At 39.5% G+C, this 144179-nt stretch overlaps 5 protein-coding genes across 11 annotated transcripts; 3 read left to right on the top strand and 2 right to left on the bottom strand.

The window, feature by feature from the left end:
• Nucleotides 1-53271: 53271 nt before the first annotated feature.
• Nucleotides 53272-74441, top strand: il15l (interleukin 15, like). 6 transcript variants are annotated; one of them, XM_077208614.1, is made up of 6 exons: nt 53272-53559; nt 55196-55276; nt 55431-55509; nt 55617-55667; nt 56594-56716; nt 72579-74441. In XM_077208614.1, the coding sequence occupies exons 1-6, from the start codon at nt 53486-53488 to the stop codon at nt 72744-72746; spliced, it is 576 nt and encodes a 191-aa protein (XP_077064729.1). In that variant the 5' UTR covers nt 53272-53485; the 3' UTR covers nt 72747-74441. The 6 variants fall into 6 exon arrangements, with proteins under 6 accessions (XP_077064729.1, XP_077064733.1, XP_077064732.1 ...); XM_077208618.1 differs by having other exon boundaries at nt 53314-53559; nt 55435-55509; XM_077208613.1 differs by having other exon boundaries at nt 53362-53559; nt 56591-56716.
• A 2402-nt stretch (nt 74442-76843) lies between these two features.
• Nucleotides 76844-105297, top strand: supt5h (SPT5 homolog, DSIF elongation factor subunit). 2 transcript variants are annotated; one of them, XM_077208606.1, is made up of 31 exons: nt 76844-76940; nt 77395-77521; nt 80047-80191; nt 80309-80374; nt 81120-81125; nt 81328-81339; nt 82525-82594; nt 82676-82744; nt 82865-82930; nt 83034-83064; nt 83155-83223; nt 83456-83707; nt 83857-83946; nt 84276-84346; nt 84437-84542; nt 84634-84727; nt 87871-88007; nt 96563-96718; nt 96827-96973; nt 97497-97643; nt 97732-97857; nt 97943-98027; nt 98247-98363; nt 98522-98624; nt 99683-99810; nt 99892-99997; nt 100081-100239; nt 100317-100485; nt 103487-103690; nt 103955-104050; nt 104654-105297. In XM_077208606.1, the coding sequence occupies exons 2-31, from the start codon at nt 77432-77434 to the stop codon at nt 104792-104794; spliced, it is 3258 nt and encodes a 1085-aa protein (XP_077064721.1). In that variant the 5' UTR covers nt 76844-76940; nt 77395-77431; the 3' UTR covers nt 104795-105297. The 2 variants fall into 2 exon arrangements, with proteins under 2 accessions (XP_077064721.1, XP_077064720.1); XM_077208605.1 differs by lacking the exons at nt 76844-76940; nt 77395-77521; nt 80047-80191; nt 81120-81125; nt 81328-81339 and having other exon boundaries at nt 80311-80376.
• Nucleotides 105119-118466, bottom strand: rnaset2l (ribonuclease T2, like). Its single transcript, XM_077208609.1, has 10 exons — nt 118343-118466; nt 118159-118249; nt 117916-117973; nt 117645-117712; nt 117409-117466; nt 117267-117334; nt 106621-106734; nt 106495-106543; nt 106326-106400; nt 105119-105658 (listed from the first exon to the last, which is right to left on the bottom strand). The coding sequence occupies exons 1-10, from the start codon at nt 118350-118352 to the stop codon at nt 105467-105469; spliced, it is 783 nt and encodes a 260-aa protein (XP_077064724.1). The 5' UTR covers nt 118353-118466; the 3' UTR covers nt 105119-105466.
• A 1124-nt stretch (nt 118467-119590) lies between these two features.
• cox7a1 (cytochrome c oxidase subunit 7A1) lies at nt 119591-122391 on the top strand. The gene is made up of 4 exons (XM_077208621.1): nt 119591-119723; nt 121418-121504; nt 122059-122143; nt 122257-122391. Exons 1-4 carry the CDS (start codon nt 119709-119711, stop codon nt 122313-122315), a joined length of 246 nt encoding a protein of 81 aa, XP_077064736.1. The 5' UTR covers nt 119591-119708; the 3' UTR covers nt 122316-122391.
• Nucleotides 122392-123504: 1113 nt separating this feature from the next.
• Nucleotides 123505-128026, bottom strand: chp2 (calcineurin-like EF-hand protein 2). The gene is made up of 7 exons (XM_077208612.1): nt 127734-128026; nt 127225-127297; nt 127048-127128; nt 125270-125394; nt 124931-124992; nt 124733-124855; nt 123505-124636 (listed from the first exon to the last, which is right to left on the bottom strand). Exons 1-7 carry the CDS (start codon nt 127798-127800, stop codon nt 124583-124585), a joined length of 585 nt encoding a protein of 194 aa, XP_077064727.1. The 5' UTR covers nt 127801-128026; the 3' UTR covers nt 123505-124582.
• Between the last annotated feature and the right edge of the window lie 16153 nt (nt 128027-144179).

Here is a 144179-nt window from a genome sequence, read left to right as displayed (position 1 = left end):
TTTGCGTTGGATTCTCTCCTCAGCGTAAAGGTTAAGAGGTACATCTATCACTGCTTTCCATGTTCGTAGAGTAGTTTTTGAAGTAGATATATAATCTGTGTGTTTACACAGCCTTTTTTTAAAAATGGCGGGTGCCGGTTCGTTCGGCCAATCAGCGTACACTAACATCACGGATAGTTCCTATTTAATCGCTTGTGAGCAAAATAATTACAAATTCTTGTTAAAAATACAATCATAATTTATTATTTCGTTTTACGCTATATCTTGCAGCATTTGTCAATATTTTTGTTGTTGTTGATGACAGGCACGTTACAGTAAGACAAAAACACTAACTATTTGCAGCACTAGTGTGGCCAGAAAAACGTCTCTGGGTGTGCATAAGAAAAACTATGTGTGCCATATTTATTGTCAGATTAATGTGCAAAAAAACTCTGACCTGGCATATCACTAACTTTACAGAATAGACTGGGCAATTTGAAAACTCAGGCTCGCCACATAACCATAATACTTGGCCTATAGCCTAACTCAGGGCTCAACATTAAGGCTTGTCATGTGCTTGTCCTTCGAACAGGTAAATCGGTCATTCACTTGTCCAAGTAAGAGGACAAGGATCCACCTTTATAAGAGCCACGAGACACACTCCATCACTGGCAAAAAGAGTGAATAAAATATAAGATAAGATGACAAAAAGGTAAATAGCAGTATTTTACTGTCTGTGTGTTTTCGTGTATCAATCAGAATGTCTGGGAGTGTCTGGTAAAACATTGAGAGATTTTGTGGCAGGCGTGACACTAGTGGCTGGCGCGACGCTTAGTAAGAGCCACGAGACGCTTGCCATCAAGGGCAAAAAGAGTGAATAAAATATAAGATAAGATGACAAAAAAGTAAATAAGAGCAGGATTGCACTGTGTGTTTTCGTGTATCAATCGGAGTGTCTGGTTGATGAAAACAATGAGAGATCTTGTGGCAGGTGCGACGCTAGTGTCACGAAACTCGCACTCCGGATTAAAACGGAGTAATAAAATATTTTAATGTGGCAAATAGGTATAGGCTAAATAAAAGTAGAAGGAAACACAGGATGACAGTCTATTTGATCATGTTTATCAGTCTGAGTGTCTGGTGGCAGGCGCGTACAAAGGTGTCTGGTCGAGTGGCAGGCGCGTATAAAAGTGTCTGGTCGAGTGGCAGGCGCGTATAACGGTGTCTGGTCGAGTTGCAGGCGCGTATAACGGTGTCTGGTCGAGTGGCAGGCGCGTATAACGGTGTCTGGTCGAGTTGCAGGCGCGTATAACGGTGTCTGGTCGAGTTGCAGGCGCGTATAAAGGTGACTGGTCGAGTGGCAGGCGCGTATAACGGTGTCTGGTCGAGTTGCAGGCGCGTATAACGGTGTCTGGTCGAGTTGCAGGCGCGTATAACGGTGACTGGTCGAGTGGCAGGCGCGTATAACGGTGTCTGGTCGAGTTGCAGGCGCGTATAACGGTGTCTGGTCGAGTTGCAGGCGCGTATAACGGTGACTGGTCGAGTGGCAGGCGCGTATAACGGGGACTGGTCGAGTGGGAGGCGCATTGGCCCCCTGCCACGCAAAGCTTTTACCCCTACTGGTCAGTTGTCAGATATTTTTTTTAACGATTATCATTTAAAAATTAAATAAAATTTTACATTTACAAATATTGTAAGTAAACAACAATAGTCCAAGTTTGGAAAAACATTTTTATTAACACCAGGGTTCGAATTATGATTTCATCTTTGTGGGGGTCTCTTTAAAAAAAGGAAAAAAAAAGTAGCCTATGAGCTGGCACAGTGTGTTTGATAAATAAATTGCTTAACACTGCACTTCATTCTTTGGTTTCAACGTTTATTAATACAGGAGTAGAGAAACGACAATAATAAACCACCTTATATCACCCTGTTGCTACTAATGGTATGACTTTGTTATCCATGGCAAAAAATGGGCTCTTCAAAGTGGAATCCTTTGGTATTAAATTCACTTTTACTTTACAACAAACAGCAACCGAGCTATAACATGACCAAAAACACGCCCATGCATGGTGAAATAATGTGTAAAGTCAGAAAGGAGGATAATTCCACTTAACACACACATACTGTCAGGGTTCTGTCACTTCTGTCTGGTTTATTTCTTGGTTTGGTGACAGAGCTCTGACACTCCTGGTTTGTCATGTGTTCTTGTTTAGTCTGGTCTGTTGTGAGCACATGGCTTGTAGTGTATTTCCCTGTGCCATGTGCTCTCCTGTCAATTGTCTAGCCCCGCCCATCTTGTTATCTCATTATTGATTAATTTGCCCCATCTGCCTGCCTCGTTACCCTCTTATATTTGCTTCCCTATTTAGTCTCCCTGTGTTTGCAATCCTGTGCAGGTTTGTTGTCCGTGTTCCTTGTGTTTCATGATCCTGCCTGATTTCTGTCTCGTTTTCCCCCACAAGGGAGTTTTGTTTGTAGTGTTTTGTTTTCTTAATAAATTTACCCATTTGTTATGCGCTTGAGTCCTCACACCTTTAATCAACCCATTCCGTGACACATTCCGGGAACACCCTGGTAAGGATGGCATTAGTCAATGCCAGATCCCTTGCTGACAAATCATTTATTTTAAATGATTTTTATTTACACAATGACTTGGACTTTTTTATTTATTGTTGAAACATTGATGAAGGCTGTTGATCTCATCCCTATTATGGAAGCAACTCCAGCTGATTGTGACTTTTTTAACTCTCCCAGAAACTCCGGGCGGGCTGGTGGCCTTGCCATTATTTTTAAAAAACATTTTAAATGTCGCTTACTAACATTTATGTACTATCAGAGTTTCGAAGCCCAAGTGATAATGTTGGATTATAAGAATCCGGTGCTTTGTGTAAATGTTTATCATGCACCTAAATACCACAAAGACTTCATTGAAGAATTCTCGGATTTTTCCCATTGTATTACTTTCTGATTCAATCTTAATTGTTGGTGATTTAAATGTACATGTTTGTTGCCAAGGAAAACCAATTGAATCTGAATTCCTGGGAATGTTGGACTCTTTTAACTTGACGCAATCTGTTATGAGTAGCACACATGAACTTGGCCACTCTCTCGATCTGGTTCTGTCCTTCGGAATTTCGATTTGTGATCTTAACATTATTCCATATCATTTTTCTGATCATTGTCCAGTAGCGTTTAACGTGAATCTCCCAAGTTTACTTCAGTCTGCTCCTAGGTCGGTGGTTTATTCCCATATACGCACCCCTCTTACAGCATCAGAATGTTTACTTTTTTTTTTTTTTTACTGCCTCTCCACAAATACTTTGTATCGAGTCTGCATCTCCCTCAGCCGATCCAGATGAGCTGATTACCTTGTTTTATTCTCTTTGTATGAACATCACCAGTGCTCGAAGTGGGGCGGTACACACCGGTACGCAGTACCGGCACTTCTACATTTTACTCTTAAGCGTACCTGCACTTTTTCTTGCGTACCGCTACTTCTCGCATGTAGCCGGTACTCGACCACTGACAGAAAAGGCGCCAGTGTCACGCCCGTTGATATACTTCGTTTGCAGTGCGTATGCAGTGGGTATTTTTTCCGCACCCATGTTAAAAGGTTCGAGCTTTCACACAGCACGCGCATGCGGTCCGTCAATGCACTCCTGGTGCTGTGCGTATACAGCAGTGCAGTGATCGTTCCGAGTCTATTTTTGCTGTGCTGCACGCGGTGAATTAAAGTGACAGCTCATGGTTCGTGGTCAAAACACAGATTGACATGAAAATATAATAATCTCACCATAAATGCATTTAATTAAATAAAATGTAGTAATCTAAATGTATTTTTGGACTTGCAGGCTTGGAGTTCCGTTTTCGCACGCACGTGCACACACGCATGACTTGTTTTAATACAATTATGTTGTTAATAAATAATAAGTTTTGTTTTTCACTGTAGAAATCTCAAATGTCATGATTTGCCAATGCAAGAGAGTACCGGCACCTTTCTTTTCCCACTTCAAGCACTGAACATCATGGATTGCCCCATTTAAAACAAAGGAAAGAAGAGCCAAAACACAACCTTGGTTAAACGATCAAACTCGGGCCCTTAGACGGGGGTGTAGAAGAGCAGAAAGGAGATGTAGGAATGATAGGCTGCAAGTTTCCTCTGACAAAATACCAAAAAAAAAAGTCTGACAAAATACCAAACTGCTGTGAAATATTATAGAGTGTTACTTGTCTGATTTGATTGCTAAACATGCCACATGAACTTTTTGCTGTTATTTATAGACTGATCTGTCCAAGTGCAAACCCAGCCTTAACTTTATCATCAGCGACGTGTGACTTATTTTCAAAGTTTTTTGCTGAGAAAAATGCAATCAGCGCAAGTTTTTCATCCATGGTTGCTAATCCAGTGTTAACGGATCTAACTAAGATATATATTTTTTAATCAGTTTGAACTGGTCTCACTTTCGGATATTAAAAATGTTATTATCCACTTAAAGCGATCATTTTGTCCCTCTGATGCAGTTGCGTTGTCCATTCTTAAGGAAGGTGTTGATATAGTCAGCCCAAGCATCTTATTTATTATTAATAGTAGTCTACAGAATGGCATTGTACCGCTTTGCCTTGAGCAAGCTATTGTTGAGCCCTATCTCAAACACAAAAATCTGGACCCATATGATTAAAAAAACTACGCCCAATTTCAAAGTTACCTGGCTTGTCTAAGGTACTTGGAAAAAGTTGTGCTTAAATATCCACTTTTTTAACAGAGAATAATATTTTGGGCAAATTTCAGTCTGGTTTTAGGGGTGGGCACAGTACAGAATCAGCCCTTTAAGGGTTGTTATTGATCTTTTTTTAATTACGGATTCAGGTAATCATACAGCACTAATTTTATTAGATTTGTCAGTAGCCTTTGATTCCATTGTCTACCAGATCCTTCTGACTCACTTAAGGCAGTTTGTTGGTATTCAGGGGACGGCCCTAAATTGGTTTATTTCTTATCTGGAATGTAGATCCTTTTTAGTGAAGCTTGGGAATATTTACTCTGCTCCGTTACCTATTTCATGTGGGGTCCCACAAGGGTCCATCTTGGGTCCCATACTCTTTTCATTGTATATGCTCCCGTTGGGAATGATTTTTAAGACGTATGGTGTTTCTTATCATCTGTATGCAGATGCCACTCAAGTTTATCTGCCGTTGAGATTTGGTAGTAAGAATTGTAATGCCACACTCTGTCTAGAGGAAGTAAAGCTGCATGGCCGAGAATCTCGTTCAATTGAATGAAAATAAAATTGAAATTATTATCTTTGGTCGCACAGCTAGTAGCCAAACGCTAGTCGATCACTTAGGCCCATGGACGGGGTACCTAAGGTAACAAGTAAAGAACTTGGGACTCATTTTTGATTCATCCATCATTTTTGATCAACAGATAAGGACAGTGGCCCGAAATTGCTTTTATTTAAGAGCAATAGCAAAGTTGAAACCAATACTTTCAGCCAGCAACCTGAAAAAAGTTGTGTATGCTTCTATTTTTTCCCATCTTGACTACTGTAGCACACTTTATGTTGGGATCTGTCAAACACACATTGCCCGCTTACAGCTTGTACAAAATGCTGCTGCAAGGTTGTTGATGAATGGTGGGAAAACGGACCATGTTACTCCATTCTTATCTTTAGGCTGGCTACCAGTACATTCTTGGATACAGTATAAGATTCTGATATATGTCTTTAAAGCACTTCACGGTGTAAGGAACTTAGCTATATGAAATATTAATAATCAATAATAATGTAAATATGTTATTATTAATTATGAATATTTGGTTCCGTTAATTGGATTAACTTGACATGGCTAAATTAAAATTACAATCAATTAATCAGTTCGTCCAACGAACTCTTTTTTTGATTATTAATTTATTCTAAGAAAAGGGTATCTTCCCTGGCCACAGAAGAATAATTATTTCTTAGCATGTACAGCGTTTTGAGCATGTAGCAAGATCAAAAAACGTAAAGGGACTTCGTATTGCAAGCAAATCAGAACCAAATACATAAAGTGCATAAGTTTTATTAACTAAATCATAAACCGAAATAAATTGAACACATATATATAGAAATAGGTTAGTGATAGGATATAATTGGAAACCGGAAGAGGGACTATGAGAAGAACCATCAGAATTTAATTTTCACATTTCATTGAATTGAATACTTGCATTTGTAAGTACAATTCTTGAAGTTGTTGAAAATTGAAGTCGTTGATGGTTCCGGCAGTGTCAAGTGGAAGTTGGTTAAGAGTTATTTTTCTCCAGGAACACATGGCTGGTTTGGTCAAGGCCTGGGGCCCTGTTGAGGCCACGCCGAGCACCCAGGAGAAGTGAGGAAGTCGGAAGAGTGGGTGATTGGAGTCGTTATTGGTTGGAGTTGTTCCAAAACTCCTGAGATTGTCCTTGGTTCTTTGTGAGAGAGTCTTCTCTCTCCTGCCTGATCCCATATCTGGTTGGATCGAGGCCTGCTGGGCCCTGGGGCCCCTGTGGAGGGGGAGGGGGTTCCCCAGTATCACCAGAAACAGTGTTGCGGCTGGATGAAAGAACTAAGAGAGGTAGGTCACATGTGGACTGTCTCTAATAAAGCCTGGAAAAGATCCACCCCTAAGGGTTGAACTCGACCAATAAGAAAGGTGACATGTCTGAGAGGGAAAGTGGCCCTTAGTTGATTTACAAGTCTTTGTCCCAAGCGTGGTTATACCTTCATTAATACTCAGATAGCTATAACACATCCACACTGCATTCTAGAAGAAGGTGATGTACATCAAAGTGTGAGTCATTAAATGAGGATTAATTAGGTAGGAGGCATGATACAGGTGAGGTTACATTGATCGTTAGTTGGTTGTATACCAGGGTACATACCATAATATATACATAATAGTACACGAGACAGTAAACCGTTTACATTGTTTCTTTCACAGTTTTATGCATGTTCATTTATAGATCAGTTAGTCTATGATTAATGCAGCAAAGTCTGTTTTAAAGAGGGTTTCTGCCTTCCCCATGGTCTCTCTCTGGTGCACGTGGCCACATTCCTTTGGAGGTCGTAAAATCTCCTTATCAGCTCTGTAACATGACACTGTTTCTGCCCTTGTGTTCGTTCATTTGGGCTGTTAGTTTTGGAGTTTCATAAACCTTTGTATATAATGAATAATTAGTGTGTGTCTGATTGGTCCATACCCTACAACGGAATGGCGCCAGAATATTTAGCTGAGCTTATTAAGCCCTACAGTGCGGGTGTAAGATTAAGATCAGCAAACAAGTTTCTTTTAACTTTTCCCCGTGTACTTCTCAAAATGAAAGGTGAACGTGCTTTCTCTGTCGCGGGTCCTAGATTGTGGAATTTACCGTTGGATGTAAGATCTTCCATAAATGTAAATGTTTTTAAGGACCGCTTAAAATCGTATCTGTATTCTTTGGCTTTTTAGTACAGTAGTACATGGATGTTTTTTGTGTTGTCTTTTTTGGTCTACATGTCTGTTGGTTTCTTTTTATTGCAATGTACTGCACTTTGGAACTACAGTGGTAGTCTGTAAGGTGCTATATAAATAAATAAACGAACAAACATACTGTCAAGAACAGGGCAGGATCATACAAACCAAATTTTAGAACAAATTCCCCTAGACTAGAGTAATCTTTTCCCCCTTAGGCCTATATTTAAATTAAATTAATATTCAAATATGAAATTAATTGGGGTTTAACTATGAAATGAAATTGATATTTAACTTGATAGCTGAGATGTCTTATTTACAATAAGGCTACTCATTTCTAATATTTAAATATGTACATGTCTTATGCAATGACATTTTTTGGACTTTGTTGTAGATAGGTCTAGTTTTTTCATCTTTTCTCAATTGTGGTGCTGAACTGTGCAATTCAATTTGTGATATTTTCCATTATAATAGCCTAAATCTTACACAATGGGAGAGCGCAATGGCCAGTTAAACAGTAAAATCCATTAATTAGCCTACCATTATCCAGAGAAAATGGACCAAAGTGGTCTGATTTCAGCAGGCTGTGTTTGTAGTCCTGGGACCCATGATGCTGACGTCCGATGTCCTGTCTTTATCTACGATTGGACGAATGGAGCAGGATCAAATCTGTCGAGGGGTGGCCCATTTAAGTACATGAACAACAATGCAGAAAGGCTCTTGGCACGCAGTCTGTTTCTGGTCTGACAGTCTGTGTCATTGCATGTAGAAAATCCTCTCTCGCACTCTGCAGAGGTCGGGAGAACAGTGTTGCTTGCCACAATAAGTCTTTTTAATGTATTCCCCTGATCTCCTTCCAATTTCCAGTCTCTGAACTGCTGACAGTTCCAGACCACTGACTGCTTCAGCGGACTCTCTCACTAAGTCACTGTCGGGGAGACGCTTGGTGAGATTGTCAAGGATTGCCAGGTAAAACTGGGTCTTTTTTATTTTGGGTTATGCTTCGGTGAGAACTAGTGGTGGTAACAGCGGTAGAGTCGTCTTCAGTCCCAGTGCTATGCACCATGCTAGCAGGTGGATTTGTTTACCAGTTCTTCTATGAAGGTATTTTTGGTGCAAAACAACTGAAAGCCTGTGACAGTGAAATTTGTATTGTAGAGAACAGCCACACATGTGCATCAGTAAATTTATGTACTTGTGTTTGTGCTAGAAAATTATATAAGACATTTGTGAGAAAATATTCTACAAGTGTGCAACTCTCATTTGATGAATTCACATACTGATTTGCGGATGAGCAAAATTTCTCTGTGACTTAACATTTTTTTGATGCAGGTGTGTATATGCGTTTTGCACCATATTCACTGCAGCAGATGTAGCAAAAATGTGAGTGTACGAGTTTCTTAATTCGTGATTTGTAGAATAGGATTTGTCCACCTGCAATGAAGAATTTGAGGTGTTGTAACTGTTGTTGTTGTGTTGTGTTGTGTTTGTGGAAGAGGAAAAAAGTCTGCAAGTTTGCAACTCTTAAAGGGCACCATTATTACATTTAAAATGTTCCTAATATTGTTTTGGGAGTCCCCAACAACAGTTTTACATGCATGCAATGACAAAAAACACTTTTGTTGTCTTATAATATGCATTTATTTTTACCTGATTTGCTCACCGACTCCCAAATGATTCGTTCAACGACGAATTTTTCCAAACCCCTCCGTTGCATGACGCTAATCTGCGGTGATTGATCAGATGACCCATTCAGTTGTGATTGGTATACTAGCACTACAGTACTACAAGGTATTGCTCTATTCTTTATGGCAACTCCAATGACAACGACAAACATTTAAAAAAAAATTGACATTAGAGACCTAGAAGCTGCGCTGAGCGTAACTTACACAACACACACAAATACTTATTGAGCACGCTACAAAACACATAAAAGCAACAATTATTAATAATACTTACAATTTGTGATTCGGAGGAGGAAGCTGATCCAAATAAAGTTGGTACTGAACCTTCCTTCAGTATCAACTGGCTCGCCAATCCACACTTGAAAGCATTTATGTTTGTAAAGCAATCGTCATTAAAAAGACGCGAACACAGCACAAGGTTCGGGCTATACATGTGTGGTATAGTTGTAAATATAAACTCTAGCACCTGATTCTTCACATGCTCGTCCCTGGGCAGTGAAAAAAAGGTCACTTTTAATTCGCACTTCAGAACACAGCGTCTTGTTGTCCACATGATGTTTTCAAGTTTTCCCTGGTGTCTGCGCGCGCAATGAGTGGGCGCGGCCAATTTGATAATTTTACATCTTGACATCACAACGAAAAGGAAAATGACTCATTGGAAAAACGATTCATTAAATTGACTCAGAGTCGACTCATACTTTTGAGAGACAATAACTTTTTTTACGGTGAACTTTCATAAATAAAACTTTGCAGGATGTTTTTGTTCACTTAGATCTATGTTACACACTACATGAAAGGTAATTTTCAAAATTCCATAATAGGTGCCCTTTAAAGCATTTCTCTACAACTGCTTGAATCTGCGACGAATCTCAAACATTGTTTTTCGCTTTCAAGTGAGGGTTAGGGTTAGTGTTAGTAAGTAAGTTAGCTTAGTTTCGCGCATGCTCTCTTTTGCACCATTGGTCTATGTGAAATGTGTAGCAAAAGTGAGTTGTGCATCTGTAGAGGCAGTGGGCAGAGCCAACATGAATATTCATGAGTTTCCCGGGCATTCGCGTGGAACTGGTCATTTTAGTTCATGCTCCTCGTTTCTCAGCAAGTTTAATGGATTATTTCAAAAAAGGTAAATATAGTTTCAGCGCGAACTTAAACTACAATTGTGTATCGTTTCGTAAAGTTCGTAATGTTTTTATTAATTTAATTTGCACGTTTTGTGCATTCGTCAATGACTGAAAGATTGCAGGCATTCACTTTGTGTAGGCCTAAAGTACAGAAAACTTCAACTTGTATAAATTGCACCTTGCAAAGCTTTAAAACTGTCTTTTACTAATTCTTATTTGTTGATTGCAATAAATTAAATAAACCCTCATAAATGTATCTGTGGGATAACACTTTTAAAAATATATATATATATCCTGGTGTGGTTGTTCTAAAGAAGTTCTAAAGAAATATATATGGACAAATATACACACTGGCAAAATAATGTAACAATATATTTTTTTAATGTTTTGATTGCAAGGTGTGCTTGTGCTGGTTTTGATATAACAATATATACACTACTGTTCAAAAATTTGGTATTAGTAAGGTTCTAAGGTAAGGTACCTCTAAGTATGGTACCAATTTATCTGAAAAACAGTATTGTGAAATATTTTTATTAACTGTTTTCTATTTTAATGTTTAAAAAAAATTATTGTGATGGCAAAGCTCATTACTCTATAGATTTCAGTGTCACACTACCCTTCAGAAATCATTATAATACTGATTTGCTGCTCAAGAAACATTTCTGATTATGATCACAGTTGAAAATGGCTGTGCTGCTTAATGAAGTGTCACGGGCTGGTTGAGCTAAACATGGGAGCTGGACAGTTGCAGCAGTCTTTATTAATAAACTAAATTAGCACGAAGAAGAACAGAGAGAACAGATACACAAACAACCATGCATAAAGTAACAACGACCGACAAGAAACAGACTGAAACACAGAGCTTAAATACAGAGGGAACAGATAAGTGAAACAAGACACAGCTGGGCCAAATGAAGTGATAATGAGAGATTAACAGGTGAATTAACTAAACACTAACGAGGAGCGGGAAACAGGACTGAACCAAATACACAAAGAACAGGGGAAACACAGGACATACATGTGACATGAAGTGTGGAAATCATTATGGAGCATATGTTTTCAGGAATGTTTATGAATAGCAAGTACAAAAGAACAACATTTATTTCAAATTATAATTTTTTTGTGACATAAATGTCTTTGCTCATTAGAGCTCAGATCATAAGGATCACATCAGCTTGAAATAAGGGTTCACTCTAAGCATGGTGAGTCCGCTTTTAGCTACTAGCCGCAGCTGGAACCAGCTTCCAGAAGAGATCAGATGTGCTCCTACAGTAGTCACATTCAAATCCAGACTCAAAACACATCTGTTTAGCTGTGCATTTTCTGAATGAGCACTGTGCCACTGTTCGTCCGACTGTTTGTAGCCTACTGTATTTTATTTTTTATTCAAAACTCTTTTAATTATTCTGATTTTTTTTTTTATTATTCAATTTCTTCTATGTAAAGCACTTTGAATATTGCCAGATATGACACCGTTTTAAAGCATTGTAAGGTATCAGAAGGTATCATAAATTAAATGGTAATGGTTCATGTATTGAGGAATATTCTTCTGTTGGAAATAAGTGTTGCTGTAATCATTCAGGTGTTCTGGAATTTTTGGTTTCAGGGTAAAAGTGAAACCTTAAACCTTGTGATTTTTTTGTAAATTTTATATTTTGTATTTGTACTCTTTTATATATATATATATATATATATATATATATATATATATATATATATATATATATATATATATTTTATTGCAGTGGCATTCAACAAATGATAACAAAAGACAGTTTTTAAGCATTGCAATGTACAAAGGAAAAGCACAACGAAATGAACGAGTTGGAGTTTGCTGTGCTTTATAAAGGCCTATAGGAAGTGAATGCCAGCAATCATTCAGTCACAAAACGTGCAAACAAATAAAAACATGAACTTTATGAAATGATACACAATTGTATTTTAATGTCATGCTGAAACTATATTTACCTTTTTTGAAATAAGCCATTAAATCTGCTGAGAAACAAGGAGCGTGAACTAAAATAAGCAGTTCCACGAGCATGCCCGGGAAACTGCTCCGCCCACTGCCTCTACAGATGCACAACTTACTTTTGCTACACATTTCACATAGACCAATGGTGCAAAAGAGAGCATGAGTGAAACTTGTCACTTGAAAGCGAAAAACAATGTTTGAGATTCGTTGCAGATTCAAGCAGTTATGTTTGTACTTGTGTTTGTGCTAGAAAATTATATAAAACATTTGTGAGAAAATATTCTACAAGTGTGCAACTCTCATTGGATGAATTCACATACTGATTTGCGGATGAGCAAAATTTCTCTGTGACTTCACATTTTTTGATGCATGTGTGTATGTGCGTTTTGCACCATATTCACTGCAGCAGATGTAGCAAAAATGTCAGTACGAGTTTCTTAATTTGTGATTCGTAGAATATGATTTGTCCACATGCAATGAAGAATTTGAGAAGGTGTAACTGTTGTGTTGTGTTTGTGGAAGAGAAAAAAAAGTCTACAAGTTTGCAACTCTTAAAACATTTCTCTCTGTGAGGTCAAATTTACTGATACACGTGTGGCTATTCTCTACAACTACAAATTTCACTGTCACAGGCTTTCGGTTGTTTTGGACCAAAAATACCTTCATATTCTTCTTCTAAAAGGGTTAACGTTCGCAAGTTCAAAAAAGGAAAGTGTGCTCCTGTGCCCCCTAGTGGCTTGGTGGTGAAGTTCATACACTGCAATCCTGCAGTAGCCCAAATGCGTTCTTTTGGAAAACATGTTTCGGCTGTTTACCCTTTCGCACGTACTATCACACCGGTGTGATCAGTCATGGCTGTACTGGTCCCTGGAGCTATGATCACACCGGTGTGATTAGAACGGTCAGTGCATCACGTGATCAACTGCTAACCCTAATTGACCTATGAAAGCGACAATAATAATCCTTTCCATTATAATAAGACTACACGTTTTATTCATATCAGATACACATTGTGTAGCTTTACATTTTACTCTATTCTTCTCCCAGTTTACCGGCCACTTACTTTAATGTATTTTGTCATAGAGATATATACACTAGATTTTGCCTTGACTACGGCAGTTCATTGGAACTAATGCGTCAATAGAGCCGCCATCATTGAAAAGGGGAGCCCCTCCTCTTTAATGCATCAGCGTCAATGCGGAAATAAAATCACCATAAATCGTCATGAATGCAATTTTCTAGTTGTTTTGGTTCGTTCCAACAGTCAGATATGTATTTATCATTGAGTCCAGAGATTTTTTTTAAAAAATGTCACATTCTTGTGAAATATATCCCTTGCTGTCTGGTTTTTAGATTTCGTTCAGTGTGGACATCCATACGCAGCACAAAAGTCCAGCATCATCCATGAATTCAGCGTTACCTAGATATTTCCTATGACAAGACCATAGACAGTAAAAGATGTATGTATGTAAATGTGAACAGTCTTGCAGCATTTGCTTTTTGGCGATCTATTGTTGGGAAAAATTTTTTTTTTTATATATAGATGCCAGCTGAGCATTTCTTCCTCTCATATGCCTCATCTACAGCATCCTACAGCAACTCTATCAGTAGAACAATGCGTGCTGATCCAGACCACAAAACAATATCTGGTAAGAGGTTAGTGGTGGCAATCTCAGGTGGAAAAATAAGCCGCTGATCAAGATCAGCCAGCATTTTCCAGTCCCTAGCAGCTTCCAGTTGTCCTGGGCGAGAATTGGTTTTAACACCTTTTCCTGGTGGTTGCTCGCCTGGGCGGAGGAATATTGTCTTCTGTGTGTAATGTTTTGCTAGAACAGGTGGCAACTTATTGGTCATGTTACGCTTGTCTTCCAATGGTAAAGCCAAACATTGAAGTACTTGTTAACCGACCTTGGCTAAGAGCCACCTTACATCCTGTCAAAATGTGCCTTAATGTGGCAGGTGATGAAAACAAAGGACAAGAGGGATCCTCTCCTACCCAGAGGTTTAGGTTCTGTGGTGATGAGAGAACATCATATGTCCAATAATTCTAGGTGGTCTTGGAAATGATTGGCTGGAGTTTTTCTAGTCCTTCCCGTTCCACAGATGATTAAATTGCTTAATTTTCATTTCAGTGCTTCTAACTCAGTGGCTGTAAGTGGGTTAGGAATAGGATTTCAAGTTATTTAGAAAAAATGGACAAAAAAGAGAATCACATACCCCACCTTTAAAATTACAAATGATTTACTTTTAGCTTCTGACCAAGGCTGTATCTCAATACTAGTTCTACTCGATCTTAGCGCTGCGTTCGACACTATAGATCATAAAATACTCTTGGATCGACTACAAAACTACACTGGTGTTTAGGGACAGGCATTAAGCTGGTTTAGATCATACTTATCAGACCGTTATCATTTTGTCTGTTTAAATGGGGAAAAATCAAAGATAACGTCAGTAGATCATAGAGTGCCGCAAGGATCGGTGTTAGGCCCTCTTCTATTCTCAATATATATGCTGCCACTTGGTAATATTATAAGAAAACATGGAATTAATTTCCACTGTTATGCTGATGACACTCAATTATATATTTCATCACGACCAGATGAAAACACTAACTCATCTAAATCGACAGAGTGTCTCAAAGATATAAAATGCTGGATGACATGTAATTTCCTGCTATTAAATTCAGATAAAACGGAGGTATTACTTATTGGTCCAAAACACTACCCACAAAACCTCATACAATACAACTTTAATTTTGAAGGATGTCCTGTTACTTTATCCACTACAGTAAAATACCTGGGTGTTATACTAGACCGCAACTTGTCTTTCGAAAATCATATTTCATATGTTATAAAAACAGCCTTTTTCCACCTTAGAAACATTGCTAAGCTACTTTTAACATGCTATCTGTTTCTGATGCAGAAAAGTTAGCTCATGCATTCATGACCTCAAGACTAGATTACTGTAATGCTTTATTAGCTGGTTGTCCTGCATCTTCAATAAACAAGCTACAGTTAATGCAAAATGCATCTGCAGTTCTTACTAGGTCAAGAAAATATGATCATATAACACCAACTTTATCATCTCTACACTGGTTACCTATTAAGTTCCGTATCAATTACAAAGTACTACTACTGACCTATAAAGCCCTAAATGGTTTAGCTCCTGTGTATTTAATGGACCTTCTATCGCCCTACAATCCATCACGTTCTTTAAGATCACTAAATTCGAGGCTTCTGGTCATTCCTAGGATATCTAAGTCCACTAAAGGAGGGAGGGCGTTGTAGTGAAGATAATAGGTAGACGCTCAGTCTATGTGCTAGTTCTGGGATTATCACCAAGTTCACTCAGGTGTGTCGGCCAGAACACCACTTAAGGCCATTCCAGAGTATGAAATAAAGAACGGAGAGATAGTTCTTCTGCTGTTTGTTTATTCCTCTTTCTTATGTAGTTCTGATTGTGTGTGTGAGAGTATGTGAGAGTGTGGTTATAAAGAGAGAAACAAATACAAAAATGAATAAATGAAACGTGCATCCTCTCTAAGCACTAATATACATTACTAAACATAAAATAAACAAAAGTCAGAATATAACTATACAGAATATCTCTTAAACTTTAATATTGTTAATGATGAAATATTCAAACACTTAGGATCCTCAGATTTTCTATCATAAGTTAAATCCCCACTAACATAGACAGCACTTACTGTCATCTATGATACACTTTATAGCTTCTTATTTTACTCAACTACAAAAGTACTGAGCAATCCTAACAACAAATATGAAAGTAGAAACACATCTAAACACGATATTACATATCTTTAACCCGATGTACCAAATCAGATGAGCCGAAGCTCGAACGTGAAATGTACGAACGCGGATATAATTAGCACCACGGTCGCATAGCGACTCCTTAAAGTACTAAGTCTTATCCACATCAAATAACAGAAATAACAACTAGTTTGACAAATAATACAATATCACAGATGTACTTACTCTTCTCATTTACGCACACCCTCAAGAAAGGTGCAGCTCACATCTACAATCTGACCGACCGACTGACTGACTATCTCTATCGTACTGCCAGAGGTGGAAAGAGTAATAAAATATTCTACTCAAGTAAAAGTACTACTACTTCAATGAAATTTTACTTAAGTACAAGTAAAAGTACCGGTCTAAAAATCTACTCAAGTAAAAGTAAAAAGTAGCTCATTTAAAATTGACTCAGAGTAAAAGTTACTGAGTTACTTTTTTAACAGCGGGGGTGGGGTGGGGGACCCTCCCGTGTAGGGTTGTAATGGTATAAGATTTTCACAGTATGGTAACGTCTCAGAAAATATCACGGTTTACAGTATTAATCAATTGTTAAATAAATAAACTGTATTATTAAATTATGGGTATTATTATTATTATCATCAGTTAAAATGACAGTTAAATTAATGAAAACAGGAACTTTTTTGGGTTGAACAAATGCTTTTATTATAACAAACTTGAAATAATTTGTTTGTTTATTAAAATTTCAATAAAACATGTCTAATCAATTAAATTCGATAATTAATAATCAATTAAATTCGATAATTAATAATGAATTAGATTAACAACTTATTTTTAACATTAATAATTTATTAAAATGTTTAAGAATAATATTGTCCTATGAAATGTATTTTATTCAGAAAATTAATGTTTCTTTTTATTAGGGGTGTAACGATAGGCTATTCGAACCAAACCGAAGAACCACGATACGAATGGCGATAGGTACTCTCATGGCGTACCGAACACGCCCCGCCCTGCAAGCTACCCCGGCCCCGCCCAGCTCGGCTCATTGATTGGACTGGAATCAGTGTTGCCATCAGTGTTGCCAAGTCCGCTTATTATAAGCGACTTTGGGCTTGTTTTTCTGTAAAGTCGCTTACATATATTGGTAGTCGCGGGTCGCTTCTTTTTTGGGCTTGTTTCTAAAGTGTAATTGCTTATTTGGGCTTGTTCTCAGCTCGTTGTCAAGCAGATATTTTCTATATGTTATTTAAACGTAGGAGTTTGTCTTGCTTGTTCCCTCTGTCTCTCCCCTTTCCCTATACACAGAGTTTTTTCCCACCCACGTCCTGCTTCTAATTGGCTCTGACCCAGATGGCAATGAGTACTAGCCAATCAGAGGCAGAGCAGGGCAATCGTTTTTTTTTCTGGTTAGGAAAACGTCAGAGTGTGACGTTTAAATGAAAATACGTGCGTGTCGCGACCGTCGCGACTGATGGTGACTGGACTGTAGGAGAGTTTTTATATATAAATTATATTTTAGATATTATAGATATAGATATTATAGTTTAATATTGTTTAACCCTTTAACTGTCACTCCCCCTTTTTTCGCATAGACATGAAAATCACTATTCAAACTTAAATGGTTGTAATTCAAGAATGCTTTGGAATATAGACCTATGGTTGGTCTTGTTTTAAAGAAGACATTTGCCAGATTATTGTTGAAGTGAAGTTTTATGAAATGATGAAAGTGAAACAGAAAAAAAGTTATACAAGTTTGAGTTTATGAAAATGAATAGTGTAAAAATATAATTTTTACATTATAAATGGGGGGGGGGGGAAGTTAGGACGATTCTAAGGGCCCACACACTTTTGGGGCCCCCAGAGATCGATTTTATTAATGGAATGGGTGGGGTAGGGGGCCCATCTCATATTCTTTCATAGGGCCCAACATTTCTAGTTATAGTAATGTGCGGCTCCCTATATAGTTTACAGCATTAGCAGATTTTTAATCCTTGCAAAACGTTTAATTGTAATTGAATTAATTTAAAGACAAAGACACCATTTTTTCATTAAACCACTGTTTAAATTTTTTTTTTAGCTTTCTAAACCGAACCGAACCGAGACGTCAAAACCGTGGGAAGACCGAACCGTCAGTTTTGTGTATCGTTACACCCCTACTTTTTATGATTTAATCCAAATATATTATCAAAAACGGTGGTAATCAAATGTAAATTTAAACTTGTGTCTTTTTATTTTTTGGGGAAGCGCTGCAAAAACAGATTTACTAAATTAAACCATGGACAAAAAAAAAATATTCCTTTAAATAATGTTCAAATAAAATGTATTATTATTGTTGTTATTATTATTATTTTGAGAAGTAGGCTACGATAGTAATATATTTCTGTCATAATTTCTCCTAGTAAAACCGAACTTTTATTTTGACGGGTTGTAGTGAAGACCTGTTTCAAAGTGTATTTGACAATGGTTTTTCTCAAATGAAATTATGAAAATGCTCATTAGGCGTTCTCTCGAAGCAGCTCTGGAAATGTTCATGTATTCATATCCTCAAATTGTTTGTGAGACGCTGAAAACACCATGAACGTCACGAGTACTTCAGTATGTAGCCTAGTAGACAAACGCAGCTCAGCAGAACAAATTGGGTTATATATTTACATGCAGTATTTTTGTGCTTAGCTTAAATATTCACAGACCATGTCGCGATTGGATTTATTCTACTTTCCATGTATTCATCCATCCATTATTTTGCATGTTTTACGTGACATCTGCATTAAGTGAATTCCATTTTCATGACTGGATGCGGGATTCCCTTTGCATCATGTAAATCGGGACATACCTTTATCTGCAGGAGGGATGGTGTCCTAAATCCTCTTTTGGCAGCTACTTTGCGTCCACATTTTTTGCAAATTGGATATCTATCCTCGAGGACAACCACGCTTTTTTCTACTTTTCATACTGGCCACAATTCGCTTGGCACTTAGCTTTCAGCTTCAGCTGGGTCTGCATCACCTTTTTTGCGCGTTTGTTCTCCCGCCCTTCAGTCAATTCAGTAGTTTCCGGAGTGTGTGATATTTTTTCCCCCCCTTGTATTATTATTTTTTACTCAGTAAAGGATATGATTTCAAATGTAGCGAAGTACAATACTTCAAAGAAAACGTACTTAAGTAAAAGTAAAAGTACAGATTTTAAAAACTACTTTAAAAAGTAGAAGTACACAAAAAAACTACTCAATTACGTGCCGCGAGTAAATGTAATTCGTTACTTTCCACCTCTTGACGTCAGATAGTATACAAACCAGCGCGCGCTTTGGCTACCGTTACAAGCACTGAATAAATGGAAGTAAACGTGAAACATAAAGCCTAATATGGTCAACTATACTAAATAATAGCAACACTAACATAACTTTGGAGCCTTTTCTACAGCCGCCCCCGAATGTATGTAATACGTTCGCTCATCAATAAAGGCAACAAAGTTCTATGGCTTGGGTGTAGTGACAGGAGTAGAACCGTCTCCATCATCTCCAGAAGGAAGTGCAGGGAGGACAACCCGCCTGGCAACTGGCCAGGTGTAGATTCTCTCCTTCACCTTCACATCAGCGGACCTGATGTGCCCGTCAGGGCTGGGATGAGTCTTGACCACTTTCCCAATGGGCCAGAGGGCCCTCGGAAGATGTGGATCAGCGATCATCACTACACAGTCCCCTGCGATATCAGCTGGTGTAGCCTGCCACTTCTGGCGAGCTTGCAGGCTCGGCACATAGAGTCGGATGAAACGAGCCCAAAAGTGGTCAGCCAAAACTTGGGAGTGTTTCCAACGGCGGCGACAGATGAGCTCACTTTCGGGGTAGACTACCTGAGGTAACAAACCATCAGGCTGCCCCATAAGAAGAACACTGGGAGTCACTGGATCTGGGTCGCTGGCATCTGAAGACACATAACCAAAGGGCTTACTGTTAAGGATCCCTTCCACCTCAGTAAGTGCGGTGCAAAGCACTTCTTCTCGAACAGGTTGAGCACCGACTGTGGCATAGAGTGCGCTCTTAACTGAGCGTATGTGGGGAGCTGCCGGGGGGTTAAAGCGGAAGGAGATCTCCTGTGGTGCAAGGAGATGTTGTAATTCTCTAGACATTCCAGCGAAGGTCACACGGAGTTCTCGCTCACCTCCCTTGAAATTTGTCCCCTGATCGGAGAACAGCTCGGCAGGTGTTCCTCTACAGGAAATAAACCGACGAAGGGACATCAGAAAAGCATCCGTATCAATAGAGGTAAGGAGGTCCAAGTGCACCGCCCTCGTTGTGAGGCACTTGAAAATGATCCCCCATCTCTTCTCCCGGCGCCGGCCAACTTTGACCTCAAATGGCCCAAAGCAGTCCATCCCTATAGAATAGAAAGCCGGCTTGTAAAGGCGCAGACGGGCTGATGGCAGGTCTGCCATTTTCGGCACTGCAGGTCTTGCCCTCCATCGCCGACAGTCAGCGCAGCTATACTGGTAGCGCCGGACAGCCTCACGCCCTCGCAGGATCCAGAAGGAGCGTCGAAGCTCGGCGAACACCCGCTCTGGGCCTGGGTGGCGGAGACGGTTGTCGAAGTCTTGGATCAAGAGGCTAGTCACTCGATGACCTGGGTCCAAGATGACTGGATGAAGAGTTGTCAGTTCTAGGCCTTCGGCTCGACGAAGTCGTCCTCCAACACGAATGAGCTCTCCCTTTTCATCCAGCTCTGGAGACAGCGTGCGGAGTCGGCTGCTGCTGGGAACTGGTTTACCAGCTTTCAGGAGGCTGTACTCTTGCTGAAAACTATCCCTCTGAGCCCTCTGAAGTATTAACTGTTCAGCCTGTCGGTAGTTTTCAGCTGTAGGCTTATCATTAGATTTAGCCGCCCTATGCAGCTCCTGCACTGTCTCTTCCAGTAGCTCCTTCCACGAGCCGTATTGACCCACGTCTGAGGTCGACTGGCTTGATGCAACTGTGGCAACCCCACAGAAGATAGACTTGCGCAGCTCTGAGGTATCTTCTGATTGATCAACAGCGGGGTCCTCTGGCCATGAGTCTGGACTGGTCAGGAGGAAGGCAGGTCCCAAGCTCCATCTATTTGGCTGAACAAGCTCTCGCAGCTTCTTCCCTCTTGTTAAGTCATCAGCAGGGTTTCTTGCGGTATCAACATATCTCCAGGCATGCCTGTCAGTCAACTCCTGTATCTCGGCCACACGGGTGCCCACAAAGACCTTGAATCGACAGGATTCAGACCTCAGCCATGTCAGCACCGTTGTGGAATCTGACCAAAAGATTGTCTGATCAATGTGGATGGTGAGCTCCCTCTTCAGCACCTGTGAGAGCTGTGCACCAGTAAGGGCAGCACAGAGTTCTAATCGGGCATAGAGTGAAATTGCTTGGGAGCAACTTTAGAACGGGCCATCAGGAATGACAGATACACTTCACCTTGTCTGTCAGTGGTCCGGAGGTACGCCACTGATCCATAAGCCTCTTCTGAGGCGTTGCAAAATACATGCACCTCTCTCTGAAGACCGGATGTGTCCACGTCCTTCGACAAGTACGGTCGGGGCAGGGCGACTTGAGGTAAGACTTGCAGTTCTTCTTCCCAGTCTTTCCACTGCTGCAGAAGCTCCTGCGGTAGTAATGGATCATCCCATCCCCTGTGTTTGTCCCAAAGGTGTCGGAAAATTATCTTAGCCCTGGTGGTGTAGGGTAGGATGAACCCCAAGGGGTCGTACTGACTCGCCAGCACCTTATAGATATTATGCATCGTGGGGACCCCGTACTCCACATGAAGATACTTGTAGCCCAGGACATAAGTGTGGAAGAGCCAAATTAGCCCTAGAGTAGATTCTGGGGTATCTGTCTTGTTCTGAGCCAGCCATAGCTCAACATTGGCAGAGCAGCTCTCTTCTGGTAGGTGACTTATTACACCTGGTTCGTTGCTGGCCCACTGACGCAGATCAAAGCCTGCAGACGCAATAAGGGCTCGTAGCTTGTCTACAAGGTGCCTTGCCTCAGCAATATTGGGAACACTCTGGAGGCAGTTATCTACATAAAAGCATTTCTCAACTGAGATCCTCACCTCTTCATCTGGCTGGCTATTATCAGAGACGTGGCGTTGTAAGGCGTATGTGGCACAGCAGGGGCTACATGTTGTACCAAACGGTAGCACCTGCCACTCGTACACTGCAGGAGGGCCTTCTTGACTGACATCGCGCCAAAGAAATCTGAGCAGAGCACGATCATCTGGGAGGAGGCGAACTTGATGGAACATGCCTCTGATGTCTCCGCTAACTGCGACTGCATGTTCTCGGAATCTTAGCAGATCTCCCAGTAGTGATGCTCCTAATGTCGGCCCAGGCAGTAGATGGTCATTGAGGATCTGCCCTCGATACTGGTAGGAGCAGTTGAATACCAACCTATTCTTGCCATTATGGCTCACCAGATGGTGAGGAATATACCATTCCTCACGACCTTCCTCGGCTGAAACTTTCGGTCCACACTTGATGACATAGCCCGCCTTTATAAGTTTCTCCATCTCCACTCTGTAGGCTTCTGCCCGTACAGGATATGTAGCCAGTCGCCTCTCTACATTTCGTAAACTGGGCATGACGGCTTCTTCAGTAGCCTGAAAGAGCGGCATGTCTCTCCGGCAGAGCAGCGGAGTGGCGTAACGTAGAATGCCATCAACCTCTACCCTGATGGTTTTGGTCTCCAGGATGCTGATGGCCTCTTGGTCCTGTCTTGAACGAGTAACTAGTTTCTCGCTTCTGAATGGCACATCGAACCTGCCATAATCTCTCAACATGTTTCATCTGTTCGCTCACCTGGGGTGCTACTGTTGTAGATAGACACTGCCATGGTTGGGTGAGGTGACAGACTACACTTTCTGGGCCCTGCAGTGTCCAGCCCAGCCTTGTGCGGATGGCAGCAGGCCCTCCTGGAGGTCCCAATCTGACAGGTTCAATGGGAGTGACGAGATGGGGGTGGTCACTCCCAATTAGAAGCAAGGGCTTAACATTTGTAAGGGTCTGTATGGGAAGGCCAATGAGGTGCTTGTATGTATTCCTGAGTTGCTCCATGGGGTAATTATGGGCAGCTAGTCCAATACGGGCACTGGTGAATGCACCTATGATCTTGAACTTAGTCTTTGGCTTTGACAGCGAAGAAATGGAGAACGACACTGATGCACCACGGAGGGTCCGCACTTCATCTCTAATTGTGCGTAGTGGTTGGTCCTCTTGAATCCCCTGCACACCTAGCTTCTCTGCAGCTTCTGGCAACAGCATAGTTCTCTCTGAACCGTCGTCAAGTATGGCATAGGTATTGATTGATTGGTCACCATGGTGAATGCAGACTTTGCAACTTTCAGAAGAACCCGACTGCCTTCAGTGGGTCTGTCTAGGTACAGAACCTCTGTTGTCCCCCTTATGCCATGGCTTTCCGCTGATGGTGTTGATGATGCCTCCTTAGGTGACCTCACATTCACCTCATGCAGAACCTGAAGGTGTTTCCCTTGGCAGAGGCTGCATGTCTTTTTTAAGTTGCACTGAGCCGCCTGGTGTGGCCGTGCACATCGCCAACACCTCTTGTTTCTTTTTATCCATTCGGTCAGCTGATCCTTTGATGGCCTGGATACCTCTGTACACTGGCTAAGGTAGTGTTCCTCGTTATTGCAGAATGGAAAGTATGGCTTACTCTTGTTCCCTTTGAAGGAGTTGCATGGCACTGGAGTCTCAGATTTCTTAGCGGTGTCCTTCACACCATGGAGGACAGTGGTATGTTGCTTACCCTTCCTACCCTCTTGTCGGAACACCGTCTTCTCCCGCACTCCTCTCACAGCTAACTGTCCTTCAGAGTCCTGGCACCAAGACTCGTATTTCAGCCAATCTGAAAGATTAGTTAAGGTGTGGGTTCTTGTGCCTAGATGATACATGCAGCGGCGAAACTCGGCTCTTTGCTCAGGTGGTAGCTTGCTCAGCAGACGAGCAACATGTGAGCCACAATGCAGTTCCACTTCACCCTCGTGGCCTAGTGTCTTCAGCATTCCCACGAGTGACTGTATCTGGAGTGCAAACTTCTCAAATGCAGCAAAGTCTCCCCGCCTTATGTCTGGTGAGTCCATCACAGCAGCAATTCGCCTCAGCGCTATCTGATGTGGTTGACCAAACTTATCATTTAGGGCAACCATTGTGTCTGAGAAGGGTGTTGGGGAGTTAAGGTAAGCATCTGCTATTAACCTGGCTTCTTCTAGTTGCAGGTGATCGACCAACACTTGATATTTAAAAAGCTCAGATGCATCATGTGGTAAGAGGTTCTCCAATGAGATCTTGAGCCGTGCAAACTCACTTGGGTCCCGACTTGAGAAGTTGCGGATTGTTGGGCGTGGCCCACAGTAACTTGGCTCTGGGACTAGGCGTTATGACCCTGAGGTGATCTAAAGGGCAGTGGCTGTGTCCATGCCATGCTTGAATGTTGCTGTTGGGCCGTTGGGTTGCAGCCAAGCTCACTCCGTTGGCCACCATAAGCTGTAGAGTACTTGGGCTCAGCTGGAGGTAGTCCATGTGGCTGTGGCAGAAACTGAACGGGCTTGTACCAGGGCGATGGCTGATGGACAGTGTCATCCCATGGCTTTGCAGTAGGAAAGGACCCACTCTGGCCCACAAACTTGTCAGGAGCTGGGGCTGGCAGTGCTTCTTCCATTACTGGGCCCGGCCATGGTGGTGGTGCCGGCCAATCATCCTCTTCGTCAATTTTAGGTTCACCTTCAACAGGGGGCCATGGTGACTCACCGTTAACTCTTGCTTTCTGGTATGAAGAGAGGTTGGACTCTGCATGTTGCAAACAGAATCTAATAACTGTCTCATGTCTGCTCGCAGCGCTCTAAGCTCTACCAAGTCTGATGCCATATGCCGCTGTGTCTGCTGCAAGAGGTGTCTTTCATGACGAATGTCATCTAACTCAACTCGGCTGCCATCATGTGGATGTATGGGGTGCAGCGCTGGAGGTAAGGGAGTAGAGTAATCTTGTAGCTGTTCCCTAAACTCTCTCTCTGGAAATCGCTGGGGGGCTAGCTGATTCCTCTGGCTGTGCTGTAGGTTCTCAGCCCTATAGCCCAGGTCCATCTCTTGAAGAATAGCATCCCTGGTCTGCAGACGAAGGGGAGAGTCATAAGGGGAGGTGAGGGTTGTCATCCTGGCATTTCCCTCCTGGTGAGTACTCTCTAATTCCTCTCTGTACCTCTACCCGATGTAGCCTCTATGATCGACTTCATAATCTGCATAGCGCACAGGTGGGCGAATGTGCCGTTTGGGACGTGCACCACTAGCATAATACTCTGGATGTAGTTCCATCTCTAATGTAAACTCAGTGATCCGGCTCGAAGGACCATCAATGTAGTGAAGATAATAGGTAGACGCTCAGTCTATGTGCTAGTTCTGGGTTTATCACCAAGTTCACTCAGGTGTGTCGGCCAGAACACCACTTAAGGCCATTCCAGAGTATGAAATAAAGAACGGAGAGATAGTTCTTCTGCTGTTTGTTTATTCCTCTTTCTTATGTAGTTCTGTTTGTGTGTGAGAGACTATGTGAGAGTGTGGTTTCTATAAAGAGAGAAACAAATACAAATGAATAAATGAAACATGTGCATACACTCATTCCTCTCTAAGCACTAATATACATTACTAAACATAAAATAAACAAAAGTCAGAATATAACTATACAGGATTTCTCTTAAACTTTATACGTAAGCATAATGAAAAGATTCAAACACTTAGGATCCTCAGATTTTTTATCATAAGTTAAATCCCCACTAACATAGACAGCACTTACTGTCATCTATGATACACTTTATAGCTTCTTGTTTTACTCAACTACAAAAGTACTGAGCAATCCTAACAACAAATATGAAAGTATAAACACATCTAAACACGATATTAGATATCTTTAACCCGATGTACTAAATCAGATGAGCCGAAGCTCGAACGTGAAATGTACGAACGCGGATATAATTAGCACCACGGTCGCATAGCGACTCATTAAACTACTAACTCTTATCCACATCAAATAACAGAAATAACAACTAGTTTGACAAATAATACAATATCACAGATGTACTTACTCTTCTCATTTAGGCACACTCTCAAGAAAGGTGCAGCTCACATCTACAATCTGACCGACCGACCGACTGACTGACTATCTCTATCGTACTGCATACTAACTGTGTGACGTCAGATAGTATACAAACCAGCGCGCGCTTTGGCTACCGTTACAAGCACTGAATAAATGGAAGTAAACGTGAAACATAAAGCCTAATATGGTCAACTATACTAAATAATTGCAACACTAACATAACTGTGGAACCTTTTCTACAGGCGTTCTCGCATTTTGCTCCTAAACTCTGGAATAGCCTTCCTGATATTGTTCGAGGCTCAGACTCGCTGTCCCAGTTTAAAACTAGATTAAAGACGCATCTCTTTAGCCAAGCATTCACATAATGCTTACCTTTTATACCACTGTTGAATCAGATGGAATGCATTAATATTATGAACAGCAGCTATGCTAATTATTTCCCATCTGCTCTTCTGCTGTTATCTTGGGACGCTAGCCCCGAGGTAAATGGCATTCGTTAGCTCCTGTTTGTATCCAGCCTCTCACAGAGACTTCAGATCCCACATGTCACGGTTTATATATTCATTGACTCCTTCTTGTCTCGTGTTTCTGTTGTTATCTGTGTGGGTGTGTATGAGTGGGCGTTACCACTTCATTCACTGATCAGCGATCCAGCTGATCATCATCTACTCACCAGCTGCAGCTCATTCAGAACCATATATATTGCTCACCGTTTTCTCCTCTCATTGTCAGATCGTTGTATGAAGTCCCTCGTGTGTGTTGGTCCCTCCTGTTGGCGTTTCAGCTCTTGTCTTGTTCATGTTCACTTGGATTATCACCGGCCGTGGATTACATCACCTCACCTGGATCTTCACTTCACTTCTTCACTATTCACCGGACTCCTGACCATCTCGTCCCTGCGTCACCAGTACATTGTTGTGTGTCATCTGACCATGGACTGAGTATTGTTTCTTGTGTGTCATCTGACCGTGGACTGAGTATTGTTTCTTGTGTGTCATCTGACCGTGAACTGAGAATAAACACTCTTCACTTGCATCTTTGCTTCTGTGGTCTTTACCGTTACAGAACGATCTGACCCATTATGGAAGCAGCGAGTGACACGAATCCATTGGAGGAGTTTGTAAACTCCAGCATCCAGCGCATGGACGCTCAGGAGAGGAACATTAATGAGACGGGACGCGCCGTTCAAGTGCTGGTGACGCAGGTGTCCGAGCTCACCCAGCAGATACAACAGCTACGTGTTCCCATTGCGCCACCCACACCGGCCGTTCCTCTCATACCACCTGCGGAAGTCTCTCAGTCAGAACCCCGCCTACCCATTCCACAGGCCTACGATGGTGAGCCTAGTTTTTGTCGTGCCTTCTTAACACGATGTTCGATGCACTTTGCCCTACAGCCTCGCACCTTCCTGCACGAGAGATCCAAGGTAGCATTCGTGCTCACGTTACTGACTGGGAGAGCGGCACTCTGGGGAACGGCGGTGTGGGAGAACCAGGATCCATGCTGCGCCTCGTTCCAGGCACTCTCCGACGAGATCAAGAGGGTGTTCGACAGAGGGGTTGCCGGGAGAGAGGCGGCCCGGATGCTCGCGGAGTTAAGACAAGAAGAAAGATCAGTATCGGACTACTCCATCGAATTTAGAACCCTGGCGGCAGAGTGTAACTGGAACGAGGAGGCGCAGTTGGACATGTTCCTGCATGGGCTGGCTGACCGCGTTCAAAGGGAGATCTACGCCCTGGATCTCCCCACATCTCTGAACGGACTCATAGATCTGGCCCTTCGTGTAGACGCACGACTAGCGAGAGTGGAACGCAGAACACCACCGAATCGGGCCAGGGGAGGAGTTGAGAGTCTACGATCCAGCGGCGGGGACGCGGTCAGCCCCGTCTACGATCACGAGCCCATGCAGGTCGGGCGAGCTCGGCTTTCCCGGGAGGAGAAGGAGAGGCGGAGATCCCAAGGACTATGCCTTTACTGCGGGACTGCTGGACACTTCGCATACGGCTGTCCAGTAAAAGGCCAAGCCCGACAGTAAGATTGAGGCTACTGTCGGGTGGGATCTCCACTGAGAAGACCTCATATACATCGACCCTCCTCCCGGTAAGACTAAGATGGTCAGGCCACACTCATGACTGTCAGGCACTGGTGGATTCTGGGGCAGAAGGTAACTTCATGGACCATGGTTTTGCTCAAAGATTTCACATTCCCCTTCTATCCCTCACCAGTAATATAGCAGTGCAAGCACTCAACGGTCAAAATCTGCCTACCATCTCACTCATCACCGGACCCATCACCCTCATCACATCTGGCAACCACGCTGAGACATGTTCTTTCTACATCATGGACTCACCACTCGCACCCGTTGTTTTAGGACACCCCTGGCTAATTGAACACAACCCCAGAATTGACTGGCAACTGAAATCAGTGTTAGAATGGAGTGGTAAATGTCATGAGTCTTGTCTTGTGTCTGGCTGTTCGTCTGTCGCTGTCTCTGTGTTTCAGGAGGAGGCAGTGGATTTATCTAACGTGCCCGCGGAGTACTCGGACCTGAAGGAAGTGTTCAGTAAGTCTCGTGCTGCTTCTCTACCTCCGCATCGTCCCTATGACTGTGCAATAGACTTAATGTCAGGTAAGTCTCCGCCTAAAGGCAAGTTATATTCACTTTCTGTCCCAGAGAGGGAGGCTATGGAGAAATATATTTCTGATTCTCTAGCATCCGGGTTCATCCGCCATTCTTCTTCTCCAGCGTGGGCGGGGTTCTTTTTTGTGGGGAAGAAAGACGGATCCTTGCGACCTTGCATTGATTACCGAGGGCTGAACAGCATCACGGTAAAGAATACGTATCCTTTGCCGTTGATCTCTTCAGCTTTCGAGAGGTTGCAGGGAGCGTCTATCTTCACGAAATTGAATCTACGTAATGCTTATAATTTGGTCCGCATTAGAAAGGGGGATGAATGGAAGACTGCTTTTAACCTCCCCAGGGGGCACTTTGAATACTTGGTCATGCCTTTCGGGCTGTCCAACTCCCCAGCAGTCTTCCAGGCTCTCGTCAATGACGTGCTGCGAGATATGGTCGATCAGTTCATTTATGTCTACCTGGATGACATATTGATATTTTCCTCTTCCCTCCAGGAACACGTGCAGCACGTCCGACGAGTGCTTCAGAGGTTGCTAGAGAATGGGCTTTTTGTCAAGGTGGAGAAATGCGTTTTTCATGCACAGTCTGTTCCATTTCTAGGATACATTGTGTCGTCTGAGGGTATTCGCATGGATCCCGAGAAGGTTAAGGCTGTGGTAGATTGGCCAAGCCCAGATTCCCGTAAGGCCCTACAGAGGTTTCTGGGATTCGCCAATTTTTACCGACGTTTTATTCGCAATTTCAGCCAACTAGCCTCGCCCCTGACTGCCTTGACCTCCCCCAGAACTACGTTCAGGTGGTCAGACGCTGCTGAGACAGCGTTTGCCAAACTGAAAGACCGCTTTGTTTCGGCCCCATCCTTATTACCTCTGATCCATCACGTCAGTTCGTGGTTGAGGTCGACGCGTCAGAGGTGGGGGTAGGAGCGGTGATTTCTCAGCATTCTCCCACAGACGACAGAGTGCATCCATGCGCGTTTTTATCTCATCGTTTATCCCCTGCCGAACGCAATTATGACATTGGTAACAGGGAGTTGTTGGCGGTCAAGTTAGCGTTGGAGGAATGGCGTCACTGGTTGGAGGGGTCGGGGGTACCTTTTATCGTCTGGACCGACCATAAGAATTTGGAATATATCAGAACGGCTAAAAGATTGAACTCTAGGCAGGCTCGGTGGGCACTTTTTTTTGGACGTTTTGACTTTACTCTATCGTACCGCCCGGGTTCCAAGAACATCAAACCCGATTCTTTGTCACGCATTTTTGATCGATCCGAACGCCCGTCTACTCCCGAGTGCATTTTACCGGAGAATCTATTTATCTCCACACTCGTATGGGAGGTCGAATCGAAGGTCAAGGCGGCCTTAGAAGGGGTAATGCCTCCGCCCGGCTGCCCACCGAATCGCTTGTTTGTGCCAGAGGAATTAAGGTCTGACGTTATTCAGTGGGGGCATTGTTCCAACGTGGCTTGTCATCCAGGAGTCAACCGTACTAGCTTTTTAGTCAAGCAACGATTCTGGTGGCCACGTATGGCTTGTGACATTTACAGTTTTGTTTTGGCTTGCTCGGTTTGTGCCACGGGTAAGACTTCCAATCGAACCCCAGATGGGTTACTTCAACCGCTGCCTGTCCCATCGAGACCCTGGTCCCATATCGCTCTGGATTTTATCACCGCCCTCCCACCCTCTCAGGGTAACACGGTGGTTTTAACCGTGGTGGACCGATTCTCGAAGGCGACTCACTTTATCCCCTTACCCAAATTACCCTCAGCTAAGGAGACAGCGTTGATAGTTGTAGATCACGTCTTTCGTATTCATGGCCTCCCGACAGACGTGGTTTCTGACAGAGGACCCCAGTTTGTGTCCAAATTTTGGCAAGAGTTTTGTAGATTACTGGGAGCGACTGTTAGTCTGTCCTCAGGGTTTCATCCCCAGAGCAATGGTCAAACCGAGAGAGCCAACCAAGATCTGGAAAGGGTGTTACGATGTTTGGTTTCCAAGAATCCTTCCTCTTGGAGCCAGCAACTGTCCATGGTGGAGTACGCCCACAATACGTTACCAGTGTCAGCCACGGGTCTATCGCCGTTTGAGTGTAGTATAGGATACCAGCCACCAATTTTTCCTAGTCTGGAATCCGAGGTCGCGGTTCCCTCCACTCACGCCTTCATCCAGAGGTGTCAACGCACTTGGACTAGAGCTCGTGAGACTCTACTCCAGGTGGGGGAACGCACCAAGGCGAAGGCCGATCGCCACCGGTCAAAGCCTCCAGTATATGTCGTTGGTCAAAAAGTGTGGCTTTCTACTAAGAACATTCCTCTCCGCTCCGTTTCTAATAAACTTGCTCCCAAATTCATTGGCCCGTTTGTTGTCACCAAGATCATTAGTCCGGTGGCAGTCCCCCTCAAATTGCCTCCAGTGTACAGGAGGATTCATTCCGCCTTCCATGTATCCAAGATCAAGCCCGTGTTTTATTCTCGTATTAATCCGCCAGTCCCGGTTCCTCCCCCGCCGCGACTCGTAGAAGGGGAACCTACTTATTCGGTAAACCGCATTCTGGACTCAAGGCGAAGGGGACGCGGATTCCAGTACTTGGTGGACTGGGAAGGTTACGGTCCGGAGGAGAGAAGTTGGGTACCTGCTAGAGACAACCTGGATCATTCCCTTATTGATGATTACAATCGACAGGTAAGGGAGTCTGAGAACGCCAGGAGGCGTTCTTAGGAGAGGGGGTACTGTCACGGTTTATATATTCATTGACTCCTTCTTGTCTCGTGTTTCTGTTGTTATCTGTGTGGGTGTGTATGAGTGGGCGTTACCACTTCATTCACTGATCAGCGATCCAGCTGATCATCATCTACTCACCAGCTGCAGCTCATTCAGAACCATATATATTGCTCACCGTTTTCTCCTCTAATTGTCAGATCGTTGTATGAAGTCCCTCGTGTGTGTTGGTCACTCCTGTTGGCGTTTCAGCTCTTGTCTTGTTCATGTTCACTTGGATTATCACCGGCCGTGGATTACATCACCTCACCTGGATCTTCACTTCACTTCTTCACTATTCACCGGACTCCTGACCATCTCGTCCCTGCGTCACCAGTACATTGTTGTGTGTCATCTGACCGTGGACTGAGTATTGTTTCTTGTGTGTCATCTGACCGTGGACTGAGTATTGTTTCTTGTGTGTCATCTGACCGTGAACTGAGAATAAACACTCTTCACTTGCATCTTTGCTTCTGTGGTCTTTACCGTTACACCACAACACCGATGAGATGACTAAATGCCTGTGAAGAGACGACTCGACGCCTGTGAAGAGACGACTCAACGCCGGCGATATGTTTTGCCCTACATTAATACATGATTAACTATCTGTATTTCTCTATGTACATTTCTGAAATGCACTTTCTGTAAAGCTGCTTTAAAACAATATGTATTGTGAAAAGCGCTATACAAATAAATTTGATTTGAATTTAATTGAATATACACACACACAGACAGACAGACAGACAGTACTGGTCGTTGGATGTTGGACGTTGGATGTTGGTCGTTGGACGTAGCTGGCTAGCTGCTAGCATCAGCTGGCTAACAGCCATAGACAGTAAAAGAAATGGACACAGCGACCGCATTGATTTCAACAGAGAAGACTGAAGCCCGATTATTGCACTTCCTGTCTGATGGCTGAGCAACTGCGCAGGCTCAAACTGAGCGTGACGACAGTCTGACAGTTGTACATCTTCTAGTAGCTGTGGCAAAACAAATCTGAATCACCTAATTCCTCAAAAACATTGTTGAAATATTTTGTCCCATTGTTTTTATGGACTCTCTATCTATGGGCTTCTCCCTTGACTTAATGCGTCTATGTCCCCCCGATTGCCTCATAGACAGTAAAAGATTGCCTGCGAGCTTCTCCTGTTTTTATCTGTTTTTAACAAAAACGGCTTCTACGGGGCCATAACGTAAGATACAAAGTAATGGAGCCTTTTATACATTGTACTGTTTATTTAGAAATAAATAATGGACAAATGAAGTCTTTGGACGCCTCAGATGTAAAGTTATTCGCTGTCAAAGTGACGCCAAAATGAATGCTAACAGCAGGTGAAGTTCTGCTACAATGGCGGCGCCCGTGAGGCTTCAACTTCTGGCTGATGGATTACCCCCTTGCTAACAGCCCTTATTAGACATTCTCTGCTATCAGCTAACGTTATGTATCTAGCCGATAGACGATGCGAATCCAGCCACTGAAGATTAGTGAGTGAAAGTGTGTAAAAAGAAGAGACCGCACACATGGATGATATTACACATAACGTTACGTGTAAATCTTGTGAAGTGGAACAAACACCAAGTGGAATTTCATGAAGTACTATTACTAGTATTATAACCATATAATAAAAAATAAAAAAATAAAAAATAAAAAAAAAATATATATATATATATACAGTGATGTGAATAAGTTAGGACACCCATGCTAAAGTTGCCTAAAAAGAGGAATAAAAAAATCTTCTTTTGGAAATTGATCTCAATGCCTTAATTAGAAAAATGAGGAAAAATCCAGCCTTTAAGGACACCGATTTTCTTTGTGTATGAATAATGTATCCTACATAAATAAATGTTCTTCCTTAAAATACAGGGTGCATAAGTCAGGACACCCCTATGTTAAATTCCCATAGAGTCAGGCAGATTTTTATTTTTAAAGGCCAGTTATTTCATGGATCCAGGATAATATGCATCCTGATAAAGTTCACTTGGCCTTTGGAATTAAAATATCCCCACATCATCACACACCCTTCACAATACCTAGAGATTGGCATGGGGCACTTTCCATAAGATCATCTTTCAATGCAAATCAAACCAGCTATTAGGTTAACTGAAATAAAACCATGCCAATCTCTAGGTACTGTTAAGGGAATGTGATGATATTCACATCACTGTATATATATATATATATATATATATATATATATATATATATATATATATATTTTTTTTTTTTAATTATTATTATTTTTTATTCATATTCTATTCTCACACATGTATTCTTCACTAGCTCTCAGTCATCAAGCTCCTAGAAAGCACAGAGTTCTATTGTATTCCCCCTAACACCTCTTCCTTTCTTTATCTCTAGTCTACCTTGATGCTGTGATGTCCTTCATCCTACTCCTCCTCCATCCCCCTGTCAAACACACCACCCTCATCCTGTAGCTGTAGTCGGTAGTGTATTGATGATGTTATTGTAGTGTAGTGGTATAGTATATTGTAGAAAAAGTTCATATTGTAATTGTTCATGTAATGTTAATGTAATTGTAATATTATAGTGTAGAAAAGGTTCATATTTTTGTCATTATGTTAAGACACCCCCTCACACTATCCCAACACACACACACACACACACACACACACACACACACACACCCACACACACACACACCCCTTCATCCTTTAGGTTAGTTGTAATTAAGTAAGTAGTAATGTATTTCATGTTCATATGCTGTTCTATTTAATAAATAATCAAATAACCTCCTATTGCAATGTTCAACATCTGATAAAAAGAAATCAATGAGAAATCATTTTTGTTCAGGATTAAATGATATGGTGTATACTTCCGTCTATGCAAGGTCATTAGGCCACAGCATTGGGTAACACCTAAAAAAACCATTCAGTCTGTAGAGGGTGATTCAGTGAAGTAGTTCAAATATTAACAAAACAATTTGTGTAGCAATCTAGTAAGGGAAGAGTCCCCTCTCCCAACACGTATCGTTACGATCTGTGATAGCCCGTGCAACCTGGCCGATTTTGTACATTAGCCAACTTGGCCAACTTTCCCTCCCACGTGAACCACCGTAAATTCAGGTAGGCTTTGACAACACAGGAGCACACGTCCTAGGGAAATGAGAAATAGGACAACACTTTCCAACTATTAAAACAATTTATCATTGCACACCTGCGAGGCATTTTTCTCCTTTTTAAATTTTTATTGATAATTTGCAGTAGTGAGTGGGACATTGGTTGTTGTTGTTTTTTAAGGTGGCAATACTATACCATATGTATCCTGTATTTCCTAACACAAGAATAACACAAGTACTCAAATTCAATTTATTTTCCATGTAAATTTCACAGTACATACATAACCATAGGCAGATAAATGTGCCAACAACCAAAAGTTGCTAGAGTCACGTGTGTACCTCAAGCGAGATGGCGGCTATCTAGATAAGCTCCTGCCCACTTGGTAATAACTAGATAATTTATGACGAAGTAGTTGACATTGTGTTTAAAAAAATACTTTGAAAACGTTTATGATCCGGATGCTAAGAACTTAATCACATTTTTGACTGTATCACGATGACTACAACATCCAAATATTTCAAAGAAACAAACCGCATGGCGACCAGGCAGGCACCTTTAACGGACACTTAGGGCAGCTTCGAGTCCGTCCGAAAAGCAGACTGACGCTAAAGTGAGCCTAGAGACAGTTTTTGCTGAAGTTACTAAAATGAGTAAGACCCTTCAGGCAGTGGCAGCGGACACAATCGCCATTAAAGAGACGATGACAGAGCTAAAAGATACAGTGAACGGGCTGCAAGTTCGAATGGAGGAGGCGGAGGGCCGTATCTCACAAATGGAGGATGTGACAGAGAGGTTGGTGACAGATAAAGATGCTAAGGAAAAGAAGATAAACGTTTTGTAGGATCGTGTTCAAATGCTTGAAAACCATAGTAAGAGGAACAATGTAAGACTTGTGGGGCTGAAAGAGAAGTATGGAACGAACGGCACCTTGGAGAGATGTGTGAAGAAGGTTTTGAGTGAAGGCCTGGGGATCGACATGGAGGGCGAATTCGAAATTGAGAGAGCCCACCGAATACTGGCTCCCATGCCGAGTGAGGATCAACCGCCGAGACCGGTGCTGATTAGGTTTTTGAGGCAGTCAGCGCGGGAAAAGGTACTTCGAGCCGTGCGGGGAATCGAGTGGGAGGATGCTAAGTTATCAGTGTTTCCCGACATGACGAAGGAGCTGGCTGAAAAAAGAAAGACCTTTCTGCCTGCAGAGAAATCGCTTCAACAGCTAAACGTGAGATACACGCTTGCTTTCCCTGCTACCTTGAGATTTACTTGGAAAGGTAGAAACCGTAGTTTCACCAGCACGGAAGAAGCGGAGCGTTTCATCAGCACCTTACGCAATGATGGGTCATAAACAGGTACGCTGTATGCCTTCATAAGACAGTGATGCGTTTGGACGATGAGGATTATATAAAAGTCAACCATGGGTGGAAATTAAACACGAGTGGGTTTTGAGCTTTTTGGTATGCTGCCCGAGCAGCGTGCAGCTGGACAGTGACATTATGAGCTGCATGGGGGGTACCCCACGGACCAACAGGAGTTATGTTTCGTTGTTGCGTGTTATATTTGCAACTTTTTTTTTTTTCGTCTTGTTTTCAGGCTTTGGTTTAGAGACCAAGGACTGGTCAGAGCTCTCAGGTTCTGTTTTAAGGGAGCTTTTTAAGTTACTTAATGGTTTTCGTTATTTTTTTTTCCAAATCTTTTATGAAAAAAGGTTCGGTCATGACAAAGTTTACTACTAAAAATGTGTTATTGTACTTGCTAGGCAGGAAGGTCTATAAATATACAACAGCGGGTTCTTTTGTGGTTGGAATTAATTTTATTTTATTTTACTTTATACTTTCTCCTGATGTCGATATTTCATAGTGCACATTGGTGGGGAATCATATAATATGTGTGTCGTGGGACATAAAAGGCTGTGGGAGTCCTATAAAAAGAGGCAAAGTTATGACATATTTGAAAAATTATAAGGTGGATATTGCATTTATTCAGGAAACACACTTTAAAGGGGAGGAGGCTCTAAAACTGAAGTATGGGTGGGTTGGACATGTATTTCATAGCTCCTTTTCCAGTAAGCGGAATGGGGTCGCCATACTAGTGAATAAAAAGCTAAATTTTGTTCTGACTGGTGAGGTCAGGGATGGTGAAGGGAGAATGGTGTGTATACAGGCCACGATAAATGGTACTGCTGTGGTGTTATGTAACATCTACGCTCCAAATATGGGGGATCCTCATTTTTTCTATGAATTAAATAAGAATTTAGGGGAAATGGATGGCCAAATAATACTAGCCGGAGATTTTAATCAAGTGTGGGATGCTTTTATAGATAAAAGTAAATGTAGTGACCAAACATATCCTAAAGACAGAGCAGCAATTCATATGATGAGTGAGGATAATGGATTGGTGGATATTTGGCGTCTTGTGAATCCACGCGAGAGGGAATACACCTTTTATTCACATTGTCATAAATCCCACTCCAGAATTGATATGTTCTTGATCTCAAATATAATGACAAAACATGTAACACACTGTATAATAAATGCTATTGCCTTATCAGATCATGCTGCCGTGACGTTAGGCATTGGTATTAATTGTGTTAGGCATTGATATTAATTAACTGTGATAATGGCAGATGGAGATTAAACACCTCACTGTTGTCTCAAGAGGCCTTTAGTTCATCGTTAAAAGAAGATTTACAGTTTTTCTTCGAAATTAATACTGGTAGTACTGATAGAAGAGCAACTGAATGGGAAGCTTCTAAGGCATATGTTAGATTGAAGATAATAGGTTATGCTTCTAAAAGGAAAAGGGAGGATCGGGACAGAATACAGGAACTAGACAACAAAATTAAGAATCATGAAAAACAATTATCACAATGTTTCTCAAATCAATTATATCAAGATATTTGTAAGCTTAAATTCGAACTCCAGGAAATTTATAATAAAAAGGTGGAATATGCCTTATTCAGATTGGGAACGACTTTCTATGAGGAAGGGGAGAAAACTGGTAAATTGCTCTCTAGACAGCTGAAGCAAAAAAATACATGTAACATGATATCAGCTATTAAGAAAGGAAACAGAGTAGTAACGTCAACTAAGGAGATAAATTATGTTTTACAGAAGTTTTACAAAGATTTATATACAGCTGATATTAATGCTAAACAAGAAGAATTGAATAGTTTTTTCTCCAAACTCAAAATGCCTAAATTGTCCTCAGAGGAGATGAATATGCTAGAAGGCCCAATAACAGAACTTGAAGTCAAAAAGGCTGTATCTATTATGAGGAATGGAAAGTCAGCAGGGTTAGATGGGCTCCCGGTTGAATATTATAAACAGTATATAGACTTACTTGCACCCACCTTAAAAGAAGTATAAAATGAGGCATATGCTACCGGATTTCTTCCCTCTTCTTTTAATGATGCTCAGTGATCAGTGATCCCTAAGAAAGATAGGGATCGAACTGAACCCTCAAATCTTCGTCCAATAAGTTTGATTAATGTAGACTGCAAGATCCTGAGCAAAATTCTTGCGTTCCGTTTAGAAAAGGTATTATCCAACATTATAAACCCTGATCAAGTTGGATTTATGATGAACAGGTCATCAACGGATAACATGAGAAGGTTACTCCATTTAATTTGGTTAAACAGAGAAAAGACTGACCCAATTGTTGCCCTCTCACTTGACGCAGAGAAGGCATTCGATCGGGTTCAATGGGAACTTCTATTTACAACTTTGACCAATTTTGGGTTTGGGCCCTGTTTCATAAAGTGGATTCAAACATTATATAAGACACCTAAGGCATGCTTGATCACCAATGGTAAAGTTTCTCCATCTTTTGACTTCACTAAGGGGAAAAAGACAGGGGTGTCCGCTATCGCCACTATGGTTTAATATCACACTGGAACCATTGGCAATTGTGGTTAGGGCTAATGCAAACATTTCAGGCGTACAGGGAGGCAACAAAGAGCACAAATTATTTTTATATGCCGACGACATTCTGGCCATGGTAAAAGATCTGGGTAAATCCTTACCCCACCTAATGGAGACAGTCCAATCCTTTTCCAAAGTGTCTGGATATAAAATTAATTGGACAAAGTCGGAAGCTATGCCTATATCCGGAATATGTAACGCAAATATGGTAACTAAATTTGGCTTTAGATGGATCCCAAGAGGAATAAAATATTTGGGTATAAAGATATGTAGGGAGTTGGAAGAGATTCCTATCCTAAATCTGGCACCACTTCTACAAAACATAAAAAATAACTTAGAGAAATGGGGAAAAATTCAGCTAACTTTATGGGGAAAAGTAAATATAATCAAGATGGTGGTCTCCCGTCAAATTAACTATGTGCTGATGATGCTGCCGCTTTCAATATCACATTTGATCTTTAACCAATATGATATAATGGTTAAAGATTTTCTATGGAATGGGAAAAGGCCTAGGATAAAGTTTAACAAATTATCTGCAGCCCGTGTTAAGGGAGGGTTGGGATTACCAGACCCTCGGCTTTATCAGCTATCTTTTGAAATGGCCAAATTGGCCAAGCATTGGAACAATAATGCTCAATTAGACTGGGTTACTATTGAGAAAACCTTGTCACGGCCATACAGCCCTATTGAGCACCTGTCTCAGTGTTTAACCACAACTACAAATCCTATTATGAAACACTCAAGAGAGGTTTGGGTGAAGATTCACAAGATGCATAAATTATCACAATGTAAACAACCATACTCTTCCCTATGGTATAATTCTACTATTTGTATTGGGACATCACCCATATATTGGAAGAAATGGCATATGAACGACTTGTGTACTGTATCAGACCTGTTTGAAAAGGGTGTATTTATGTCTTACAATGATCTTGTACAGAAGTATAATTTAAAGGGAAACGATCACTTTTGGAAATATCTTCAAATGAGGAATTGTGTTTCCACGAAAATTCAGCACACAGACGGAAACCATATTGGACTTCCTAACACTTCCTTATCCCCAACAAAAAGCCTCTGTATTTTACAGGACAACCAATCAGGTGCTAAGCAATGTCTGCACTAATTTAAAGACGATATGGGAAAAGGACATCGGGATTCTAATTGGGGTCGAAGAGTGGAAAAGAATTTTGTCAAACACAGGCAAATATGTAAGAGAGGCTAGATGACAATTTACACAGTATAAAATCATACATAGGTTTTATTTGACACCTCTTAGACTCAATAGAATGGGTCTGACAAATAATGATGTTTGTTGGAAATGTCAAAAGGATAGAGGTACTTTTATTCATTGTATCTGGGAATGTCCAATTATTCAACCTTTATGGCAACAAACCTTAAATATTTTGAGCAAATGGCTTGGAACAACAATACCGTCACCACCAAGGTTGTGTCTATTAGGAGACAGGGAACAGATGCCAAATACTTCAAAGGGAGAGTTTGCAGTAATTATGGTGGGGGTCTCTGTGACGGCTAGAGTCATCCTGAAACACTGGAAAACTCCAGAAACGCCAGAGTTAAAAGAATGGGTCAACATAATGACCAGGACAGCTTCATACGAACGTCTGCTTTGCAAACTACATAATAAGAACAAAACAGAGGTCCCGGTGGATATTCCAGCTTGGGAAGATTTTTGGTCATATGTGCAATGTCTTTACATGTGAAATAATAATTTACTTATTTATTTTATTTTATTATAATTATTTATTTATTTATTATTATTTTTTTTTTCTTCTCTGACCATTTATCAATACATTTACTTTTTTATTACATTTAACCACTGTAATATTCTGGCCTTGCAAGCAGTATTGATACATGTGTTGTCATGTACTGGATGAAAAGAATAAAAACTTGAATTATAAAAAAAAAAAAAAAAGTTGCTGCGTTGAAATAAAAATTGGGCGAAAAAGTCCGCCTTAACATTCTGGTCCCACTTCAGGTGCCATCAATCGGTATCTCTGGTCGTAATCAGTCCTTCACTGACCAATCAGCGTCCATTAGCAGAATGCTAGCATTTTATTGGCAACAACAACTCAACCTGTAAGAAATCGAAAGGACTCGTTCACTCAACTTTCGACCTATAACCCATGTTGAACTTGCAAAACCTACATTCAAATCTGAGATTTCTCAACGGCAATCGGGTGAAAGAGACAAATTTAGCCGTCTTGCCCCATAGACTCCCATTCATTTTGCACTCGGACTCAACTTTGTCGCGTCGCCAGACATGCCGCATCCGGTCGCCAACGGTCGCTGTCGCACGTGTCGCGCGTGTCGCCGTAAAACGCCCACTCCCCATTTGAAATCAATGGTATCGTGTCGCTTTGTTGCTTGTAGTGTTCCCCGTTCACACCGCCAGCGACTTTCGGTGCTGATCCACTTGTCCGTGCGACACTTCTGTTGCGCTGCGCTCCGCTTTATTCCTATGGGTGACGTCACGTGACTTTGTCGCACCCGCAAAGCATTCCGGGAAGGCGGCGCTACATTTTGAAAATTGTCGCGCGTCAAAAAGCTGGCCGATGCCCAACTTTATGCAAATGAAGTCCGTTGAACGCGACTCGTCTATCCAATAGAAGTAGAGCATATGGGGACGGGGGGGAAGTGTCTCACAGGTACTCTGTTCTGATACGCAACATTTACCGCTCGGTCAAAACCACGCCCATAGCGGTAAACAGAGGAACGCCCAACAACGTACAAATGTGGGGGAGGCGTCGCGACACCACGCGACAGTCGTGTCGGACAAGTCGATCAGCACCGTTTGACGCTGTATGTTGCTCGGCTCAGTACTGTGAAGTCGCTTGTGGGCGTTCGTAGTGCTGTCGCTCTAATGTTATTGGTAGACTGCACGTATGACCATATCTATACAAAATACCATCACAAGAGATATATACAACTATATAATTTTAATTTGACTAGGAATTAGGCTCAAAAGAAACAGTATGCTGTTGGGAGAGTGTTTTTATATTACCACAGCAGTGTTCAGTGGATTAAATAATTTACTAGATTAACAATCGATCAATCAACAAAGTAAAGTCACTCATACTGTCATAAATTACTAAAACGTCATTTGAATTTGACAATAATCAATTTTCTTGTCCCTAATAGCCAACATAAGCAGCGGAAACTGTAAAATGAACTGCAGCAGTACATAACTTGCATCATAAAATGACACCACTCGAACTATAAATGTATGAATTAAACTCACTGAGACTGTCGACAGTTTCCTTTCCATACATAATTTTATTATATCCATATGTAGTTAGTCAAATCATATAAAACAGTGAAATCGTCCTTGAACTCTTCTATCTTGCCCGCACTCGAGACGGTGACATGAGCTCCAATGAAAGGCTTCTTTCCTATTGGTTGTCGCTCGCGAAAATCGCTTCTCATTTGCATAAAGTTGAAATATCTCAACTTTTGTCACTTGTCTCTTGACACGCCCACATTCTGTTGCCAACGGTCAATGTCGCTCGTGTCGCCAACTTTATTTTATATGATAAAGTTGAGAAATTTCAACTTAATGCAAATGAGAAGCGATTTTCGCGAGCGACAACCAATAGGAAATAAGCCTTTCATTGGAGCTCATCTCACCGACTCGACTGCAGGCAAGACAGAAGAGTTCGAGGACGATTTCACTGTTTTATATGATAAGTAGGTATACAGATCAGTGGGAAAGTCAGTAGCTAGTGGCTAGTAGTGACTTCCAACGACAAGTCATTAGTCTTATTTTTGGACCTTCCAGCCCGCCATAGTATGGGGCGTAAAACTGCCAGGGCCGTATATATACCGGCTCAAGGTCTGCAGCCTCCCCATATATCTCTTTTCCACCAATGCTAACCATGTGCTGGTTCTGGGCTGCTTATGCCAGTTCGGTGCTGGTTCTATTCGCCAATTATCTAAGAACCAGCTCGATTTTCCACAGACTGTAGAGTCAGAGTAGGGCTACCTCCGTTGTCCTAGCAAGGTGTCATGAGAATGAACGTGTTGTGGCAAAAATTCATCTCAAACAAACATCACTGCGTAAGAGACACTCAGAGTCAAATTATATAAAATAGAAGTATTTATTCTTGCAAGAATAGGAGCAGTCTAATACACAGTTGTTACCCTGTGCAGAAGAGTGACACACCCCCAGACAGACTGAACTAGCTTTTATCCTAGTTTCAAGGCCTTCTTCCCCCCAGAGCCTTCCTCCCAGTAGTTTTCCATAGACGTCACTAGTTGGCCCACTAAGCTCCCCTGCACTAAATGGCCTTCTGACATCTAGGTCAGAGGTCCTTGTTCGTCTGTTCTCTGGAGTGTCTCCCCCTTCTGCCTCCCCAGGTACATAAACAGAATCTTCTCTCACTACAAGTGAGAGACACACATGTGACATTATTTGAATCATCTATATTTTACTAAAGATCAATGAATATAATTAAAATTGCCACCACAACTCCTCACTTTTTATCATTCTGATTACCCATAATCACAATAATAAACAATAAGACAAATTTTAAGTCATATCATCACACTTATACTCTTCATCTCTGATTTTTGCATAAATGATCACTCTCCTTGAACCTGTGAAGAAAAGTTTAGAATGAAGAGGCATAAGGCTGTTTTTGTGGGGGAAAGGCCCCGTAATATTTTAGCTAGCAAGTAAACATTTATACGGCGCCGGGCTAAGCGAGAAATCACTGTTCCTGCGCTCCTGTAAACAGACCCTCAGTCACGCCAGTAAGGAAAAAGGTAGTTATAACATAGTAAGGAAACCAACAGAAAAAGTATAATAAAAAATCCCTCAGTTTCAACCCCTGTCCTTGTACGCCATCTCGTAACACGGATGACTGCTGCTTGTAACCTTCTTTAAATCTTTTGCCCTTAATCTTTCTCAGAAAATAAACAAATAGAAGAAAAACAATCAGAACATACATTTAACACATATCTCACTGTAGCTCCCGCTACCTGTATCGTCACATAATTTTGTTCATCCTTGGGATAGACTGTCATTTTCACCAATTGAACAGACAGCATGTTTCACCTGTCACTCATACAATCGTATTCCCCCATGAATACCAAAATTATTAGAATAACAATCCTAACTCCCATCATTAAGCCTTTTCCATTAATCTACGCCCATCTCCATATTTCACCTCGGTTTTCCTAACCATATTTTGTTCACTTCTAATTCAATTTAGTAAGCTCTATTTAATGCCATATTTAACAAAATCTAACCAGAGAAGTCTTATAATTTTATCCATTCTTCTAACCAATGCAGTTGTTCAATATTAACTCTAATATTTCCATAACGGACACAATCAATATATTTTCTACATTTACAATCAAATCAATACCTAGTTTGATTCAATCAAACAAAATCATCACAAAAACAGATTCTTCTGTTAAACTTAAACCATCAGTTGTGTTGATCATCTCGTTCGCCCCACGGACGTTCCGTGTTCTTTTACCTTTAACTTTTAATTCAAACATGCTGTGGTTCTACTTAATAAGCTTCAACAATTATCCCTATAATTTACATTAATTAATAGATCTTCTCTTCCCAAAAACATTTTCCTTAAATATTTCCTAATGAATAAGTAACCAATCAAATCTTTTGATCTAGTGTATATCAATACTAAGCCCTATTTTGATTTAATCGAATCAAATCCTCAAAATAATCACTAAACCACATTCTTAAACCATTAGTTGGTTCGAATCCTCCTCCAGGCGTGTTGATCATCTCGTTCGCCCCATGGACTATGGGATGGTTGTGGCCTGTTGGTGTAGGTGAGAGGCTTGGACCCAGGTGTCACACTCTCCAACCATTTTCTGATCATTATAAGGTTTTCCCTTAAATCACGACCGCACCCCCACTGGAGTGAACTGTCACCTGGGAATGGAGACCTTAAGTATTTTGTTAGTGACCGCTTGACCGCTCCCCTTTGGTGTGACCTGTGGAATCAACAACCTGAAACCTTATCTCCGGATAATTTCTTGCTCACTTAATAGCACTCGGGGTCCTTTTACCCTGAAAAACACTCAACCCCTGTCCTCATGTCCACACAATATTTATACATTTGGAACAGAATTAGTTCTGTTTGATCCAATCCTTCCTGACATTCTGTAAAAAGAAAATTTTAAGTTATGCGCTGCGCAGGTGTAGCACCTTTCTGCCACACTAATAACCCAGGCCAGGACAGTTAGCCAAATTCATCCATAACCATTATTTTATTGGGCCCATTTTGCCCTGTCTCCCAATCCTGCATGCTCTCTGTAAAGAGAAACAGATTTCGAGGTTATTGTCAGATAGTAAAGTACGTAGTTTCTTTTGTCTACTGTTCTCCCGTGGCCTTCGATGCCCTGGCGTTTCCTGTTGAAACAATCTTTGTTATTGGTGTGTGCGGCACACTCACAGACATCCATTTTGTTAGGCAGAAAAAATGGCTTCTTTCAGGGCTTTTATCAAATTACCCCTAGTGTTCTCCCAACATTTATTCAGCAAATGTGAACCCCTTAATAAACCATATTTGGCAATTGTTATACCATCTCCCTCTTGATGCACGACACAACTCGAGCATCAATTTAACATAACATTTAACATAGTGTTTTTTATAAAGTTTGCCATCAACACTAACCCAAACGTTGTCCTTCAGACAAATTTCCTCCAGACATCTTTCTCTGCCTCTGAAACAAAAATATTACATTCTTCACTTAAAGCCACAATCTCATCTTCTTATCGAAGTATTTGAAAGGCAACGGCCCTCAGTCTCACAGCGTATTCTGCTTTTCAGGCCTGTTGTTTGGTCTCTCAAGTCAGTCATCTACAAACATTTCCAAAGTCATCAATTTTCCCTATCAGGTCAGGTCGTGCTGTGCAGACTTGGTCAATGTCAGTCAATCATTTCTCCCCCTTTGTTCACAATAATCATAAATGTGAGGGGCTCTCTTGATAATTTCATGTTGACTTAGCCAATATGTCACTTTGTTGTTTCCCTCAAATCTACAACATTTTCATTTATCTCAGCCCATGCCAGATGGTGATCTACAACTACACAATTCCAATTTACTGATCTTCAAATCTACATTATGTATGACAAAAGTATTACTACCAGACAGAGCTTGATGGCCAATCAACTTAAAGCTTGTCCCATGTTCTGTATTGTCTCTTCATCAGAATTATCAGCTTCTTTAAAATTTGTCATTTGCCTTAACCCATCTGTAATGATAAACTCATTCCAGAGGTTAATGACGCAATATACACACCATTCAGGCGGAATATTAGTGCCCCAAACTAATACATACAAGACATAAAGTGCTGTCACCATCACACACACACACTCATACTAGACACACATATGTTAACTGCTCATTCTCAATGTTCACTTTTCTTTATATTATTGCTAAAAGATTTAAATTTTAAATAAGATTTTAAACTTCCCATTTTCCTGTAGCTTCTACCTAATTTTACATGGTATCTTAACCACTTTCAAAGCACGTCTGTTCATTATTCATTTGATTTTTAGACAAGTCAGCTGGGTTGTTTTGTTTCATTATCATTATTTTGCTTCAGCTTGCTCTAGCAGGCAGATAACAGAAAGACAGACACCGTTACCATCCCTTCCTCCAACTCAGGCAGTCTCTCTCACTATAACAAATAATTTTTCCACCAGCCTCCTAAGGCTGTAACTTAGACAAAATTTGTATTCATTACAATAACCTTTGACCATTCACCTTTGTCATCCAGACTTTCCTTAAATCAAAAGCTGTCTTCATCTTTAGCCACCACCATGTCTAACGACCTTCAAGAGTTAAAACTATGTCATAGACCTATTAGTTCAAAATCAACACTATGATTTTCCTTGCCCATAAGGCAAACCAGTACATAAAAAGTTTTGCTACTGTCTCCACAACAACTAATGGGAATCACTTCATGGCCTCAGCTGGCTCTTGAAAGCCCACTCCTGTTAGCCCTTTATCTATAATCTCCATCAGGGTGTTTTCCCCTGGCATATTTGCAGACGCTTGTCACAATAAAAAAACCAGCCATACAACTAATGCGGTTTCTTCTGGCGAGTGGTATATATAGAGGAGCTTTGCTTTATTGGGTAGACATGCCGTGACTCGTCACCGCGTCATCTCCCCTTAACGGCATAAGGACGCTGCTGGCCTCACAGCTCCTGCTCAACCCTCATACCTGTCTCACATAACACACCTCCATTCAGGAGATGCCCAATGACTTTACGTGATCCACTCTGGCTTAGGTTGCCCCCTGTCTGGCCAAAGAAGGTCTTACCCGTCATCGAGATGGTCACTCGTGCCCACTGGTGACCGCTCTTTCCAATCACACAATCAGTTCTCTTCAACAGACCTCAGCTGTTTTCTGGAGCTTAGGAAAGGCACGTTCAAGAGTCACCAGGGCCATTCGGATTGCCTAATAGTGTTCACACAGGGAGACAGGTCAATAACAACAGTATTTAATCACTTAAATCCATTAACTATCTTAAAAGCAGAAACCTAGCTGCTTAGATTATACTCAGTGAATTTAGATCACAACCGTACATTCAGTGTACTATACTGTAGCCGGAGCCATCGGTCCTGAATGGTGGAGACTAAATGAGACAAAGAAGTTACTGGTCCTAAAATAAGCTAATCAAAATGTCATCTCTATCTGTATTATTATTTTAAATACTTCTTTAAAGTCATTCAGTTTTATTTTTAAAACATCTCTGTGTCTATGATCTTCAACTGAAACACTGTGCTTTACTTATTATCACAGATACCAGCTTTTAGCTGACTCATTGAATGAGAGAGACTCTGAGACTCTATTGGATGGTACCCTGCTCTCTCATATACTTCTAACATCAAACTTTTATCTACCATCTTTTAACTCTATCCCAGCTTAAGGCATCTTTGCCAGAAATTACATACGGTTTCAAATAAACATATTATTTATATTTGTCTTTTGCCCACCTCAGGGAATTTAGACATTACAAATTTCTACTCAGATTGAGTCTCTGTCGCACTGGCAGTTTCAGGCACAGCACACATGAGATTCAGATAAGCGAACTGTTTCATTACAGCCAATAGCAGACTTATCTTTTGGAAGCAAAACATCAGCTTCTAGTTCTTTCATGGTTAACTTTTCAAGCTGTTTGTTTAATCAGATGCCTTTCAACACATTTTACATTTAGCAACTGTTAATTCAGTAGCCTACTGCTTCTGCTTATTTGTTCTTACATAAAAATAATTATTCTAGTTCTCAATAACGTTTCACATTTCTCAATCTCAATTTTAATTGTCAAGTTCTCAACCATAGTTTAATATTTGACTTAAGTTTTCTCTTGGAGTTTATCAATCTCCAATTAGGATTCACACTAATTTTGACAAGGCTACTCTGCATCTTTTGCAGTTATTATAAATCATCTTTGAGATCTGTCTCTCTATATTACCTTTACATATTTTGCAACTCACATTTGTTGGAGTCACAAAAGGATTCACTTTAAGACTTCAATCTTTTGACCTTGTTTTTTTATCTCTTATTTCTCAGACCAAAAATTGTCACTGTCGTCATTTAAACACTGATCTATTTTCAACCCCACATTATTATCAGAAATGTGTCACGTGTTAAATGGTCCTGCTGACCACAATCAAGACACTCTCTGTCATCTGGTTGGTTCGTGTGTCAGCCTCAACTACAGCATCAGACACCTTGCAGTTTGATCACTGTGAGCTTCCAAAGGGCTTCAACTTAACTGCACACCCTTGAAGCAGTGTGTGTCCCATTCAGGATGTAAACAGACCCACTGATAAGCAGTTCTCTGTATTCCTTTGACCATCCACCAATGGCGGATTCAATCACAATAGCCAACTCATACTCTTCATCATTATTATTGGCAGAACATAATTTCATGAGCAGCACAGAGAATGCTCAAAATATTCGAATTTGTTTTCTGTCTTTACCTTACTAATTTGGTATTATCATCAACAACACTAATTACAAGTACTGTTGCTGTTATCCCAGCTTATCTTTTACAAAACATCATCTGCAAATCTCTTCAAAATGAGATCTTCAGAACAGAGCTGTTTACAGCATTTGCTCTCTTCTGTCTCACTATTTATTTATTTATTTATTTTCCCGGACTGTTCAGTTACTCTTCATAAAGTGTAACAATTTGTACATCATTATTTTCATTACAACTGGTTTGAAGCCTTTTCCCTTCCATCACATGGTTAGTCTGCAGATTCAACTTAATATTATCATTATTGTCTCAGTCTTATCTCTACTGTTTCTCCAAAACAGATTATATTACTCAGTCCGTAAATTACACAGACAACCATTATAGCTACTTGCTTCAATACCCTTATTTTCTTAACATTAATAAAATAAAGCAGATATATCATCATTTCAATCATTATTTTATCAAAATCTAGAATTGTTCCCCATTCTGCTTAAAACATTCTTCATATCATGTTAATCCCTGTCAATCATACAATGACTTATTTTATTCTAAAACTTTTCATATCATTTAAACAGTTAATTTGACTTCCATAAATTCTGTCAGACCATGTCTATTTTCATCACATATAGTTTTCTACTATATTTCTCCTTTCTTTTCCCTACATGCCAGTTCCTTCATTATCCTCTCCTTTCTTTTCTCAAACATGCCAGTTCCTTCATTATCTAACCAGTACATGATTGTTTGCACAATCCCCACACACACATGTCTCACACACCACCTTTTTGTTTTTCACTTCCCTCTTCCACCAAGTCTCACTTACAGTTCCCTCTATTTCACACAGACAGCCTTATTGCTTCTTCCTACTTCAATATCTAAAACATACATTTTCCCCCATACTTTCCTAGTTCTACAGAAAACCGGTGTATCAAATTTGGCATGCTTACTCTGAGATTTTCCCATACTGGCTGTTTTCTGTTCCCTGTGGATTTCTCTTCAACGCGCGTTTTCTCTAATCTGTTTAGGCGTCCCCAACAGACCCGATTCTTTCTTTTAACCCAAATCGGTCGGGTTGCACTATTAGTGCCCTCCTAATTAAGGTTTACCAAAAACTGTTCTGGTTCCCCCTAATTAGCCTCAGTACCTAAAAACAATTTGCTCCGTCGTGGAACAACTAATTTTCAGGGTACCTATCTGTTTGAAATCTCTTGATCTGTTACAGTTCTCACTTAATCCCAGATTATTTATCTGCTTGAAATTTCTTGTTCTGTTACAGACCTCAATTAATCTCAGATCATTTTCCCTCGTATCTGTTTGAAATTTCTTGATCTATATAGATCTCAATTAATCTCAGATTACGTACCACAGAAACAGCCTTCAGCCAATATGGTTCAATTTCACTCTTCTCCCCAATTAAACTGAATTTAATTAACTTACCCAAAAGAAAATAAATTGAACTGTCTCTTACCAGAGATGCTTCTGTTGCCACCGGGTTCTTTCAATTGATTCCAGTGGAGTTTCTCCTGGCCCTGATAGCGGTCGGCCCCTCTCTCTGAAATTTACGAGGTAGAGCTGGAACTGCTCAGTCCAGGTGGCCAAACACCGTCCGCTCTCAGGTCCAGAAGGCACTTCCAAGGAATCCCACTATTCTGACACCAATCTGTTGTGGCAAAAATTCATCTCAAACAAACATCACTGCGTAAGAGACACTCAGAGTCAAATTATATAAAATAGAAGTATTTATTCTTGCAAGAATAGGAGCAGTCTAATACACAGTTGTTACCCTGTGCAGAAGAGTGACACACCCCCAGACAGACTGAACTAGCTTTTATCTTAGTTTCAAGGCCTTCTTCCCCCCAGAGCCTTCCTCCCAGTAGTTTTCCATAGACGTCACTAGTTGGCCCACTAAGCTCCCCTGCACCAAATGACCTTATGACATCTAGGTCAGAGGTCCTTGTTCGTCTGTTCTCTGGAGTGTCTCCCCCTTCTGCCTCCCCAGGTACATAAACAGAATCTTCTCTCACTACAAGTGAGAGACACACATGTGACATTATTTGAATCATCTATATTTTACTAAAGATCAATGAATATAATTAAAATTGCCACCACAAACGCATCATTACAGCAATGGAGAACTACATATACTCTTGCTCATAAAGGGAATTATAAGTTATGAAATGAATGTTGTGTGTTTAACATAGGGTGACATGACGTCCCGGTTTGACCGGGACACACCCGATTTTTAGTTCATAGTCCAGAGAAAAAACTGTTGTGTCAGGACATCATGTCCCGGTTTACACAAACCAACCACCATGGAATTGTCCCGGTCGAAAGCGATTACATAGCCGACGTGGTCTAATTATAGCCCGATCACTAACTAAACCCATCTAGAAAGACTAATAAAGCGCCCAGCTGATGATTTTAAAGCTAACGCTAACAGGTGACCGGTGTTTTAAAAATGCCGTCCCAAAGTTTTTGTTTTCGAACGTTACAATAACCCCGCCCCCAGCACCTGACGTAACCGGTTCTTATCTCTAGACCAGTACAAAGTTGGTGCTGAGTTGGAACCTGTTTTCTTGGCCCGGAGCCAGGTTTATTTGTGTGGAAAAGCACAGAACCAATTTCAAACTAGGCTCTGGCTCCGAACCAGCACTGCCTGCTCCAGGTCTGCAGCCACCCCATATCTTACCGGCTCCAGGTCTGCAGCCTCCCCATATAGGCTAGTATCTACCAGCACCAGGTCTGCTGCTTTCCCATATAGTATCTACCGGCTCCAGGTCTACAGCCTCCCCATATAGAGAGGTTTCACGACGAGTCATCAATCCGGAAGTCGGCCATTTTGGAGGTACTGAACGTAAACAATGCCACTGAACTGAACGGACTAGCAAATTTGGCTGATTATTGCTTCTGAAAAATGGTCGAGTTTTGGTCTGTACTAATCGGTCGCACCGGGGAAAAACATTTTGAGTTCTATAGACTGCCAAAAGTTAAAAGAAAAGAGTGCAAAAAACTGATGAAAGAAGGCGTTTGTGGTTGAGAGAGGTACAGCATCAGCCATGTGTAACTTAAATGAAGCGTTGACTATGGCTAAAATGTTGACGTAGTTAACTATGGCTACATTCACACTGTCAGTCCAAATCCGATTATCTTTGTATCCGATTTGAATCTGATCTAAAATTATGTCCACACTATCGCAACTGTTCAGATCTGATTTGTGTGATCATGCAGCTCTTTGGCAATATGTCAATGACTTTGCGTTGATGGAGTGGTTTGCATTTGCAATAAAGATGTTGTCTTATTTAAATTTTACAACATTGAAATGTTTAGCCTCCGCGCTGGACTCCTGCGTCTCGAGCTGATGCAGAACTGTAACGTTAGGATGCTGTTACTGTCTCTTTTTTTGCGCTCTTGTCTGCGCCGGTTACAAAAACAATAATTTTCTGCTCGTCCGGCACTTTGCAACAACACAGCCATGTTTCGGCAGCGACTTTCAGCATGTTCCCTATAACAATTAACGTCTGACGTTTACATTTTAACATTTAGCTCGTTCGGATACCACATTTTAACTTTAGTTTGTCAATTTCGCGCTCTTTCCTACTTACTAAGTCTTTCTCTATATGATTTCACAGCTTCCACGTGTTTTCCCATGGTTTATTAGTGTAACAATGTGTTCAGTAGTACATACACAGTGCAATCCATGCTGTTGTTTATATCCGAGTCCCTCCATAATGGCCGGACCCGCGCATCCGGGTTAGCGCCCAGAATGTGACGTCGGTGAAACCGCTCTATTGGCTATTATTTACCGGCTCCAGGTCTGCTGCCTCCCCATATACAGGTTAAACTCGAAAAATTAGAATATCACGCAAAAGTTATAATTTTGATTATTATGACTACAGCTTATGAAACCCCCAAACTCAAAATCTCAAAAAGTTAGAATATTACATGAAATCAATAAAAAAAGGATTTTGAATACAGAAATGTCGGCCCTCTGAAAAGTATAATCATGCATAATGTATAGTTATATATACTAAATATATTAATTTCACCTTTTAATCTGAATTACTGAAATACGTAAAGTTTTGCATGATATTCTAATTTTTCGAGTTTCACCTGTATCTACCGGCTCCAAGTATGAAGCCTCCACAGAGAGAGAGAGAGAGAGAGAGAGAGAGAGAGAGAGAGAGAGAGAGAATCCGCTCGCCAAGCAATCCGGATACAGAGTCAGATATCATATCTGAAGAGGATTATATTTCTTAAAAGACCTCTGATTATTCACGAACAAATGGAACATTACACTTGTTCGTGAATTGGGCTACAGGTTGCGCTGTTGTAAGAGTATGCCATCTGGAGAACAGTTTATTGCTGCAATTATCTTGCCAAACTGTAAAAAAAGTATTGCTGCACTAAAACAATATCGCCCCGGCTTGGCTAGCATATTATCATGCATGCACTACATATATTCATGTTTATTTTATTTATTCGTCTGTAAATGCAGTTGGGTTCCGGGATTTTTCAGTAATTACGAGTTATTGGACGGATCTAACAGGGTTGCAACTGCAGTATGAAAGAAACAGTGCTAGCTGTACCGCTTTTCTGCAATGTGATGACATAAAAGAGAGTGTATATATGAACACTTCATTTTCAATCCTGTTTATCTTAGCATGACCCAAGAAAGGCAAATATATATCGCGTGATTACTTAAGTTTAACAACATCCTTTCAGTTTCGAATGCTCCATGCATATGTTGTATGACGGCATCTCAGTCCAGCCCAATCACGAGGCGCTATATAAGCATACTCCACTACACTCACTCACTGCTTTTCAGTCGAGATTATAGCCTACTACACCGTGGATGTCAGGAAGATGGATACAGTTATGCTACGTCACATCTGCAGAAAGTAGCCGGAGACACGGAGTTCAACATTTCACAAATGTTTTACTTTTCTTGGAGTTGTGGCAGATGAAAACACGCTTGTCTAATCTACATGATGATTACACGTAATTGTGCAATTCGTTCTATGGACGTGCTCAACTTTTCCCTCAATAAATGTTTGATGAGGTAGGTCGGTGAAGGTTGTCTAATTCAAAAAGGTCTACAAAAATGAACCATGGTTTTATTATAGTCAAAGTGTAGTAACCATGTTGTTGTTTTTTGGAGGATTGATTACCATTTGCCAGTGCTTGAAGTGGGAAAAGAAAGGTGCCGGTAACTCTCTTGCATTGGCAAATCATGACATTTGATATTTCTACAGTGAAAAACAAAACTTATAACAAAACTTATTGTTATTTATTAACAACATAAATGTATTAAAACAAGTCATGCGTGTGTACATGCGTGCGAAAACGGAACTCATACATACAAAAATACATTTAGATTACTACATTTTATTTAATTAAATGCATTTATGGTGAGATTATTATATTTTCATGTCAATCTGTGTTTTGACCACGAACCACGAGCTGTCACTTTAATTCACCGCGTGCAGCACAGCAAAAATAGACTTGGAACGATCTCTTCACTGCTGTATAGGCCTACGCACAGCACCAGGAGTGCATTGACGGACCGCATGCGCGTGCTGTGTGAAAGCTCGAACCTGTTAACATGGGTGCGGAAAAAATCCAGTAGCACCTCAATGCAGTACATGAGATCCACGGGGAGGAGTCGGATCAAGATCCAAGGGGTGGAGATGGGTAGGATTAGGGTTGGGTTTAGGGATTAGGGTTGGGTTTAGGGATTAGGGGTGTGTTTAGGGATCAGGGGGCGGAGTTGGCTAGGTTTAGGTGTATGTAAGGTGGGAGGAGTTGGATCTGGATCCGACTCCTCCCCGTGGATTTCATGTTCCGCAGTGAGAACCATCTCAAAAAATACGCAGTGCATACGCACTGCAAACGAAGTATATCAACGGGCGTGACACTTGCCCCTTTTCTGTCAGTGGTCGAGTACCGGCTACATGCGTGAAGTAGCGGTACGCAAGAAAAAGTGCAGGTACGCTTAAGAGTAAAATGTAGAAGTGCCGGTACTGCGTACCGGTGAGTACCGCCCCACTTCGAGCACTGTGAAAGTGAAAGTGAAAGTAACACGTGATGGCCAAGTATGGTAACCCATACTTGGAATTTGACCTCTGCATTTAACCCATCCAAGTAAGTGCACACACATTAGGAGCAGAGTAGTGAGTAGTGAACACACACACACTGCAAACGTGGATACACACACCCGGAGCAGCGGGCAGCCTTGAGTGGCGCCCGGGGAGCGATTGAGAGTTAGGTGCCTTGCTCAAGGACACATCAGTCATATTCCTGCCGGTACTGGACTCGAACCAGCAACCTTTGGGTCACCAGTCCAACTCTGTTACCATTAGGCCATGACTGCCCCTTTATTTGCACTTCGAGCACTGATAACCACAGTTTTCGTAAGGTCTGCTGACAAACTGTAGTTTAAAATTTTTTTATCTCTGTATTAAGTCAGTGTCAATTTTATTTGTCAAATGCATAGTTTGTTGAAATGAAATAGGTATATATATATAGGCTATTATATAAAAGAATAAATAGGAGAAAAGAATGAATAAGTGACAATTACAATTATTTTTTATTATTATTATTTATTATTATTATTATTTATTATTATTTACTTTTTAAGTAATAATCATGTTAATTCTATTAATCTGTATTTGTTTTTCTCTCTATTGTTTCTTTAGATTAGAGGCAGAATGTGTCTTCAGCCACATGGTTCATTGTGATTGTGTACCTAATAAGCCAAACCCCAGGGAGGTTGAAATGTAGGTAGCCACTCAGAATGCCCCATCTCTTTCTAGGCCTGATGACAAATCTGGTGCTAAGGGAGAGCTGGATATTTGATATGAGGAAAGAATTACTCCACTATTCCATGTGTTTCACATCATTATTTCTGTATCTGCTGATCATGTTGACAAGACAGATCAAGTGTGTATCAATATGCAGCAGAGAGAGTGTGGAGATGGTGGAAAAGATTGCAGTGGAGCTGAACAAAGTGGTACATAGTTAATTATCATTTTATTGAAATAATAATTATTGATAGAAATTCCTGTCCAGTCTGTTCTTACTCTGCTTCTTTTAAATGTTTGGTTTCTCTTATGACAGGAGAATGATTACATGCTGTACACACCAACTCTAGCTGTAGCAGATTATGAGGTATGTGATTTTACACACTATCATTAGTTGTCAGTATACTATTTGAATGTAGTATACTATTTGCTGCCAAAAAATCTTTTCTAGGTCTGAGGTTGTTGTGCATTTGCCTGAAGGGACATTTGAATCTTTGTCCTGTGATATAATTACTCATCAGATAACTGATCATTTACTTTAATTTTAATTGCTTTAGAATTGGAGTCAAGATATGGTGTTTTTGATAAAAAAAATATGCATAGGCTAAATGTATATTGAATCATTTTGCATACTGATGCAAGCAACAATGTTGAATTTCATGGTTCATAGATTTTTGTGAAGAACAGCTAGGACATTTTCATCCTTTGTTTATTTTTTGTTGACCTTTAGTTTATTCAATAATTAGCAGTAGAAAACAGTCTTGTAATCATTCGCTGATATATTTCAGTAAATGTTTTGAAGAGGTTGTGTAATATGTTTGTAATAAATACATACAGGTCAGTGCATTTCACGGTAAGGAAGCAAAGATGTCACTTTTATCACTTAGTGTTATGGCAAATTGTTACTGTTTATTCATGTTATCTGTGTGTGTCTGCAATGTTGCTACTAAAACTGTTTTTTTAATGCCTTATAAATCAAAACGGACTAAGTGCTTTTTGAAGTGCTATCAATGATGTATCTAATTTGTTTTAAATATTGGCCATTAGTTGCAAAGCCCCCTTCTTTAAGCGGCTTATAGGCAGCCACGGATACAGTAACTTAAAGCCTGGCAATATCTAATAAATAATCTGATGCTTTTTCAAAATTAAATTATGCTCATGCTTCTCACATAGACCTTGCAAAAAAATGTTGTTTTGCCCATTTAAATCTGTTTCGTTTTTGTAGTCTGAACATGCAGTCTTTAAGCATCACCGCTGCTACAGGGTATTAATTGTTGTCATCTCCTTTAGCAGAACTGCTCCAGGTCCACGCTTACGTGTTTTGCATTGGAACTGAATGTTTTGTTTGTTGAAATCCAGAGTGTGGACAAGTTGTCTCAGAAACTACTAAGGCTTCTCAATAATCTAAAATATAAGGTGAGTTCAAAATCTGCAAGTCATTTAGGATAATCCAATAATCTCATCCTCTATTATTAGAGACGTGGCTGTATGATTGTGTGGCTATTGTAATTGTTGGTGGCTTTGTAATCAAGATATTAGTTAATTAAAGATAATCTTCAATATTATAAAAGATGGTATGGTATTTACAGTAACACTTGTAATGACCGTATACATGCTGTATACAACCAGTTACTGCATTCATATAGCAGCAATTAGGGAGAGGGCAAAAATTCCCCACATATGCAAATACTGTATTAGATAGAAAGATATTTTCAAGTTACATCGACGTAAATCTGCAGGCCTAACCAGGTCCGAAAGCTCTTGCCTGATCACAACCCTTCTTTTTTACAGTGACATTCCTCTGACCTTTTCTATTTTATAATGTCTCTCAGCAATCTCTCTTTTTAGCCTTTCTTCAAATCTCTCACTTGCTTACTCTCTCCTCCCCCATCATGAGGGGTTTGGGTTTGGGCCAAATACCGAGCTCAGAGCCCTCTCCTCAGACAGCGCGCCAAATACACATACCGTTCCTTCTATCTGGCTTATTTGTAAGAGTGAACTCGTGAAAAATAAAACAAAAAAAGATACCAAGAAATATCAAACAAGACTATTCGTTCTACTATTTGTACTGGGCCTGCACCCAGACATAATAATGTGTGGCGCATTACACCTGTCCCACTGCTGAAATGGCAAGCATTTTTTCCACACAATAGTTCATGTAAGTTTGTACATTCTGGCCTGCTTACATGCTTGGGCAGCAGCGTAAATGACAGTGACATGACTGTGACATGACTGTGACATGACTGTGACATGACTGTGACATGGTAACCACTCGGAATTTGTCCTCTCCATTTAACCCATCCAAGTTAGGGCACATACATTAGAAACAGATGTGGCGTGAACAGACATCCTCAGGGGCAGGGGCAGAAGGATCAAAAAGGGCAAAAAAAAAGAAGAAGAAGAGTTCCTTGTTTTTTGTTGTTGTTTTTTTCCCTTTATTTCCTTGGCATTCTATGAAAAGATGTTGATACAATTAGAATGTATAACACATCAAATGAAAATAGGGAATTATTATGATATTATTAAATATTATTTACTTTACCAAACAAAACAGTGAGAATCAAGAAGGTAATTATGAGGGATTCATGTTCAGTTTTGTTGATGTTGTAAATTTTATGTATGTATTATATGCATATAGTGTTTAGCTATCATGAAATTAGTAACACTTTATAATAAGGTTTCATTAGTTAAATTTGTTAACATGAACTGATAATTAACTGCACCTCTACAGCATTTTATTAAACTTTGTTAATATTAATTTCAGTATTTACTAAAACATTTAAATCAAAAGTTGTATTTGTTAACATTAGTTAATGCACTGACTGTGAAATAACATGAACAAACAATTAACATGTATTATTAACTAGTATGAAAAAATTCAGTAACACATGTGTTGCTCATGGTTAGTTCATGTTAGTTAATACATGAATATAAACAAATTAACCTGATTGTAAAGTGTTACTATGAAATCAAATAGCCTATATAAATTCCTTACAATCTAGAGTTGGACATGGACTTGAGATTTCATTTCACTAGATGTATTTCCCCAAGCTAATAACACTTGCCTTGGAAAAAAACGAATGACATTGTCAGACTCAGAATGTGGCTGAAATCGAGTTATACTTTTATTTTAATTAAGCATAACTCGCATACTGCCGCAACTTTTACTGTACCATGGTAGGATAAATGTAACTTTTCCATATTAGCTAAACGTTACCTGCTGCTCGTATTGTTTGAAGACTCGCAGCTTACTGCTGCGTACATAGCGCTGCAAAGGAAACTCCGCCTAGTACGGAACGGATCCACTTTTGCGACACGACTGAAGCCCCGTTCACACCGCCAGCGACTTTGTCGCTTCTCGGCTCTGTACTGTGAAGTCGCTTGTGGGCGTTCGTAGTGCTGTCGCTCTAATGTTATTGGTAGACTGCACGTCTGGTCATATCTATACAAATTACCATCACAAGTGATATGTACAACTATTTAATTTTAATTTGACTAGGAATTAGGCTCAAAAGAAACAGTATTCTGTTGGGAGAGTGTTTTTATATTACTACAGCAGTGTTCAGTGGATTAAATAATTTACTAGATTAACGATCGATCAATCAACAAATTAAACTCACTCATACTGTCATAAATTACTAAGGTGTAATAGCGCCCTTTACCATATAACAGTGAAAACATGGATAGAAAATTCAGTCAATGGTGGGGAGAGAGTAAGGTAGATTTGAAGTAAGTACCTATCCACCTGTTTTCCGGGGGGCGCTACTGTAAAAAATAAAGTGGGTGCAACTTCCGGTCAGGCGGCGTAAGAAGCATACCAATGGTATTTTGTGTCATATTTAGCGAAGAGGCAAGGTGTTTTCTTTTTTTTTTCGGATCATTTTTTTACTATTTAAACTAAGTTGCAAACCTTAATGAGAGATGTCGTTACGCAGCTCATGGACAACATGTGCTAATTCAGTGGTCAATTTTATTATAGCCTATAATTATCCCATTATATAAACATCTCCATGTTTTCGGTGCTGATGCAGACGTGTTCATGTAACATGTAAGGGTGGCGCTGCCAATAAAACACCTAAAAGCTGTCACAAAGAACCGGCAAAAGTAATGATTATGAATATGTAAAATATAGCAATGATACATTTTAATTAGGCTATTTATTAATAAACAAGTGAACGCGCCGGAGAAAAATGCACATTTCATACGGATTACATAGTTTTCTTTCGTTTTGAATTGTTCCGTTTAAGACATTTCAAGCGTTCTGTACAGGGGCATCATGCAAGTCAAAATTGTGGGGGGGCACAATCTGAGACGTTGCAATTGTTTTCTGACGGGTGATATGGATCATGTTAGGAGGGGTCAGGGGGTTTCTCCCCCTGAAAATTTTTAAATTCTGGCTCCTAAACATACCATTTCAATGCAGTTTGGGAGGGACAGAAATACCTTAACGGAGCTAGCAGCAACCCTCCTCTGTCTGAGGAGTTCTAAGTCTAAGTTAAAGTATCTATTTTGTAAGTTTATGTAAAAGACAGGTTGATGAAAGAACTGTAAGCTCAAATTCAAAAGTTTTGAAGTCTACTTCATTAAAGCATGTTTACACACACACTTACTGTACACTTAGGCCTACTACACATGATTTTAAAAACAGTATCATTGCAGTTTTTATGTTATGATTTTAAAATGGTATGTGACCTAAGAACGATCTTACATTAAAGGTACATAAAGGTGCTGAGGTCTGACTTTGTGGTGCTCTAAAATTAAGTTATTTTAATATTAATATGTGATGAAGGACTTTGAAAGAAGTTTGACAGATTTCAGTGCTGAATAACACTACCCCTTTTATTTGAAAATGGTTAATATTTGACAGAAATGTAAAAAAGTAATCAAATAAAATGTAATATGTAACATTACTTTAGTAAAATCATTGAAATACTATAGTTAAACTGCTCATTATTATATTTTAAATAAGGAACTTGTAAAGAGTAATTTATGAGCTAACAGAAAAGCTAGTAACTTGTACATTTAACCTACTATGGCTTATTGGCTTTGTATGGCAGGCAGTAACGTTAGCCAACTAGTTTACGGTTAGACTAGGCTAGCTATCGATAACGTTACACTGACACAACTTCAGTTAATGCTCTGAATTCGCAGCTAATATCAAATCCATAACTTTTTGATCAAGTTAAAATTTCCAGGTTAACCACAAATAATCCCACTACCTTTTAATATCATCCGATAACTAATTCAATGCCGATTTGTTGCTTTGCCCACTTACCACTTCAAGACCATCTGTAAAACATTGCCAGCTCAACGTACGAGACTAGTGAGTTGCTTGAACACACAGCAAAGATTCTAGACGATACGCGCTTAGCGCTCTAGATTTGATATACACAGACACCATATTAGGAAAAAGGGACGGACTGATGCTGACCGATTTATTACTCATCCAGAAGAATACATTTGAGTCGTTATAGGCTCTGGTATTATGGAGCATGATAGGAATAAAGTTGTGACAAAAAAATTACCAGGGTGGAAAAATCTGAGGGGGCACTTTGAATGGTCATGACGCCACTGGTTCTGTAGATTATATATATATATATATATATATATATATATATATATATATATATATATATATATATATATATATATATATGTTACGATCTTTAAAAGGCCTAGGGAATGTCGTACCATTAAAATATTAATATGCTGCTAGATGTGAAGTAGACTGGAAGAACATGTCAGACAAACTTTGAAAGAGAAAAATTACTGGGTTTTATTACACAAAAAAAAGCCGAAGCCACTAGTTCCATTAACAGGACAATGTATGCGCTATGTACAATGCAATAATAAAAAAAAAGATTGGGAGACAAACAAAGAGTGGCGCCAAAGGAAAGAACATAATAAAACAAAAACAATCCTTAAGCTAACCCTAACCCTACTCAAAACAAAAGGTGAAAAAGAAACCGCAATCTTCACGCACGCGGCGCTGACTAACCTAACTAAATAACAAAACTACAAGGGTTGGCGCTCACCACTAACCTAGTGTGTATAACAGAGACAGACCTACGGGCAGTGTATACCGCGGCATACTGACCTACCGTTCGTCCTCCCAGATTATCGTAATGCCTCTATGATATGGAATAAACACACCAATACATCGCACATCACTCAGTTCGCTACACAGAGCTCAACATCGCACTTCACTCAGTTCGCTACACAGAGCTCAACACGCCACAGAAGAGAGAGAGTGAACGAGCCACAGGAGAGAGAGAGAGAGAATGAATGAACGCGCCACTCTCTTAAAACCAGCTGAACGGCCTTTGATTGGTTCTGGAACGTCGCCTCAATGATGACTAACGTCCGGCTCAGCCAATCACAGCAATCCTGCGAGCAGAGATAGTGAACTAGGGACGAAAGAGAAACACAATGAACATAAGGGCCAACACGTGAAACAGATCAGTGAAACAAAACACGTGGAACGTAACATATATATTTCTCAGGTCTGTAAGGCAAGTAGACTATGCTGAGTTTCGGTTCATTTATGAGACGAGCTGCAGTTCAGGCGCCGGCGCCTCCGTGTGGTGATATTATTGTCTGCTATATTTACTTATTATTTATTAAATCCAGGTAATTTGTGGATGAAACATTGATTAAAATGAAGATACAATTAATACAAAACAAAATTAACTTTAAAGAAAGGCTTAGTGCTTTCTGTTTGAGGTCTGTAAAAGTTTTAAAGCAGTCTTTTAGTAAGCTAACGCTTTCAGGAAACTCTCACGTCCGTAACATTGTTTTTTAGTCATAAATGCGAAAATGAATATTTTATTTTCTGTGGAGAGCCAACCCTTCTTCATCCAGTGGGTAGTATTACTTTAGGTTGCACAGTGTAATTCACACATTTTACATTTACATTTATTCATTTAGCTGACGCTTTTATCCAAAGCGACTTACAATTGCTATATATGTCAGAGGTCGCACGCCTCTGGAGCAACTAGGGGTTGAGTGTCTTGCTCAGGGACACATTGGTGTCTGACAGTGGATTCGAACCCGGGTCTCTCACACCAAAGGCATGCGTCTTATCCACTGCGCCATCACCACCCACTAATTCTGTCACATTTCAATAAAATGCATGTGTTATATTTTTCTAATGTCTGGACTTCTTTATTAATGGAGTATGATACATAAACAGAAGTTTTAATATATTAAATGCATTTTTTGTGGTATTGTATTGTATAATGTTAACTTCAAGATATGCTATAGCCCAGTGTTTCTCAACCCTGCTCCTCAAGGACCCCCAACACTGCACGTTTTCTTTGTCTCCCTAATCAAACACGCCTGATTCAACTCATCAGCTCATTATCACAAATATCCGCATGTGATAATGAGCTGATGAGTTGAATCAGGTGTGTTTGATTAGGGAGACGAAGAAAACGTGCAGTGTTGGGGGTCCATCAGGAGCAGGGTTGAGAAACACTGCTATAGCCTATTGGATCTGGACGGGAAGGATAACTCTGGGAGTTGAAATTCTCCCTTCACACACCGTGACACAGGTTCGTGGATCGATTTCGGTTTTATATCGCGTATGTTACAGCATATTTAACATGAATCTTTTTTTTATTATTATTTAGGAACAAACGAAGGTCTCTGTTTAAGAAACGCCGGCTCGCAGCAGCAGGTTCCAGAGCACCGCAGCGCATCTTCAAGTTTAGCCTAACCGAACGTCCAGTTTAACTGCCACAAGTTGATCTTCTAGTAATAAAGAATTCATCGTGGAAAAACACGCTGTATTTTTATTGCATTTTTAATTTATAAAAAGTTAAATAATACATTTTATATAAATATTAGTTTAGCCTATAACGTTAAGGTGATGATACACAGGGCAACTTTTTGAGCAATGTTGCTGGGCAATCTTGCCGAGCGATTGTTGCTTGGGCACTTTCCTATTGAAAATGGGCAATACATTTCTATCTGGATAATTTAGATCGGTTGTGGGCCCTTAGATCTGGTTGCCCGTTGACGGCAACATTGCCCGTACATTGCTCAAAAAGTTGCCCTGTGTATCATCACCTTTCTGTCGATCGTTAATTCTCCCGACGATCGACTAAGAAAATGTAATCGAATGCCCATCCCTAGTAGCCTAAGTTACTTCTATTTCACCCTTTTTTAATTTCGTTGAGGTTATGTTCCCACATCGTTAGCAAGTTTGGATCGCTAACGTTACATCTTGAATGACTGTCAACTGTTGAATGAATGAACGAGTGTACCGTCGGGTCTCGCTTGTTTACTTTGAACCGGAAGACGTGCCCACTTTTGACGCAAGGCCTCATGGGACGTAGGAAACTTGTGGATACACTACCAGTGGACTAGCCAACAAAAAAATCCAGATACAGATTATGAACATATCTGTTTCTTTATAAATCAATATTTTGATTTAAGACTATGTCAAATAGGTATTTAATGGGTTACTCGAACAAAAGAGTAAACACAACTACAAGCCATGTATACATAGAATACTTAATTATACCTTTAAAGGTGCTCAAAGCAATGTCACGCGTTTTTTAGGCCAAAACATTTTTTGTCACATACAACAAAAATCTCCTCACTATCCGCTAGCTGCCTGTCCCCTGAACACACTGTAAAAATCGCGGCCTCTGCAGACACCCCAGGCTCCACAAACGGCAACAAAAACAAACTGGGCTTACCCGCACCACGAAACATAACAAACTGTTCCAGCCAATAACCGATAAGAAGGGTTTGGGGGTGCGGTTTGGGGGATTAGTGCGCGGATGAGGAGGAGGGAGGGTCTAGCTAGCCTATAGTTTGACAATACTTTAAACGTCAACAAGAAGTGATGTCACCCGACATCGCTTAGAGCACCTTTAAGTATATCTCGATCAAAAGGTTTGAGTATAGGCCAAATATACTTACACTTTTCTATCAATATTAGTCAAGTATACTTAAGTGCAATTTTTAACATATTTCTGAGAAGTAAATAAAGTATATTTCTGAGAAGAACATGAAAATAAGACTGAAAGGATACTTTCTTATTTTTAGTTTAAAATAACTATACTAATTGCACACTTGAATAAACTTTTTTTTTCCATAAGGGTTACCAGTTGTCACTTGTGATTGTCGTTTGAACCTTTCTGTGTCCGCCATCAAATTGGTAAGTTTAATTATATCAAGTGCTGTGAGAAAAGGCTATAAATCTCCACCTCCAACATCTTCACGCAATATAGCCTTCTAGCCGAGACACCTTCTTTATGTGTCACAGACATGCTCGAATTTCCTGCGAAAATCCACCAGTACCACTGGAATTAAAAACATTATTACAAGCTTACTGTTTAGAATCAGGCTAAGACAAGCAAATAGTTTTGAACACTGGCTGGTTATGTACTTGCTCAAAAACAATTTTTGATAATTTTTAACCCAAAAAAGTTACGGAATGCAGCTTTAAATAAACTATACGCTGACTAAATAAAAACAAATACAATGAATGGCGATCACTCTCTAACTAACTAAATAAGAACAATGCTATCTACCTGTGATGTATCTATTTAAAATAATGCACATGAGACGGAATGTCTGTCTTTTGACTACAACTTTAATCTGTATTTTTAATCTGCGCAAAAACACGACCCGAACATTTCCCAACATTCCCAGCACTATAGCTACGGAATCTCTACTGTCTCAAATGCAAAACTTGCAAGCATACAATACATCACACTACCGTTGTCTTTGAAGATGTATTTTAGAGGCCAACAATCAGTAGAACACCAAATCAGGAAACACAAACGAAAATCAAATCTAAACGCTCCATCATTAGGCTACTGCATACAATACACCGCGTTCGAATTAGATCAACCACGTTTAACCCAGTGATCGGTCACACACACACAATGCATTTAACATGAGTTTTTAGTGATCTAGCGCTAAAACAGTGCATTCTCTCAGAACAGTGCAATAATATATCAGCAACAACAAGAGCAAAACCCGAAGGAGTGTTAATCTCAAAACCACCGCATAAACATAAACATTAACATGATCATGGTTCCCTTTCGAAAGCGGTAACTCTACATTGCATAGCAACGCTTTGGGAACTAATTCTTTCTCCAGATTTGTTAAAATCTTATGGGCTAACGCCAGCTTGGAACTGCTGGCCAATTGTCGCGAAGTATGCAAATACTGACAGGCTCGCGGGCAGTATAAAACGCACTGACGCGACAATTGCGTCATAATCTCTCTTTTCACACTGCCAACGTTGAAGTTGCACCTGAGGAGAACTAGCATATTTTTCTCTTAGCATTTGATGGCTTCTACGTGCCAGATTCGTGTGGGCCCCATTGACCCACCCGACGAACATGAGTTCTGTGTTGCCTGCCTGGGCCTCGCCCACGCCGAGGTGGCGTTCACAGACTCCACCTGTGCCCACTGTGCCGAGCTGCCGGTGCGCGCCCTAAGAACCAAGAGGGATATGATTTGCGCTATAACGGGGATGAGGCCCACTGCTGCCAGTGAGCTGCTGGTGGGCCCTCCCCCGCCTGGAGGCGTTGATGACATCGAGGCCTGGAGCCGCCGTCATCCATCGTAACCGCAGTTACCTGTCCCCTTTGCGGACACAAGCTTTCACCGTCAGGGTCCTTGGCAAAGCTGTCAAGGAGCTGGACTTGACGTGGAATACTCCTGACGAGCCAATTAAGAGTAAGCTGGACTAATGGCAACCCCAATCGGGCCGCTGCCAGGCTGCTTCCAGGAGGAGGACGCCATTCTTTCCGGACCTGCACGAGCATGTGGTGAAGTCGTGGTCTGCACCCTAACGACGCGCACCCACTCTGCCACGCAGGCTATGTTTGCCCACGTGGACGGGGCGAAAGCTCACGGCTACGTGCGCATACCCCCCATCGAGGAGACCGTCACCAAGCAGCTGTGCCCATCCTCTTCTTCCCTGAGCATGGACCTCAGCCTGCCGTCCAAGGCGTGGAGATTCATGGCCCACCAGGCTGACAAGGCCTACGCATCTGCAGGCGAAGCAGACTTCATGGCCATAATGCAGGTGTTCCAGGCCAAACTTCTGCAGTCCCTGGATGGCGGCGGCGCTGACGTTGTCAAGGATATTCGGGCGGTGACGGGCCTCACGCTTATGGCGATCCATCCAGGCCATTGGCCGTTCCATGGGGTTTATGATCATCCTAAACAGGCATCTGTGGTTAAGCCTAGCTGACCTCAAGGACGCGGACTGCAAGACGCTCCTTAACGCTCCAGTCACTCCCTCCGGCCTCTTTGGTGACAACGTGGAGTCAGTCACGGAGCGTTTCTCCAAGACACAGAAGGGCACAAATGCGATGAGCCACGTGATGCCCTGTCGGTCGCTCCAGCCCTCGTCGAGATCTCCCTCTTCCTCCGCGCCTTGCTAGACAGGCTAGACCAGTGGTTCTCAAACCTGTCCTGGGGACCCCTCACCACTGCACATTTTGTATGTCTCTCCTTATCAGACACACCTGATTCAAGTCTTGCAGTCTGTACTAATGAGCTGATAAGTTGAATCAGGTGTGTTAGGTGAGGGAGACATGCAAAATGTGCAGTGGCAAGGGGTCCCTAGGACAGGTTTGAGAACCACTGGGCTAGACAGCCCGCCGCCACGCCCCGAGCAGGATGTTTGCCGCAAGCTGTGGACTGGGCCTGGGAAGAAGCGTCAGGTTCAGAGGAGAAGCCCGCGCCGCGAGGGAGCCAGCACGCCATCCTCGGCTACCAAGCCTTTGTCCTAACGGGTCAGTCAAGAGGAGTAGAGAGTCCGCTGCAGGCCCCGCCCCCAAACGCTGTGTTCTGCATCGTGTCCCCTGTGTTCTGGCAGGTGACAAATGCAATGTTTGTGTAAATGCTGTGTCTGTTTGTGTGAGTTCCACAATAAAAACGCCTATCCCTTCAAGTTCACAAAAAGAGCTTTTTCCTCCTCTTACACCCAACACCCAGTTGCAGCTCATAACTATAATGGCCTCTTGAGGAGGCGAGAGTGCAAATATTATCCCGCCATGAGCCGTTTCCCTGCCAGTGCTCAAATCAATGGCAACGGCAGCTGTAGAAATAACGCGACCGCTGTGTCATTTCCTAGACGCGTGGAGGGCTATTCCGGGTGTTTCACCATGGCTACTGGGAATAATTCAACACGGATATTGTCTTCAATTCAGACCACCCCGCTTCAATGGCGTGGTCCCGTCACTGACATTGCCCCAAAACGCCCCGTTCTGAGACAGGAAGTTCTCAGTCTGCTCGAAAAAGGAGCGATAGAGCGTGTCACTCCGAGCAAGCAGTAGAGTTTTTACAGCCGCTATTTCGTAATGCCAAAGAAGGATGGAGGACTCCGTCCGATTCTGGACACGAGACCCATCAACCGAGCACTTCACAAGCGCACGTTCAAGATGACAACACTGAAACAGATCAGGACGCAGATCCGTCCCCGAGACTGGTTCGCTTCAGTGGATTTAAAGGACGCGTACATCCATATTCAAATAGCCATGCACCACAAGCGCTTCCTGAGATTTGCTTTCGAAGGCACGGCATACCAGTATTCAGTGCTTGCATTCGGGCTAGCACCCCGCACCTTTTCCAAGTGCGTGGACGCAGCGCTTTCTCTCCTCAGGATGAGCAGATTGCACATTTTGAATTATCTGGACGATTGGCTGATTTTAGCTCACTCAAGGGATGTGCTAATCAGTCACGTGGAAATGCTGCTTCGCCATTTGGATGCGCTGGGACTGCGTGTGAATGTGCAGAAGAGCGTGTTTATTCCGAGTCAGACTATAACATATATTGGCATGTGTTTCGACTCGGTGGCAATGCAAGCCCACCTCTCTCAAGAGCGCGTAGAGACCATTTCATTGCCGTTTCAGACTGGGCAGGTCTGTTTCACTGAGGGAATTTCAGAGGCTTATGGGACTGAAGGCGGCTGAAGACTTTGGCTGAAAACACGAGTCTCGCCGAAGGCGTGGTCTTGAGGTCACATGCGCATCCTGGTCACTCACAGTTGCATCAGCGCTCTGAGGCCATGCCGTAACCCGGATATGTTCAACCCAGGAGTGCCTTTGGGAATGGTGACTCAACGCACCCTGGTGTCGACGGATGCGTCAACCTCAGGCTGGGGAGGAGTATGCTTGGGCGTGCCTGCCTCAGGTCTGTGGTCGGAATCAAAGAGAGAGTGGCACATAAACCGTCTGGAATTAAAGAGGGTGTCCTTAGGCCTTGAAGCATTTCGATCGAGGTTGGAGCAGCAGCATGTACTGATTCAAACCGACAACATGTCTGTGGTTTCGTACATAAATCACCAGGGTGGTGTTTGCTCCAGAGCTCTTTTCAAACAGGCAGCGAGTCTCCTGTTGTGGGCGTATCGATATTTTCTCTCCCATCAGAGCAGCGTATATCCCCATTCTCATAAACTGCAGAGAGGACATGCTTTCAAAGAACAGGATTCCTCAAGGAGAGTGGAGGCTTCACCCCGGATCGGTTTGAATGATTTGGGACTGATTCAGGAGGGCGGACGTGGACGTGGCGCACTGTCAGATGTTCTTCTTGCTATCTCACTCCCCGTCGCATTGGCCAAAAGCCAGGCTCTACGTGTTCCCTCCTCGTGGCCCCAAACTGGACGAACCAGCCCTGGTTTGATGATCTGAGAGAGATAAAGGTGGTTCACCCATGGAAAATCCCCCTCAGGAAGGACCTGCTGTCTCAGGCGAAAGGCACGATATGGTACCCCAGCCCCGAGCTGTGGAACCTTCATGTGTGGCCGCTGCAGGGACCTTAAATGAGCGAGACACTCTGCCTTCCCGAGAGCTGGGCACACTCGCGGAGGTGCGCGCACCTTCTACTAGGCGACTTTACGATCTAAAATACGGAGTTTTCGCAAAATGGCGCCAGGGCATCGATATCGAACCGGTGATCTGTTCCGTGTCGGATGTTTTGGGCTTCCTACAGCACAGACTGAATAGCGGGAGTTTGCCATCTACGCTGAAGGTGTATGTGGCCGCTATAGCTTCATTTCGTTCCCCAGATTTCTCAGGGAGCGAGGAGATTGTGTCCTTCGCGGCCGCCCTCTGTGCCGCTGTGGGATCTAGCTCTAGTTTTGAGGGCTCTCTCTACTGCCGTTCGAGCCCCTAGCTTTGATTGAGGTTAAGGAGCTCTCCCTGAAAACTGCTTTACTCCATGCTCTCGCCTCTGCGAAGCGCAAATGGACACTTATACGCATTCTCTGTGAACAATGATAGTATCTGTTTCGGACCCTGCGACAGCAGCGTCACTCTCCCCGCCCGAGACAGGGCTACATGCCGAAGGCACTCTCTACACCGCTCAAAGCACCGGTTGTTTCCCTGCCCGCTTTATCTGCTGAGCCGTCATCCTCGTGATAGGGTCGGAGCTGATGTCTCATAATCCCCGGCTATTGGCTGACTGTCTGTCTCTTCCGTGGATGGTGTAGCTTGACCCCGTTTCTCAGGGCTTATCTTCACTACTCTCACGGCGGGATTTAAACATTTCCCGCGTTGCTACGCAATGTAGAGTTACCGCTCTGAAAAGGGAACGTCTCCGGTTATTATCGTAAACTCGGTTCCCTGAGAGGCGGGAACGAGACATTGCGTTAGCCGGCATGTTCGCTGTTTGATCAGCTGTGCAAGTGTTCAGTTGTCATTCTGACACAATTGTCGCATCCGTGCACTTTATACTGCCCGCGAGCCTGTCAGTATTTGCATACTTCATGACAATTGGCCAGCTGTTCCAAGCTGGCGTTAGCCCATAAGATTTCATTTATTATTTCGGCGGAACAGAGACGGATCTACGAATACGAGAAAGAAAAGGAAGAAAGTAAAGCAATGCAAAAAGTAAAGGCGAAAGAAAAGGGACCTTACAGGAACAAGCTCACACCAAGCGCAAAACATTGGTATTTGGAAAAGCAGCATCAAGATATTTGTTCTTTTGCATTAATAACAGTAGTATTATTTTATTATTATTACTTATGTTGTCCATGAAACTTATGTTGTCCAAAAATAAATAAATATATATATTCAGTTCTCAATAAATATTTTTTAAGCCATATCAAGTTGTTTCAAGTATTTATTTCAAAGAAATAAAAAAGTAATGAACAAGGCACTCAAACAACACTTTTGCACATGTTCGTTAAAGCACAGCAAACAGTGACAATCTTATTAAAGGCATCAGCCAACCAAGCAATCCGGCATCTCCTCGTCAGGCCAGAGACTTGCTCTTGATGCTGTGTCCATTTCGGTAACCTAAAAAACTGTCTCAATTGTTCCTATGTTTTCCATATGTATCGTGTGATGTACTGGAGCAGTTTTTAACGCAGCAGTGACTTCCAGGCATGGTAAAACAGTGCGGAATTGCGAGAACCTCCTCTACTACCGAGTTAACAACACACGTAAACAATCATGTTTTGCCGACGGGATCCTGCCAACATGGCGAAGAGGGGAGGGGCTCTGTACCATGACGACAACTCCTCACTCTCAATAGTAACTTACGCTCCACGGCTAACCTGGTCGGGAGCAGGTTATATTTCAGGTAAGAGGTTGCAAACCGAACTTGGACCAATCAGCTGTGAGCAAAGGATAAAGTCACTCCACCTGTTTCTACTCCAAATTAAAGGTCACTACATAGCAAATGATTTTTAAAGACAAAATCGTCTGGCTTTTACTAATGCTTACTAATTACATATTATTTATGTAATTAGTATACCCTTAATCGATCACACATATACAATTTTAGTTTATCAATTGTTATTACGCACAGTTTAAATGAATAAATATATAAAGATAATATTATTACGCTTTAGAATCAATAGATAAAGCTATAAAATGACTACGTGTGAGCTTAAAAGTTCAATTCTTTCAATACCTTTATCAACTGTATAAACTAACTTAACAACTTTTACTTGCACTGAAGACTTTTTCTTCTAGTTGTCCTCTTTCATAGACCGCTATTTTCTTTTTGCTGTGTAAATGTGTTAAAATTCGTAATATTTTTTTATATTCTTAATATTCTGCAGAAGAGAGAAGTGAATCGTGCTGCTTCTCTTGTGAGAAATGAATCGCAGTTTCACTCTTTCTCAGCATGTGATTGGCTGTTCGCTACTGATGTCACACCTAAACTCCAAAATTCAGGATCAATGCCTGAGTTGGCAGAAAAAAGTTGATGATCAGCATCATGGTACACTACCAACAAAGCCTGGTTGGATTGATTTGGTTTTGTCAACTCGAAATTTATCCTGTAACTGAGTTTATTCAACTACCATCATGGTACATGCCCTAGGCCTAGGTCAATGGGTCTTTTAAAACGACGGTACGTCAGCGGATTGGTGGAACGTCAGTTCTGATGCGTGACGTCGTGTTGTCACGTATCTGATGGACAGCCAATGATCACAACCTAAGAATAACAAATAGAAACAAAAGCACAAAAGAAAAAGAGGAACAAACACACGTGGGACGTAATACTCTCTAACCATTAGGCCACGACTGTCCTAAATGTATTACTGCTCACGTTTTATATTTGTTTTTACTGTGGGTTGAGCTGAAATTATTTCCTGTGATAATCTACACCATACATGTGACAAATACGATCCATACATTTAAGCTGTAAATCACTCATAATAGATACAAGGATAGTAAACTTTGTAAACGAACTTTGATGTTGATTCCAGAAAGCATAGCCAGAAAGTTTGAAGTAGACTGTAAAAAAAGTATATATTTATTTTTCGAAGTTGTAAATAAAACAGTATTTGTTAATATACTGTTTCAGTATTTCTATTTCAAAATTTCATGTTTTATTCAATACTTATCATTTCATTGTAATTATTGGTGAAATTTACCAGCAATTTCTGATTATACATTTTTAAAAATAAAACCTACACCAATTTTTTTCAGTGCAGTTTTAAAAGCTTGAAATTTGAAGCAGTTTTAAGTAGCTTTAAATGCTCAAAGTTTGACGTTTTTTAAGCCATGCAGTCTTTTAGACAGATAGACTGCTATGTGGTTGTTTGTATTTTGGGTGCTTGCTATAAAAGGTGTTCTGGATGGTTGCTAGGGTGTTGCTATGCAGATGTTCTGGGACGTTGCTTAATTGTAATTTAAAAATTGAGTAAAACTATCTGGAAATGTTTTCATGAGATTCACACAAATTAATTTCTGATTATGTGAATTAGAATTACATTGTCTCTGGACATGTTAAGTTGTCTGCAAGACACTTCCTCTGCTGTGCCCTAACCTCATAATACCCTATTAAGTTTCAGGACAAGATGAAGTCATGCCCAGACTGTGAGCTCTACCAAGAACAAAAAGCAGAGACTTTTTTGGAAGAATTACAAAACTTTTTACAAATGATGAATGCTGGAAAACGTTGCGCTCCGAGGAATGTTAAGAGACATTTAGAGAACTTGATGGAAAAAACATGAAGAACATGATCTGAAGGAGCAGCTCTGTGGATCCCTGAAGCTGTTCTGGAGAAGTTTCTGAGTGGTGAAACAGAAACCATATACTAAGCTACAAACCTGCAGTACACATCCATCTGTATCCGAAACGTGCAAAGATTTATTATCTTAAATATATGACTTTTATGGAATATTTACTACAATGTCTGCTTTAACAACAAACTACCTCTAAATCCATGACAACTTTTTTGTTATTTATTTACTCAACTATAAATGATTGCTGAGTTGCTAATTATGCAATTGGCTGGTATAATACGTTTAATACATCTTAATATAAGATTTAATTAGGAAAGGCATGAGTATGGGCCATAAAATGTGGTAAGACGAGTGGTCATTGAACAAATGTCGACATTTTGTTGCATGCTATGTTGCCAATGAATAGCCAGTAATACATTGTTACACATTGGCTACATAGCCAATTATTGGCTTATTGATGGCTTTGCATTATTGGCAAATAAAGTTCTTGGGGCGGTTTCCCAGACAGAGATTAAGCCTAGTCCTGGACTAAAATGGCCTTTTAAACCAGATTAACAGAAATCTGCTTTCTCTGTCATGGTTTTAAATAGTCCAAGACTTGGTCTAGTCCAGAGTTTAATAAGTTAATTTACTGTAGGACGACTAGAGCTACTCCAGGACTAAACATGAGGTCCCATGTTGTCAAAAATGAAATTTCCTGGCTTTTTTTATGATAACAGAGGTCTAGGGGCTATGTAACTACCATATAAATTTAAAAACAATTAATCCACAGATAAATGCACACAGCCTACATAAAGTAGCTGTGCCTTTTCACAAGCCGTTGTGACTTCCGTAAAAATGTGATGTCAGAACTACTCAGTCACCACCCCAAGCACTGCCCCTCCCTCCTTTTGCCCTGCCCCAGACAACATCGATGCTGAGCAACAACAACAGGAAACATGTCGAGAAAATGCTGTTCAGTCGATTGATGTAGAGACCTGCACTCCCGCAGGACCCAACGCAACAGAATGTGCCGCGGGACTAGATGTGATCAGTGCCATAGAGATTTGACACTGGCACTGGATTTGATGGCCGGCAGCCAATCACAGACTTATGTGTGATTTCTTGAACGTAATGGCCAATGAGTTGAGATATAAGATAGGATTAGATAGAATCCACTCACTGCTCAAAACTGAGTTTTTGTTCAGTGCTGAATTCTGTAGGCTGGCAAATCCTCTGATTATAACAAACAAAGTGTTGACATTATGAAAGATTTGTGCAGTCAGCTTCATTGATAATAACGGTGAACTGAGATGTCAATATCTTTTTAGGAATTATTAATTGAGCACACTTTGCGCTATTTCTGTCATGCCAAACCATGCACGTAGTAGCCTGTGCTTGCTTTTATGTTAAATTAACGTTTATGCTTTAATAACAAATACTTTATCACCATCATTACTAGGGGTGGGAAGATACAGGTACCTCACGATTCAATTCTGTGGCGATATGTGGTCTACGATATGATAATATCACGATTCGCAATATCTACGATATTCAATATATTGGAAGAAATTTCATCAACGATATATCACGATATATGTGACTGTAAAGAAAAAGAAGGAATAAGGAAATAAGCAAATTTCATGCATTTATTAATGCCAACATTTCCAACATTGTGCAAATAAATATGCATTTGCATAATAACTCACTGCCTCCTGGTCTTAAATGTAAACACTGTACATCTAGACATTATACGGAAACGTCAGTAGTAAGTTACTGTAAACAGTAGACACATCAAGGCGTATTCTTCTAAGAACACTAAGCATGCTCAGATGCAAGAGCACACCTCTGAGCAGAGATTATGTCACCGGTGGTAGAATAGATTCTCTCTGATTATCACCTGAGAGTAGTTCACCGTGATAGCGAACGAGGTGCATTTGCAGATTCGTAGTGTTGCTGTATTTTATCTTTGCAAAGCAGTTCTTGCAGATTGCATAGTCTAGTGCCTTTCCGTCGACTGTCTCGTAAAACCCGAAGTGTCTCCACACTTTAGAGTGGAAATTAGCGGGTGGGTCTTTGATTAGTTTTTTATTGTTTTCCGCCATTCTTCTCGCTTCTCTTTTTTTCTGCAATTCTGTTGTTGTTAGTTAACTTATGTTCTTCACCGGCCGCTGTTTGCGCCACTTTACCCCTATTTACTCGAACAGCGCCCCCGCAAACAGAATGGTAGATATTGGGTAGTGACAGTGACACTGACAACGGGTAAATTAATCATTTTGTGTTGTAATAAAATATTGATATTGGGCGTTAGTGTATCGATTATTTATTGCGACAGAGAGCACAACAATATATTGTAATATCTATTTTTTTCCCACCCCTAATCATTACAGGTGTTTTATTTACCTGACTTGTGAGCATCACCAAGCTACAGCAGGCTACAGCCTACATGACACTTGTCACCTGTGGTTGGCCTGGCCGTGTGTCACTAAGAAAACAAAAGGCCAATCAGAAGAGAGGCTTATGAATGTTAAAGGTTGTATCAGTGATTTCTGGCCCCAAAATAAATGTCTAATCTTTCCTAACGATCCGCTAGCTGCCCGCCCCATAAGCATGCCGTCCAAAAACCGCGTCTCTGTAGGCAGCCAGGGGCGGGTGTTGCTCCGATTTCGCGTCCAGCCGTGCACGAGCGCAAAACCTCACAACACCCGCCCCTTTCAGTGATTGGTTGGAACACTGTTTATTTTGGTTTTGAGTGGTGGTTGTACCCATTTGTTTTTGTGTGCAGATCTCAGAGCCTACGCTGCCTACAGAGACGCGGTTTTTGGACGGCATGCTTATGGGGCGGGCAGCTAGCTGATCGTTAGGAAAGATTAGACATTTATTTTTGGGCCTGAAATCACTGATACAACCTTTAAGTAGACAGGCCCACATCGACCTGTTCTTGGCAGACCTCGTGAGAAAGGAGCTGTAAAACATGAAATGGTTTTTGGTACTTATACCACAAATATATATTCTTAAGGACATCAAAACCTAAAATAAAACTTCAGAAAGGGACCTATATGGGACAATATGGGACCTTTAAATTAAACCTACAAGGTTTAACTTCAGATTAACGTTATTGGACTATGTCAGTGATGATCAATATATTCACACATGTATCTATACACAGACATATATATATATATATATTATATTATAATTATATCATATATTGTGTGTGTGTGTGTGTGTGTGTGTGTGTGTGTGTGTGTGTGTGTGTGTGTGTGTGTGTGTGTGTGTGTGTGTGTGTGTGTGTGTGTAACAGGCAAGCTAGTAAGAGCTGTGCGTGTAAAATTTACTTCCCTGGCTTCTAGAGGATAAGACTGACACTAGACTAGCGTCCTTGTTAACACGCCTGCCTTCCATTCTGGACACCCTGTTTCGAATCCTGCTCGGAGTGGAAGTATTTCACAATATTTTTGTAAACAAAGTTTTTCTCGAGGGAACGCAAAAGCATTGATTAGTAATTTTTTCACCCATTTCATATTGTTTTTTCTTCACCACGTCCCTTTGGGGCTTCGTAGATTCTACATCTTATGTGTGCAGTTTCTCTTTGTAAATAAATAAATAAAATTGCCTTGTCTTGACATATTTTAATCTTACAATGAAATATTCAAAATGGTAACAGGTTATTTCTTGGCCTTCACAATTTTTTTTCACAATTTAAAACAAAAGGGAGATTTTAAGCAATTTTTTTTTTTGGCAGAAATTAGGAAAAATCATGTGGTAACACGTTTGCGTTGAAAATGTTCTACATTTTTAGTATATTTTTAATTTTCTTACAACAGGGAATTGTGCGAAGTAGTAAAAATCTTTCATAATTCCAGTACCTTGAGAGTGCATGTCATCACAGCGAGAGGGCTGATAGATATGCATGTGTGTGCAGAGTTTTTTTTTTTTTTTTACCTATCTTGGTTGGCTATAAAATACGTTATCGGTAGGAAAACTCAAGTTTAAACAGTTACTGATTGTTAATCAGCAACTAAATACAGGTGGAAGTTATTGCACCACACAACCATTGCGTGCAACAACATGGCTTTCCTCCCAAGCACGAGAGGGCGCAGTGCAGCTCTCGCTCTGCGTGTTGCTTACGGAAGTTTAAGGAAAGAAAACAACATTGGCTTTCGCTACCTGATAGAAGCAAAACCAGACAGCTGTTTAAGGGTAAGAAGACTTTTTACTCGTTTTTAATAATATGTTTAACGGTATATGGGTTTTGTGTTTAATTAAGACATGGCTGTCGCGTTTTATTTGTAAAATAAGGTGTAACGCTAGGCTATCCAGGTCATGTGCTAATACCTTATCGGCTGGATTTAGCAGCATTAGCTAGAGCACATCACTGTAAACAAATAAAATGCAAGAAAACCGGAACCAACTAGATAGACTATTAATGTTGATCTGTAGTTTAAAAATGCAAGTCGTGTTATGCATATGCTAGTAAAAAGCTAACATACTGTGTTTAATCAAATCGCAGCGTAAACGTCTTGACTCGCATCGTCATTCGCTTTGTGCACATTCTTCTAGCATTTATGTGTGATGTCCATGATCGAATCTTCCATCTATTTGTCTTTGTTATTTATTAATTGCATTTTACGTGTAATTTATGTGGTTTATCCAGTAGTATTCCCGTCTGGACACGGAAAGAAGAAAACGAGATGTCCGACAGCGAAGACAGTGATTTCTCCGATAATCAGAGTGCTGGGAGCAGCGAGGCTGAGGAGGCTGAGGAGGTGGAAGAGAATGAGGTGAGACAAACGGCTCCTCCTTCAACGTGTTTATCATAAAACAGCTGGCAGTCTATATGTACCAGAACCGTTCTTACCTCTGATCCTCAAATACATATATTAATAAATAAAAATACACATACACGCACACATAAGCGAGGGATGGCAGACTCTGGTGACATCATCCGAGCTTACTCCCTTGACGTGACAGCCTCACTTTCAATTAGGCTACTTCAGTAAACACAACTCCAGGACACCAAACCTCAAAAGTCTGAATATTATCCAATATAAATGTTATTTTTAATATGATGTCCAAAAACATTTTTTGTTCATCTTTCAAAGCGTGCCCTCATTTGTAAAACTTTGTAAAAAACTGTCCTCATTTGTATAAACGTTTTGCTATGCAGGAAAACACTTGATGTAACATTTTAAAATCTAAAAAGTTGTTAAATAACCACTATAGCCAGCAGAATAGTGACCACCAATCACTTGTATAAAATTGTAAAATCTATGTTTGTCCTTTTTTTTGTACTGAAGTATGTTGGAAAAGTTACAAAGTCTCGTGAAAAAACAAAACTTTCCTCCGGATTGCGAAAGAAATTAGAGAGTGAGTAAAGAGCGCTTCCTTTATAATCACTGAAGCTGTCAGTCAGTTCAGCGCTAACTCATTGAGTGTGTTTTAAAGGGGCATTCGGCAACTATTTCAGCTTTATAAAACCGATTAGAAATCATTTGGATGGTTTAAAGCTGTCCAGCATATTAACTTAGCAGCCTGTGCTTGGTTATTGGGAACAGCTTAGGGCTTGACAAATACTACTTTCCTGTAGAATAAAAAAGATAAAAGATAGAACATATGAGTCTTTAAATTTAGCTTTAGACTACTTTAAACTAAAAACTGCAACAAAAAAGGCTATAGCCAAAATAAAGTTTTGAGTCCATCAGCCATCAGTTTTTCTAATACACTTAAAAGGACCACAGTTAGTTAAGTGCACAGCAAAAAAAGAAAATACAAATAAAAATACTTAAGCATCAATATTTTGGTATTTTTTTTTTATTTTTTTTTTGCAAGAACCCTTGCAAAATTATTTTAAACCGATTAAGAAAGCCACCACTACTGGTCACATCTATGGTTAGATTGATTTGTTTAACGTTAGATCCAGTGAAGTCTGTCCCGCCACTGTTTCTAAGGATCTATATTGTCCCCCACCAATTTTTGTAACATTGAGGCACGCACGGATGTACCTAATATACAAATAAATAAAACATCTCCAGTTAACTAGCAAAGCATTCATTTAGTTCGCTATTAAATGAGAAATCTAGCGCTAAAATGTATTGCTGTTTTTTACTTGAGCTGAGCGCTCGTTGCCGCGGCGTTCAGTTGCATGGATACAGCGTTCTCTGTGGCTCGCGCGCTTCAATCTATCGCCGTTGTGGAGAGACTCTCTATTCATTCCGGCGAAATCACAAAATAAAAAGCACACAAACGTGTCCCTGCTTGATATACTGTAACCACTGATGAACACATTCAGTTTTGATGAGAGAAAAAAAACAATTTGAGTGCGGATTAGAACCCGCAACCTCTGACACGCTTGGCAAAGGATCTACTGCTAGACCATTTAAGAACTCAAACGTAGTTTGCGTATCGATGGATTTATTTACGGGTTGAACGGAGAGGCTGCACAGTTTGACAAGCGGACAGCGGCATGGTACACACATTACCGATTGTTTGCTAATGAATTGTCTTTTTCACACACCTTGTAGAATTGCCAGACCGGTGAAGCCATTTTTACCAGGGCATAAAAAAATCTCGCGAGTTTTGCGTCATCTGATCGGCTTTTCTTGATCGGCCTTTATAGAGACCGCCGATCACACATCCCAATTTATATATAAATTTATAAGGATATGTGCAGAACTTAGTAAACTTGCTATATATAAACTCATTCTGCTATTTGAGAGATATTGCGGAGATTCTCACTACTGGTAACTTAAATGCGCCTCTGATTGGACATTAGCCTATTTTTTGAAGAAAAATCCCTGTGATTGATTTGCTACAATACTCAACGCTGCACAATCATGTTGTAAATGGACACTTTGGCAGTGCCGTTGAACTCGAATGACATTAATATAATAACCAGATTGCTTTAATTTACTTTTCTGTTTTATTTAACAATACAAATTATGTTAGACATACATAGTATTTTAACTCTGTTAATCCTGCAATAAAAATATATTACTTGCATTGACCTGACCATCCAGCGAAGGTATGGTATCTGCCATACCCAATTGACGCCCCTGGTATGTATGTGTATGTGTGTATTTGTAGTCTTTTGTAATGTATAATGTTTGTAATCTTTATTCCAAGTCTATTTGCTTATTTTTTCCAACTCTTCCAAGTTTATTGGTAAATAGTCTTAGCCAGATGGCACTGCATAAAGTCTCGTCCATTTTGAGACTTGTTTTATCCAATAACTGCGAGTACGGATCTAGATTTGCTTGTACCATGATCAAAAGCACATCCCTCACATCACAATCTCCCTCACAATCAGGGCAGTATAACTGGCAGTGACAAAGCTGCAGAGGAGGAGGGAGAAGATTTGGAGGATGAGGAGGAATATGATGAAGAGGAAGAAGAGGATGAGGACCGGCCCAGGAAAAAACCTCGGCATGGTGGCTTCATCTTGGACGAAGCAGGTTCGAAAAACCCCTCAGCCAACATATGTTTCTTATATTAAAATAATATATAACATATTTGGCCTTTATTGCATACCTGAAAAGTATATGCATAAAGATGTATCTCTGTTTGACTAGATGTTGATGATGAGTATGATGATGAAGATCCATGGGAGGATGGTGCTGAAGACATTTTAGAAAAAGGTGTGACATTTTTATTAATTACTTCTACATGTTTTGCTGAAATGACTGAATTACTTGTATACATTTACTTGTTAGCTGATGCAATGATGTTTCCCGTATATATGCCTAGTATAAACTTGCAGATGGAGTTAAAATCTCTGTTGATATTGTGTTGCCAGTATGTGCTGTATGCTTTATATTATATCCATAGCTTAAAAAATGAAGAAATGGATGCATTTTAAGTGAAATAACAACAGACTGTACATTAAATGTTGTATAAACTGATGCCGGTAATTTGAATCTATTTCTTGCTCTCATTGATTCTTTATTTCTTGTGCATGCCTCCTTCAGTTAACGGTAAACCAACTCCAGATTTCTCTGTTTTTTTCTGTCTAATTGAATGATTAATTTCAAATCATTTTCACATTCGGTAAAATCCATTCCCATAATCTGCACCCTCTAACATCTGTTTGTGATGTTTAAAGCTGTTTGGCAAATGTTTAATTTGTTTACATTTCTAAACAAGGAGCATGGATGGCAAATACATTTTTTTGCATCATCAACATATTCAGTAAGGGTAAACTTAATAAAGGCGATCATTATAAAATACACCATTCATTAAACAGGGGACTGTATAGTGGGGACTGACTGAGTTCTGAAAGGGAACCATGTATGGTAATTTGCCTGAAAATGCTCCTTTGAACAAAAAAGAAAACCCAATTCCTTATTTTGATTGTATTCAACTGTGATTATTGTATTGCATAAGCTAACAGTGACATGACATCATTATCACGTAATTTCCATCTTTAAAAATATATCACATGTCTAAGCTTGCCCATCAGTGGTAATTTCCTTTTTTTTTATTTCTGTTTACCCTGTCCTGTTTATGCCCTTGCCTGAAATTGCTGTGTACACCTGACTTTGTATTATGGCTCATGTTCCTCCCTTCCTCCCTCAACACTGGATTTGATCAGAAGAGGCTGAAGGTATGTGCATAAATCTTCTAATGTGCATAGATATTCACTTTTATAATGCATCAACCATGTGTTCAATAGCTGTGTTTAGATGCACTGCTTTAGGTAAATCTGAATAAGTTGAGTCCATTGCAGATTCTGAATGTACACTACCATTCAAGCCACTGTGGTCAGTAAGATTTTAGCAATGATGCATTAAATTGATTTGAAAGTGACAGTAAATGCATTTATATTACAAAGATTCATATTTCAAATAAATGCTGTTCTTTTGAACTTTCTATTCACGAAAGAATCCTTAAAATAAGCATCACAGTTTCGATGAAAATAAGAATCGGCACAATTAGTTATTGAGATAATAAAACATGTTTCTTGAGCAGCAAATCATATTAGAATGATTTCTGAAGGATCATGTGACTGAAGACTGGAGAAATGATTCTGAAAATTCAGCATCAAAGAAATATCTCCTTTCTTCAAAGGAGATTTTAAATTGTAATAATATTTCACCGTATTATTGTTTTTACTTTATTTGGATCAACTAAATGCAACCTTGGTGACCATAAGATACTTCTTTCAAAAACATTAATTAATCTTACCGATCCGAAACTTTTGAATGCTAGTGTACTTTTTATATGACATTTTCTTGCAAACAATGTTAAAAAAAATCTTCTAAATTTTCTATTAAAGGGATAGTTCACCCAAAAATGAAAATTCTGTCATCATTTACTGACCCTCAAGTTGTTTCAAACCTGTATGAATTTCTTTTTTCTGTTGAACTCAAAAGAAGAGATTTTGAAGAATGTCTGTAACCAAACATGACGGGCCCCATTGACTTGATTTCCATAGTAAATTTTTCCCCCATACTATGGAAGTCAATGGCTATTTGGTCACACATATTCTTCAAAATCTTTTATTTTGTGTTCAGCAGAAATTCATACAGGTTTGGAACAACTTGAGGGTGAGTAAATGATGACAGAATTAAGTTCTGCACCACCTCTTTCAATTGCTTAAAAATTTTACTTGGATCAAGATTAATCGGTGTATTCAGCTTGAGGCACTAGTAGTTAAATTATTAATGGATTATTACACTGCGTATAAACATAGCTACTAGCAGTTTTTGAATTTTCACAAAAAAAATTCTAGCCACAATATATATTTTTTCTTTTTGACATTTAGTTGCTTATTCTTTTCATCCGTTAGTGTCCAACATTGACCAAACAGTCTTGGATGAGGATCACTCTGGTTCAAGGAGGTTGCAGAATCTCTGGAGGTGTGACAACTGCACTAAACACACTTTTACATGGTTGAATCTGAAGAATGGAGATCATTTTAAATACCTGTTTCTCTATAGGGATTCACGTGAGGAAGCTCTGGGGGAGTATTACATGAGGAAATATGCCAAGTCCTCAGGAGGCGAGCAGTAAGTCAACAAGAGTTCATCCCTACTCGGTGTATGGTACTTTAATGAAATGCATGACTGACTGACTGCATGATGAACCTTTTTGCTTTTAGCTAAACATTCTTCTTCTGTTTACTTCAGTTTCTATGGCGGCTCTGAAGATCTTTCTGATGACATCACCCAACAGCAGTTGCTTCCTGGGGTCAAGTATGAAAAAAAAAAACAATTTATTCATCATTAGATGTGCTGATTATAAATCTATATACATATAAGACCACTGGGCTTGTGTTAAGAGATTGTTCTCTTGCAGGGATCCTAATTTGTGGACCGTTAAGTGTAAGGTTAGTTCTGGACATATCTAACATATGGCTTACGAGTGCTCTGATGAGGCTGCAGTATGTGTACTGTTTAATTCTTTTGTTTGTCTGTAGATTGGAGAGGAGAGAGCTACTGCCATCGCCTTGATGCGAAAATTTATTGCTTATCAGTGCACCGACACGGTAGGTTTTCCATAGGCGCAGAACTTTATTAACATAAATCTAGGTGCATTGTGTAAAACCTTTCCTTGCAACTTGATGTTTTTCTTGAAATAGATTTCTGTCAATTTTTTTTTTTTTTTTAAATTGTAGGCCAAGAGAGAAGAAAACTGCAGTGCAGACAGTACATTTAGCATAACAATGTTTGCTTGAAGATGTGACGTACTAAAATGTTGTGCTTTGTTTCTCTGCACAGCCACTTCAAATCAAATCAGTGGTGGCCCCTGAGCATGTCAAAGGTTATATCTATGTGGAGGCGTACAAGCAGACCCACGTCAAGGCTGCCATTGAGGGTGTTGGAAACCTGCGCATGGGCTTTTGGAATCAGCAGATGGTGCCCATTAAAGAGATGACTGATGTGCTGAAAGTGGTTAAGGAAGTGACTAACCTTAAACCCAAATCTTGGGTTCGTCTTAAGAGAGGCCTTTATAAAGATGACATTGCCCAGGTGGGTACACCATAACACTTGGCTATGTGGTCATAATGAAACGACTACAGTGTTTTTTGGGTTCAGTTGAATTTCATTTTTAGGTTTTCACTACGGCTTTGTGCCAGGTGAATGTTTTATGTATGTATCTAATAATTTGCCTTTGTCAGGTGGACTACGTTGAACCGAGCCAGAATACGATCTCACTGAAAATGATTCCTCGTATTGATTTGGATCGCATCAAAGCGAGGATGAGTATGGTGGGTTATGTCATCACAGTATTTATACTACTATAAATATATAAAAAATAAATGTTTCTTCAGCATATTATCAGCATATTAGAATGATTTCTGAATTATTATGTGACACTGGAGTAATGGCTGCTGGAAATTTAGCTTTGCCATTACAGGAATAAATTACATTTTAAAATATATTATAATATTTTATAATATTGCTGTTTTTATGGTACTTTGGTCAATTAAATGCAGCTTTGGTGAGCATAAGAGACATTCAAAAACTTTTTAAAGGTAGTGTATATCCACTGTGACATTTTAGTGACCTGATCCTGACATTATTGTTCATTTCACAGAAAGACTGGTTTGCAAAGAGAAAGAAGTTTAAGAGGCCACCTCAGAGGCTTTTTGATGCTGAAAAGATCAGGTAAAAGTGCACTTTTTGATTTTGAGCCTCTCATAATCACAACCCACTGAAACATGTCTGCAACACTGAAACATGTGCTCTGCTCCACAGGTCTCTTGGCGGTGAGGTCAGCCATGACGGTGACTTCATGATATTTGAAGCCAATCGCTACAGCCGCAAAGGCTTCCTGTTCAAAAGCTTTGCCATGTCAGCAGTGGTAAGAGCCTTCACGCTCATTCTAGTTCTGGATGTCTGTCTAATCGCTCCTTATTGGTTCACTGGCTCAACCCATGTCTCTTTTTGCACAGATCACAGATGGGGTCAAACCCACTCTGTCAGAGCTGGAGAAGTTTGAGGACCAGCCAGAGGGTATTGACCTTGAAGTAGTCACAGAGACAACAGGTAGACAACCAGACAACTAGATCTCTGCAACAGTGCATCAAACCAAGAAAAAAAATTTATTGCATGGAAAATGCGCATATACTGTATGTCTGTATATAATATATATATTAGAGATGCACCGATATTAAATTTATTTGCCGATTTTTCAGAATGATATTGGCCGATGCTGATACCGAAAAAAAATGTCTCCCAAATAATGCTGCAAACTATACAGTGGAACCCTCTCATTTGGTACACTATAATATAGGTTGCATTTAACTTTATATTGCATTTAGGTATTCTATTAAAATACTATTTATTTTCAGATATAATAATTACTCAAATAAATAAAAAAAGGCGTTGCGACCTTTGTCTGTTATTAATAGGACTACTTAGTTTGAATAAACGAGCAGACACTAGAAGTGAATGTGCTTTCCATTAAATGAATCACACACAGTAAACAAAACCTTAACAAAAAAAACTTTGCAATGAACTGCAATTTAGATGCGCAAACTGGGTGCCGGTGCGGTTAGACGTACATGCTCGGGCAGATTCGGCTTGAAGTCGTTCATCCTCGGATGCGGCACCGCGCGCGCTGTTACAAAAAAAGCCTTGCACACAGCAAAGCGAAATGAGGTCTTGCGCACCAAACGCGTCATTTTTGCCGCGCGCACCTTCGCGCTCGTGCGGACCATAGACAGTAAAGAAACGGACACCTCGGGTATCTCCGTGTCAGCGTGCGCTCTGATCGGTAAAGGGGCACATATAGACCTCTCCCGATCATCTCCAGCAGCAGCAGCCTCTGAAGCACCACTAACTCCGCCTCCGTTTCCCTCGTAAGCTGATATTAGTATTTAAACATTCTCTATGATAAAAAATGTTTGTAAAAAATATTTTAATAACACGGTTTTGCCGGTTATAGAGTTCTAATGACGGTGTTCAACTATAACCGTCGGTCTCAATGTTATATAATAACCGTCACACCCCTAATCAAAACGCCATTTATTGTTTTAATTTTGTGATAAAATGGACAGAATTTAAAAGGTGACACTTTTGTTTCTTTTTAGAAGTAACAAAGCACAGGGCTTTTTGCGATTATTGGATGAGAGGCACACTACAAATAATGTTTAGTATAGGGAAAAAACTGCAGACCTGGTCAACCAGACTCATAGGGTCAAACAGAGCCAGCTGTTTTTGCTGTTAGTGCATTATTGTTGCATTAACTTGCCCTAAATTCAACACAAGAGATTTTCTTCGCACACAGTGTGAGTTGCAATCGGACACATTTTTCCGCACCCCTTTGATTGACCGGATATAATTGGCCCTGATCATCGGCTGTTTTTAAACAATTGGCTGATGGCCGATGGAGAAAATAATAGCTTTTATCAGCCGATACATTGGTGCATCTATTATATTTATTTATTTATATATATATATATATATATATATATATATATATATATATATATATATATATATAACATATAAACATATACATATGTATGTAAATTAGAGGTGGGCATATATTCATTTTTTTAATCTAGATTAATCTCACTGGAATCTTGGAATTAATCTAGATTAGTCTAGATTAAAATGGCTCATTTGAATTCTGCCGAAGGCATCAGAATATGTACCCAAATAATGTCTAAAAGTAAGTCTTTGAGAATAGTTTGCCTCGCGTAGGGATGTGAATTTCTGCCAAAAATGCCATTCGACAATAGAGGAGCAAAAGTCGAATATCGTTCAAAGAAAATTATAAAATAAAATAAATAAATAAAACGCACAATTACAATGACAGAAAGGGAGGCAAATTTCATCTTTAGCGATTTGTCATCAAACAAACTATTTATTAATTGAACAAGTAACATGTTTTCATCGTTTTTTTTTTTAAACATAGTAACTTAGGCTAATTGGAAGAAGAAAAAAACAATAAGCACGATGTAGCTACAATCCTTTTTTCGCATCGCCAAACCAGATGCTAGTTAGATAAAAAAATAATGTCATATGTCATAATGATTTTATGTGAACCTGCCTTTACCGGCAAAAGCCTCATCCTTTTTAAACAAACTAGTTTCAATCAATGTAAACTATTCGTGTGACTATGCCCCTGCGCAACACACATTACTGCGGGATGGCGGGTGTTCATTTCATAAACTGTACACAATGGTAGCTTATTTATTTTGTAGCCTATAAATTAATGTGTATGTCCAACGGATAATGTCATAATTTTTTAGTAGTGCTATCGTGGCGTAATAATCTGTTTGGTTGTAAAATGTATTACCTGAATGAAATGAAATCGAATGTTTCGTCCTGTGGAATCATTCATTCACAGACATCATACGAAGATGTTCAACTAATAAAGATCTTCATCGCTGGCAAAAAATATGATGCATTTGCAGATTTGCTTTCACTAGACTAAACTGTAGCTCTTGGTGTTCTTAAATCTTCCTGTTACGACTCCGTGTCGAGTGTGATTGAACGCGCTTCAGTGATTCAGTGCGTGAGGAACTGAACAGAACTGATTCGCGAACCGATTTAGACCGATCTGCCAACTTGTTTGATGAAGTCTTTGAACAGAATCGACCCAAAAGAGTGATTCATTTGTAAATTGAGCATCACTCATGCCCATAAAATACAGCGCGCTTGGAATAAACTCATTTAACAACATGTAAAGTAACGAGAGGAACGATCGCCCAACGTAACATGTAAAAGTATACACCTTGTGTCCCTGACAGGAAAATACCCTGCTGCGCAATTTGCGCGAAAATATAACGATATTCGAAAAAGCTATTTTATGATCCCAACCCAACTTTGAGAATAGATTAACGGCGATATTTTTTTTATCGCACGATAAGATTCTCACGTTAACGCAGCACGTTAACGCCGATAACGGCCCACCACTAATGTAAATACATTCATATACACATACTGATATATATATTTATATATATATCAGTATGTGTATATGAATGTATTTACATACATATGTACATGTTTATATGTATGCGCATATATCATGTTTATACGTTAAAAAATACATTAATATTTTAACTTCTGTAAATTATTGACCATGATTCTTTTTGTTGTACCGATATACTGAGCTTGTACATTTGTTCATAAATTTTTTCAAAGTGAATCACAAAGGTTTTTTTTTTTGTTTACAGGTAAGGAGCGAGAGCACAATCTTCAGGCAGGAGACAATGTCGAGGTGTGTGAGGGAGAGTTAATCAATCTTCAGGGCAAAATCCTGAGTGTGGATGGCAACAAGATCACCATCATGCCCAAGCATGAAGACCTCAAGGTGAGCAAATCAACACAATGCATTGTATCTTGGCAATTGAAGTGCGTAATTTCAGTGCCATTAGAGTCGTTAAAAAATGGAGTTGCGAAAGCTTTGCATTGCGAGAGTGTCCTGAAAATTAATCCCATTCTGCAATGCCTAGAGGTGTTTCGGCTGAGCACGTTCAGTGGCAGGGTGATTCCACCAAAATGTAAAACTGAACGGCATCGTAAGTCGTTCCTGCCTGTTGCTATTAGCCTCTTTAATCTACAATAATTAATAACTGATCTAAAAGTCTGATTTATATTTATTTATTCTGATATATTTTTAACTATGTTCTTAGTATTTAAAAAGGGGATGTATGCTTTAGTTTTGTTTGTTTATTTGTTTTTAGTATTATTACAGGATATAGCATGTTTTTTAGTTAATATATTATAGGCAGGGTTTGAAATTTGAAATAGCTGTGGCGGGTAACGCTGTCAAATCACCAGCCAATTTGGCGTGTTACTTTGATTACTCACTTTGCTGGGGAAGTTCGTGTAGCCAAATCTGCAGCGATTTAGCGCAAATACTCCACTCGTGACGTGAATCATCATGAATGATATATTAAATACAGCGCATTGCGCAGAATCTGTGCATATCTGGCTTACTTGAACATGTGCGTCACTACATGTGCGTCTTTGAATGTTTTAATCTTACTCAGCATGTAAATTTTCCTACTCATATACGTGGTCATACCCTTGATCTAATCTGTACATCAAGAGCCAATATATCTACCATCTCTTCTACTGACACTGGTATTTCTGATCATAAATTTCTTGATTTTAGTTTCAGCTTGCCTATGCGTAAGAAATGTTCAACAACTGTTATATCCTACCGGAATCTCAAAGCTGTCGATACTGCATTATTTTGTACCTCCATTTCTTCTTCTAATCTATCTGATCTCTTTGATATCTCTTCTCCCTCCCTTATATTATCTAACTATCACGCCATAATCTAGGATATCTTAGATAAGCACGCTCCTGTTAAGACCAGAAGTGTCCCTTCCACACATTCTTCTCCTTGGTACACTCCTGAGCTCCGTATCTTAAAGACCACTGGTAGACGGCTTGAGCGTCACTACAGAAAAACAGGCCTGAATGTTCACCATTTAGCTTTTATTGATCATGTCAAACATTACAAATTGACCCTGAATTTGGCTCGTTCAAGTTTTGTATCTGCCACAATTCATAAATCAAGCAACAGACCAAAAGCATTATTTAACACAATAAACTAACTCACCAAACCTCCAACTCATGTTACTCTAGCTTCTGATGAACTCTGCAGTTCATTCATGTCCCACCTACTAGAAAAGACAGATGCCGTAAACCAGTGCCTCTCTAATGATGCTGTAAATATTAGTTATCTGCCGAACCAATCTGGTCAGTCCCTGCCTCACTTTTCTCTGATTACTCCTTTTTCTGTCTCTGAGTTAATCTTGAAATCCAACCCTTCATCTTGTCATCTTGACCCTGCTCCCACTCCTCTTCTGAAACTCTGTCATTCAGTTATCTCTGCACCTATTTCTCACTTCATCAATGCATCTCTTACCTCTGCTTCATTCCCTCTGCCACTCAAAACTGCTGCTGTTACCCCTGTTCTCAAAAAACCCAACCTTGATCCCTCAGTATTATCTAACTATCGTCCTATTTCAAATCTACCCTTCATAGCTAAATTACTAGAAAGTACTGTTGCCTCCCAGCTTCAGTCTTTTCTAGTCGAAAATAATCTTTTCGATCCTCTTCAATCTGGTTTTCGCCCTCTACATAGTACTGAAACTGCACTAGTTAAGGTACTCAATGATCTGCTTCTCTCTGGTGACTCTGGTTCTCTGTCTATGCTCCTACTGCTCGACCTCAGCTCTGCCTTTGATACGGTCTCCCATCAACTACTCATTTCTCGCCTTTCGGATGTGGGTATTTCTGGTGTTGCTCGTTCTTGGTTTTCTTCTTATCTCTCTGACAGACAGTTCTACATTTCAGTTCAGGGTTTCCGTTCATCTACTGTCCCCCTGAAGCAAGGTGTCCCCCAGGGATCCGTTCTAGGGCCATTGTTATTCATAATTTATATAATACCTCTTGGTCAGATCCTCCGCCGTCATATGGTTTTATTTATCATTTTTACGCTGACGACATTCAATTATATACTACCTGTACATCGACTCTATCCATCACAACCGAAAACATCTCTGCTTGTGTGCATGAAATAAAAGATTGGCTTCATTCAAATTTTCTAAAACTTAACATGGACAAAACTGAGATTATTTTTACTGGACCTCCGTCACTCACTAACAAAATTCCTACTAACTTCACCTGTGAGTTTGCTGGCTCTCATATCAAACCATCTAGTACTGTTAAAAATCTTGGTGTAATCTTTGACTCCTCTCTATCTTTCCATTCTGATGGATCATTCCGATCATTTTGCATGATCTTCACTGGCTTCCTGTGGCTTACCGTATTAAATTCAAAATTCTCCTTCTCACTTTTAAATCTCTGCACGGCTTGGTTCCCCCCTATCTCTGTAATCTGCTTTACCCCTACACCCTGACCCGCTCTCTACGATCCTCCGACTCTAGCCTTCTCGTTGTCCCTCGGCATCGCCTTGTTTCGATGGGGGGCAGATCATTCAGTGTTGTAGCGCCCAAATGTGGAACTCTCTCCCCCGATCACTCTGTTCTATTAACACTATTTCAGAATTCAAATCCATGCTCAAAACTCACTTATTTTCTGAATGTCATAACTCCTAAGTTGTAGGTATTTTTTTGTGTTTTTTGTTTTTTCTTCCTCTCTGTACCACTGTCATCTACCTACCCTGTTGTTTTGTCTGCTGTCTTTGTCCACTGACTTACTGTTGCTTGTCTATTGTAAAGCGTCCTTGAGCTCTGGAAAGGCGCTATATAAATAAAACTTATTATTATTATTATTATTACGACATTCAATTCAAAAAGCATTTGGTTAACAGAAAAGACATTGTTTTTTTCAAACATCCTACACAATGTTCTTTGTACTGTATTGATCTGTCCACCTAAAATACATTTTGGTGAAGAGGATGAAAGATTTTGTGGTTTGGAGATTTAGTTTGAATAAGAAATGTATGAAATCCAAATTTTATAATATATAGTATATATATCTAATGGCTGCACGATTTGGGGAAAATGTCATATTGCGATTATTGAGGTCAATATTGCAATTTAAATCGAAATGCCCACACAGATTAGTGATAATTACGGATGCACCGTTCCGATACTCGGTATCGATACTATCGATATCGGCTCCGATACTGGCATTTTGTTGGATCTGGTATCGGTCAGACGAGGCCGATCCAAATCCGATATTGTGTGTATTAGAGCCCGACCGATATATCGGCGGGCCGATATTATCGGGCGATTTTAGGCATTTTCCTAACTATCGGTATCGGCATTTATAATGGCCGATAAATGAATATTTTAAAAAATGCGGGTACGGTGATTCATGTAAGGGTGGCGCTGCCAATAAAGCACCTAAAAGCTGTCACAAGAACTGGCAAAAATAATGATTATGAATACAAAAAATATAGCAAGTATTTGAATTGTTCTGTTTAAAAGTAGACATTTCAATATAGATATATTTCAATTCTCAGGTCTATACGCTGAGTTTCGGTTCATGAGACGAGCTCCAGTTCACCCGCAGGCGCCTCCGTGTCGAGATTATCTATCGTCTGCTAAATTTACTTCTTATAAATTAAATTCAGGCAAATGGCTGATGAAACATTGATTAAAATTAAGATACAATTAATACAAAACGAAATTCACTTTGAAACGAAAGGTTTTGTGCTTTCTGTTTGATGTCTATGTGAAAGTTTCAAAGCATTAGTGCCGCTTTCAGAGCGCTCACGTCCGTAGTGCTGAACTGTCGCGTCTGTAACATTGTTTTTTCCTCATAAATGCAAACACGAAAAATAAAATAAAATGAATATTTTATGTAGCCTGTGGAGACTGAGAGCCAACCCTTCTTCATCCGGTGGGTAGTAGCCTACTTGTGATTTGCGCAGTGTAATTCACAGAATTGATTTCTCTGCTACAAGCCTCTGTCACGTATTGTGTGAGCTTGTGACTATTGCAAGCGCGCAGCTGAGAAGTCCTGATTATATTGTCTGCTATATTTAGGCCTTCTTATTTATTAAGGCAATTGGTTGATGAAACATTGATTAAAATGCGTGGCGCGAGCGATCTCCGACAGTAAACTGATTCTGCTTTGTCTAGGGTAAACAGCTGTTGCGACGCGAGCAGTAACGGCCGCGTCCGGTGTAGACACAGTGTTAAAGCTCATTCTGCCTGATAACGCTACGTTACAACATCAAGCAATATTCCAAAAATGTATATAATTATAACACTTTATATAGGGCCATTTTGCATTAAGAGTAGCCTAGTTTCACGTTTAGTACATTTTGCTTACTAATTATTTAAAATAGTATAAAAGTACTGTACATATGTAATTAAAAACGTTTTAATTATGATATTATTCATTTTACTTTAGTAAAAAGATCTGAGTTCTTCCTCCACTGGTAGAGATTAGAGGAATTAAGAGTAAAAATAGAAGATAATAAGGTTTTGTCAGTGACACTTTTTATATATTTATTGATACAAGTTATGACTAAATTAAAAGACAAAGTCGTCGTTAGTGAAGATTATGCAACAGTATTTAGAATATAATATAATATAACATGCAATGCAAACTAGTTTGGCTACAGCTCAGCTGTATAATTCTGATTCTATCATTCCCCCTGCCTCAATTACATATCTGTGTCACACAAGTGTTTGATTACCACATTTGAGTGATCATTGCAAAACGTGCTTATAAAATATATTTATTCTGTTTATAGCTACTGTGTAAAGTACCCATCAAAAGTTAGTACACACCAATAGGAAAGTGTCAAAACTTTTGACTGGTATACTGTACTATAATACACATAAATAATATTGCTACTGTATTATAATATACACATAAATAATATCGGCCGATATATCGGTATCGGGCTTTTTTTACTCCCTAATATCGGTATCGGTATCGGCATCGGCCCCCAAAAATCCATATCGGTCGGGCTCTAGTGTGTATACTATTCTGTGTTATTGTTAAGCCCCACAAAAGCCTCGAAAACATTATAAAGCACCATAAAGTTGTTGTGCACTATTTGTGCAAGTGTTCTGAAGCCATTATAGTATAATGTGAGATAGAAATGAACATTTTAAGTCATTAAATTCAAGATCATGTAAACTTTTCCCTCCACTGCGGCTGTCAATCATTCTTCATTCAGCATTCAAACAGCGCGTCGCTTTCGGTTATGACAGTCAACATGATGAAACCCTCTCCAAGATGATTCAATGTTACTATTATTATACTTAATCTGTAGATAAAGGTCTATGGTTTCGCATAAAACAACGTTATCTTGCTGGACTATATTGCTGTAACTTAATCATGTTACTTTCTGCCGGGTGTCTGTTAGATCACAACACTAGAGTAGAGTCAGAGCACTATAATTGTTCTTCACGCGCACAGTAACTGTTAAAAGAAAAGGCTCAATAAACTATTACATAGATAGATACTGTATAATACACTACGCATCAATATGTCTTTCGTTTGTGCTTTGAACTTTTCAATGCAGACTCTGCGCGCTGTGACTCCGTGTTGCTTCAAGCGTATCATTATGCGCTCGGGATGCGCATAAGCACTTTGTTCCGCACTGTATTGCAGCCTTTCATATCATAATACAGTGACGCATTAAAAGATTATTAGTAGCCTTTCTTCTGTTCTATCTATCATATGTTGCAGCCTCATTTAACAGCTGTGCTATACATTTAAAACATGTCTCAACTGTATAGTAGCCTACAGCTATATATAAAATATAATTTATCTTTTTGATTTTTGTTATCTTGTTTTTCATTAATTTATTTTACAACAATACAAAGAGCAATGTGTAACGTTTTACCAGATTTAGTGTTAAACTTATTGTCTCTTATTTGTTTTGTTATTTTACTAAATGTTCAGATTTTGTACAATTATTGTCGACTCATGATTTTCCTAGGCTAAATTTTACTGCTGAATTATTCACTAATCTAGTTTGTAATAGCATTTTTGTCATAGATTATGATCATATATTTTTTGGATTTGTTTTTCTTTATAATGAAGTTGTCTCTATTAAGTAGATTGTGTTTAACACACAAAAGAGTGATTATCAGTTCAACACACAAAAGAGTGATTATCAGTTCAACACACAGAGTTAAATAAATTCTATTTGATTTAAAAAAAACTGTTGGTATCGGATCGGTATCGGTCGATACTCAGAATTTTTGGTATCGGATAGATTCTGAAAAAAGGGGTATCGGTGCATCCCTAGTGATAATGCTGAAATGTGTATTTCTTAACTGAAACTAGCAACAACTAAATGATTGATAACACCTATAATGATCAATAAGCCTTTGAAGTCTGGATAAAAATGCCCCCCACCCCCACAATTTTGAACATTAATTATAGCCATCCAAGTCCAACATCACAGGGATTCCGTCATTACAATTGAAAGCTATAAATTTTTTTAAACATTTATTAGGCTTCAAAAAATATAACAACTTCCTGTCTAACAGGTAGGACATATACAGAAATTGAATAAAGTTATTAAACAGTCTGTGCTGCATACATTTTAAATTATATATAGACTAATCCCTATTAAAGTTACAAAAGTTCTTTAGTCAAGAGTTCATAGATTAACTTTAAAGGGGCATTCGGCAACTCTAGCTATTTCTTCGCTGATTTTCACTTTTGTTGTTGCATGTTTTCTCAACGAGCTCCCCCTACAGCTGTGAGGCATATATTTCACAACAATGTCTTAAAAAAACTCACTTGCGGCACCCTCCTCCCCCTTTCTACCGCTGCTCATGTGCATTTGTTATTATCGGAGCCGACCAACTTTATCGTGTGGAGCTATGTCTACCGAGGTGGGTAATACATCATACACATTGAGGGCGGCATGTGTGTTTATGTCGAATTGCCGTAAAGCATTTTGTGTTTCTCGCTCGTTCTCGCTTCTCACAAGACTTCCTATTTGCAACTTACCGGGACGTTAGTCCGCATGTTGCAAGGTTGGTTTTCCGCCTAGGAACGCTGGGCGGAGCGGGGAAAGTCACCATTCTCACCAGAACAGGTTATTAAACCATCCAAATGATTTCTAAATGGTTTTATTAAGTTGAAATAGTTGCCGAATGCCCCTTTAACGACAGAGAAAATTAGTGGCTACTGTGTACTGTCCCTTTAAGACCAGCTGCTGCTGACAGAGACGCGGATCTCACACGCGCCTCATTCTCTCACGAGTCACAACTCTTTACGTTCATCATAAGACTGCTCTTATGTTATGAAGATACTTGACAAAAAGACATTTTGGCATAATTGTGTGTGTTATTGTTCGTTGGTAGGGGGCAGTCATGGCCTAATGGTAACAGAGTTGGACTGGTGACCCAAAGGTTGCTGGTTCGATTCCAGTACCGGCAGGAATATGACTGAGGTGTCCTTGAGCAAGGCACCTAACCCCCAATCGCTCCCCGGGCGCCACTCAAGGCTGCCCGCTGCTCCGGGTGTGTGTATCCACGTTTGCAGTGTGTGTGTGTTCACTACTCACTACTCTGCTCCTAATGTGTGTGCACTTACTTGGATGGGTTAAATGCAGAGGTCAAATTCCAAGTAGGGGATACCCTACTTGGCCATCACGTGTCACTTTCACTTTCACTTTATTGTTCGTTCAAGCGCGACAGAGAACCGTATCCTGGCGTGCTGTCTTGTGCGCACACACGATACTAGCGCATGTCTTTCTGTGAGTCACAGTCAGGACATTCACAGGCAGCGTACTCTTTTTTTTTTTTTTTTGTCTTGTCGCGCATGAATGGTTTAAAAGCACACTAGCCAAATGATGACAAAAATTAACAGATGCTGCGTTAATAGCCCTAATTTGTTTAGGCTATTTCATATAAAATCGCAGCATTTTGCGTCATATAATCGCATAGGCTTAACATTGTGATTGCGATATGATGAATCGTGCTGCACTAATATATATATATATATATATATATATATATATATATATATATATATATATATATATATATATATGAAAACTGAAAAAATATATAAATATACATCAGAAAAAATGAAGTAAAAAAAAGACTGATAAAAAAAGACAGTATGCATACTGTGATGTAGTTAATCTGATTTAGCCTATTGCTTTTTCTTTCTTTCTTTTTTTTTTTTTTTGGCTAGTGAAGTTCTGAATGGCCGGTAACTTAAAAATTTAGTAGCCAAAGTTAATTTCAAACCCTGATTATAGGGTATAGAATGCTTTTGTGAAAGTTTTGTTTTATTAATGTAGTAAGGTAGGTAGATTGATGTTTGTGTGTGCGGATTGAATGTGGTTGCTGCTATTGTAAGAAATCTATATACCTGAGAAGGATTAATTATCTATCTATCTATCTATCTTATCTATCTATCTATCTTCTTCTTGTCTTTGTTTTTATTTAGGACCCTCTTGAGTTTCCAGCTCATGAGTTGAGGAAGTACTTCCGTATGGGTGACCATGTGAAGGTTATCGCAGGGCGTTTTGAAGGTGACACGGGCCTCATAGTCCGTGTAGAGGAGAACTTTGTCATTCTGTTCTCGGACCTCACCATGCATGAGGTAGGTTTCACTAGTAAGCTATGGAATACCCCGTTCAGAAAAACACACAATATACAGTTGTCAATGTCGTGTGTTCTTTGTCTGATGTGATGTCTCTTTTTGCTCCAGTTGAAGGTCTTGCCCCGGGACTTGCAGCTGTGCTCTGAGACTGCATCAGGTGTGGATGCAGGAGGCCAGCATGAGTGGGGAGAGCTGGTACAGTTAGACCCCCAAACTGTAGGTGTCATTGTCAGGCTGGAGAGAGAGACCTTCCAGGTAAAGTCCAGGAGAAACAGACGAGTTCAAGTGTTACACGAGCAAAATCCAGTAGGATACTTAGTGGATGTGATTCTTAACAGCATTAGCACACTTTTCACCGTAGTTCCTTTCAGGCCAATCAGTTCACTCTGTGACCATCTTGGCAACGTAGCTAAGTGGCCCCATTGTAGTTTAAGTATATCCCCGAAGCTTGTAATTCAATAACATGTCAAGTCAGCATTTACATTTGAAAACAGTGATATCGGGTATCTGCAAAAAGGGTTGAGCTGTTTGGGCATGTTTGTTTGCACTGGAAGAAATTCCAATGTTTCTACACTGCTTTTACGTATGCTTGCGTTAAGAAAATCTTTATTGCATATCCACAACCTCATTTACTCAATCCAGCTAAATAGTTTACCTTTGGCACACTACTGTTCAAATGTTTGAGATTTTTTTTTAATGTTTTTGGCAAAAAGTCTCGAATGTTCAACAAGTCTGCATTTATTTGATTAAGTTTTCTTTCACAATGATTTGTATTTAGGTTCTGAACATGCACGGGAAAGTTTTAACCGTACGACACCAGGCAGTGAACAGACGGAAGGACAACCGTTTTGCTGTCGCTCTCGACTCAGAGCAAAACAACATCCATGTGAAGGATATTGTGAAAGTCATCGATGGACCTCATTCGGTACCTACCAGAGACCTGGGACAAAGTTTTTTGATATTTACTGTGTAACTGAAAGGAAATTAATATTCTCATTTATGTAATCTGTTAGGGCCGGGAAGGTGAAATTCGCCACATCTTCAGAGGCTTTGCTTTTCTTCACTGCAAGAAGCTGGTTGAAAATGGAGGCATGTTTGTCTGTAAGGCACGTCACCTTGTTCTGGCGGGCGGCTCAAAGGTAGGTATTTTCTACAGCTGTAGACGAATCTTATGTTTTTCTCAACTTCCCTATCCTAAACAGAACTTGTCCTTTGTTCCCAAAGCCCAGAGATGTGACCAATTTTACAGTGGGGGGCTTTGCTCCTATGAGTCCACGCATCAGCAGTCCAATGCACCCCGGCGGAGGTGGTAAGCGTGTTTATTTAACTAACAGGGTTTTGCCACTTAGTGGTTGAAGATTGGGGTTTTTAATAAAAAGTTTGCATGTTTAAATACTGCAAGAGGTTTTTACTATGCATTTAAACACTTGCAAACGCCAACATCTGGTTGCCTTTGAATCTTATTGATATAAGCTTCTCTTATGTTTTTAACTGGGCATTATCTGTTGTGTTCTGGTCTTTCCTCCAGGTCAGCAGCAGAGAGGTGGAGGAGGAGGAGGTGGCGGGGGCATGGGTCGGGGCCGCGGACGACGAGACAATGATCTGATTGGGCAGACTGTCCGTATATCCCAGGGACCGTACAAAGGTAAAATAATTTGAAACCAACTTTTTGTTATTTGAAACCAACTCTATTTGCTTTGGTTTGGTATTTTGTTATAGAATGCCATGAAATGTATACATGGTAAGTGTGTGACTTAAGTGCCATAGCCACAAGTTTTTCAACATCTTTATTCATTTCCACAGGCTACATTGGAGTTGTGAAGGATGCCACAGAATCAACCGCTAGGGTAGAGCTCCACTCAACTTGCCAGACCATTTCTGTGGACCGCCAGCGTCTTACAACTGTGTATGTTATCAGTTATCTGTCTGCAGTTTTTAACAAAAAACTCTTCTTCTACATTTGTTTATTCCATTTTTATACCATATTTACTTCAAGCTACCATTAAAAGTACATTACTCTCAGCTCTGCTAAACACATTTACACCACACGTTTTGCCACCGGGGCGGATCTACCAGGGTGGCACGGGGTGCCAACTGCCACCCTAAGAAAAAGCATCGCCACCCCAGATTTTTCCCAGTATAAAATATAAATGTAAGCAGTGCATGGACCCTGATGATTGCCGCTTGAAGCTGTGTTTTGTATTTAGTTATAGCATAATGTAGTATAGATGATTGAATGCTTATCATCTTTGGTGTTGCCACCCCTCACAGTCCTCATACCACTCTTTAAATAATGTTCTTGATCCGCCCCTGTTTCCCACACAGAAAATATAAATAAAACTAGCTGGGATCTACAACTGTTGTTTGACAGTTCTGTCTCATTTCACTGCACAGACGGGTTTGTGATTATCTGACACGTTATTTTGGATTTCTTGTCAGGTGGTACACTAGTGCTGTGAACTAAGACTAGTTAATGCCCAACTGTAGGATAGATAATGCTGGAACAAACATACCTCAGAGATTCCTGAGTAGATAGTTGCTTTTAGTGTGTTGATATCTGTGGATCTACACTACCATTTAAACATTGATTAAAAAAAGGAAGATGTTTTGAATTGTCTCATATTCACCAAGACTGCATTAACTTGATCAAAAATAAAGTAATATAACAGTAATATTGATAAATATTAAAATTATTTTAAAAACATTTTTCTATTTGAATACATTACATAAAATGTAATTTTTTCCTTTCATAGCAAAGCTGTCAATTTTGATCAATTATTTTGCAATTTGCTGAATAAAAGTATTAATATCTTTTACCAAAAAAAAAAAAAACATCTTACTGTCCCTAAACTTTTGAATTGTTTTGTAGGTTTTATATCTTGGCTGTCTTGTAAAACAAGTTTCTTCTGTGAACTTTGTTCCCCTGAATATCCTATCTCAATCTTTTTGCTCTCTTTGAACCAGTGGTGGTAAAGAAAGACAAGGAAAGTCTTCCACCCACTTACGAACCCCAATGTATGGTTCCCAGACGCCCATTTATGGAACTGCCTCACGTACTCCCATGTATGGTAGCCAGACACCCCTCCATGATGGTAAGAAACAATATATTGTAATAGACTTTGATGTTCTGCAACGCATTTCGTTTTTTTTTTAAAGTCTTTCATTGCTCACAGGAAGCCGTACTCCTCACTATGGCTCTCAGACTCCTCTGCATGATGGCAGCAGGACGCCAGGTCAGAGCGGTGCATGGGACCCCAACAATCCAAACACACCATCACGGTAAGAAGCGGAGTGAGACGATCAGTGCCAACAAACAATTTCACATACATACCAACTTCAACTCATTTTTTCTCTGTTTTCAGGCCCGATGACGAATATGAATTCGCCTATGACGACGAGCCCTCTCCGTCTCCTCAAGGCTATGGTGGTACGCCCAACCCTCAGACTCCTGGCTACCCAGAAGTGCCCTCTCCACAGGTCAACCCTCAGTATAACCCTCAGACTCCTGGGACTCCTGCCATGTAAGAGTTCATTCAGATGCTCAGATGCTTGTGATCTGGCTCGAACATCTTAAACTGAGTTTGTTTTTGCACCGTAGGTACAACACCGACCAGTTCTCCCCTTATGCAGCGCCCTCTCCACAGGGGTCCTACCAGCCCAGCCCCAGCCCTCAGAGTTACCACCAAGTGGCCCCAAGCCCAGTGGGATACCAAAACACGCACTCGCCCGCCAGTTACCACCCTACCCCATCACCAATGGCCTACCAGGTAACGTTTTGGCAGCTAATAAAGGAAGTAGTTGATTAAGGGTGCTTTCACACCTTTAGTTCGGTTCATTTGGTCCGGACTAAGGGCAAAAAATTATACTTTGTATCATTTTCAGGCGTTTTGGTTCCTTTTCACACCACACTGATTGCTCTGGTCCGAATCAGTTGATGAGCTGATGAAACGAACCAAAATGCAGTCACGTGACAACATCCACATCACTCGTTGGCCAGATGTGTCTTGAACATATTTCCACAACTGCACTTAAATTGGTCAGGATTAACGTGCGGGAAAATTCCAACAGAACTCCCGGAAGTAAACAAAGAGTAAAATCCGGCAGACATGCGGACAATTCACTCACAATGTATGTTCAGAATCAGCACGAGCTTTATACTTTCGCAAATCTCCCCATAAACAACAAAGTCTAGACGCGATATAATTAAAAAATTCACTGTGCAGTGTGGACAACTTCAGTGTTTATGATGGTCTTTTAGTGAGAGTGCAGAACGCGGTAAGTCAGTCATGGCTTAAAGGGAGCACTATTGACAATCTAAATAATAATTTCGTTTTACTACTGCAGCTGGTTTAGTCCAAAAATGCGCAGTTCTTTGGCAGTTGGGTCTGTTCGAGGTCGAATCACGTTCTCATCACAAAAGAACCGCTCCAGACTTTCACACCTGCCCAAACGAACCGCACCAAGGAGGAAAACGAACTCTAGTGTGATTCAACCGAACTAAACTTGGCAGTTGTGAAAGCACCCTTACACTAAATGCACTGAAATATTTTCAGGCCTCTAGACTGCGACCAAAATGGTCGACATATGCGACCATATTTTTGAGAATGTGCGAGTTAAAATTTGATGTGGTTGCATTTGTGCAACTACATGGTCACGTACTTAATCAATGTCTGCCTACCTGCACTTTCTTTAGAAATGTATCTAATCTGTCACGTATTATCGACTTGGCGAAATCAGCTATTCTCCTATAGTAGACGGTTACAATAGAATGTCAAGAAGTAGCAGTTAAACTGCCGTTTCACACTGCAAGCCTGAGCAGCGCGTATTTTTTTCGGCATTCATGTTAACCTATGTTTGCATTCACACCGGGAGAAGGAGCGTTGCGTGCCGAAGCGCTGATTTTTGCTGCGCTGCTCACTCAATTAAAGTGAAAGCACACTTTTGATGGACAAAACAAGGGAATAAGGGAAGCTCCGTTCCTGAAATTTTAATCGGAACGCAAGAACAACTGTACACAAAACGCACCAGCCTAACTCACTCGCTCGTTTCTCTCTACCCGGCCTTTTCTGAACCGCTTTAACCCTATAACTCCCTGTGCAAAATAAAACAGCAATTTCACAACAATTATAAAGAGTCTGTGTGCTACAATATGATTTCCCACAAAAAAATTCTCAAAATGTACAGAATAAGCATGTCTAATTTAAGAGTAATAAATAATTGATTATTAAAAATATTTATAGAAGATTTACCCATTGAAATTTTTTAATTCAGTTTGGGTCAGGGTACCCGCGGGTCTTAAAAGCATTGAAAAAGTCTTAAATTTGATAATCTCAAATTAAGGCCTTAAAAGCCTTGAATTTGGTATACAAAGTCTTGGATTTCAATACAAAGGTCTTAAATATTATTTTGCCTTTCCTAGGATTAAGTTCATACCGTAACAAAATTAACTGTTACTAATGTAGGTTAATTCAAAATTCATGCAGCATTGAGTGCAACTCGCGCTCCACGTCATAGCAGAAAACTTTGGGTGAAAGTATGGTGTATTATAAAAAACTGAAGTAAACTAGCCAGAAAATATGGTATATAAACTTTCTTTTAGTTATTATGTAATACACCGACAGGTAATCTATATAGGCTCAAGCACTACCCAAATCAAACCCGAGTGTCCTTTTTTTTTTTCATCCGCAGAGTTTGCTGACTTGTAAACATTGAAGTATGACTCAAACGACATGATCTGAGCAGTTATCTTGGTTGTGTTTGTTGTTCACCATTTACATGCGAATGTTACACCTCTCCGTGTTAAACTTTCAAGACTATCATGTTTATAAAAACAAGTATAGTAAAAATGCTCACTTATATATAGCTTTGGTGCCGCTGCTGTGACGTTGTACAAATGCTTCCAGTGTGAATACTTGCGCGCATCTGCAGCTTCAGTGACGATATAGCCTAGTTGTGAAACCGCTGAAAAATACATGCAAGTCCTACCCAAATGTTTAATGTGATGATTATTATTATTACCATCTATTTGCAATAGTTTATATCCAGCTGGTCACTTTTATGTATTCGTTAGCCAATAAAGTTGCATTTTTAATCTAGAAATATTAAATAATTGAAAAAAAGAAAATAAATAATAGGCTACTTTTTAAAAATGAAACAACAACTGCCAGTAGGTTGCGGCAAGTCACTCATACGTAAGTTGTATCCTTCATTCAACTGATTCTTTCAAAATACTAATTAATTTAACATCGCAAGTGACTGTATTTATGAATGGGTAGCCTGATTGGATAATTTACTCAACCGATTCGTTCAAATACGCAGATTCTTTGAGGAATAAAACACTGTATTGCTCAGAGATGCAGCGGTTCTGCGGTTTGTTCTGTTTTTTTTGACGGAGCAAAAACAGAATGTGTTGTCTATGAAAGTTACTCAGTAACTTGTTGCTTATCGAACTGTTGTATAAAATCAGTGTCACATTTGCAATCGTGCATATATTCAGAAAAACAGCACTCTTCCATGCGTTTTAACTCCATCATAGACTTATGTTATAGCTAATCCATCTTGTGTGCACAAAATAGACACGGACACAGTCAAAACCGGAGAAAAGCAAATTAAACGTCGCTATTTTAGTCAATGATTTCGGCGTTCCAAAACGGCTGAGACAGGAAACAATTTTTTTGTTGTTTCAGCTGAATATTTTCAGTGCATCATTGGCTTGAAGCAATAAGGACTCTTTATTTGAATAAATCAGTATTAAATTGTGCTCCTCAGGCCAGTCCAAGTCCCAGTCCAGTAGGGTACAGTCCCATGACTCCTGGAGCTCCATCTCCGGGAGGCTATAACCCTCACACCCCTGGATCTAACATCGACCAGGCCTCCAATGACTGGGTCACCACAGATATCATGGTGCGTGTGAAAGACACATTCCTGGACGGAGCTGTCATCAATCAAACCGGCATAATCCGCAGCGTGACTGTGAGTGAAGTTTTTTTGTTGTTTTGTAAGTAGATGTAAAGGAATGATTCTACAAGCAGAAACATGTGGGTTTTGGATTTGCATATTCTCAGTTGGGTTGAGATGCCCCTGGCTGATTTTGGCAATGGAATAGGTGTGTCCATGTTGTGACAAGATTGATTCCCTATTAAATTTTATGGTTCATACCACGATTTTTGTTGAGTGAAAAAAAGTGTTTCAATCATGGAAGTCTTTTTTTTTTTTTTTTTTTTTTTTTTTACACAGGGGGGGATGTGCTCGGTTTTCCTGCAAGACACAGAGAAGGTTGTTAGTATTTCAAGTGAACACCTGGAACCCGTTACACCAACCAAAAACAACAAGGTACTGCTGAACATATGAACCATTTCCCAATCTACTAAATATCATGGCAAGATAATTATGATCCAGTATATACTTTGTACTGCTTACAAATTAACAAAAACGAATGTTAAACATTATGCAGCATGCATTTTTATAAAAATGTAATATATATTTTCACTCTGTTCTGTTATGTATTTTATTTAAGCATTTTTAAAGAACTACAAGACCATAACCTTGAAAGTAATAGCTGCAAGAACCAATGAAGCATATATTCACCTTTTATGCAATCTGAAATCAATCCATGCCACAGACACTGAAGTGAGAGACTCAACCAGCCCAATTTTTGCTTGTCTCCATTATCTTTTTTCCTCATCGATGCAGCTATATTGTCAGATAAGGGTGAGCAGTGATGTGTTTAGGAAATGAAGCAGAGCCACACTGAATATCACTTAGATTTAAGCACGTCGATCCTCCCACTGAACCACAAATTCACTAGAGAAACAGACTCGCTCAACTTAAGAACCTTGTGTGTGTGTGTGTGTGTGTGTGTGTGTGTGTGTCATAATCGTTTGTTGTAACATTTGATAAAAGTTTCTCTGAAATGAATACATGTGTGCTCTTCAGGTGAAAGTGATTCTGGGAGAAGACAGGGAGGCCACAGGAGTCCTGCTCAGTATTGATGGTGAAGACGGCATTGTTAGAATGGAACTGGATGAGCAACTGAAGATTCTCAATCTCCGCTTCCTTGGGAAATTGGAAGTGTGAAGAAAACCACACATTTAAATATTGAATGCAGATGCTGCAGATTAGCCTGTTTCAGTTAGCTTTTTTTCTTTTTCTTTTTTTTTTTTTATTGGTCGAAGATTTTAGTGGATAGTCTGTTTTCAGTTTCATGTGGTGTAGAAATGTACTTTTTTGGCAAATTGATTCCATTTGGCAAATTGATTTCATGTCAAATAAAATGTGAACAGTGAGTTCCTAAATCCATCCATCCTGAGTGTTCGCATGAAATATTTAATAGCTTTTGACTGTTCATTTTTAACCATTTTACTGCCTGCCAATATATGGAACATCAACCATAAAAAGGAATTCTTTTTTTTTTTCACTTACGAGTGATTTGAGCTCCAGCGGTTAAACCAGTTCAACCACTGTGTCCTTCCACCACCAAACTTTATTCAACATCATATTCCATTACATTCTGAACCTTTAATGTCATTGACAATTGGTGTATATTCTGAGTACATTAAAGGTCTTTCAAAACACTTTAACCCTTGTAATTTGCATATTTATTGAGATTGGGGGAAAATTCCCTAAGTTTGAATACTTTAAGAATTATGTACTGTAGCATTTTTCTTTAAAGAAGTGAATTAGGTCTCAGAACTGAAAGGGGACAGTTAAACATGAGAACATTGTGAAAGTCTATAGCTACAGCTTCTCTTAGTTACAGGGCTCATGAGGTTTCACATAGTTAATTGGAACGTAAAAAATGGTGGTGTTCTTCGGACAGGGATGGCCTGGGCTGTTTGCCCACGCTAATGTATTAAACACTTCCTCTTGTTCTTGTTTGTGGCATCCAAGGGTTTGGTTCCTGAAGAGATGGATCTTCAGCTGGATCCACGCTTCACGACCCTGAAAATATGGAAAGGACTGTTATGCTTTTGGGTTTAGTACTGATTGTCATTTTTTTTTTAATTATTATTCATATGATTTGGGCTGATTGTTGATACAGATTTTCCAATTCATCTCAGTATATGTCCATTATAATGTAATTCCTTACATATTTGATACAATTCTCAGTGAATATGCTAAATTATACATGGCAGTATTTCAGATTGATTAAAAAATATAACTAATTTTTTGAATATTCATCAGTCAGTCGTTTCAGGTATCCTGGTAAACTTGTGCTATAAGTTTTTCATTCAATGAAAAGTTATTTCCTCGCGAATCACGCTGGATGTCGTTTTTGCATGATGCTTGCGAAGCCAACTGACTAGAAACACATTTCTTGCCGTTATTCTGTGGTACACTATTTTTTGCGTTCATGTTTTGTTTTTACACAATCAAAATAGGTGTTAAAGTCACCATGAATTTAAAATGTACAATTCTTATTCATGGAATATTGCAGTATTTATTATAATTGATTTATCTGTGCACATAAACATTTTAAATTAATGTCTCTGTAATATTTAATCAAAATAACTTCCCCTCCTTCTTGTAGCAATACCTCTTCTATAATGACGTGTTTAATGATGCAACCTCATTAAAGTATTAAAATGAATTTAACATTCCATCTCACCTTGCTGTCTGTCACACATTGCAAATCATAGTTGTTTCCAAACAGCGGGGTCAGGGCGCCATGGATGTCGTCATGCTGCAGATCACATAATGGAAAAATTGATGAAGTGTTGTTTCATACATGTATTAAATGCGATACATCATGATTCATGGTGAATCCAAAAACTTACCTTATATGACACATCACATGAGGTTTTGATCCCAGAGCTTTCCAAGACACTACAAAAGAATGGAATTGGGAAATAGATGAGCTCATAATAAGATGATGCTGTAGCCTATGTGTTGATAACACCCACCTATCAATGTCAAAGAGTTTCCGAAGCTTGACTGCGGCTTGGAAATAGAGAAGCGGTGAACCCATGGTCTCCTCGCAGCCTGCACACGTCCCGTGTTTAATCCATTCCTCCCTCCTGCCAAATAAATCAATCACTATTGATCTGTTCAGTTTATATACACTTTCTCACAAGTGGCCTTGAAGTCAAGAATGGCAAATATTGCAGTAGCCTATTTATAAAAGGATTCGCCTGTGCAAATGTTTTTTAAATTCCTATTGCTCGTAAACTTTAATTGCTTTTTTGACACCTTTTATGGGCCCTTAGAGCATCACCAGAACACACCCCACATTCCACAGCTCTGACCCCAACCTTCAAAGAGATCCTAATCTCTTTGGAATAAAGGCTGATTTATACTTCTGCGTCGAACCTACGCCGGAGCCCCTACAATATACACAACGCATTGGTTTTCATTTACACTTCTGCGTCGTTGTCCGCGTTGACGCGCAATCACACATGCAGAGGGAACATGTGAAACCCGAGGGAGGGGTTCTAGCAGACCAATCACAGCGCTTGCGTCCGGTAGAATTGACGCGTTGTTACATTTTTGTAGAGGTGTACGTCAGGGTACGCGAGATATATCCAGCTGCAGACCCGCAGCACCACCAGTTTCAGAACCCCAGTGCCAGAACCCCAGCGCCAGAACCGGAAGTGAGGGAGGGGCGGAATTATTTACAATGACACAAGCATGGTTATTTTTGCAAGTATTTAAAAATATTAAAAATTGTTGCACCTTTTAAATAATATTTAGGGTATGTTTTTATTACACAGTGAGTCACTGCTCGTTGTATGAACTATAACTGGTATGTGACAAATAAAGAGCAAGACAGTGCTCGTGTTGTTTGAAGACGTGAGAGTGCGCGCGCGCGGCCGGGGCTCTCTCTCTCTCTGCTCGTTAAGCGCCCTGTCATGCGCAGCAGTCATTCTATTCCGCCAAAAAGCGGACGATCTGACGGGTTTTAGAAGATTTAATACAACCTGAAACTAAAAAACAGACCCGACCTCTATTTGAGACCGGACTTATATTTACCCAGACCTGCAGCCACACCAGGCGTGTAAAGAGACAATCGTCTATTTGGGACTCGGCTATTATTTGAAGTAGGGCTGCAACAACTAATCGATAAAATCGATTATAATCGATTATGAAAATCGTTGTCAACGAATGTCATTATCGATTAGTTGGTCTGCTTACGTCACGGGGAGCGTTTACTGGTACGCACACACACGCAAGGTCTCTCTCCCTCAGGCGCTCTGCCGAGCGCGCGCGCTACACGGTTTGGAGCAGTCTCTTCTGTCTCGCATGCGCGGGAGTTTGAACTAATTCGCGGGCATCAGGGAGCCGCAATCATAGGGTCGCAATCAATATGCGGGAGACTTCCGGGATGTCTGTATTTTGTCTCGAGCATCAGGTTGTGCAATCAGTTCGCTCGCAACGTAAGTGATGGATTAAAATAGCGCTACCGCAGAAATAGGTTAAATTAAAACGGTGTTTACAAAGTGAAGCATTAAATACAAAGGCAGTTAATAACAGCAGCAGTAAAATATTGTTTTTTAGTCACTGTACTCAGTGGTTTTCAGCGAATGCTTGTGCACTAATGCATAATTTCTCCTGTCCTTTACTCAAGCCTGTTAGCTTGCTGGGTATCGTTACCTCCATTCCGTTCTCTTTTTATAGCATTTGTCTACTAAGTTTTAATTGTTTTTCAAACGCGATCTACTGCGGCTCTACATTCACACAATTGTTTTCAGTCTTTCTATATTTATTTAATCAATTTATCCTTATATTATTCTTTTATATATTATATATAATATATATTATATTCTTTATCCTTATATTCCTTATATATAATTATTATTATTTTAAATAAAAATTAAATGAATTATATATTTTAGATGTTTTTAGTTTGTTTTTAGTTCAGATATTCACATCTGAACAACATGTCTGTGTAAATTTGTTTTAACAAAAATTGTGTTAAAACATAATATGTTGGATATAATTTTTTTAACAATAATCATGTTTGTCAACTTGCCATCAGCAATTATCATTAAAAACAATGCAAATATTGATATTAGTAAAACTCAATGTGTGGCTTTTGCACTTTTTAAAGTACACTTTTACACATAAATACCCTGATTTACGGTTTTATTTAGTTATAATAAAAAAAAAATCGAATTTAATTTCTATCCGATTAATCGATTAATCGAAAAAATAATCGTCCGATTAATCGATTATCAAAATAATCGTTAGTTGCAGCCCTAATTTGAAGTACGGTACATTTTTATGGTTTCTTTTAAAACAATGCCGGATTTTCTCTCTCTTTTTAGATTTTTGACATTATTTTACATAAAGAAAAATGCATGCTGCACATGTTCTTGTGAAATAAAGTATATTTTATATAAAATGACCATAAGTTTCAAGCATTATTTTCACGATCAGGAAGTAACTCTCATAATACAATAAAACGGATAACTATATAGAATTATATTACACAAAATCAATGTTTTAAATGCTTATTGTACTATACCTTAATGTATCATTATAATAAGTATAAAGTATGACATTTCGTGTGTAATAATGACGTTTCGTGTCTAAGCAAATTACGCTCCAAAACGTTAGGTGGCGTTAGTCGGTTTAGAACGTAAGCTCCGCCCCTCACTTCCGGTCCTGGCGCTGGTGTTAGAACGTAAGCTCCGCCCCTTACTTCCGGTTCTGGCGCTGGGGTTCTGAAACTGGTGGTGCTGCGGGTCTGCAGCTGGATACTATTGGGGTACGCCGAGGGGTACGTGCGCTACGCACAGCCTACGGCGTAGCTACGGCGTAAGTTCGACGCAGAAGTATAAATTGGGCTTAAGGCCTCTTTAGGTCACACACACATACAAACACACATGGACCTTTTCATTAACTTCTTCATATAAAGACATTACTAAGATATATGTTTTTATGCTTGCCTGCTCGCCCACGTCATATTGGGGGTATCTATGATTTTATCGTAGTATTAAATGAACTATAAGTGCTTGTAGTTATGCATTAAGATGTATCTTTGTAATTCCTATTCTTTTTCATGCCTTCTTGGTATCGTTTTAATCCTCTCGGTCTCACTGAGTTAGTCAATAACAGGAAATTACAGTAAAATGTATTATTCTGTGTGCACCAGCATTCTGGAGTAGAAATTACATTTTCTTACAATGTCATAAACTATGCAAGTGAGCCTTTGACAAAACAAAAAAATAAATGTCTTTCCCGCTCAGAGAACTCCAAGTTGATTGGTCAGTTCACTCCGGGAGGTGTGAACTCGGACCCTCTTTAAAGCCATTGACCAGCGGTTTCACCTCTCTCTTCCCTCTTCAGTCCGTTCTCCAGTCCGTCTTGTTTTGTCTTCAATTTGTCTTTTTGTTTTCTGGTCAGTTTTCGTTAAGTTTTTGTTTTCCCTTTTCGTATTCTCCTTTGTTCATTTCCACCGACGAGTGAAATGAACTTAGCCTGAATCATCTGGCAAACTTTACTTTCAATGGACATTTAAACTTCCTGTGACGACGCGCTAGACCCCGAAGCCGCCGCCAGGCGCCGCCATTTGCGCCATTTAGAATTTCAGCCGCCGCCAGCCAATAATTTCGTAAGCCAAATTGAGCCGCCATCTGATAAAGTTTGGCTGAGCTGGCTAGAATTATTTGCATCAAATAATAATTCTATCACATAGAGACATACACACACGACACGAATATATAAACAATACACGAGATCTATTTTCCCACTGGATTCATAACAGCACAGTCTTGTGCTCGTTGCTACGATACACAGACTCACAGTGAATTGACGACCAATTAAAATTGCTCGTTTTCCGTACAGAAGAAGCGATGCATTTTTTTCTCGCACTGAGGTGAAATGGCGGAAAGAAGCAAGCAAGGTAATTTTGATCTCACTTCTCACATACTTTGCTAATTCCTACTTACTTTTTTTTTAACTTAGGCCTAGCCAGACTTGTGTTAAATCTTCAGGGCACGGTTGCACAAACACCTGAATCAAAGATATGATGTTATGAACCAAATATTCTGGAACGGAGAGATTTATAGCACTGAACGTGATATTACTGCAGTAACAAACCACCGTTTCCACATTGCTAATTCACGACGCATGCTTCAGTGTACATTGAAGTGAAATGTGCAAAACTTTGTCCAAAATAATACTGATAACAGTGTGTGTTTATATTAAGGCGAGACACGGCAGGCAAAAACATCGGTTTTTTTTACTGGTCAATTTTGAGATTTTTGGATATTTGTCTTCCATGTCTTCTTACAGACTTGTGGTGAAAAAAAGTCCGAAATACACATTTAGGTATTTATTTTACTACACTTCGTCTGTTTGCGTCTGTAGATTTCTCATAAATTCAACAAAAGTTTGCGTTCTTAATCAACATAACGTTACTTCTCCGCGATCAGACTACAAAATAAATATGTACATACGTTGTGAAAGTAAAATCTGGTGTTTTCTTTATTACATTGTATTGCATTTTGTAGAAATATAGTGTAAGCCATGCATTGCTTGGAAATATTGAGATCTAGTAAATCAGTATAACATAGACATCTGTAGACATGAAGTGGCAGCTTCAGCCATTTGCAGCTATGAAAAGTTTGGCGGCTGCAGCAGCCATTTAGGTTTTGGCTGAGCCGGCTAGCCAGCCAATAACTTCATCAGCCAGCCATTATTCTCAAAACAAATGGCTTCGGGCTCTGCGACGCGCGCTCCGAAGAACCAAGAGGACGCGCGCAGCTCCAAAAGGGCCGCCATACACACGCGCTCCTTAAGACAGCAACACAAGAGAGCTATTAGGTGCAATTATTTTATTTCATATCAAGATCTAAAGCTGCTACGGTTGTTTGCTAGCCTGGTAATATCAGACTCTGCTACTTCACTTTGCTTCGTACACAGAGTCTGGGATAGCATAATAGAGAAGTGTTTTCTCTCTCGCTAGGGGGCGCGTACTGAAGTTTAAAATCATTGGTTACCCGTAAGCCAATCAGATAAGTTTGTTTATGACGTATGTTATACGCCGACACAGCCGCATCGAACCACAGACATCATGCATCGAACTCAAATCTATGATCGAACTTCAACTGTTAACACTTGATGATGCGAGCGAAATACCCGAGTGAACATGGCTGTAAACGACTTTTTTGATCTGTGAGTGATGTAATAGAATGACTGCTGCGCTTGACAGGGCACAAACGAGCAGAGAGAGAGAGAGAGAGAGAGAGAGAGAGAGAGAGAGAGAGAGAGAGAGAGAGAGAGAGAGAGAGAGAGAGAGAGAGAGAGAGAGAGAGAGAGAAAAGCCCGAGCTATTATTTGAAGTTTTACGGTATTTAAGACCTGGAAAAGAAAAGAGACACTGACCTGTCAAAAGGCTCCCCAGTTTCTCGCTGACGATCGGTAATAGTTGATAAATTAAACTTTTCCCAAAGGGAGTACGGCCACAACATCACCTCCATTCAAAATGTTTAATACACACTCTTCGTGTTCGGGCTTCAGTTTGCTAATGCCGGGAATATTCTCCACAACAGAGCGAATTGCATCCGCGTCTCCATATCAGCGGTCGTTTTCGATTTCCCTGACCTAATCTTAAACACGGCGCTTACCGACTACGTCACGGCTTTCAGCCCGCCCTCTGTTCGTTGATTGGCCAGGCTGTTTTCAGGCCGGTGGAAAACAGAAAGATAGGCTGCTATCTCAGACTGACTACAGGAGCGAAATGAAATTAGCGGAAGTAGGAAGTCTGACGTAGTCAGGCTAGTTGTTTGCCCCCATTTAGGGTGATTTTGTGATTCGTTGTGTTGTCTCTCAAAGGTTAATTGTCCAGGTAATTTGCCATTCTGTGATCCTTCCGTGATCTCTCTCATCTTCTCCCTTTCTATCACTCTCTGACTCTCATCCTCTTTCATTGTTTGTTGCTTTATTTTGTTGTATATACATTTAGTCTATGCAATTTTTAGTCACTGGTATGCGTAGTTCCCTTTCGTAGTCACTCCGAGTTACGTCGGATGACGACGAATGGGGGTTTCGCCTAGAAAGCCAATAATCTTCGTGTATTATAAAACGAGCCAATGGCGATGAAATGCCATGGGTCTGCGGAATTTGCATAGCGTAACTCCGCCCCACCTCGTGGTTGGATGATTGGTTTTTGGGTGCGGCTGCCGCCTCACGGCCACAGCCAACCCCAATGCCATTCTTCCCGGAGGTGCATGAGGAGTTGACGAAATCATGGAAGGCTCCCTTGACCTCCCGTGTACGTTCGTCAGCTTTCTCCGCCTTTCCTCCCCTCGATGGGGCGGCCGCCCATGGGTACACTGGGATTCCCCCGGTTGAACGCTCTGTTGCCATGCAACTATGTCCTCAGAGTGCTTCATCTCGTGGTAATCCTAAGCACCCGTCCAAGGCCTGTAGATTTTCGTCCACCCTAGTGGCGAGGTCTCACAGAGCTGCAGGACAGGCGGCTGCCGCTCTGCATGCGATGAGCACCTTGCAGGTCTACCAGGCCCAGCTGCTCAGAGATATGCACAAGGCGGGGACTGACCCAGGGCTCTTCAATGAGCTGCGTGCCGCCACTGACACTGACACACACGAAAGTGGCCTCACGCTCCCTGGGTCAGGTGATGGCCACCTCTGTGGTCCAGGAGCGTCACCTGTGGCTGAACCTGGCTGATATGCGGGACGCCGAGCGAACCCGTCTGCTCGAAGCCCCCATATCCCAGGCCGGTCTCTTCGGCGGTGCGGTTGAGGACTTTGCCCAGCAGTTCTCAACCGCACAGAAGCAGTCTGAGGCGATTAAACATATTCTGCCCCGACGGCCTGCTACTGCCTCCACCCAGCGGTCGGTACAGACACCTCAGACTGCTCACCGCCGAGGGCGCCCTCCTGTGGCTCCCTCCCCTCCCGCACGGCCCCAGCAGCAGCCTTCACCCGGGCCGCGTCGTGGAGGAGGCCGCAGGAAGGCGCCACAGCCCTCTCCAGGCCCGCGCCCCGCTAAACGCCAGGCTAAGCGGCGCTCCTGAGACGGGCTGCTCAGTGATGGTGTCGGTTTTTTCCCAGGAGGTGGTTGCAGGCCCCCTCCTTCCCCCTGCCGTCAGTCCTTCACTCCGTGGAAGAACCTCATCTTTCTACGGGCCGGAGTTCCCCTAGAACGAGTTTCCAGGCATGTTGTTGTCTCCACAGATGCCTCTTCCACGGGTTGGGGCGCCATGTGCAACGGACATGCTGCCGCGGGCTCCTGGACAGGACCCCAGCGCCTTTTGCATGTTAATTGCCTCGAGTTGCTGGCAGTACGCCTTGCCCTGCACCGTTTCCTCACGTTGCTCAGGGGTCAACACGTACTAGTCCGTTCAGACAATACCGCGACTGTAGCGTACATCAACCGTCAGGGTGGTCTACGCTCCCGCCGTATGTCGCAACTCGCACGCCACCTCCTCTTATGGAGTCAGAAGCACCTGAGGTCCCTTCGTGCTATCTACATTCCGGGAGATCGGAACTTTGCAGCCGACGAGCTGTCACGGTTTCGGCCCATCTCCGGCGAATGGCGACTCCATCCCCAGTCGGTTCAGCTGATTTGGGACCAGTTCGGGGACGCACAGATAGATCTGTTTGCCTCTCACGACTCGACCCATTGCGCCCTGTTCTATTCCCTGACCGAGGGCTCCCTCGGCACGGATGCACTGATGCACAGCTGGCCGCGGGGCCTACGCAAGTATGCGTTTCCCCCAGTGAGCCTTCTCGCACAGACCTTGTGCAAGATCAAGGAGGACGAGGAGCAGCTCATTCTGGTTGCGCCGTATTGGCCCACCCGGACCTGGTTCTCCGAACTGGTACTCCTCGCGACAGCACGTCCTTGGCCAATTCCTCTGAGGAAGGATCTCCTTTCTCAGAGACGGGGCACCCTTTGGCACCCTCGACCCGATCTCTGGAGGCTCCACGTGTGGCTCCTGGACGGGACGAGGCAGGTTTGAGTACCCTGCCACCAGCGGTGGCGGCTACCATCACTTCCGCTAGAGCATCGTCCACGAGACATGTCTATGCGTTGAAGTGGAACCTCCACGTCAACTGGTGCTCTTCTCGTCGAGAAGACCCCAGGAGATGCTCGATCTCTGTCGTGCTTTCCTTCCTGCAAGATGGGTTGGAGCGAAGGCCACGCCACAATTTCTTTCTGTGTCTTACCCTCTTGTTTGAGGGTGTCAATGATGGCCTTCTGGACAGCAGTCAGGTCGGCAGTCTTACTCATGATTGCGGTTTTGAGTAATGAAACAGGCTGGGAGTTTTTAAAAGCCTCAGGAATCTTTTGCAGGTGTTTAGAGTTAATTAGTTGATTCAGATGATTAGGTTAATAGCTCGTTTAGAGACCCTTTTCATGATATGCTAATTTATGAGATAGGAATTTTGGGTTTTCATGAGCTGTATGCCAAAATCATCAGTATTAAAACAATAAAAGACCTGAAATATTTCAGTTGGTGTGCAATGAATCTAAAATATGTGAAAGTTTAATTTTTATCATTACATTATGGAAAATAATGAACTTTATCACAAAATGCAAATTTTTTGAGAAGGACCTGTATATATATATTAGGCCTACAATTTGGATTTCATACATCCATTTCTTATTCAAACAAAATCCTGTCATCCAGCCATCTCCTCCCATCCTCATTCACTGTCATCTTTTTCTTTTTTTGTACAAAAAAAGTGTTTTAGCTGGACAGATCCATACAGTAGAGTAGGCTACAATGAAAATGTAGGATGTTGGAAAATAACAATGTCTCTTCTGTTAACCAAATGCTTTTTAGTCTTCGCTATTGCTACAATGCAAGTGAACAAGCGCGCCGTTATTTGTTGCTTAGTGACGTGTGTGTTCAAGTTAACCAAAAATTAAGCGTAATACACTGTAATTTAATAGATCACTATGACACATGAGTTGAGCATTTGCGCTAAATCCGCACGGATTTGGCTTGGGCAAACTTTACCAGCAAAAGGAGTAAATATATATTATATAGTAACACGCCAAATTGGCTGGTGATTTGACAGCGTTCCGCCACATTTGATTTTTTCAACCGCGGGTTGACGGGTGTTAATTTCAAACACTGAATATATGAATAGGCTACAACTCAAGCTGTAAAACCGGCTTTATGCAGAACTTCACATGAACAAAAAGGAAAATGAGTCTCGTCGCAACTGCTTGTCGGATAAAGTTTTAATGGCTGTGCAAACTGACAGCCAGTGTTGGTGGTAGCTACAATTAACTACAACTTTTTCCAAGTAACTAGTAAAGTAACCCATAACTTTTAAATTTACAGCAAAATATGTTTTTGGGTGGTGATGGCGCAGTGGATAAGACACATGCCTTTGGTATGAGAGACCCGGGTTCGAATCCACTGTGAGACACCAATGTGTCCCTGAGCAAGACACTTAACCCCTAGTTGCTCTAGAGGCGTGCGACCTCTGAAATATAGCAATTGTAAGTCGCTTTGGATAAAAGCGTCAGCTAAATGAATAAATGTAAATGTAAATGTTACTTTTTCAAATAAGTAATGCGAGTTACTTTGTTTTCCCATTTATTGACATAATTTGACTTGTAGAGGCGTTGTGTGCCCTGCAACATGATGGTTTATCGTAGTTCTAGACTAAATGTGCGGATTTACTCATCTCACCTGCACAAAAACAAATTCAGTATTCCACAAAATTAATAAAAACAGTGAAGTGCAAACTCAGAATATTCTGCAAACCTGCAATAATTGCTACTGGCCTTTAATGATCCAATTCAACCATAGTAATAAGCTAAAATGCTTTAGTTAAACATCACATTTGCATTTCATTTCATTTCATTTTATTATTTTTTTTATTGCTGAAGAGTAAGTGTTAAACTTTCTTCTTTTTTTATCCTATGCTGAACTCTGAACCGCATAGTGTACAAATCTTACTAATTTTACCATATCTTTCTATGGTAAAAATAGTAAGAGTCGTATGCTAGTATGTGGTTCCAAATTCAGCACTATTCTTCTGCAATCCAGAATAGCAGCACAGCTGAAAGTTTAGTTTGCTAGTTTAGCTGTGCCCTCTACTGTACAGGTGTGAATTTGCATCTCCTTCTGCCTGAGGCGTATTCATTTCACTTTTGTTGTTATTATTAAAAACAAACTAGCAAGCCCAGATTAGAAAAAGTAACGTAACATTACCTTCCATAAAAAGTAACTAAGTAACGCAATTAGTAACTTTTTAGGGAGTAACGCAATATTGTAACACATTACTTTTCAAAGTAACTTTCCCCAACACTGCTGATGGACATATGGACCTTTAAGGTAATCAGCTAACCTAGCTAGTTATTTTTTATTGTTGGCGTTTAATTCCATTGAAATCATTTTAATATCTAAATGTTAGTGAGAAGAAGAAAAATAATAAAAACCTTTAGATTAATCAATGTGCATAAAATCCTTTATCAATGTGTATATGCGATGGATGGACATCAGTTATGCTCATCTTTGCCTGCTCCTTTTTGTAAGTATGTTAATTAGTGTAGAACAACTCCATATTTAACAAAGCACAAATAATAAAACATGAAAAGATCATAAGACATGTTTACCAGAAGAAGAAGTAGTGTTTTCCTTCGATTAATGATGGCCAGAGCTGGTTGAGTTCAGGCTCAATTTCCTGAACATAAACATGATCATTTAAATTTTATATTTTTTAAATAATAAACAAACAGAGGATTGAGATACGTTTACCTGAAGATGGGAATGAAATACCGGCCAGCAGTCACAGCAATGTCCTGTATGCATAGGCCTAAGAGTAATTAGAAAAACAGTTAAATATAAAGAATTCTTTCTTTTTTTTGTCATCAGAATAAATCTCAAGATTTCAAAATAAAGAAATAATGTTAGAGAAACAATAAAAATACAGACAGTTCATTTTGATTTTATTTCAGAACAGCAGAAGTGGGAACATCCACTGAATTTCTCACCATAGGCCATGGATGGTCCAGTTGCTAACAGCCTCAGGTATTTTGCAAATGGTTTCGGGTTTAAGACCCTGTGGGAGGATGGAAAATATGAATTATCATGTTAAGTGGAAGTGATAGCATGTGCAACATGAAAGGCAGACTTCACAATTAGTTTTCAATATCAATGTGAGTTATAAGCTTCACATGATTTCAGGTGGATTGCAATGGAGTGTTGTGTATTTTTTGAGTTTTTTTATAGCACTGCTGTGATATATAAAATATAAAGACATACTACACAGAAACTCCCAGGCCACTGAAGAGTGAGTTGCATACAAGTCCAGTTGCATGAGCTGAAAATGAAAAAGCAGTGCACTTTTTTTCTCTTCGCTGTGCCACACGACACAGAGCACCAATGCATTTCTCTTTAAACATTCTGAATTCCTGACAGATAAATTACTGCAGGTTGCTAGTCAGTAACCTAAACGTATATATGGTGATTTAGTGATTTGAAAATGTTTTAAAAATTGTGTCTTACTGCCTCGTGACAATCCCAGAGCAATGTCCGTTATCATACGCCAGGACCCAACTGAGCAGAGCAGCGGTGCAGGCCCAGACGATGTGTTTGTCTGAAACAATACAGTTTAAGTCTAGGTATAGAATTCAAAACAACTGGAGTCTGAGGTTAAATATAGCTCTTGTAAATAATAAAGAACGCTTACCATAGCTCATGTTGATCCAGCCGTTTTGAAATCCTGTGACCGAGTGCCAGCCTCAGTTTCCTTTCCCTGATAATGCAGAAGCGATACACACCACAATCTAGACTAGAGGATGCTCAGTTTACATACCTGAGTAAAAGGAACTGATACTGCAACGCATTACGAGTAGAAAGAGACTGGGGAGAATTTGAGAAAGTAAATATGTCTCATCTGTTTCTCATATGAAAAAGTTATCTGTAAACCACTTTAGGGTGAACAGGCTGAATAAAATAAAATTTAAAAAAAAAAACAGTGTAAAAAATTATGATCAATACCGACTACATAATGCTTTTACATTGCTTTTTTAATTCATCAAAATACGTTTTTTTTTCAAAAATTTTTTTTTTCAAAATACAAAAAAAAGTTAATAATAAAACGTTATACAAAATTCAATAATGTAATTTAAGTCGAAATTAATTAAACATCCAACTTTTTTTTACAGTGCATAAAACAATCACTTTATATTGTTGGCTGTCTCAAATAATGTCTTTAAATTAAACATCCTTTTATTAAATGTGCACATTCCTCCATAATACAGCGAAATTTCACTTAAAATTTCCTTTGATAGATGCAAACCATAATGACAATGTAATAGAAAACTAGGATTCTGTGCTTACTTTCTGATGGCTATTATTTCATTCTTTTTCTATTCTAAGGTAAGTGAAGTTGCAAAATGCATTAGATTTTATATTCTAATAATTCATATGGTGAAGTTGCAAAATAGTTGTGGAGAAGCCAAAATTGTTAAGTCCAACCAAAATCCATAAATATTTTAAGCATTGCATTGTTTAAATTAATACATTTTTTGCTAACTGTGATTTTGTATATGTACATTTCTGAAATGCATAACTTGGACAGTTACCTCTGATAACAGATCACTCTAAATTGTAATGTGGACTGCATTTTCTGTAAAAAAGCTGCTTTGAAACAATGTGTATTGTGAAAAGCGCTATACAAATAAATGTGAATTGAATTGAATTGAATGTCATAACAACTCATCTGCTGAAGTAATTATGGATATTCTTGGGGGAAAAACAATCAGCCTGCAGATTTGTGCTGATGTTTCTGAGAAATTCGGATTTCTTAAGATGGTGACCTTTAGATAGGCTCTCTTTGTGACAAAATATGTGTTTTGTAAATATGAATGATGAAAAATGAATATTATTTCAGTTCAGTGTTGTAGTGTAGCTGGTTTCTTGACTGTTCAGGGTTATCTTTCCCCACCTGACCGTACTTGGCACCAGTTCAAAAACTCTGCAATATGTGTGTGTCCTTGTAAGTGCCCCGACTAGACAAGAATCAACAAGCTTAACAGAGAGCAGCGTCGGACATGAGGCATTTACTGGTAAATACACTGCTGTTCTTCTTTATTCCTCCACGGTTAGCAACCCTGACAGCTGTAGATGTGTGATCAGGAAGAATCTACTCCTAAAATACTTGTGAAACAGGAAGTATGCGACAGATTTATACTCTGACCACTGTACTGCAGGCATTGTTTTAGAACATTATTCGGTGGTAGTCTCATTTTTTTATACGAACAAACTTTGTAATTTGTTGTGTAAAGATTGAAAGTCTGGCATTTTTGGTGGCTGAATGACTGATAGCCGTAAATGACCTCTAAAGAAAAGACTCATTCAATGGTCGCCTGATACTGTTGCTCACTTTATGAACTAACATTTGTTTGTCCTTTTATTTCAAACTGTTTGATTGTATAACAAATCTTTCTTTAAAACTAAACAAATTATAATACTCTACATTGCATTTAAGCAGTCAGAAGTTTGCTCGTAAACTCGTTGTCTTTAGTTTCTGCTTTAAACGTGTCCTCATTTGAAATGGACACAACTGTTTTTTTTAATGGACAGTCAGGAGGTCATTCCACCATTAGCCTCTCCACATTTAGCATGCCTACATGCAGCCAAACACACACACACTGGTGGACAGAGAAGTAAAAAGGAAGAGATATTCTCAGCCCAACCCAATAGTGTGTATTACGCTTTGATTGGTTTGTTCCAGGTGCTGGTGAGCAGCAATTGGCTAAAACCACAACACATAACTGCTCCACCTGAGCTGAGCTGACCTTCAGAACCATAAAATGTTACATTCCTTCCACATGTTTCGTTCTTAAAGGGATAGTTCACTTTAAAATGTAAATTCTGTCATCATTTATCCACCCTTAAGTTGATCCAATCCCTGTTGAACACAAAAAAAGATTTTGAAGAATATGGGTAACCAAACAGTTGACGGTAGCCATTGACTTTCATATTAGTCATAGTATTATAAAATACAATTGAAGTCAATAGGGTCCATCAACTGTCTGGTTACCGACATTCTTCAAAATATCATCTTTTGTGTTCAGCAGAAGAAAGAAATTCAGGTTTGGATCAACTGAGTTAATGATGACAGAATTTTCATTTTTTCGGAGAACTATCTCTTTAACACATGAAATATGTCATAAACATATCAAGTGGTTTAGTTCTCTGAGACAAGCATATGCTTTTCACAAATTTAAAGCAAAATATGAGTGCAGCGCTAAGCAAAATATTCACATTTGGAGGCAGTTTTGATTTATATGCTGTTTAATGATTGATTATCACACTAGTTTACTTGGTGTTCACAGTAAGTGCTTTGTATAAAATGATTAGTACATAATAGTTAAAGACACTTAATATCAAGTGGGACCATATACACTGTAAAAACATTTTTTTTAAGTTGTAACTAAATTATAGGAGTGAATTTTACAAGAAAATTCTGTTTTTCTACTTCAAAATTTCATGTTTATTATTTAAATGTGTTACTTGTCATTTCTTAGTAATTGTTTGTGAATTTTACTTGCAATTTCTGAGTGAAGTTTGTTTCTAAACCAACATTTTTTCACTGTACATTATCTAGGATTTTGAGATTTTAAACAGAAAACTGTCCATCTCAGATTGACTGAAGATCATTAAATCTGCTTCGGTTTCTCACATCCTTAAAGTGTACGAGACCGTGCTGAGATACAAATGTTGGTCCTTTGAGTATATTTCTCCTTCACTCTTTCAGAGTCTTCCACGTCTAGCCTCCCGGGCGTTTAGCACAACAGTCCGGCAAATGAAAAACAAGGTGCCGGATAGCCAGAAGGTTTTCCTGGTAAGACAAATTTAGTCAAAAATACACTCCTATACATAAACTATTAATCAGTTCAGATGGAGTGTGCAATGACTTACATTTGCACAGAGATGAAAAAAAAAAATCCAATAAAAACTGCAAGAAAAAAACAGGTCCACTGCAAACTGTTGGCAGCTCAGTCCTGTATCGTTTTGAAGGTTATTCTGTATAAAACATATTACAAGCATTTTTCAGCATACTGTCTCTTCATCTAAAGTCAGCATCAATAACATGAATCTCCTGCTCTTCATCTTCATCTAGTTATACTATACAACAGCTTGTGCATCTTAGGATAGTGCAAAGACATTTATTAATCTTTAGTAAACATTATGTAATAACTACAAAAATAGTGACTAAAAGAAATATGTAGAAAGTTAAGGTAAAATAAATAATTATGAATAATTATAAAAATATTTTAGTAGTATATCTGATTAGAAGAACCCCTTTTCTTCCTGCAAAGATTACCTCTGTGTAACTAAAAGGGCTTTTCAATTAACACAAACATTTTTTGTCAAATGTTTTATCCACATTTACAGGAGGATAACGGTCTGCCTATCCACATTAAAGGAGGCACTACTGACGTCCTTCTGTACCGTTTGACCATGGCCATCACAGTAGCAGGTACAAAACCTCATGGTCAATCATCAAAACTCAGATTTACTTATTTTTGTTGATTTAGGTTCATATAAAGTACATACCAGTATTAAGATTAAGTGTCCTTTTTCTTTGTTTAGGCACTGGCTTTTCCTGTTACTGGTTGCTGTTTGCCTCTTTCCCCAAGAGTAAAGCATAATAACTTTAAAGCTGCATGATGCTGTACAAATCCATTTCATGTCAAATACCTTGAACAATAAAGCACATATATGAAAGATGAATGTATTAAATCCTACAGATGGGTCTCTATCATTGGGTATAGTGTTTGGTCACTACAGTATCCACTACCGGTCAAAAGTTTGGGGTCTGTAAGATTTTTTAATGTTATTGAAGGAAGTAATTATGTACTTTTAGGGGTACTTTAAGCTCACCAAGACTGCATTTATTTGATTAAAAAAAAATACAGTAAAAACAGTCATATTGTGAAATAAATATTATTAAAAATAAATATTATTAAAAACTATTTTCTGTTAAAAGCTGTTCAGCATCATTTCTCCAGTCTTCAGTGTCACATGATCCTTCAGAAATCATTATAATATGCTGATTTACTGTTCAAGAAACATTATTATTATCAATGTTGAAAAACAGTTGTGCTGCTAAATATTTGAATCCCACTTTATATTAGGAATCTTTAACTACTATGTACTAACATTTAAATGTATCATTTGATATAATGCACTTATTATATATGTATGTTTTACATAGTATTTATATTATAATTACCTACCTGCATGCATAATTACACTTTTGACCCTTCCCTTACATTTTAACCCACCCTTAAACCACCAAACTTGTTCCTAACCTTGCCTGTATCTGACCTCAATAGCAGCACGCAAGTGCTTTGCAATACAACATGACAACAATAAGTGCATTGTACTTAAATGCAAGTACATAGTATTTAAAGATACCCAATATAAAGTGTGAACAAATTTTTTTGTGAAAATTGTGATACATTTTTTCAGGATTCTTAAAATGTTTTTACTGTCAGTTTTGATCAACAGAATGTGTCCTTGCTGAATGAAAGTATTAATATCTTTCAAAATCCAAACATTTGAACAATGGTATAGTAGGCTATAACTGATATGAATCAACAATAAGCACTTGGCGCCACCTACAGTCCATAGCAAAACACGGCTGAACTTTTAACTTGACTTTTATAGAAGGTTAGGGCTGTTCAGATATATTCAAAAATAACTTATACACATAACTTAACACATTTCAAAATTTCTGTTGCAAAAAATGCTCACTGCTTAACAAATTGTGTTTGTGCCACAAGAAGAGCTCACCAATTTTTAAAAGCTTCTGTCTAAAAATATATCAAACAATACTTTGAATATTATGCTAATTGCTTTAATATCATTCTTAGAATGTTAGTTACATTTAATACAGAGATGAAAAAAGCCCTTTTTTACTGGTTTTGGCACAGCATGCATAAGTGCAGTAAGGTATCCTTGTAGCATTGGAAGAATTAAGACATATTTTGAGATTTCAATACTAGAAAAACAAATCCAGTTTTCATCAGGATTCAGGATAAAGTAAAGGAATCTAGAAAACTCTTAGATTAAAGCATTTGCATCTAATAAACCTTCAAACTCACACACACACACACACACACACACACAAAAACTGTTTTTCCATTATAATGAACTCTTTCCCTTTTTTGTTATGCAAGTTATAATTACATAACAAAATGAACTAATCAATTCAGTATTTTTTTTAAGATTCAGAATGCAAATATACACTAACATTCAAGAGTTTGTGGTCACTAAGTTTTTGTAATGTTTTTGAAATAAGTCTCTTATGCAATAAATACAGTAAAAACAAAAATAACGTGAAATATTATTACCATTTAAAGTAACCGTTTCTATTTTAATATACTTGAAAACATCATTTATTACTGTGATGGCAAAGCTGAAATCAGCATCATTACTCCAGTCTTCAGTGTCACATGATCGTTCATTTTTCAGGATTCTTTGGTGAATAGAAATTTAAAAAGAATCGCATTTATTTGAAATAGAAATCTTTAGTAACATTATAAATGTCTTTACTGTCACTTCTGGTCAATTTAAGGTATCCTTGCTAAATAAATTTCTTTCAAAGTCTAAACATTTGAAGAGTAGTGTACACTGACATGAATAAACAACAATAAGCACTTGGCGCCACCTACAGTCCCTAGTAGCAGTAACAGTCATAATGTTACTGATCCAAACTTTTGAACGGTAGTGAAAATCATTTTTCAATGTGCAGTTTTAGTGCAGACATTACCAGTGCATTAAAGTCCTGTAGGACATATAAAGGCTGATCCCGTCATACTGTCCAGTTTCTTGTGATATTCCTTCCATTTTCTGACACATGGATGTAGAGGCGTGCATGGTTGGTATAGAAGCTTTCCCATGATGCTCTAGTTTAGCGCAAGAAGCGGATGCTCATCTTGTGATCAATGTTCACTTTCTCCAAAGACTGATACAAAACAATAAACAGGTCAAAACACAAGTAATAGCAATCATATTCCATTAGCGCTTTCAAAAGTCGTGAAGGCAGAATTTTAGCCGATACCTTACGAAACTCCTCAAAAGATATTGCGTCATCACGGTCTAGATCTGCCTCCTGAATAGTGCGGTCTGCTATGCTCTCCAGCTGCTCCTCTGTCACCTGCATCCCTAGGATGTCCCGGAGAACCTGTCAATCAGTCTGCTGTCAGTCATATTCAGTTTGTGGGAAGAAGACAGCGTGAAGAATAAAGAAACTACTGACCTTTAAAAGCTCATCTCTGGAAATCTTGCCATCCTTGTCCTGATCATACAACTGAAACGCAACTACAGGAATGAAGAACCAGGTGAGATTGAAAGGAATGAGAAGATCATTTCAACTCCAATCAATATTTCACGTCGATTTATTTATTTATTTGGTGAACAGCAGTGTAATAAGCAGGTTATTGCACTGTCAGATGGTCATTATCATAAAATAAACCCTTTCATGATGATATATCTCCATTATTGACCATCTGAGTACATTATCTGTATAGTAACATCATCCGTTCCATTACTGAGAGAATGTGGTTAATCTACCAGGAAAAAGCGAAAACAAACATACATTTGAGTTTGTTGCTCCTGCTATTAATGGGTTCAGGAGAATTGGGGCCTTTGGGTCGGTCCTTGTCAATAGGCCGGAAATGCGCCAGGATCTTCACAAAAGTGTTAAAGTCCACTGTTTCCTTTCTGAGAATGACATAGTTGTTTATATCAACAAGATACAATCACTGTTTATGATTTTGGTAACTGAAAAAGAGCTTTTTGAGAAATGTATTTACGCATGCCTAGAGATGGGCAGTATTTTAATTACATGTATTTGAAATACGTATTTAATTGCTTTTTTAAATATTTTATAATTTGTATTTTCCTTAACAAAAATAAATTAAATGTAATTTGTAATTAAATACTTTGAGGGACTGTAATTTGTATTTAAAATAATTAAAATACTTATTTAAATATATCATTTTATTTAGCATATATTAAGTTCCATCACCAGCCTTAATAGGACCATAGACATATAAAATAGGAATAGGACTACCAAATTGCCTATCACAGTTTTTGGCTAGATGCAAGAAAATCATGTGACGTGACGCATCCTATAGACCCTGTTCACATTACCGGGTTTCTCAGAAGTGGAAGGACTCTTAGTTGGATAAACTTCTATACCATTGAATGAGAGATTACATTAAATTATATATTATTATTATGTTTTTTGTGTTTCGATTTGCTCAAATAGCAAAAGAAAAACGGCACAACAGCGTTTTCACAACTTTCAAAAAGAGTAAAAAACAAAACAAAGAGAGAGATTGATAATCGCAGTCAGAAGAGACAAAGATGCCAACTTTACTGTCACAGACGCTGTATTAGAAACACCCTCACAGCAGCATTAACTAGGTTTTTTTTTTGTAATATAATTCAAATAATGTTATATGTACATACATTTTTAAAGAAAACTAAAACGTGCCATTACAGTCTGTGAAAAAGGTCCAGCTCGCTAACTGTGAACGAGGTCAGACACAATTAAGTAAAGAAGCTGCTTTTGTGCTCAGTCAAACTGCTTTCGGTAAAGTATCTAGTAAAATATACCATCAGATATACCAGAAAATTGGTGCAACTATGCAAATAGCTAAAACTTGTGAATTGATTTGCTAGCTAAAGAGTGGCATGCGCTGTCTAGTGAAGCCGGGTCAAGTAATAAAAAACAACATTCCGATTAATTGTGTGTGGGTCACGGGGGGATGATATAAATCATTAATGATGGTAATATTAAAACAATGTGTAGGCCTACATGTGTATGTGAGTGTGTTGCTGAAAACTCCAGTAGGGGTTCAATCTTCAGCTGGCTGGCAGGGGCCGCCACCTGCATGTCACGTGACCTGTCAGTGGCTGGCTGCCTGGCAGTCTGCCTTGGCAAGTTTAAGAAACCATTTATTTTTGGCAGTTTTTATGTTTTGTGTTCCTCCCTCTCTAGCTCATTTAATATGCATCTGTTGATATGGCTATGTTCTTTTGTATGATTGATGTTTTGGGGCCGGTAATCCCAATAAAAGCAGTCAAATGGCCGTGATCACGACTGGATGCTTACTGACTTAGCCAGCCGCGGTTGAACTGCGAGTATAACGCGTTGTCTGTCACTCTCACTGCAAGGAAATACATTGTTTTCTTTTTATGAATGTAATCTCATGCATTTATTCTTTTGTATGATTGTCGTTTTAGATAATTTTATCCCAATTAAAGCAGTCAAATGGCCATGATCACGACTGGTTCACTTCAATGTTAACAGCAATTATATAAAATCCTCTATAATATTACTTTGTAGCATTTCCTAGATTCGCTCACCCTGGGGAGAAGAAGGCACTTATTATTCTGTCTCTTATGGGGTTCATTGCCAGCTCCTTTATGGCTCCAAAATCCTGAGGACTATGTGAGAACAAGACAAATATTTTTTAAAGTACAAGTGAAATCTTAACTGAGGTAGTGTCATGGATAAGACATCAGTCTAAACATCAGGCTCACCAGAGATGGCCTCGTCCTTCTTTATCCAGAACTTTGAAGCGATCATACAGACGAATAATGTGGGCAGGCGAGACTAGAAAAGAAAATTCACATATTATGAATTATGTTTCACTGAAGCCCTGTAGCATCATGACTCAACAAATAACAAACGAGTGCATCAATTCCAATGGACCATATACAAATTGAATTGACCATTAAATCAATTCTCCTTTATAACAAACCTCACTGACATTCATTGGTGCAATACCCAGTGTGTATTTGTTTATCAGTGGTTTGCAACTGTGAAGTAAAGTCTCATGAGCTAAACACCTGTCACAGTCAATCTAGGACAGTTTTTGCACATGCACCCGAATTTATACCGAAACTTTGAGATACTTTTATCTTAGCGAACATGTGTACCTGGATATTAGTATAAATAGGAAAAAATGCAGATACAATTTTTATCGTTGTTCCCTCGTTCAAGCGCGAAAACAACCAAACGCCAGTAATAAAACACAACTGTAACTCACAGCCCGTTTCTTGCACCAACTCCTCGACGTTCGGGATTTTTAAAAGGGTGGAGTTCGTCGAACCCATTTTATATCGCTTCGCGTCGACAGCTTTTAAACATTTATCCCATATCCAGATAAATGAGAGCAAAAACGGATGAAAACTAAGAAGTCACGACATTAAAAATCTGATTTTAAAAGTTGCCAAATGTTAACGGGACGTTTGCACGCGCCGCTGCTGTTTCGCTTGCTTGCTCAGAATAATACACGCTCTGTGTACACAGATTACAACGCCAGCTACAATAACGAAATCTGATTCTTTTGAATCGAATCTTTTCAATGAATCCACGTCTGAGCGGTTGAATGATTCATTTATGAATTGGACTGAATCGGTAAGAGTGATTGAACTGAGAGCCGTTTCTGTTCGAACGACTGTAATGAGCCAAGAACAAAATGAAAAAATGTTATAAATAAAAAGTACTTAAAGTATTTTTACATCGTGACTGTATTCATACTTTATCAACACACTTAGGAAGTAGAAATGGTTTAAAAAAACATTTAAACGTGCAAAAACTTTTTTAGACAAAACAATTATTTTTAGCTTATGTTTAAGAGACACATTGTTGCAACTGAATTCAGACGCAGGAAGTGACAATAAATATCCTTGAAAATAAAAGTAAAAAAGCAATAAACAGCAGTGGGCCTGTCCAAATACCCACACATGTGGTATTGGTCACTGACAGCGCGTGCACGCAACAGGAAGCTAGTGCAAGATTGTCCCAGGTCTAAAAATGGTAAAGCGCTGTACAACCCACACTACCCAAGTCTTTGAGGCTAAAGCGTATCCCGTCATTCATCGCGTTCAGGAACTGACGTGACCCGATTTTGTAGGACAGTGGTTCTCAACTGGTTTGGCCATGGGCCCCACATTTTCCATGGTCATTAAGCCTCGACCTTTTTTTTTTTTGGACCTACGCAACTTTTTAATGTTGTCATTTCATCTGAATATCAACATTTGTGAGATTTAGTCAGTCAAGACAGTTTTGAGGTTAATTTATCAAATTTTGTGTCTCTGGTGGAAAATATGATTATGACATTGTATTATGTTGAATATTAAAGTTTTTTGTGTCTATTTGTTAATGGGATTTGTGGACATGTTTTTAGATTTGTGGAGTAAAAGTTATCATTTTTACTTTGAAGTAAAAAGATTAAATTAGAACCTTGTAAGATGGCCCTTTCAGAATTGGCAAAGAATGGCCTATGGCATGTTGTTACTTGTGTTCTTATTTTTTATGCGGTTATTATTTAATAATTCCACGAATTAGATTATTAAAGGAATAGTTCACTTTAAAAATGAAAATTCTGTCATTATTTACTCACTCTCAAGTTGTTTCAAACCTGTAGGAATTTCTTTCTTCTGCTGAACACACATGAAGATATTTTGAAGAATGTCGGTAACCAGACAGTTGATGGACCCCATTGACTTCCACAGTAGGAAAAAAAATACATCATGTAAGTAGAAAAGTGATCAAGTGCAAAGACAGCAAGTTTGGGTCACGACATAGGCTATAAAATAACTATTTATTATGTCATGTCACCCCTTGGTAAATATGATCAAAGATGGCTGTAAAAAAATAAAACTGCATTGATTATCCTTTTGATGTTACATTTTTTTAAAAATTAAAAAATCTAACCTTTTATTGAAGTAAAAGAATTGAAAGAGGGGAGAAAATCACATCAAGGTGTTGATGTGACACACATCTTGTCAGATATTCTCCAAACTCATCAGGCATAGGAGAAGACTCAGCGCTGTTATCTTGGAAAAAGGAGGTTGCAAAAAGGATTTATTAAAAGGACCAACCCTCAACATACTTGCTTGCCTTTAAAAATGTATAATAAAGAATTAATTATCGCTTCCATGAAGCTATGTGAACCTGAATTATCCTGACAACGTTCTATCTGTACAGAGGTAAAGGAAAGGGAAGGATGCCTTCACAGGGGAGAAACTAGTTGACACTTCAGGACTGCGTTGTCGTCGTGTCTAGACGCAGGTCCTTCATTAGGCCTAGATCCGGCAGATTGCGGTAATCCTCGGGATAAACAGAGAGACTAAAATTAGCATAGACGCCATCCTTCTTATGATGTAGCAAGTACATCAGGATTTATGGGAAGTGTTCCTGGTTCCGGCTGACCTAATGTATGCAGCCTAACATTGAATTATAGAACTCTATAATGTGTTGTATGCTAGGTCAAAGAGATGTATTTTTAGACTAGATTTGAACTGACAGCGTGTGTCTGCTTCCCGGACAATGTTAGCAATACTGTTCCAAAGTATTGGTGCTCAATAGGAAAAGGATCTACCGCCAGCAGTCGATTTTGATATTCTAGGTATTATCAACTGGTCGGAATTTTGAGATAGGACTATGCGTTAAGAGCTCACTCAAGTACTGGGGAGCTAAACCATTTAATAGGGAGCCAATGCAGTGTTGACAGATCTGGGCTGATATGGTCATACTTCCTGGTTCTGGTAAGAACTCTAGCGGCTGCATTTTGGACCAGCTGTGCTTGCATTATATGTCTATTGTGTAGTTAAAGACATTTTGTATTGCATAACAGAACAATAACAACATACACATAGAGATCACGATGTATTCAACTATTATCTATTACATTCATAATATCATTAAAAGAAAACAGATTTTGTTTTTAAAGTGTCTTTTGTGTAGTGAGCATGTAGCTAATATGCGCAATGGCGTAATCACGTCACGTATGAAATGAATCAGTTTTTTGAACTGGTTCTGCGAAATTGTTCAAAAGAGTCGATTAGCTGAAATGAGTTTGATTTCTCATCACTATAGGCTATTACACAATGGCGCTCGAGATTATTATGAACAAAAACGTATATTTGTAGTAGGCTGGGTTTGTTCATAATAATCACAATTAGCGTAATTTATAACAAATGCCACGTTTGTTTGTTTTTATTTAGCCTAGGCTATTAATTTATTTGCATTTATGCTCAGTGATCCGTAGCCTATAGGCTACATTTTAAAAATTAATCTCAATGCATTATTTTATATCAGATTTTATATTATTTTTGTCACCATCGAACGATCACACGTATAGCCTAGTTGTAAAATTGTATCTTGTAGGCTATCTGACAGTCGGTCTTAATTAATAAACAATTTGAGGGCAAAATGGCTCTGGCATTTTCTTATACACTGGATGTCGACAGAGCCTTTTAATACACTGGATGGCGCCAGAGTCTTTTGTACTTTAGCCTGTTTTCGTTAGTTATCAAACAAGACTGTCATGGGAATGTGTGACTGCTGATCTACGAGCTTGGTCTGTTGCTGAGGAGTACAAGTAGTTGCTTTAAAGAAAAATTACTGGGAAAACTTTAGGCTACAGATGATGAAAGAATAGCCTACTTGTTCAGCACAAGATCATTATCTAGTCATGTGGGAATGTTTATTGAGTGAAACAACCTGCTGGTAGACAGTTAACTGTAGGCTTATGTTTTAAAAAAAAAAATCCAAAATGGTGTCAGGCAAGGCAAACTTAAATATATCACTAGAAATGTGTTATGATCAAAATATTTAGACAGAAATTACCATATTCACATGCAAATACATTGAAGGGATGATCATGACATGCATGGACAAGAAATTCTGCCACCTTCCATGACATTCATCCCAATCTAAAAAAAAAAAAAAAAAACTACTTCAGTGCTGAATTTGGCAAATCAAATTCATCCACCGTCTTAAAGGGATACTTCACCCAAAAATGAAAATTCTGTCAGTATTTACTCAACCTCATGTTGTTCCAACCCTGTCAGACCTTCGTTCATCTTTGGAACACAAATTAAGATATTTTTGATGAAATCTGAGAGCTGGATCACTCCTCCATAAGCTTCTTCGGGGATTAACACTTGCCAGCCCCGAAAAGTTATTAAAGATATCGTTAAAATAGACCAAGTGACTACAGTGGCTCAATCTTAAAGGGTTAGTTCACCCAAAAATGAAAATTATGTCATTAATGACCCTCATGTCGTTCCAAGCCCGTAAGACCTCCGTTCATCTTCGGAACACAGTTTAAGATATTTTAGATTCAGTCCGAGAGCTTTTTGTCCCTTCATTGAAAATCTATGTATGGTATACTGTCCTTGTCCAGAAAAGGCAATAAAGACATCATCAAAGTAGTCCATGTGACCTCAGGAGGTGAGTTAGAATTTTTTGAAGCATCGAAAATACATTTTGTTCCAAAAATAACAAAAACGATGACTTTATTCAGCATTGTATTCTCTTCTGGTTCTGTTGTCAATCTGCATTCATGAGTCCGCTGACCTAAGACGAGCTGACATGTTATCTGGTGCGCCCGAGCTTCGTTTACAGTCTGAGGGAGACGCACGCTGTAAACAAAACAATCTTTGCAAACATGTCTAAGGATTTCGACACAGGGGAATCCTTGCATTTTTTTTAACCAGACATATTTATTTGAACCCGAATACACGGACGCACCAGATAACACGTCAGCAGCGTCTTACATCATCAGCGTCACTGGCCTCGTGAACGCGGATTGACAACAGAACCGGAAGAGAATACAATGCTGAATAAAGTCATCGTTTTTGTTATTTTTGGAACAAAATGTATTTTCGATGCTTCAAAAAATTCTAATTAACCCCCTGAGGTCACATGGACTACTTTGATGATGTCTTTATTGCCTTTCTGGACAAGGACAGTATACCATACATAGATTTTCAATGGAGGGACAAAAAGCTCTCGGACTGAATCTAAAATATCTTAAACTGTGTTCCGAAGATGAATGGAGGTCTTACGGGCTTAGAACGACATGAGGATGAGTCATTAATGACATAATTTTTCATTTTTGGGTGAACTAACCCTTTAAGTTTATCAAGCGACGAGAATACTTTTTGTGCGCAAAAAACAACAAAAATAACGACTTTATTTCAACTATTAATTTCCTTCTCCGTGGGCCTCGAGTCACTAGTATAACAGCGTAAGCTTCTGTTGTTGTACGTCACACGCATCACACACATGACCAGCGTCGGCCAATAGTGACCCTACGTGTTGCGTAGTTCTACGCGATCACACTACGTTAACTAACTAGAGGCCCACAGAGTAGGAAATTAATAGTTGAAAGTCGTTATTTTTGGGGGGTTTTGCGCACAAAAAGTATTCTTTGATAAACTCGTTTGATAAACTTAAGATTGAGCCACTGTAGTCACTTGGACTACTTTAACGATAGCTTTGATAACTTTTCGGGGCTGGCAAGTTTCAATCCCTGAAGAAGCCTATGGACTAGTATGGAGGAGTGATCCAGCTCTCAGATTTCATCAAAAATATCTTAATTCGGGTTCCGAAGATGAACGAAGGTCTTACGGGGTTGGAACAACATGAGGGTGAGTAAATAAATACTGACAGAATTTTCATTTTTGGGTGAACTAACCCTTTAAACATTTAAAGACATTTTGTGCCAGTTATCAAAACTGGAGCTTAAAAATACAATCACTGCCAGGTGCAGTCACATATGTTTAAAAGATCAAAATGTAAAGAAAGAGAACAACAACAAGAAAAAAAAAAAAGAAGCCTCAAACACAAGCCCACTCAGAATTTCTAGTAATGGACAAAATGATGACCTCAAACACAAATACTACATAATAAAGGCCAGAAGAAGTTTTGCCTTATGGAAAGTTGCCATAACAGTTTTGAAGAAATGTATTTACTATATTATAGAAATTTCTGAATGAGAGAGACACTTAGTACCTCTTGGCATGCTTTTCAATGCATGCTTATAAGGAATGTTTATTGCTCTAATAATGAGTTTTGACATGGTTTAAGCAAAACAAGGCTAGTTGTGAGGTCTTGAAGGAATCAAATTTGCTATTTTCATATTCAAACTTGGTTCTGTAGTAGAGCTTAATTATTTAAAAGCTATTCATTTGATTACATTTGTGTAAGCCCTATATGCTCTAATAAAACTTAATTATTGCATTTCCTAAGGTAAAAAGCAGTTTTACAGTTGTGAAGTTGGCAGTTGTAAAGTTGTAAAGTTCTCTATGAACTGAACTTATTCATTCCCGATGGACTTAATTAAGAATGCATTCCCGTTGGAAGTCATTATTATCACCAGTGATATGATTAGAGGCCTAATTTAATTCCCTTGTACACCCTAAAGTAACTGTCTACTGGAATGTTTTGCAAAGGGAATTTGTAATTGAGATTTTAATTCCAAACAATGACATTTCATGTTGCATTATAGTTGCTTCAAGAACATATTGCTGAAGTAAAACTATGGGGAATCTTATGTTAAGAATTCACTTGTTGAAAAAAGTCAGCATGTCAATAAAATGTCGACTGACCAGCTTGTGCTTCTGATATTACGCCGCATGGGGATGTGGGGACTTTCATGAAGTTTTTGCATATTTTCATGATGAGGATACATGCACAAGTCATATATGCCATTTGCACATCATATTTAGCATTAAAACATAACAGAGTTAAAATTACAAACCAGTTCCTTACTGATTTTAAAACAGGATTTGGTTATTATTTTATTAAACCTCCTGTTGTCCAAACATTCATTAAATGTGGAAAATTGAAGGATGGTTGGTTGCCAAGTGGAATATTTGTAAATACACAGATTGCAGAGGGAAACATCTATGATGTCACAGACCTTGTGATGCAGGTTAAGCACCTTGAGACTCTGGCATATATCCAAACAAGTGTAATTACCCACTAAATTATGCAATTCATGTTTACCACGATCAGCCGATTGTCACTCGCAGTGCAACAATAATAGCTTTACAAGTGAACATAATTGTTCTGGCATAATAGAGAAGAGCATTACTATAAATGGTTGTACACTCCTTTTTAAAAAAAGAAAAGGAAAGACATTTTACCTCCTTCAGGGTTTAGAGCTGTAGAGCAATTTTCTCACATTTGTGGTTTATTCTCGAAGCACAAACAATTGGGAGAAGAAGAGTTCAGCTTTGGAAACTCCATTAATACCTCATCTGACCACACTGACTAATTTATTCATTTAGCTGACGCTTTTATCCAAAGCGTCAGCGAAATGAATATACACTGAGTCTTAGCAAAGACTCAGTGTATATTTCTGCCTGTCATCTTTAAATGTGCAATCTCACTCCACATGGGGCTTGACATAGGCTACATTTATCAAAATAAAGGTTCCAAAAGGAGGTTTTCACAGTGATGCCACTGAAGAACCATTTTTGTTGCAACAAAGAACCATTAAGTGAACAGTCCTTAAAAGAACCTTTTTTTTTCTTAGTGTGTAGAACATTTTAATAATCCAAATAACCTTTTTCCACATAACCTTGTTGGTTCCATGGATATTAAAGGTTATTTATGTTACCATGAATGCCCATAAAGAAACTTTATTTTTAAAGGGATAGTTTCTGTGAAAATTCTTTCATTCTGTGACTGTGTGAATAAAAGCTTAAATTCAATCTGTTTATCATATAAAGTGATCGTATCTCTTCAGAAAATTTGGACTAAACGGCTCAATTCATATGGATTAGTTTTATGATCTCTTCATGAACTTTTTGAAGCATCAAAGTGGTAGTTGCGTAGCTGTCAATGGAGGACCAGAAATCTCTCAGATTTCATGAAAAATATCTTCATTTGTGTTCCAAAGATGAATGAAAAGTCCTACGGGTTTGGAACGATATGAGGGTGAGTAATTAATGACAGAATTTTAATTTTTGAGTGAACTATCCCTTTAAGAGTGAAGACTTCTTTACTCATTACAATTTTGAAACACACTTATATTGGCATAAATGAGCAATTAATCTCTATATTCCTTTGTATTCTATACTCAACTCTTGTGCCATATACCATGCACAAAACTTTCTTTCTTACAACATGGATATAAATAATTGAAAATGCTGGGAACACCCACACAGTGCTTCCAGAAGGTCTCCATTGCTCAGAGACTGTTTGTTCTAGATATTTATCTGAAAGAAAAGCAATGCTCTCAAAATCACATCCTTTGTTTACATTAATCCTGACGCATTGCTTAGCTACTTGTTTTGAATGTGAAATGGTTCATCAAACAGCTGTTTTTTGGTGCGTCATAATCAGACAAATAGTCATTACTATTACTATCAGGAATGTCCCAGGAATATGGAGAATATTCTGATATAAATCATTATATTATATTATATTATATTATATTATATTATATTATATTATATTATATTATATTATATTATATTATAATTATAATTATATTATATTATATTATATTATATTATATTATATTATATTATATTTTCAAGGAAACGCACGGCTAAAGTAGTTCTAGAGAGGTCTTGACCGCATTACATTTCCATATCACTTCGCCAAAAGATTTCAGTTAGTTCAAATGTCCTTACAGCTCACAGAACTACAACACCAAATCAGAAAAAGTTGGGACATTTTGTAAAATGCAATAAAATCAAGAATCTGTGATTTGTTAATTCTATTTAAATCTTTTTTAACTGACAAAAGTACAAAGAAAAGTTTTCCAATGTTTTCACTGACCAACATAATTGTATTTTGTAAATATGAACAAATTTTGATTTTGATGGCTGCAACACACCCCAAAAAAGTTAAGACAGAGACATGTTTACCACTGTGTAACTTCACCTTTCCTTTTAATTACACTTTTTAATCATTTGGGAGTTGAGGATACTAATTGCTGGAGTTTTGCTAGTGGAATATTTGCCCAATCTTGTCTGATACAAGACAGCCGCTCAACAGTCTGTGGTCATCATTGCCTGATTCTCCTTTTCATGATGGGACATACATTTTCCATAAGAGACATATCTGGACTGCAGTAAACAGGCAGGCACATCCCTTCTATGGTGCAGAGTGTCTAGAAACCACTCAGTTTTAGCATGTGCAGAATGAGGCCTGGCATTGTCTTTCTTCCCAGGAAAGATGTCCTCTTGATGGCAGTTTATGTCTCTGTACAATCCAAATATATGCCTCCATGTCAATGGCACCTTCACAATAATGCAAGTTACCCATACCGTTGGCAATGATGCACCTCAATACCAGCACAGATGTTTGCTTTTGCACCTGTCGCTGGTGAAAGTCTGGTTGGTCCCTTTCGTCTTTGGGACTGAGAACTCGGTGTCCATTTTCTCCCAAAAACAAGCTGAAACATGGACTCATATGACCACAGCAGACATTTCCACTGTCTTCTAGACCATCTGAGATGAGCTCAGGCCGAGAGAACTTGCCGGCATCTCCACGTAGAACTGATGTAAAGCTTTCTCCTTGCGTAACAGAGATTCAAGTGGGATTTCTTGATGCAGAGTCAGACTGTGTTCAGTGAAAACGGTTTTCCGAATTACTCCTGAGCACATGTGTCTGTATTTAACAGAGTAACATGATGGTATCTTGTGCAGTGCCATCTGAGGGCTCAAAGGTCACGCACATTCAACAGAGGTCTACTGCCTTACCCAACACAGACTGAGATTTCTCAGGATTCCCTGAATCATGTGACAATATTATGTATGGAAGATGATAAAAGACATAAATTCTTTGCAATCTTGCATTGAGAAATGGGATTTTTTTAATTGTTTGACAATTCTCTCATGATATTTGGCACAAAGTGATGAGCCATGACCCATCTTTGCTTAAAAAAGTCTGAGAAGCACTTTTACACCCAAACACAATACCCTCAACTATTACCAACTCACCTTCTCATTGTGGACTGTTTCAAAATAGTTGGATAATCTAATTTGGATAATCTTTTCACTTTTATTTTGTCTCTGACAAAACGTTTTATCACACATATATTTTTTACTTTGACAGAAATCGTTGCTCTGACAATTTTATCAGGAAAATAGTTAAGCAACTGTCATTTCTCACTAGCAATGTAATAACGGCGCTGTTCTTGAAGCAGCAAAACTTGAAGCAGTTTATTTGTGTAAAATAAACTTACAATTTCGCTATTAGAAGAGACACACAGATGGAGGTAATTCATACACACTTAGGCCACGTCCACACGAAGCCAGAGCTTTCCCTATCCGATCTTTTTTTTCCTCTTTCTAAAAAAAATTCCGTAAACACGGCGCCGTCTCAAGAAATATCTGCGAACACACGAAACCACTGAAGCCGACTCAAACAGATGTAGTTTACATGCCAGACCAGTAGGAGGCTCTGTAATTCTGACACAGATACACTAAAAACAGAGAAGAAGACTTGCGCATAAACCTTTCGCGCTGTATACAATAATATACAGTATGTAATATTAGGCACAGTAGCTTCTTTTCTTTTTTACCAAGAACTTTATTGAACAATATGGAAAACCATAAATGGCCTGGTACAAAATAGGGATGAGTCACGATATTCGATTAGCTAAAGCATAAAGCTTGCCACAAAGAACCGGCAAATAGCCTAATCATTATGAATGTGTCAAATACAGCAAGGAGACATTTTAATTGTTTATTAAGAAACTAGTGTTTTCTGTGACGATGCTGACTCGCCACCTTCGCAGTATTGTGAAGGTGCCTATAGAGAGAAATGCACACTTCATACGGATTATTAGAGTTGTCTATTTCTTTTCATTTTGAATTGTTTTGTTTAAAAGTAGACATTTCAAGCTTAGATATATTTCTGAGTTTCTGTTCATTTATGAGACAAGCTCCAGTTCACGTGCGATGCAAGTTATATCGCGTCGGCGCCTCCATGTCCTGATTATAGGCTATTGTCTGCTATATTTAATTCTTATTTATTAAATCCAGGAAATTGGTTGATGAAACATTGATTAAATTTAAGATAAAATTTATACAAAACGAAATTCACTTTAAAGAAAGGCTTTTTACAAAACAAAACTTAATGAAGTGGTCAAAATGATGTGTCTCGATATTGCGTATCTTATGATTAGGCTACTCACGCAGTTCACCTTTCATATAATCAACATATATGAAATGGAAAAAAAATAACATAATATTTACACATAAATATGAAACTAACTTTTCTTTAATGGCTACAACACAGGCCTACAGTACAGAGAAATTTTATGTCGGAGCGAACGCCGTATCACCGGTGAGTATGCGAATTCCCAGCGATCCCTACAAAATACGAAATGTCTTAATCAGACAAAATACAAGCATCATATCATAAGAAAGAAGTATAAATAAATAAAGAAGTAGCTAAAATAAAGAAATAAAATAAAAATAGCCTACATTAAAGTAGGCCTAAATAATAAATAAAGAAATAAAAGAGGCTCAGTAGCTTCTGAAGCATGAACTCAAGCAAGTAGTCGCAGTTGTTGAACTGATTTAGCGTGTCTGACTAGTCGACACGTGGGGTGATGACATAATCGTTTCACAAAATATACGGATTGGCCGTACACACGAAAACACAAGGGTGTCGTTTTCAGATTCATCCACCCTGGGACCCGGTTTAAAAAAATAGCGGTTTCAGTCTCCCAAAACGCCGGATCCGTCTGGACGAATCGCCGATCCGATAAAAAAAATTGTACGTATACAGCTAAACGCGTCTCCGTGTGGACAGGGCCTTAATTTCTCTCTCAATCTCTCTCGAATAACTGCATTAATAACTGCATTAGACTGCTATCAGTGGCTCAAGCCTCTGTCAAAAACCTGACAATGTCTTTAAATACAACATCTGAACAGTGTATTTTATATTTTACACTATATTGAACAATTATATCATGTTATATTTAAGCATATAGGTTACTCCCCTAAATTTGCATGAAAATAAAAATTTAATTTATTTTTCTTTATTTGCCTGTTTTAAATGTGTTTATAATATTACATCTAATTATTGAATTGGCCTTTAAGTTAAGCATGTTGATGCATGTGATGTGATGTTCTAGCCTGTGGAGTTTAAATTCTAATGTGATATTTGGCTAGTTTTGCGGTTAATAGAAAACCAGTTATTTATGATTAAAATGCTTTACATAACTGCAGTCATGTATTATGTATAATTAAAAATGCTTATTTTGCATAACTGGAGTCATGTTGTAACGCATGCATGTAGACAGGCAGATGAAGACAAGGATGAATAAAGTTCCAACACACATAGAATAAACCCAACAGGTATGAATCTAAACAGGCAGCGGAGTACACACAACTTGAAACGTAGACCGAACAGGGAATGAATGTGAGGAATGAACTTATAAAGGAAACACAAACTAGGATAATTTATAGAACACAGCTGACACGGATTAACTAATAATGACTGTAACCAAGAAGATAGATGAGTGGCGGGATTCTGAACAAAGACGTGACAAATGACAACAACCTGAAAGTCCATGAAAACAACACTAAACAGGACATAATGTGACACATGTATTATTTAACAACCTGTTTTCTATAAGATCTCTCAATCCTCATTTCCTTAAACTGTCAAACTTGGGATTACATTATTTACTTTTCAGCTAGATGTGAGTCATGCATAAAAACGACGTAGTAAATAATTCACTCGGTGTATGACACAGAGATTTGTCTCATGGAGAGTTGATCCTTACAATAACTTAGTCATTTAATGAAACTACTACAATGGCCTTGTTGGACATAGACCTACTGGTTCAGCCCGCAAAACATGAAATGAAACTTTAATCTAATTGCACAAAGAATCAGCCATTGTTTGGAACTAGGGACAGCCACCAACAGTTTACCTGTTGAAAACTCTCCTGTTCTTTCCATCCAGTTTAATTCCTGTAACCCATACCTCTTTCTGTTTTCACCTAAGCTTGGAAATGAAAGTAGTTTGGATGATTGATAGATACTAAACAGGACATCCTTTTGAGTTCACACCACAAAGGTCATTATCATAATACAATACATGGTAGGCGATAAATACAGAGACAGGAGACTAGGAAAACACCAACCTACATTCTACAATTCCCATTTTAGCGAATTATCAACACAAAAAGAATGTGCTTTAAATAAAATCGTTAAAATTCTGAAAGTGAAAGCGTGTTAGGTAAGCACCAGGCCAAAAGGGAAAGACATTGAGATTGACGGACATTGACCATTATGTTGGAATGCAGAAATTATGGTCAAAGGTCTTTTGTGCAAATGTTTTTGTTTACTTGGGATATTCCAAGCTCGAACAAAACACGATAATATTGTCAAACCCCTAACTTTTGGTGTAAGATCTAACCGATGCCACTCTCAAGGGGATTTTTTTAAGGTGTAGAAGGTAAACCTGTCGAGTCACAATGACAACCAACTAATTTTGGTCTACCTGGGTATTTTGCCAATTTTCTGAGATTAAATGCCACTTTATCCATCTTATTTTTAACGTAAGAGTGGGTGGAGTGGGAAAAGGCTTCCGGTGTCATTTTACTTCCAGTAAAATACGCACCTTATCATTTCACTTCCAGTTATTTTACCTGGAATATAGCTTTACAGTTTACTGCACTTCGCAAACAACATGAGTTTGAGTCCTGGCTCAAGGCCTTTTCCTGGTCTTGATCCCCTCTCTCCTCCATTATTCTGTCCATTAAAGGTGAAAAAGCCCCTCTCCTCCCAAATAAAAGAGGGAAATGATGCAATGCTATCAATGAATGAAAAAGGCACTCATCTGTTGCTCGACAGGTTCAACTGCATGTGATGTTTACCTGTGCATGTGCACCTTAGTGAAACCAGACAGGTGACAAATATAATCTAAGGCAACAGCAAATGCAAAACTGAAACTAAATAAGGCAGAGGTGTGTGGAGAATGGAGATGTTAAAAAGCACAAATGTACTAATTGTTCTTCTATCCAATTAGAAAACAGAAAAAAGAGGCAGGGTGAAAGAAACACTGAAGTATATTTTTGACAAAATGTGCCCTGAAAAACTGGAAAACAACCAGCTTTTAATTACCACATGCCTAAAAGAGGGATGAACATCTCATCAGTGCAGAACAGATTGATGGGACTCTGCTGACACCATTTACCACTGGCTCTAATTGCTGAAATTACTGAAGGCCTGTATGTGTGTCCTGTTCATGTGACTCTGTGCTGCTCTGATGGTTAGGTTGTCAGAAAGGGACCAAATCTTAGAACTTTATTGAGACACATTATAATAATAATATTCTATAATTATGATATAAACAACTTCATCTTAGAATTTTACATTATGGTTTCAGCTTTTTTTGTGGCGTAGATGAAGGGAAGTGTGAAGGTGTTGGGAATAAGTTAGAGTGCAAATACCCTTTCCTCTGACTCGTGCAATCACGAAAATCATTGTGAGAAAACACACCGGGAGCAAAACAGTTTTCAATGATTAAACATTTGGGAAAAGGGCTTATCTTATTTCCCTTCTCTTAAACAAATGAATAGCGGAGGGGATTTACATGTTTTGTTTTACTGTACACTGAAAATAAATTATTGTGGAAACAAATTTCCCCTAAAGAAATTGCTAGCAAATTTCACAAAGCAACAGCAAGTATTACATTTAATTCAAAGTGAGATTCCGAAGTAGAAAGACTTGTAAGATGTTCTCCAATAATCTTGTAACGTGGGTACTGCAGGCAAGAGGCGTTGGATTCAAGTGCAGTAAACATTTATTGAAACAGGACAACTGAAATAATACAGAACAAGATAAATCCAGGTACATGAACAAGAAGCTACAACAAAAGTACATGATACAACCATTGGCAACTCTAGACAAGGAACAAGAGAAACACTATTAAGTTTCATTCATCAAATAAACTGACCTGTATGAGTCTGGTAGAATGAAATGTCCTCAATCCTAATATCCGCGGGACTCGCGTCAGGCGCTGATATCTGTCTCTCATTAGCAATCATGACCTGCTCCACCACAGTCATGTTAAAAAACATCAATGTATTCACTCATCCATAACCATTATTAGATCCATCAGCATGACGACAAGTTCCATGATCCCGCTTATTCACTGCATCATCAATCTTACAATATCATCTTATTGTAAGAGGTTAGCGACCCCTAGCAGCGAAACAAATTACATATTGTAGCTTTAAAGCAGTTATTACAAGTCGTGATCATAATGAATACAATATATGGAATATTTTTCAGTTATGTATGTTGATTTAGAGTTTGCATCATCTGAAGTCCTCGTACGAGTTGCCGTCATCTCTTCACAGGTGTTGGGGCATCTGAAGTCTTCGTAAGAGGCTGGATCCAAACTGGTGGTTGCGTAATCTTTAGTTACTTCTGGATGGGCATCCCGAGATAAAACAGAAAAGCAAATGGAAAATAATTAGCGTAGCTGCTGTTCATAACATTTCAAGCAATTGATAGTCATGTGCTTTTGATCTGATATAACTGGAGTACAAGGTTATGAGATGCATTATGTGAATGCTTGGTTAAAGAAATGTGTCATTAATCTAGATTTAAACTGCTTAGAGTGTGTGTGAGCTTTGAACATTATCAGGAAGGTTATTCTAGAGTTTAGGAGCCAAATGCGAAAAGGGTCTCCTCTTTTAGTGGACTTAGATATCCTAGGTACTACCAGAAGTCCAAAAGTAAGAACTCTAGCAGCTGCATTTTGGACTAACCATAGCTTGTTTTTGTATTCTAAGAGATTTGTATTCCAAATTCGATTCTAAGAGATTCTGTGTACAGGTTTTTGGACGAATTAGTAATAGCTCAGTCGTATAAAAGAAAATGAATGGGTGTCGAATGCAGCACTAGCAAGTAAACCAGTACTGAGATTCAGCATTGATCAGAAGCTAGAAGTAAGTCATTTGTAATTTTAACAAGCACAGTTTCTGTGCTATGAAGGGGCCTGAATCCTGTCATAAATGGAAGATTTGAAATGGGTCTGTAATTTAACAATTCATTTGGATCTAGTTGTGGTTTCTTAATGAGAGGCTTAATAACAGCCAACATAAATGATCTTGGCACCCAGAGACAAATTAATATTGAGAAGAGGCTCTTCTGCTACAGGTAACATCTCTTTCAGTCATTTAGTGAGTATTGGATATAAAAAAAACATGTTGTTGGTTTAGATGCAATGATACGTTTATTTATCTTCATGTCCTATAGTTGTAAAGCACTGCAATTGTTCTTGATGGGTGATACATAATTGAGGCGGGATCATAAAACGTTGTCAAATTGTATTTCTAATGCTTTCAATTTTCTCAGTGAAGAAATTCATAAAGTCATTACTATATAAATATTTAGTTCAGGTTTAGTTCAGGAGTTTATTTGTTAATCTAGCCTTTGATTGTTTTGGTTATTGTGGAGTTTGGAGTTTGTGGAGATGCTCAACCCTAGCTGCTTTTATAAAGGAACATACTGTCTTTCCACACGATTCTAAAGACTTCTAAATGAGTTTTTCCACTCTAGGTTATGAGTTTCTCTCTTGAGAGCATAAGTATGGTTAATGTGGGAGTTTATATGGGATTCAGAAAGTAATTAGTAATAAATAATGCAATACTTTCTAGAAAGAGTAATAACTGTAATCTGATTACTCTTGAAGATGTAATTAG

The sequence above is a fragment of the Siphateles boraxobius genome, unplaced genomic scaffold (genome assembly GCF_051911475.1).
Source record: "Siphateles boraxobius isolate OS27281-9 unplaced genomic scaffold, OSU_SipBor_1 6, whole genome shotgun sequence".
NCBI lineage: Eukaryota > Metazoa > Chordata > Actinopteri > Cypriniformes > Leuciscidae > Siphateles > Siphateles boraxobius.
The sequence above is the reverse complement of the archived record's forward strand: the minus strand, read 5'-3'. Positions and strand labels throughout refer to the sequence as shown.

Coding starts and splice junctions, on each gene's coding strand:
- rnaset2l (XM_077208609.1), bottom strand. Junction 117,974..118,158: donor TCTGGGATTGTCACGAGGCA/GTAAGACACAAT, acceptor TTTCATTTTCAG/CTCATGCAACTGGACTTGTA. Junction 105,659..106,325: donor AATGTGTGACAGACAGCAAG/GTGAGATGGAAT, acceptor CCATATTTTCAG/GGTCGTGAAGCGTGGATCCA.
- cox7a1 (XM_077208621.1), top strand. Junction 121,505..122,058: donor ATAGCCAGAAGGTTTTCCTG/GTAAGACAAATT, acceptor CCACATTTACAG/GAGGATAACGGTCTGCCTAT. Junction 122,144..122,256: donor CATGGCCATCACAGTAGCAG/GTACAAAACCTC, acceptor TTCTTTGTTTAG/GCACTGGCTTTTCCTGTTAC.
- supt5h (XM_077208606.1), top strand. CDS start 77,432: ATGTCCGACAGCGAAGACAGTGATTTCTCCGATAATCAGAGTGCTGGG. Junction 83,708..83,856: donor ATAAAGATGACATTGCCCAG/GTGGGTACACCA, acceptor TGCCTTTGTCAG/GTGGACTACGTTGAACCGAG. Junction 84,543..84,633: donor GCTTTGCCATGTCAGCAGTG/GTAAGAGCCTTC, acceptor CTTTTTGCACAG/ATCACAGATGGGGTCAAACC.
- chp2 (XM_077208612.1), bottom strand. CDS start 127,800: ATGGGTTCGACGAACTCCACCCTTTTAAAAATCCCGAACGTCGAGGAG. Junction 124,993..125,269: donor CAGGAGCAACAAACTCAAAT/GTATGTTTGTTT, acceptor TCATTCCTGTAG/TTGCGTTTCAGTTGTATGAT. Junction 124,637..124,732: donor CTTTTGAGGAGTTTCGTAAG/GTATCGGCTAAA, acceptor GTTTTGTATCAG/TCTTTGGAGAAAGTGAACAT.
- il15l (XM_077208613.1), top strand. CDS start 53,486: ATGATGATTACACGTAATTGTGCAATTCGTTCTATGGACGTGCTCAAC. Junction 53,560..55,195: donor CTCAATAAATGTTTGATGAG/GTAGGTCGGTGA, acceptor TTGTTTCTTTAG/ATTAGAGGCAGAATGTGTCT. Junction 55,668..56,590: donor TAGCTGTAGCAGATTATGAG/GTATGTGATTTT, acceptor CATCTCCTTTAG/CAGAACTGCTCCAGGTCCAC.